Source organism: Molossus molossus, unplaced genomic scaffold, assembly GCF_014108415.1.
Source record: "Molossus molossus isolate mMolMol1 unplaced genomic scaffold, mMolMol1.p scaffold_m16_p_25, whole genome shotgun sequence".
NCBI lineage: Eukaryota > Metazoa > Chordata > Mammalia > Chiroptera > Molossidae > Molossus > Molossus molossus.
In genome coordinates this window covers 3,587,284-3,731,462 of record NW_023425361.1, presented here as the reverse complement: position 1 = coordinate 3,731,462, position 144,179 = coordinate 3,587,284, and positions in this window count along the sequence as shown.

Here is a 144,179-nt window from a genome sequence, read left to right as displayed (position 1 = left end):
GGACATTTTAATGATGTTAATTCTTCCAATCCATGAACAAGGTATGTGCTTCCACTTTTTTATATCTTCCTCTATTTCTTTTTTCAATGACCTGTAGTTTTCTGCAAATAGATCCTTTACTTCTTTGGTTAAGTTTATTCCTAGGTATCTTAATTTTTTTGATGCGATGTTAAATGGGATTTTTTTTTTTTAGTTTCTGTTTCTGAGTTCATCATTAGTGTATAAAATGTGGTCGATTTCTTGATCTTAATTTTGTATTCTACTACTTTGCCAAATTCATTTATTAAGTTTAGTACAATTTTGATGGAGACTTTGGGGTTTTCTACGTATAGTATCATGTCATCTGCGAATAATGACAGTTTCACTTCCTCCTTTCCAATTTGGATCCCTTTTATTTTTACTTTATGTCTGATTACTGTGGCTAAGACTTCCAGTACTATGTTAAATAATGGTGGCAAAAGTGGGCATCCTTGCCTTGTTTCTGTTTTTAAGAAAAATGCTTTAATTTTTGCCCATTGAGTATGATGTTGGCTTGTGGGTCTTTCATATATGGCCTTTAGTATGTCAAGATATGATCCCTCTATTCCAACATTGCTGAGCATTTTTATCAGAAATGGGTGCTCAATTTTGTTGAATTCTTCTTTAGCATCTATTGATATGATCATATGATTTTTTATCTTTCATTTTGCTTATGTTGTATATCACATTTATTAATTTGCGAATATTGTACCAGCCTTGCATCCCTGGAATGAATCCCACTTGGTCATGGTGAATAATTTTATTGATGTATTGCTGGATCCCATTTGCTAGTATTTTGTTCAGGATTTTGGCATCTATGTTCATTAGGGATATTGGTCTGTAGTTTTCTCTCTTTATAGTGTCTTTTTCTAATTTTGGGATTAGAATTATGCTGGCCTCATAAAATGAATTGGAAGTCTTTCCTCTTCTTGAACTTTTTGAAATGTTTTGAGGAGAATGGGTATTAATTCTTCTTTGAATGTTTGGTAAAGTTCCCCTGTGAAGCTGGCCCATCCTGGGCTTTTGTTTGCTCGGAAATTCTTCATTACATCTTCAATTTTTTCTGTTGTTATTTGCCTGTTCAAGTTTTCTATCTCTTCCCGGTTCACTTTTGGGAGACTATGTGTTTCTAGATATTTGTCCATTTCACCTAGATTGTCAAAATTGTGGCCGTATAACTGTTCATAATATCTGTTAACAATCCTTTTTATTTCTGTGATGTCAGTTATTATTTCTTTTTTTTTTTTTTTCATTGCTTATTTTGTGCATTTAGGTTCTCTGTCTTTGTTTCCTGGTGAGTCTAGCTAAGGGTCCATCAATCTTGTTTATATTTTTAAAGAACCAGCTACTTGTTTCATTGATCTTTGAATGGTTTTTTTTTTTGGTATCTATGTCATTTATTTCTGCTCTTATCTTTACTATTTTCTTTCTTCTAACTGCTCTGGGGTTTTCTTTTTGTTTGTTTTCTAGTTTTTTAAGTTGTCAGGTTAGATAGACTATTGGAAATTTTTCTTGCTTCTTGAGGTAGGCCTGTAGTGCTATGAACTTCCCTCTCAGAACTGCTTTCCCTGAATCTCATAGGTTTTGTGTTGTTGTGTGTTCATTTTCATTGGTTTCCAGGAAGTTTTTAATTTCTTCCTTTATCTCCATGGTAACCAATTTATTGTTCAATAACATGCTATTTATCCTCTATGTTTTCCAATGTCTTTGCATGTACTTGTTGCAATTGATTTCTAGTTGCATGCCATTGTGATCTGAGAAGATGCTTGATATGATTTCAATCTTCTTGAACGTGTAGAGACTTAGTTTGTGACCTAATATGTGGTCTATCTTTTAGAATGTCCCATGTGCAATTTAGAAGAATGTGAATTCTGCAGTATTGGGATGTAATCTCTATAGATATCAATTAAATCCATTTGACCAAGTGCTTCATTTAGAGTCTGAGTTTCCTTGTTAATTTTTTGTCTAGAAGATCTATACAGTGATGTCAACGGGGTATTGAAGTTCCCTGCTATGATTGTATTGCTGTTGATTTCTCCTTTCAAGTCCTCCAAAAGATTTTTAATATATGTTGGTGCTCCTAAATTGGGTGCATATATATTTACTAAGGTTATTTCTTCCTGTTGGATAGATGCTTTCAATATTATGTAGAGGCCTTATGTCCTTCTTTGTCTCTAGTTATGGCCTTCATTTTGAAATCTACTTTATCAGATATGAGCATTGCTACCTTAGCTTTTTAATTTTTAATTTTTATTTTTTTTACTTTTTGTTTGCTTGAAAGATTTTTTTCCATCCCTTCACTTTCAACCTATTTGAGTCTTTTGTTGTGAGGTGGGGTTTCTTGTAAACAACATATATGTGAGTCATGCATTCTTATTCAGTCAGCTACTCTGGGTCTTTTTTATCAGAGCATTCAAACCATTCACACTTAAGGTGATAAATGATATGTACTTATTTATTGCCATTTTTGTTTAGTGTGGTTCTATTTTTCTTCCTATTTCTTTTACTAATTACAGCAGTCCACTCCCTTCTGGCCTGTAGTGTTTCTGTTGAGAAGTCAGCTGATGGCCTAATGGCGTTTCCTTTGTAGGTAACCTGTTGCTTATCTCTTGCTGCCTTTCAGATTCTCTTGTTGTCTTTAATTTTGGGCATTTTAATTACTATGTGTCTTGGTGTGCGCCTGTTTGGGTTCTTCTTACTTGGGGTTCTCTGTGCTTTTAGGACTTGAATACCTTCTTCCTTCACTGAGTTAGGAAAGTTTTCTGTCACTATTTCTTCAAATATATTCTCTAACCTTTGCCCATTTTCTTCCTCTTCAAGGACTCCTATGATGTGAATGGTATTACGTTTCCAGTTGTCCCACAGTTCTCTTAAGCTGTCTTCCTGTTTTTTAATCATTTTTTCCTTTTGGTTTTCTGATTGATTGATTTTTTTTCCACCCTGTCTTCTAAGTCACTGATCCAGTCCTCAACTTCCTCTACTCTGTTCTTAATTTCTGCTATGTAAGTCTTCATTTCCACTTGGTTGGTATTCAGTGTTTCTATATCTTTTCTCATAGTGCTGATGTCCTTACTCATGCTGTTGTACTTCCTCAGGATCATGGCTCTGAACTCTACCTCTGATAATTTGCTTAGCTGCATTTCATTGACCTCATCTTCGATGGAGTTCTCTTGTTCTTTCATTTGGAATTTGTTTCTTTGTTGCACCATTTTCGCTATCTCAGTGCATTTTCTAGCCTGCCATATTTTCCCTGTGGGTGTTGGTGTTCTGCTGTTTGTGCCTCCTTCTACTGGGTCTGGATGAGCCTGGGCAGACTCATGTTAAATAACACTGTGAAGTCTTACTTTCCTGGGTAGATTTGCAAGCCTACAAATGGTTCCGTTACCCTCTAGATTTTTCCTGGTTGCTAGTAGTCTCAGTTACTCAGTGCCTTGGAATATAACCCTGGTGTTCAGTGTCCCTGGTTATATGGTCCTGTCTTGCTGCTTTTTTTCTGAGGATTTATCTTTATTTTAGTTGTAATTCCCGTTTGGTCCTGGGAGATTGTCCACATAGCTTCTATTCACTCTGCCTCTGTTTTTTACAACCTCTATGCCTATGTTGTGCACAGCTGGGTCGCACAGGGCTTCCTGGTGCCCCAGCACCCTGCAGGTCCCGTGGATAACTGGATTGATCCGTCCCTTTGGCGACCCAGCTCTATGTGTATGTTATGGGTTGCTTGGTCACACAGGCCTCTCTGGTGTTTCAGCACCCCACAGGTCCCATGGGTAACTGCATTTCACAGTCCCTACTTGATTGCCCAGGCCTCTCTGGTGCCTCTGCACCCTGCAGGTCCCAGGGCCGGGCAGCTGGATCGCACCAGTCTCTCTGGGGCTCTGGCTTCTCACTGCTCTTGTGAACTACTGGACAGCACAGGCCTCTGTGGAGCCCCAGGTCCTGCTGCTGGTGGCTGTGGAGTGCTGCAGCCATGTGGGGCTCAACTCCTGCTCAGCTTTTGTTGTAGTTTTGGGGGATGGGTCTCAGCTGCCAGTCTGTGCTTCTGTTGCCTGGAAATGGATGTCTGCTCCCCATCCTCTGTTGCTGGGGGTTGAAGCATGAGGTGGCGATTGACAACTGTATCATTGTTTCTTTAATCTGGGTTAGCATGTGTCTGCTTTGCCAATAGAGTACGGTGGAGGTGATATTAATTCACTTCAATTTTTGGGTTATAAAAGTCATTGCAACTTTTAGAACACTTGCTTTTAGATCCAAATAAGTTCAAGTTTCCTGAGATCTCCATGCCATACAGAGAGTCGATTTAAGGTGCTCTCGTTTAAGGACCCAGATGAGATACCCTTCAACAGCCAGGCATGTGAATCAAGCCACATCTTTGTCCTGAATCCAAACTACTAACCCACGGAATACATAATCATAGTTAAGTGATTGTCTTCTGTCACTAAGTACTGGGGTAAGTTGTTAGGCAACAATAACATGCAAAGATAAAGTTTGAACTTGAAAGTAAAGTCCTATAAAAGATTATATATAGTACTATACTATAACAAACTATGCTATGCTCCACACAATAAAAAATAAATAAAATGTGGCATTGGCTTTGGGACCAAAGAGAAGAAGGCAAAACCTTAAATAAACTGTGGTGAAAGCTGTACCTTGATTGATCAAGAACTTGGAAGACTGGGAAGAAAATATTATAAAATGCTGTAGAAATGGGAACATTTTCTGAACTTGCAGAACATTTAGTAAAACTATCACCTTGAGTTCTGTGGACTATGTGAAATGTACTTAATTAACTTGATGAGATAGTGATGGGTATTTCCAGATAGAATATAGAAGATGCATCTGCCTTCTTCTGCAATCATGTAAGACAAGACAGGGATAAATTAAGAATAAACTGTTCAGTTCTTAAGTATAATTTTAAGGATATGCAAAATGATCAGAGTAATTTTTCAGACAGCAATAACTTCTCAAATTAAGAAAGGTCCTCTGGGCCAAGATTATTATAGAGATGGAAATGTAAGATCCATTGTTAAGACCTTGGCTTAGAAAGATCTTAAGCAATGCCTCATGGATGATTTCAGAAAGACAAAACTTAACAGCTTACATTGAAGATTCATTTCATTAATTTTTTTCTTTTCTTTTATTTCTTCTCTTTTTTTTTTTGAGGGAGAGGGAGAGAGGGAGGAAGAAAGAAAGAGAAACATTGATGTAGGAAAGACACATCAACTGATTGTCACCCACGTGACCCAAACTGTGACCGGGGACAAACTGCAACGGAGGTATGTGCCCTTAGTGGGAACCAAACCCAGGTCTCTCTAGACTGCAGGCCAATGCTCTAACCACTGTGAAAAAAAAGCCAGGGCTAAAGATTCATTTCATTAAGAAAGAGGGTTTTGGGTGTAAGAGCATGACAATACTCACCCAAAGCTTATACTTAGCATTTATAACCACAGAAGACTAGATCAGATTTTCTTATTTATTGTAAATTTCAAGAAACAAATCATTATAAATTAATGGTTAACTGAATATGAATTAAGTGACTGTTGTCATAATTGGATCAAATAGTACAACATACTAATTTAATACACTCCAGAGCACTATGGCCAGAGGTTGAACACACTTGATATAAACCTTTTTGCCAGGAAATTACTTCTATTGAAGAAGCTGAAGTGATTAGTGCTTAGAGAAAAAGATGAACTTAGGTTCTGGGTTGGTCAGACACCACCAAAAGTAGGCTTACCAAGCTGTATGCTGAAAATGAAACAAAACAAAAAAAACCTAAGGACAATTGGAAGAATGTTACATTTTCGAATAACTTCTGATTGCACCATTTAAAAAAAAAGTTTTCTGTAGCATACAGTCTTAATCCTGTTTCTTATTGTCACTCAGAATTCTTACCTACAGTGGCTCTAGTTAACATACACAGTGGCTGGCCTGATCCACCAATGTTGGTTCCATCTACATCATAGTAACACTAACAATCTTACAAATATATGTGCTGTGTTGTAGGGCCACACACTGGGAGACTTCAGCAGGTCTCAGCTGTGAGATTGCTGGAAAATAAATGACTTTGTTTCCATAAACACAATAGTGCTTCTTATTAAATGTCAGGAAAGGTTATTACAAAGTAGAACAAAGTAACCGCAAGCTGGTAGAAGTTAATAAAGTGCAATTTAGAGAAGATGCTTAAAGATAGAAGATACATAACTTGACTTTGGTTATCCCAAAGGATAGAGCACAGAACTTTGTGGTATTTGAGCCACGTGTTTGGATCCTAGAAATATAACATTTACTATTTACTTGGGAGAGTTCCCACTGAAATAACACATTTCAAAGAGAAAATGAGGCTTTCACTTTCAAATTTGAATGTGAAATTGTAGCTTCTGTGCATTTCATTCCACAGACAGAGAATCACAGTTGGCGCTTATTGCGATTTTCCAAGGAAATCTAGTCTCTGTCCCCTGAACAAAGAAGCCTTATAGAGCTGCCAGGCAGGAAGCCTTCCTGTAAGGAGAGAGACATTTCCAGTGTGACCCAGCAGCTGCCACAGAGATCTCGCAGCAGTGACACTGATGGTGCTCCATTTCAGTTATGGTCGATGCCAGTCAGGCTGTAGATTCTATGCCATCGCTGTTACTGAAGCTAATGGTTAACTGAATGTGAATTACATTGCTGGTTTGATCATAATTGGATTGAATCACATAATATACTGATCCACTCAGGGAGATGACAACCTCCTCCTCAGAGCAACGATGCTGAAAGTGTTTTGTCTCATCGATGGTGTGTTATTCATGTTTCTGGCCATGCTTGGGAATGTTGCTTTCCCAAGAGATTTGGGACAGGCCTCACATTGCCCTGGGAAATGCAGAATGTCACCCTCGGCAGGAGACATCCAAATGCCACAGTTGTTAAATCTTTAAAATGCAGGCACTTTTCTTTCTCTCTCTTTATTTCTTTTCTTTTCTTTCTTTCTTTTCTTTTCTTTCTTTTCTTTTCTTTCTTTTCTTTCTTTTCTTTCTTTCTTTCTTTCTTTCTTTCTTTCTTTCTTTCTTTCTTTCTTTCTTTCTTTCTTTCCTTTTTAAATTGATTTTAGAGAGAAAAAAACATTGATCAGCTGTCTCCCGCATGGGCCTGACTGCAAATCGAACCTGCAACCTGAGTATATGGGGACAACAGGACAACACTGCAACCAGCTGAGCCCACTAGCCAGGGCAAAATGCAGGCACCTTCCGACTTGCATGTACATTGTTACAGTGCATAAATTTGTGAAACACACACATGTGCCCCCAAGAGTAAAAATTAAATACGGAAATAAAAATAAAGAAACACTGAAAGAGAAACAGAGAGAAAGAGAAAGAAGGGGAGAAAAAAGCCCTTGACTCATTTAGCTGTGCTTCTAATCTAGGTAAATGTATGTATTTAGAGGTAAAATTAACAAAGCACAAGCTATTTGCAACCGACTATATTATTTTGCAGCCACAGAGCTGCTCCTTCAAGGATTAGTGTTGGAGTCCTGGCCTGTTGAATCCTGTTGCTTTTATGCTGTGTCCAGTGTTCAACATTCTCCCTTCTCCTTTCTACACCTTTCATACATTCCTGGTCATACCGCCTTCTTGCAATAAACATCTTTCTGTCTATCCTCTCTTTTCCTCCCTCTCTCTGTCCCTTCCTCCCTCCCTAAGTCAAACATAAAAGAATATCACCAGATTATTCCTTTTTTTTAGTCTCTGCATTCATTTTTCCTTAAAATCTAAAAACCACCATCACCTCCAAAGTTGACTCTCAAAACTCATTTCACCATTATCTCCAACTATCTAAGGGAGTCGCGTCCTCCTCATGCATTCTCTTGTAGAAGAAGTTATAATAAGGGTCGAAGGAGAGAGAATATGAGACTTTTCATAAATTATTAGAAACAAAAGAGGGAGAATGTGCAGACTAGCACAGGTCAACCAGATACAGTGAATACTAAGGAGAAGAAAAAATATCTACTATCTACTGTCTTCTACCATTATTTGTTTTCTTATAAGAAATCCATATTTAACATCATGAAAAATAATAGATATATAACCTTTAATAAAATAGTGACCTTTTAAAAATTAATTTTAACAAATTTTCAAAATATTTATATACATATATACTTATCTCCCTCTTGGCAATTTAATGACCACTCAAGCCATGTCCAAAGCCCATATCTTGTAGGTCCATGAAGCTTTGACCACACCTCTCTAGACATGATAGATAGAAGAATTACACTGAAGTGTCGAAAGCAGTGATTTCATTGCTAAGTAAATTTTGGCTTGAATCCTAGCTGGAGCTTTAGCATGCTCACCTCCACAGTAGGACAACAGTGCCAGCTCCCCAAGTGGCAGTGCATGTGACACAAGAGGACTGTGAACCATGTCTGGCTCAGGTGAGGGCTTCTGTAAGCCCAGGTTTCTCCAAACCACCCCCTTAGCAGAGCCTATGCAACTTGAATGTTGCCCACTCTGCTGTGATTTGGTGTAGATCTTTGTGTCCTTTTGGGACTCAAGCTCTCTGCCCACTTCACGGTGCCTGGAATACAAGCCTAGTAGTGACAATAAGTAACCTTGACTGAAAGAATTGTATATGTTCATCAATGTATTAATGTGTGTGTATGTATGTTAGATATGGTACTAAACATTTTGGGTGTGTTATCTTACTTAATCTTTTCAATATCCCTCACAGGAAATGCTATTCAAGTTTCCAAATAAGGAAATTATGGGTCTGGGTGTTTACTTAGTGCTCATACCACCATTAGTTGAGGGAGTAGCCAAAATAAGAATCTTGCAAAACAGTCCCGGTATCCATGTTTTAATCAGATCACTCCATTGCCTTTTACCCAAGACAGGTATAATTCATCTTTGAGGATTGAAATTACAAAGAGGCAGAATAAACCAGAGGTCATGCATGGCCCCAGGAAACAGAAGTAATGCTACAGAAGTGTGCCTGCTAGCTGACTTTCAGAATAATTCTGATAGAATTGGCACACATAGAGTTACTTTTTGTTTCTTGCTGAACTCCAAATGCAGCTAACCCAAGATTACCTAATTGATGGTGGATGTGCAATGAGAGAGACTATGGAAGCTTGTGGCATCTCATCAACTTTCTAATTTCCTACATTAAGCATCACAAAGTGATTAGATTGAAAAAGCACTTTACCATTCAACACAGGAAAAGTTGCTTGATTTTATATCCAGAGAAATTAGCCCCTTCTAACTCTCTTTTTGTTTTTGCAAATTAGAAAGGGAGACAAACACTAAATTGATAGGTTTTGTATGAAGTCTGTGGCATACAAGAAAATAGGAACTAAGTTTAATTTTATGTAATGTGACATTTCTTGTACCAGTTTTAACAGAAACAACCATATACATTAAACTAGCACTTGTGCTGTGACAGGCTTGGGATACGCACTTATCTGCACCACCTCACTCCCTCCTCACCACTACCTACTGAGATGCCTGTGGTTATCTTTATTTTCACATGAGGAAATGGAGGCATCCATAATTAAATAAGTGCCCAAAGTCAGCTAGTGTTGAAGATGAGATCTATATCCAGACAGTCTAATCCCAGTGTCTGTGCTTTGCTAGTAACCCCTATATTCCAGCAAGAGACAAGTATGTCCAGAATTAGGTGGTGGGAGCAGAGGAGCATCATCATTCTAGGTTGGAAACTGGAGACTGATGTGGGATCAAGTGAGTGTCACTGAATGTTTTGCAGACCCTCCTTGTAGAATGGGGCCTTTGACTGATTTGGTCTCATAAAAGGAAGCCTTTCAACACATATTTATTAAATTAAATTACATTAATATAATCACCTCAGAACAATTCAGAATGGCTTAGTTGTAAGCTCATAAGGTCTGCTCAGAGTTGATGACACTGAATGATCTGTTCCAGATATCACTCCATACATAGTCAATGTTATTATTTCTCCCTAATACTCCTTTAATAATATGTCTCAGTCCATTAAGGCTGCAGTACCAGAGTATGATTGACTGTGTGGCTGACTGAACAACAGAAATGGATTTCTCACAGCTCTGGGGCTGGGAAGTCCAACATTGAAGCACTGGCAGATTTGGTGTCTGGTGAATCTTGAAACACCATCCTTGTACCCACCTCCCCATCACATCTTGTAGCACTGGTTCTTGGCTTATAAACAGACATCATTAGCTGAGTCCTTACGTGGTAGAAGGAGCCAGGGAGCTCTTTGGGGTCTTTTCCATAAGGCCACTAATCCCATTCATGAGGACTCCACCCTCATGACCTGATCAGCTCCTTAAATCCTACTTCCTGAAACCATCACATTGGGGATTAGGTTTTAATATATGAATTTTGATGGGGACACAGCCAGCAGTGTATAAAATTCTGCACAAATACTACTAATTTCTTCTTCTTTCTCTCATTCCAAGAGAAGACTCTTTCCTAATGAAATTTACAGAAAGTACTATTTGTTAAGAAAACCTGAGTTCCTGAAATCAGAAAAGTTCCCCTTACCAGCAGTGATATAGTGATTCATAATAATAAATATATATTTGGTCTTCAGTCCCTATTTCTGGCACAAAACTCCTAAAACCCTTGAAATGCCTTGTGATTAGAGTGATAAAGGTGTCTTTTGTTATGTTAGTGAGATGACTTTTAGAAATTACCTAAAGATTGGGACTGGTTGCCAGTGGAGAAGGTTGGAAATTTCAGTCCTACCCCCAAACTCTGAAGAGGACAGAGGGGCTGGATTGAGTTCAGTTACCAATGTGTGATACTTTAATCATTCATGCCTACGTAATGAAGCCTCCATAAAAACCCAAGAGGATGGGGTTTGAAGAGCTTCCGGGTGGGTGAGTGTGTGGCGGTCTGGGGAAAGTGCTGTACTTGGGGAGGGCCTGTGAGCCCTAAGTCCTTCTTCCCATGTACCTTGCCCTATGTAAATTTTCCATCTGGCTCTTCCTGACTTGAGTCCTTTTATACTAAACCAGTAATCTACTAAGTAAAAGTTTTCCTGAATTCTGTGAGCTGCTCTGGCAAATTAAGGAGGGAATGTTGGGCACCTCCAATTTATAGCTGTTTGGTCAGAAGCACAGGTGACAATGTGGATTTGTGATTGCCATCTGAAATAGTTGTGGGACAGTCTTGTAGGATGGAGCCCTTAACCTGCAGGATCTGATGGTAACTGCAAGGAGATAGAGTCAGAATTGAGTTGAATGGTAGGACACCCAGCTGTTTGGAGAATTGCTTGGTGTATGGAAAAACCCACACATTGGACTTGGCATCAGATTCTATTAGCTCTCCTCCTTCCAATCTCTGACCCATGTTTTAGGACCTGGTTCAAGATCCACCTCCTTCAGGCTTTTCTCATCACCCTTCCTCACCAACATCATGTGCTACCCAAGTACTTCATTTCACCCTCGTTGAAACACTTATTGCAGTTTTTAGTATTCTGGGTGGTTCGGTTTAGCTATACTGATGAACAACAAACTCACAAAGAACAAGAAGTATGGACAAATTAGTGCAGTAGTTTCAAAACGTTTTTTCAAACACAAACATATGCAGAATTTGTATATAGAATTCTTATAATAGATGAAACAGGAAACAGCTTTGTCCTCTCCCATTATTTCTCCAGACTCTAATGTAAGAACTGAGTAGGCAGTTAATGATCAGAAGGACTGGATTCAAACTCAGGCCTTCTGGGTGACCCCCAACGAGTCCCCACTTATCTGCCTCTGTTCCTTATATTTGCAATGGAATTGTGACATCTTCAAGGGTTGTATTAAGGCTTCAGGGAGATAAACAGCCAGAAATGTTTTCCTTTCTTCATTTAGTTCTTTACTATCCTTTCTCCAGCCTCTGTTTTGTTGTTTGTTTTTCCCTTTCTCCCATTATTCCTACCCATCCCTTTCCATAATGTCTTTCTTAATGCAATGTCTATAGTAGGCCCATAATGTATAATTTCTTCATTTATTGTTTGTTTCTTGAATAGCAAAAATCCATTTGAATAGATTATAATTACAGGTATATGCAATATGAGGTATGCTAATAAAATAATATAACAGCCACCATGTTGGTGTTGCTGGACATATATTTATAGGGATTTTTTTATGTACGGAAATAGAGTTTGCATATTCATAGAGTATGTTTTCCATTCCACAATACCACATTGGGCAATATATTACATCTTCTGGCCTGCTTGATATTCATTGCTAATAAAGTCTTATAGAAATAAAGCTATATGGTACTATAATGGCAGTTTTTTATTACAGAGATGTTTCCATTACACTATTTTATGATTTAGATGATTTATGTTAATAAGTGTAATTTCTTAATATAAACAAAACTATAGTCAAATTTCAAAATGCTTCTACCTCTGGCTGGCAAATTTACATAACTCATGGTTTTATGAAATATATTCTGTGGAGACAGAGCACTTTTTACATAACAATTACCTCTGGCTTTTCCATGGAGAATTTGATGTCATAAAACAGCTGTGCACCTGTAATTGTTTTGCCACCTGTTCTGTAGATGGGACAGTTCTGTTCTCTTCAGTGGTGATTGGATGATGTTTTGCTCACATTTCAAGGTCATACATTTTTTTACCTTCATCTTTTAATACCTTTTGAAGTGGGGGGTGGTGATTTTTAATGTTGTTGATTTTCCAATGTTTGATTAGAAATTTTCCAGAAGAAAGGAATTAAATAGCGATTTTTTCAAAACCAGCCAGATGACCAGATGAGAGGAGATACCCACCATCTGTGATGAGCTTTAATTTCTGTTTTCCAAAGGGCAGCTATTTTAATTTTATTTCAATTCATAAAAATAAAGTGATTGAGTTCAAAAGAAATAGAGGCCTTTTGTTTAGGGGGGAAAATATGAGGATGTGAAAATATTATTTGAATGATGATTGATCACTCTCTCTCTCTCAAACATGCACACATATGCACACATATAAATGAACTATGTTAAACATGAATTTTAATTGTATAATATTAAAGCACATTGACCAATCTATCTTCATTAAAGAAAATCATAAAGGTAAGAAATGTCTTTTGCCAACAACTTTGTCAAATCACTGAGGGACCTAAATGTGCCTGTCATGAGATTAATGTAGCTGACCCATGTGTCTTTACTAGCAAAACTACCTCAGGTGCCTTAAAGTAATAATAACAATTACTCACTATGATGAGACATAGTATTGGATTCTGGTGGCAATTCCAGTGGAGGGACAGTGCACAGATACTTGCAATAGTTCCTCAAACTGTCAAGATCATCAAAAACAAGGGAAGTCTAAAAAATTGTCATACCCAGAAGAGCCCTAAGAGACATAATGACTAAATGCAATTGGGATCTTGGATGAGATCCTGGAAAAGGAAAGGCACATTCAATAAAAAGTGGGGAAATCTGAATAAATTAGGACATTTAATTAATAAGAATATATAAATATTGGAATAACTCAAGTTTCACTCTATTTTTAGTTGAGAACACAGTAAAAAATATTTGCCTAGTCCTTTTGTCATCTTCAGAACTGCTAAAGAAGAAAATAATATTTAAGGTGCTAACTTCTGCAACTCTCATGCCTAACACTTTTTTGTAAAAGCTACTTCCTCAAAGATAAAACCTTTAACTTAGTTATTTCATTATGTAGAAGGAAATAACAAACAAACAAAAAGCCGTAAAATGCTATGCTTAAAACATTGACTTTGTAACAGTTGAAACAGGACCTCTTTGAAAATGCTTAAACCGGACTTCCGGTCAAGATGGCGGCGTAGGTAAACGCGGTATCGCGTCCTCCCACAACCACATCAAAGTTACAACTAAACTACAGAACAACCATCATTCAAAACTGCCTGAAATCAAGCTGAATGGAAGTCCTACAACTACGGAATTGAAAAAAACAGCTACATCCATACTGGTAGGTGGGGCGGCGGTGCGAGGGGTGGCGGCGGCCGAGGCGCGGCGCGGCAGCAAGAGACGGGCTGGTCCCACACCCGAGTGTGGCGGATAAAATTCAGGAGGCTCCCGCGGCTGGGAAGGTCCTTCCTGAGGACTGAGGGGTCCCCGTCCCACACCAGGTGCCCCGCTCAGGGTTCCAGTGCCAGGAAGATAAGTCCCCATAACTTCTGGCTGGAAAAACCAGCGGAAACTGAGGCTCAGGGAAGCTGAAGCGGCTGAAGCCCGAGGCAGCTCCCTAAATGGCCGGTGCACGGACTTATCGGACTCTCTCCCTCTAAGCTTGGAGGAAAGGCAGCTCAAGGGGCACCAGAGACATACAGGGAAGAACTGAGCTCTTTGGCACTGGAGTGAGGGCTGGAGAGGGGGCTTCCTCGGGGACAAACGTGCTGTAAGAGGCCTTTGTTCCTTTGGTGAGCCCTTCCCGGGGGCGGCAGACAGAAGCCATATCTGGGACTCCAGCAACCTGGCTCACACTGGTAGCCCCGCCCTGCTGACTCCCTGAGGCCCCGCCCTGCTGACTCCCTGAGGCCCTGCACTGCCCCACACAACTTTCAAGCCCACCCTAGCTGTTGCCACTTGCATAACCATAGGATTGGCCGGTCTTGGATCCTGCTTCAGGTTTTCCCTAAATTCTTTCAAATGAGCAACATCGGGTCTCAGCGAGCCCCATACCTCTCATTAAGTAATACACAGAAACAAACACAGAGAGGCAGCCAAAATGAGGATACAAAGAAACAGGTCCCAAATGAAAGAACAGAACAAAACCCCAAGAAAAGAACTAAGCGAAAGGGAGATAAGCAACCTAACAGATGCTGAGTTCAAAATACTGCTTATAAGGCTGCTCAATGAACTTAGTGAGAACCTTAGTGAACTTAGTGAGGGCCTCAAGAGCATAAAAAAGAACCAGTCAGAAATGAAAGAAGCACAGTAAGAAACGAAGGAGGCATTAATGGAAATAAAGAATAATTTACACAGATTCAATAGTAGAGTACATAAATCCAAGAAGCAAACCATCGATTTGGAATATAAGGAAGCAAAAAATCCCCAATCAGAACAGCAAAAAGAAAAAAGAATCCAAAGAAATGAGGATAGTGTAAGGTGCCTCTGGGACAACTTCAAGCGTGCCAACATTCGCATCTTGGGGGTGCCAGAGGGAGAAGAGAGAGAACAAGGAATTGAAAACCTGTTTGAAACAATAATGGCAGAAAACTTTCCTAACTTGGTGAAGGAAACAGACATATAAGTCCAGGAAGCACAGAGAGTCCCAAACAAGATGAACCCCAAGAGGCCCACACCAAGACACATCATCATCAAAATACAAAAGGTTCAAGACAAAGAGAGAATCTTAAAAGCAGCAAGAGAAAGGCAGCTAGTAACCTACAAAGGCTGTCAGCTGATTTCTCAAAAGAAACTTTGCAGGCCAGAAGGGAGTGGCAAGAAATATTCAGAGTTTTGAAAACCAAGAACCTGCAACCAAAATTACTCTATCCTGCAAAGCTGTCATTTAGAATCGATGGACATATAAAAACTTTCCCAGACAAGAAAAAGTTAAAGGAGTTCATCACTACCAAACCGTCATTATATGAAATGATGAAGGATCTTTTTGAAGAAAAATATAAAATGTATGAACAAACAAAATGGAAATGAATACATATCTATCAACAATGGAATCTACAAACAAAATGAACAGGAAGAACAGAAACATTTTCATAGATACAGAGAACATTTTGTTGGTTGCCAGTTGGGAAGGGGGTTGGGGGAATTGGTGAAAAAGGTGAAGGGATTAAGAAGCACAAATTCATTGCTAGACTGACAAACCTCAAAGGGAAAAGGTTTGGGGGGCTGGGAAGAAATAAACCAAAGAACTTATATGCATAACCAATGGGCACAGACAATAGTGTGGGAAAAGGTGGGAGGGGGGCGGGTGTGGGGAGGAGGGGGTCAATGGGGGAAAAATGTGGAACATCTGTAATACATTTTACATCCAACAATAAAGATTTGAAAAAAAAAAAAAAAAGAAAAAGAAAATGCTTAAACCTATATATATTTCCTTTATAGCAAATTCTCCCTTCTCCTTCTATGTTGATTATTTTTCTTGGGAATCCTTCTTCTCAGCTTTTTCTTTATTGATTCTTGTGAAATTGAGACAGGAAGGAAGTTTATTGGACAAAATAGTGTATGTGTGAATACAGTTACCATCAGGAAGAATGGAAACCCAACTCAAAGAATGGAAGAAAGGAAGGAAGTTCACCGTCTAAAGAGCCAAATATTAAAAAAAAAAAAAAAAGTCTGTAGGTTAACCTTCATCCAGCAACTCACATGATACCATCTAGATACTTTCCACCAGACTATCAGCTCTTCTGTTTTTCTGTTGGTTTCTGTTCTAAGCAAGGTCTTACTTGGTTATCTGAAATGATGGTCATCTACTACTCTAAACATATAGTGTCCTAGTTGCTATCTATCAGTATGAAAACAAAGCGTGCATTTTTTTTTTTGATGGAACTAACAAAAGCCCCAGAGAGGACTATTGTTGTATCAATCTGAATTGTTTTCCTGTTTTGGGATTAATTATAGTATAAAAGGATGGAGAAGGTGACCAGTCATCCCAGTTTTCTGTGATTGTCCCAGTTTTAGTACTGAAAGTTTGGTACCGTGGGCCTTGGCCACATGTCTACCTCAGAATGAAGAATGGATGATAGAACAGCACCACCTGAAACTTAGGAAGGAGATGTGTTCCCCTGAAATATCTCACTCCAAAAGAAAAAAGTCAATATATGTATAGTTGTTTGAATAATGCTGAGAATAGCATATCAAACATTCAGTAAATATTAATATATATACTTGTTCCCCCAAATTCATCAAATATAAAATTTAACTCTGACATACCATCAATTTGAATACATTTGAATTTCAGTGATATTAAAATGTGAATAATCTGTGCATATTACATTCAATTTGAAAAGTTAAATGTGTAATATATATACCCACTACAAAGGACTAACTTATACAGTTTTTCCTCTAGAATATGCATTTTTATTCTTAAATAATTATTTATATTTTTATGATATATTCCAGATTTAAATATATTTCCCAAAATTATGAGATGTGTATGTGAAACTGAGTAGAATCTTTTAAAAAACATAAGTGATATTATGTCCCTCAGCATTGTAAAGCCCTCTCAGTGGAACTGGATAGGCTGCTGAAGACACCTCACAGCACCTGCCTAGTTTGGCCCTGGCTCATCTGACTTCCTCTTTCCAGCACAAACATTGATTCCTTTGTTAAGGCCTTTGCACTTGTGCTTTCTCTGCCTAGGATGCTTATGGCTAGTTCCTGCTGCCTTCCAGGTGACAATCACCCTCTTAATAAGGCATTTCCTAACCACACAAACTAAGGCACTCCTGGGATCCCACCCTGTCCTGATCACCCTCATTAGACCAATGCCCCTTGAGCGTTATTCATAGTCTCCGCAACATGCATAATTATATTATTCATTTATCTCTTTGCCTATTCTCTCCCTCACTCTAGAAAATACTCTGTGAAAATAGGAGAAACATAAATGCCTAGCACATAAATTGGCTTAATTAACTCTTGTTGACTAAATGAATTAATCAAGTTTTTTTGTGTGGTTTGTTTGTTTGTTTGTTTGTTTGCTTTTATGTGTGGGATGAGCCAAGCCGGTGTGGCTCAGTAGATTGAGCATTGTCCCATGGACTGAGAGGTCCCAGTTTGATTCCCAGTCAGGGCACATGCCTGGGTGGCAGTCTCGATCTCCAATGGGGGCGTGCAGGAGGTGGCCAATCGATGTTTCTCTCTCACATCAATATTTCTCTCTCTCTCTCTCTTTCCCTTCCTCTCTCTCTAAAATCAATAAAGAAAAAAAAAATTTAAAATAAAATGTCGACTTAACAAGGTTTGTTTCTCCAAACTGCTATGTACTGTACTCGTGCCTGTTGAGTGTAAATGCAATATGTGTATTAGAAAGAATGACATTTTGTAAAAAGATTAAGAAGAATAGAGAAGATATATATTGTTTTCAACTTCCCTGTTGATTAAAAAAGACCCTAGCAGGCTTTCTAATGTTATTTATTTGGTTTGTATTGTTTTACTGTTGTATTTGGCCAGAGTATTGGAAACAAAATAGATAATAACATACATCATAAGTGCACTTGGCTGTGAGAATGTGATAAATTCAATCACATCTGGATAGTCTATCAGATTTCCAAAATTTCCTACGCAAAAATCAGGAAGCTTTCCAAATTTGTAATCATTTGGACTTTCTCTTTTGCTATAAGCGTTTGTTTACATTTACATGGAAATTTAGAATTACTCTGAAGAATTAGTTTCTATGCTGATAAGCACAAGAAAGTGAGCAAATGTAAAATTAATGGACAAACAAAATGCACACATACATGAAAGGGTAGGACTGTGACTTCAATATCTATTTAAAAGAAAGGCAGAGAGGAAAGAAGAAGGAAGGAAGGAAGGAAGGAAGGAAGGAAGGAAGGAAAAAATAATTAAAAATGGCCAGTGTGATTAAATTGATAGAAATTAGAAGGGGACGCCTCTTCCTGTCAGTATGGACAGTTCCTGATCCACTTCCAGAAAGGGATTCAGAGAGACACAGAAGCTTTATCTAAAACTGAAGTGTTCTACAATCCAAATGGTATGGGACCCCTTTAATCTTACACTGTGTTCCTCCTAAAAATCTTAGTATCCCTCTGTCTAACTCAAGAACAGTTTACCTGATAATAAAGGAAGGAAAATTGTTGTGTGTGTGTGTGTGTTTACAGTAAAGAGAACCTAAAAAGGGAGTTTCTATATTAAATTTTGAATCATTTTCATCATTGCTATCCCAGTGGAGTTGGAGATCATTATATTCTGCCCTCTTCTTAAACTTGGGTCATGTCTAGTGTGCTATTCGTTTATGCGTCTCACTCTAGCTTCAAGCTCTTGGCTCCGACAAATCAACTTTGTTTCTTATCTTACTATCCTGAATTTGGTATGTATATCAGACATCAACATGGCATATTCTTATTTTGTTCCCCAACCACAACAACCAAGGCCTTGGGTTGACTGATTGATTGATTACAATATGATCTTTATGTCTCAGGTCTTATGTTCTGTGTAAGAAAACAAGTTATTTGCCTTTTAGTTCTTTTCACACGCCTACCCCTTTCTATCCTCCCACAGAGCCATTCCATAACAAGTATAAAGTGTTTCATTATCTGTAAAAGTGGGTTAGGTGAAATCAGGCTTTACCTAGGTGCATTCCAGTCCCATGAAATATTTCATGAAAGTAAAAATGGATGAAAGAAGAAAGAGAGAAAGAAGGTAAACTTACATATCACTAAACACTACATATTGACTCAAATCTTCACTTAAATCGTGTCACTGCATAAACACCAAGAGATTCTACAGTAAGGAAATATTTAAGTTTGGTTATATATCCCTACCTTATTTGGCCACATACTGCCCTATGTTTCTTTATGGTAACATCTATTATTAAGCTCAGAAAATAACATTTGTGACAAAAACTTAGGAATGATCCTGCCAAGGTGTGTTTATGGCCCCTTCCAACCCTGACAAAATTCCACAGTTACAGAATTTCAATCATAAGTTGTTTATGATTTGACCAATGTAACTGAGTCCTTATCAATGCCATTTCAGGCAAGCCCACGCACCAATCAAGACCCTGCTACATAAAGTGTAGAGACTGTAGCAATGTGATCATTAGGGGAAATTAAATCTCCCCAGGTCACTAAAGACATCATTCCCTTAAACAAACAAAGGAACTATGTAGTTTTTATTGATATCTTGTATGTGGCATATATAGATTGTCATCAGTGACAATAATTTTTGTAATATAAACCATGTAATTTTTCATTTTACTTCATTAACTTGCCATCAAAGAGTACTAAAGTTTACAATTAATCAGTTTTGCTACCCATTCATTTTAGGGGGTTTCTATAGTAAACCATTTCATAAAACAAAACATTTATATTTTAAGGAATAAAGTCATATTTTGGCCAGCAGTACATTATCAGAAGTATAAATCCAGTGTGAAGGGAAAACTAGAAGACAATAAATAGAGTAACATGGGAACCTGCCAGTAGAAAATTTTCCATTAGGCAGACCTTATCCCCTGAACTTTAAGAGAATAGCAGGAACTGGGCAAAGGGAAAGGAGATATACACCAGCCAGAGTTAATCATTGTATTGTGCACTTAACCACTGTATTATGCAAACAGAACTGCTTATCCCTCAGACATAACGGCTAACCACAGATATCCGCTTCTGTACGTGCTTGCTTGCTGGCAGACCCTTAGCCCAATTTCTTACCAGGGGCTAAGAAAACTATATAAGCAACCCTTCCTCTGAGCTTGGGGCTGCTCGCTCCTCTGAGCAGGATGGGATAGTCGTTGGGCAGCTAATAAAGCTCTCTTTGATTTGACCACATTTAGAGTCTGAGTTCAGATTCTTGTCGCGGGCTACAACACCAGTTAAAGAGGTTGAACAAAAGCTATCAGTTATTTAACTATATAACAAAGACAATTTATAAATAAAATAAATATTTCCTCTTAACAAATATTATAAAAAATTATTCTAAAATGATGAGTTCATCACATGGTAAAACCACATAACATTTCTATCTGAAACCATGGCCTTAGACATCTACTTCAGTGATATAATTATAAAACACCTAACAGCATGTTAACACCAAAATAATTACTGTCACGTGATTGGAGCACACCAGGTATTTATATACTGACTACCAGGCCTAAAATTTACTTGATTAAATGACTACCAATATGTATTCTTTCTCCAACCAAGTAAAATGCAGTCCATTACTTAAAACATTGTGCCGTGATAGTTTCCCTGGAGTCATTTCATTGATGCCTCCTCATTCCCCCAGTGATCCATGATGCCTACTCAAGCTTCTCAAACTTACAATAATTATCAAAGGAGAATTTCAGTCTCTCAGATTCATAAGTCATTCATGTCTCTCAATTTAGGAAAGTCACATTATGTTTGAACTGAGAGATCTGACCATGCGTCACCTTTCACTTAAAAATCCTACTTTGACCCTCATCTATCTAGAATGTGCTATTAAAAAATTAGCACTTGGTAGATAAAGAAAATCTCAGATTTGTGCACAGCTGGTTTTTTTTCCTTAGAGCATTACTTCACAAAATTATCTTTCCAGGGACATATCCTCTTAGGAAAGCCTGCCTACCAGGACACCGACTGTTTTAAAAGCAATCAAATACTTTTAATTAAAAAAAATTTTCAAGCACCTTAAAATGTTTTCCCTAATGACCTCAATTCCTGGGAGGGTTTCATTTTTATCTACTGTTTCTATATTGCTTTGACATACTTAGAACAAAGTATCACAGATGTTGAAAATAATTATAATTTTTTTTTTAAAAATCTGGGCTGAGGTCTACCAGATGTCGAAATCACCCATTATGAATTATTAGCAATTTTGTAAATTATTCTAGGAACATAGATCTACCTCATGAGTTCCAACAACTAATCAAATCCCTGTTCTTTGTGCATATATGAACTTAAATATGATTGAGTTTGATTTACAAATGAATATCTCTAGTAAACCCCATATTATTTCATGAAATCTTACCAATATATACACAACAAACATTACCATATTGGGCTAATATCCAAAGTGTTTGGTTAATTGGAAATAATAAATGCCAAAGTAATTTTAACTTACAAGAGTGTAAACTTTTACAAAACTGGCATTCAGCTCTTATGATACTTCATTGGCTAATTAGTTATGTTTGAGAAATTAATGGTTTTTATGTGGGTAAAAAATGCTTCACTTTTAACTATCCAGATTTTAAAAGAGATTAAACAGACAGTTTTGCATAAAATTAAAAACTCAATTAATTTAATCAGTTATATGAATGTCAAATAATTAGCCAATGAAATTTTATATAGGCGTAAAGTTGTCCCAAAGATGCCATTTTCCAATAGGAAATAAAAAGCTGTGTGTACCATCTGGACAGGGATGGATCTTGTTTCAGTGGATGCTTCAGTGACTGCATCCACGATGCAATGCTAGTTTCAGAGAGAAGTGTTTGGGGGGAGGGATAGAGGCAGAATCTAATGTGAAGATGTACACATATCACCTCATGCTCATAGTAATAAGAGCTGAAAAATTTATTTAACACTATGATATAACATGGGTCAGCACAAGGCCAAGATAAATTAGTAGCAGCTTTCTCTTACCTCCCTGGCAAGGATTTATAGAGGAGATGGTTTGAAGAAGGGAGTGGTGAGGGAAGAGAGATGGAAAAGCAAGAAGGATGAATTAAGTCTGATAGAGAAACACATTACTATAAAAACTCCTAGGATTACAAAATGAGTTCACCAAAAATGAAATCTGTAATGCTAATAAAATAGTCTGCACTCAAGCCCTCTTCGTTCCTGTCTGGCCTCTTTCAACAGCCTCTTACCTATCCTTGGCACCTGCACTTTCTCTCTTATTGATTTCTTCTTCAAAATGTTTTAAGAGTTATCATTTGAAATGTAAATTCGACTATAGCACCCCAATTTTTCTGGTTTCCATGGCATAGAGAATAATGTCTGATCTCCTGAGTGTCTCCAGAAACTTCCAGCATTCGTCATGCCTGCAGCCTAGTCTCACTGAAGCCCTGTTCCCAAAATAACTATGAAATTCCTCTGCTTCTTACCTATTCTCTGTTTGTCTAACCACAATTCACCCTGCAAGACTTAACACAAATGTTTCTGATTTACAAAAATATTCCCAGACTCAACCAGGCAGAGATGTTACTCTTAGGTCTGTTTTTTACAATGGACTTTTAAGTTTTTTTTAAATGTACTTATTAGCTTTGCACTTAAAAATACGCCATTGAAAACCAGGTTCATATCCTCTAAAAGACATGAACCCCAAAAGACAAAAAAAATCAGAGGAAAAAAAAAACAGCAAAGATGGCATATTTGGGAAAAATTAAAATCAGATGGGATACAAGTAACTTAGAGAAGTAGAAAAAGCTGAGTCCTAATTATAGGGAAAAAGAGACAGAAGTGAGGAAGAAATTTCAACTTTGTTTGCACACCTGTCTATCTCTCTAGAAACTGAGTTATAAATCTTTACATTGCTCAGGCCTAGAACAAAGCCTGACCTAATATGTGCTTAAACAATGTTTTTTACATGAATTAATTATTTAATGATTTTCATTATGATTACAATTTACTTAATTTATAAGATCTACTAATTATTTGGTAAGCCATTTTTTAAATGTTTCATTTAATTCTTACAACAAATTTCTGAAGAAGGTATTACTTATTCTCACTTAACAGAAAGGAGAACAGTTGGTTAGAGAGATTAAATAGGTTCGACAAAGGGACCTGGCTTTAAGCAGAGGTACAATTTGAACTCACATTAGTCTGAACTTGAAGTCAGCTCTTCACCCACCTGTCCTACTGCCTTCATGTTAAACTACATTGATATGGTTCTTGTTTTTTCTAAAAAATATTTATTTTAAAAAATATGTCTGGAAAGGTAGACAAAGGATGAGTTTCAAAAATGCTTTATATGGAAACAATTCAAGTGTCAAAAGTAGGTTAAAGCCCTGGCCGGTTTGTCTCAGTGGTAAGAGCATCACCAGCGGAACAAGGAGTCCCGAGTTCAGTTCCAGCCAAGGGCAAGTACCTCAGTTGTGGTTCGACCCTGGCCGCGGTTGGGGTTGTGCAGGTGGCAACCAATCGATGTGTCTCTCTCGCTTCAATGTTTCTCTCTCTCTCTTCCTCCCTCTCTACCTTCAGCCCCATCTGAAGAATAATGTAAAACTATCTTCTGGTGAGGATTAAAAAAAAGTTGGTAAAAATGTAATGTGAGAACCAGCCTAGAGCCTACTCTAGTGGAAAGATCACTAGTCCTCTTTCCCTCTTACTGTGTGTGACAATAGAAGCAAGAATTCACGTGGTTCTTCTTTGGCAATAATATTCTGATTTTGATATTATCCAACCTGTGAGTCTTCTCAAGCTTGATTATTTAATTTTCCCACCCAATAGCCTCCCAGCAAATCAATAGCAAGAAATAGGAAATGTTTTATAGAAGTGAGAGGTGTCAATTAACAGTGAATAAAAAAAGATGCAATGAAAGACTAATAAGTAACTTTCTATTTATCTTAACATAGAATAACAATCATATTTATGCGCCAACAGTAGTTGTACCTATTTTCAAAATAACATTCCTCTAAATGAACTTTTGTATTTTATAATTAAATTCATTTAGTTGCTCTAGGTAGCAATGACTCTGAACACTTTTGAGGGAGAGCAAAAGGCTCTTTCACATGTTCAACTCTTTCTCCTTCTACCTGCAAACTGTCAAGCACACACAAGAGAAGATAAAGTGAAGGGCTAAGTTGACCAATAAAGTTACTATAAGCCACTTTTATTTTATTTTTTTGTTTATTAATTTTGGAGAGAGAGGTCAGGGGAGGGGGGAGGGAGAGGGAGAAAGAGAGGGAGGGGAAGAGGGAGAGGGAGAGAAACATCAATTTGTTGTTTTACTTATTTATTAAGTCATTAGTTGCTTCTTGTATGTGCCCTGACTGGGATCGAACCGCAATGTAGGTGTATTAGGATGATGCTCTAATCAACTGAGCTACTTGGCTTAGGCCACCAAGGTCTCTTAAGCACTAGTTGCAAATTGTTTCTAGATTTTACAAATGATGAACAATAGCCCAATGCAGTTTAAAATATCAATTTACTAAGATCTCATGACTGGTAGGTATTAGAGCTTCAAATCAAACTGAAAATTGTTGGCCTCCAAAGAAAATATTATTTTCGTTAAGTCACCATATATCTAGTAGGTGGAGATAAACAAATACTTTAGCGACAATAAAATAAGGAAAAAGACATGTCATGAAAGCTATCTAAACCTCCTTCAAACCACAGAGAATTATAACAGAATCATTGCAGAATCACCTCAACCAAAAATGTGGGTCGGACTGAGCATTGGGGTATCTAGACAATTCCCTTTGTCACAATGGATTATATCCATAAACTCTGTAGACAGATGGTAGGGCTATGTTTGACTGAGTCTGATCCGATGGATTCTGAAATGTTCGCTGAACATTTTCTCATCACAACTATCCTCACAGCTTACTACTTGAAGTTTGGTTTCTCAAGATATTGTTTCTCCTCTTATTACATATTTAATGTTTTCAATACAAATTTGAATGATTTGTTTATGTTCTTCTGCTTCAGTGACCAAATTTGATTGACTTAACAAATAAGAATTGGATCTTAAAAGTAATTTTCTATTATAAGGGGAATGAAACAGGAATACAGTTTACCTTTCTCTGAAAAGCAGAATTAGAACTGGTATAAAATGATCTGTGGTTTCATATGCTTCAAAAGAATGACAAAGAAATAAACAAAAGTGTCCATAATCTACAACTCTACATAATAGAAGAGCCATTTAAAATTAGATTTGGGGGAGGAAAGACAATATTAAAACATAGGCCCACAAGTGACATTCCATATCCACTAATATCATTATCACAGTGTGAAACCTTCTTATGTCAAAACACTAAGACTCATTTTAGAGGCTTGGACATTAAAGATATTAAATTATAATTGTTTTCTTTATAAACTTTGGTTACCAAGTGAATTTTATTTTAATTAATTAAAATACTATGAAAACCAAACACTTAAAATTTGTCTAACTCACTTCCCTAATCTCCATCATAAAAGGATTAGTATGAATAAGAATTCTAAAGTCATTTGTGAAGTCATTTATAACCTTTATGTATTCTATTCTTGTGATTAAATTACATGTCTGAGTGATTCTTAATTATATTTTACCAACTGATTTGAAAGCTTTCTATCTTAAGGTCTGTTAGTAAACAAATGAATGTGAAAAAATAGAATATGTCCAATATGATTCATATAATGTAAAAGCTTTATCATTGTCATGGGCATTCTAGTGCCAGTGGTTCCTACTAATAAAGTCAACCCTAGCAAGAGCCATCTTGGCAAACCCGGAGGCTCACAAAAGATGTATTGTAGACATCTCCTTGAAATTTATGCTCCATACAGATTATCTTCTATTAACTGGTGAGCTTGAACCTTGAAAGGAGTTTCAAGTTTCAGATAAGTAACACACATCGCTGAACATTACGTCTGCCACCTGGTAATGGATAATATAAATACAGCACATTTATTCAGCAGAGAAGGGAAACTGCTTCTATAGCCAGTTCTCAATTATTCGGGGTAATGGGGGAAAGCCTCCGAGTGATTACCCATAAATACAGATAATTGGCACAATATGTAAATTAGGTCCCATTTCACAATGTTTATGAACATTTTGGCTGAATAGTGGTAAAAGCAGAAATGAAAAATTATTAAAGCACTGTAATTATTATGAAGTATTTGAAAGATTTACTGTCCTCCCATCTCTGACTTTTCCTCCTTCATCTCCTTTTTTGCCCCTTTTTGAAGGCATATCTTTCTCAGTGCTTTGCATTCAGCTTCCTTCTCTTTTGCATATACAACTAATTTCTGGTTCATCCCACCCACTATCATGGCTACAGATAGCAAGGGAACAGATGCTTAATCCACGCCAGTCGAATGAACAAACTGTTAAAATACCTTCCTTCGCGTTGTTTCAATTTAATTAAATGCTTAATGTATAGTGGGTGAGGCTGGCAAATCTCTATGTGTATCACAGTCATCTGGGGAGTTCTATTTTAATGCAGATACTGAAGCTATTTCTTCATCTCTGAAATCAAATTCTTATGGGCCATGGGGACAGAGAAGCAGGAAATTCTCACTAGAAAGCAACAACCAATTTAGCAAAAAAAAAAAACACAGAAACACAGGTGAACCCTGAGAAAAGTTCCAGAAACAGTGCAGAATACTATGCAGACTATAGGTGGATGACACTCTGATTGTTTTAAAGAGTTGTGAGTACATTCAGACTGCGTAATGGAGCATTCTTATCAAAATGGGAGCTCTGACTTTGACAGAACCAAATCCCAGCTTCACCCCTACTCTTGACCAGCTGTAGCCAATCACATAGCCACAGTGTGGATCTTAAGATGGGTGAATGTAGGGAACCACAAGGAGTTGGCAAAGCCAGTTTAGTCATCATGAGATCTGTTGACTCCTCCTAACTGCTTGTTTGATAGCATTTTCCAAAAGGCCTTTGACATATGAAAATGGCTGACAGTTTTTCACAGAGCAGCAGTCTCATCCTCTGTTTGAATCTTTGCTCCTTCACCCAGTGATCTTTCAAAACTCTTACTTAAAATCTTTTAATAGTGCTTAGACTAACAGTCTGTGTCCTTAAAATATTTTCCATGGGCCCTCTGGAATCTGGCGGGCCTTCTTTTTCCAGCACACTTCCCTTTGTGCTCAGTTTCCCAGCAATGATGGGTTCTCTTCGAATTTCTCAACATGATCGCATGTCCAGGTTAGCCTGGTTACTTCTGCTTCCTTTGCTTCTACTGATCTTCTTTCCACCCAATTTCCCCACAGTTCTTTGAAGCCTGTCACCTCTACCAACCTGCACGTGAACGATGGCCATAGGTTAAAATTGGGTCTTTTCCTCTGCCTCTGCTGAAATAGTGGTCTCTGAAGTAGAACCAGAGTGATCTGTTTGCAAAAGCAGATCCTATCATGCAGCCTGAGCTTCAGAACCTCCAGGCATGACCCATTGCTTTCAGGATAAAACCACAAAGCTGACCTGGCCTTCAGGGACCTTAGTAGCCTGCCCTTGGCCAACCTTCTCCATGTTCTCTATGCTCATGCCTCAGCTCCTTGTCCCAGCTGCATGGGCTTTCTTTGAAGATTTGGGGCCTGCCTCACTTCCTTCTGCTGCAAGGTGTTTGCACACTCTTTTGCCTACTTGAACCACTCTTCTCCTTAACTTTAACTTTGCCTGTCATGTCCTTTTGTCCCTCAGCACACAGCTCCATCATAGTTTCTGCAATGACACTCTTTTTTCTAATCTTTTTCTAGATTAGGCTTCTCATACTGTCATTTATTGCAGCTGAAAATTAATCATTTTTTCTCATCATCAGTTTATTCCATGGCCTTGCGTAGTGTCTGTCTAGGTGCTGAATGAACATTTATGCAGAGTTACTAAGACACCTGCCTATCCCCCAGAGGCAGATGGAATGTCTCTGTTCTGTGCCTCTCAGTACTGTGTACTACTGTTTCTATTCTTGTGATCACTGGTTCATTGCCTGACTTCCTAGAATGTAAGTTTTCTGAAGGCAGAGGATCTGTCTATTATAATCGCAGTGACTTATATAATATCCAGTGTGTGAGAGACAAAAGATAAGTGAAGTAACTACATATAAAATTAGGATTTATATGAGTTTTCTCATCTAATTTTTAAAATCAATTCAGCCTTACATAGTTCATTCTTCTGTATACCTTTAATTCCAGCAGCCTAACTTGGATACGGCTTGGATGGTATTTAGAATTTTTGTTCAGTAAATTCCCATAGTGGGCTTTAGCTTTATCTGCATTAAAAAAAAAAAAAAAGTAATATCTCTTAACCACTTCTAATTGCGTCTCTCCTCACTTCTTTTTTCCTTTGCACACTATGCCACGCAATCAGGATGGCTGAGAGTCTGTACTCACCCCTGTGGCAGTGGATTCGGTGCATTCTGATGTTTAGGTTGAATATTTTACTATATAGCATCACTGACCAGGCAACTCTTAGTTATGCTTTGAGTTCTCTGTGAATTCCAGAAAATGGACGAAGGGAAATAGTCTCTATAAGGAAAAATTATATCCATGTGTTTCTACCAGCTCATCTGAGGAGATTTAATACTATTTCAGACGCACATTTTTAAGTCATGTTTCCAGCCTGTGATAAGAGGCATTTAAAAAAATCTGTGGAGTCTTTAGGGTTTTCCATGTATAATATCATGTCATCTGCAAATAATGACAGTTTTACTTTCTCCTTTCCAATTTGGATCCCTTGTATTTTTTTCTTCCTGTCTGATTGCTGTGATTAAGACTTCCAGTACGATGTTAAATAAGAGTAGTGAAACTGGGCATCCTTGTCTTGTTCTTGCTCTTAAGGTAAATGCTTTTAGTTTTAGCCCAATGAGTATGATGTTGGCTGTAGGTCTTTCACATATGGCCTTTATTATGTCGAGATATGATCCCTCCATTCCCAGATAGCTGCGCGTTTTTATCAGAAACGGGTACTGGGTTTTGTCGAATGCTCTTTCAGCATCTATTGATATGATCATGTGGTTTTTATTCTTCATTCTTTTTATGTGGTGTATCACATTTATTGATTTGCGAATATTGTACCAGCCTTGAATCCCTGGGATGAATCCCACTTGGTCATGGTGACTAATTTTTTTGATGTATTGCTGGATTTGACTTGCTAGTATTTTGTTCAGGATTTTGGCATCTATGTTCATCAGGGATATTGGCCTGTAGTTTTCTTTCTTTGTAGTGTCTTTTTCTGGTTTTGGAATTAGAATTATGCTGGCCTCATAAAACTACCCTAAGAAACGTGAAACACAAATCAGAAAGAATATATGTACCCCCATTTTTATAGCAGCACTATTTACAATAGCTAAGATCTGGAAACAGCCCAAGTGTCCATCAGTAGACAAATGGATAAAAAAGCTGTGGTACATATACACAATGGAGTACTATGCAGCTGTAAGAAAGAACGATCTCTTATCCTTTGAGACTACATGGAGGGACCTGGAAAGTATTATCCTAAGTGAAACAAGCCAAGCAGAGAAAGACAAGTATCACATGATCTCACTTATTTGTGGAATATGATAAACATAACAATCTAAAGAATTGGGTATACCCAGAGGTGTGGAAGTAGGGTACAGAGTGACAACCCTCAGAAGAGGAGGTGGTGGGGGGAAGGAAGAAATAAACCACAGAACTTACATGAATGTATGCATAATGAAAGACACGCAAAACGAAGCTGGGGATGGGGAGGAGGGTGTCAATGGGGAAAAAAAGGAGAAACATCTGTTACAAAAATAAATTAATAAAAAATTATAAGAAAAAATCTGTGGCTCTTGGGAGCTAATCTCAACTTTAAAAAAACAATCTTTTTAACATAGTTTCCAAATCTCTGATTTTTAATTAAAAAATATATATATATATATACACATACACACACACACACACACACAACACACATATATATATATATGTATATATAATGCCTCAAACTGAGTCCAATTTATTTAGTTTAATTTGGCATCTACATAAGATGCCTGACAATTATATATGTATTTTTTATGGTTCAATATTTGTTCTCAGTCTGTCATGGTAAATCTTTGTCCTTTTAAGAATTAGATTTCTCACTTTCTTTTCATGGGATTCCTGTTGGGCAAATATAATATTTTGCAATAGCAGATACACATATTGAAATTCTTTGTCATAACTCTTTCTATTAATACCACTCTCATTTCCACATTCTCCAAGCTACTTAAACAGTATCAGTTTATTAACCAAGCAATTTATCAATATTTATTCATGATGTCAATGGCAGACTCTATGTCATAAATAATTATTGAGGTAATAAATAGTTTTATTATTAAAAACTAAAGACAAGAGCAGAGTGATTACCCTGATAAAGACTGATGACAGGTCTCAGTAGCGGATGCGACACTCACAACACTGTGCAGAGTGGATCTAAGGCCTCCTGCATGGATAATGAATTGTTATTTCAGAGAATAAAATGATTGATATAATTGCTTGCTGTGGAAAAAGCATCGGGGAGAAGATTCTACTTCCTAACTTATTTAAACAGGCCATGGTGAAATTTTCTTTCCTTGTGACAAATTTAACTTTCCAGGAAAGTGACAGTTCTTTGGCAGAGTGGTGAACAGAGAAGCATCTCTTTTTAGAAGCTCCTACAAGTCAAATTCATTTGGGAAATTCTCTAGATGTTCTCCGGCCTCAGTGGTGCCCTCAGCAGGCAGCACCTGGGTCAAAGGTGGGAGGAGCATGGCAGGAGCATGGTGGGAAGTCATGACATGTGATACCATGACTAGCTCAACAAGGAGACAAATCAAGTCTGTCAGATTGCTTTGCAGAAACTGCCACTGACTCTTACACTGCCTGGTTCAGTGTACAAGCTCACTGTGTTGTTTTTCTATGGGTTTGATCTTACCTTTTATGACAAACTAACCCTGGAGACCATCCATCTTTTGACAACCTGGAAAATGACTGCATTGGAAGGAGGAAAGGGGGAGGAAGAGAGAGAGAGAGAGAGAGAGAGAGAGAGAGAGAGAGAGAGAGAGAGAGTCAGAATTGAAAATGCAAGTTCTATGCATTTGTAAGAGTTTTATTCATATCTGGTATTACCACAAATTAAAATGCAATCATGCAATAATAAATATTATAAAAATCCTCTCAAAGGGAATACCTAAGACTTAAAATATATATTTCCTTTACTTTTTTACAATCTACTTGTGCTACAAAAGGCAAGAAAAAGAATGACAAATACAGAATTTGAAATGTCTCCTAATAATAGCAGGGGTGAACTAAAGTCAGAGAATTATTCTCTTTTCCAATTTGTAGTTTAAGGGAACAATGAAAACATCAAGTATGATGTATATTCAATGACTTTTTATCAATTCTAAAGTGACTGCTTGTTGGTGAAATGCAAGTCCCCACCTTTGAGTTATGACTGTCTTAGATCTCACCATTCTTCCTGCTTGTACCTAGCAAGGTGAGCTGAAGCAACTTTTAAAATTTATTATTGTGAGCTAAGATCTGGAAACAGCACAAGTATCCATCAGTAGACAAATGAATAAAAAAGCTGTGGTACATATACATAGCGGAGTACTATGCAGCTGAAAGAAAGAAAGATCTCTTATTCTTTGAGACGACATGGAAGGACCTGAAGAGTATTATCCTAAGCAAAACAAGCCAAGCTGAGAAAGACAAATATCACATGATCTCACTTATTTGTGGAATATAATGAACATAACAGTCTGAGGAATAGGGTAGACCCAGAGATGTGGGAGTATAGACTGACAACCCTCAGAAGAGGGGGTCATGGGGGAGGAAAGAGGTAAACTACAGAACTTATATGCATGTACGCATAACTGATGAACATGGACAACAAAGCTGGGGATGGAGTGAGGGGGATGGGAAGGAGGGTATCAATGGGGGAAAAAAGGAGAAACATCTGCAATAAAAAAATAAATTAATAAAAACCTAAAAATAAAAATTATTGTGCAAGTGATTTCTTTTTCACGTTCTTTTGTTGAACATTTCTTAGCACATGTAAAAATATATTATCTCCATATTATTGGAAAAAGGTTTTTCTTTTCATTGGTAACTATTTTCTAGAATGTGGACTTGGTAAGAAAAATAACAGAACTTAACAACTCAATTACTTTATTTATTTATTTTTTATTTATTTTTATTGTTGTAAGAATTACAGATGTCCCCTTTTTTGCCCCATTGACCTCCTCCCCTGCCCCACTCCCCCCAGTGCCTTTACCTCACTGTTGTCTGTGTCCATGGGTTATGCATATATGCATATAAGTTCTTTGGTTTGTCTCTTTCTGCCTCCCTCCCCTTTTCCTTCTAAGAGTCCTCAATCTATTCCCTCCTTCCATGTCTCTAGATCTATTTTGTTCATCAGTTTATTTTGTTCAGTAGGTTCCACATATAAGTGAGATCATGTGATACCTGTCTTTAAATGTCTATTTAAAATTATGTTGAACATAGTTGCCAAAAGCTGTAGATACCTACTTCTCTTTGTTAGCGTGGTACTTTCTTGCAGATGTTCATTTTGAAGGTCTTTTTAGTCTCTTGATAATGATAAAGACATTTACATTACTTAAAAAAAAAGACTCTGTGAGAATGTGATACCTTATAATTGCCAAATCTTACATTTACCACACAAAATAGGAACTATAGGATCACAGTGGAGAGGTTTTAATTTCTTCTGTGATATGTGTTTAATTCCCTAAGATAGAATATACATAGTGTTCCAATTCTGACAGTTATCAAATTAGATTCAATTAACATGTATAGCAATCCCACAGGATGTGTTCTGTGTTTCAGGATGGAACCATGTCTTACAATATATTCTCTGTTTTCAAGAAATCTATGCATGTATGAAGACATGATAGGTAAACAGATATTATAACCAACTAGATAAGGGAATAGTTTGCAAACACCTATGCATATTCTATGCAAGAAGATGAGGGTGATGTCAGCTCAGCTAAGCTGAGCTTTTCTCTATTTAATTCAGGAGACAGCCCTGGAGACTGCTTAGGTGCCAAGTACCGCATTGGCACTGATAACACAGACATTCCTAGCCTCACACTGATTCAGGAAGCATTTGCTGACTCCCACTGAGCCAAAACCTAGGCTAGGTGTAAAGGATATCAAAATAGGTCAGAAGAAGCTTCTGCCCTCAAGGAGCTCAGAGAGGGATCAAACATGTAAAAAGAGTGCCAAGGAATGTTGAAGTTATTGTAACAGAGGTGTGAATAAGACACAAAGCTAACAAATATAAGACCTTGCTAATTATATCTGGAAAAGAAGAGGTTTCATAGAAAAGACATTATTAAGCCATCTTCAAAGATAGTAGAGTGTTCAACAGTAAATAGGAAGGGGGTATATCTAGCCTGGGTAGCTTCATTGCAAATTAATAAAAACAGAAGCTAATTTTGTTTAAGTAGAAAAGGAATTTATCATAAAGACATTACATGAAACTAAACTCAGAATTCAAAATAAACCTCGCAAATCCCAATAGCAACATTTCTAGCTCAACTAAATTAGGTTTCAGGTATTGTATGGTCCCTCTACGTACAATGAGTCATTTCAAACAGTAAAGTAAGTGTGAGTGTCAACATTGAAACTGATTAACAAACTGTGATTCAGTGAGATGGAGAGACTTTCTCAAATGTATATATTATCTTACTCAGTATGCATCTTCTTTACCATGCACTATGTGGCCGACAAAGGAAGTTGTCCTACATCTTGGCGCTCACTTCATCAAAGAAACAGACCCATGGAGTGTCACTGCAGACACCACATGGTCGGCACCATGGAGGGGAGAGCAGTGTAAGATGCAGACAGGAGGGGCTGGGGCAACCTAGAAAGGCTTTGGGACAATGCAGTCTCTTAACCACATCAGACGTTTGCTCTCTCCATTTTGCCCTTTGGAACACAATATTTGAACACTTTCTGTTTTTCTTTTTTTAAAACAATTACCTGCTAGTGCAGAAGCCAAAAATGTCTGTCACTTCTGACCCTCACTGTTGGCATCCAGAGCATAAGCATGAGACCTAAATATGACAAATTAAACACTTTGACCAGGAGTTTGACTCTGAAGAGGGTGATTGAAAGGAGCCGGCGGTTGTTTATAAGTAAATCTTGAAGTGGCGGAAATAACGTCACTGTCTAGTGGCGGCAGTAATAACATGCTGGTCCTGAAGGGGATGACATCTAGTCTCATCTTAAACTGTGATTCTGGCTGTGATGGTAACAGCCCTCTCTGGTTTCTACCTCTTTCCTAAGCCTTGCTCTAGATTGTATAATCTATCCTGTATCCACCATTAAATTTTATTTCCTCTTAAATTAATCAGAATCAACTATTTCCAATTAAAACCTTGCCTAGCAGAGTTAATTTCATAATAAAATATATCTCCTTAATTTTTCTACTCCATAGACAGTTCATTTTCCCTCTGTGGTAAAAATAGTTGCAAGAAACCTCTGTATGCAAGGAATAGACTCAATGTTTATGAGGCTGTTGACCAAGGACTGAAATCCAATATTGTTGCCTGCACTTATTCCAAGGCTATCATTGTGCATTTGTTATCTCCTGCCTTTTAAAACCATAACACCAAGTTCATCTGTAGAGTGCCATGATACAGAATATGGGCTGCATTTAAATACTGTATGATCTTCAATAACTTGTTTTTTAAAGGATTATTGGTTCATTTTTCACGGCCCTTAGAACGCTATGATCGGGACTAGAATAGAAAAAGGTAAGCGCCTACACTTTTTTCGTCTTTTCAACCAACTCAGTGAACAGTCTATCTATAAGAGGGGAAACATTAAAAACCTGGGAAATTGCCTCATTCTGGATGGATTTGTTGCTTCTACTTGTTTTTCTTTATTCTATTTTTTTAAATAAATAAATAAATTTATTTTTTTGTTATAAATATACCTCCGTTTTCCCCCTTTAACTTTCTCCTTCTCTCTCCCATCTCCCCAAACCCCCACCTTCACACTACTGTTGTCTGTGTCCATTGCTTATGCATTGATGCATATAAGTTCTTTGGTTTATCTCTTCCCACCCCCGCCCTCCCCGAGGTTTGTCAGTCTTTTCTCTATTTTCATGTTTCTGGATCTATTTTGTTCATCAGCTTATTTATGTTGTTCGCCCTAGTTGTTGGGAAGGTGGGAGTAAAGTGACTTTTCGCATGTGCTTTCCTACTTAGAGTCATGGAAATGCATGAAGCGATGTAAATTTCCAGAATCATGGCAAAAACTTCTCTTCATTTACTTTATTAAATAGAGTCCAGTTACTAAAAACATATTATGTAGAAAAAAACTGTTTTCGCTAAAATATGCTGTCATTATGCCCTTAAGAAGTTTAATTGTGTTAACCCATTCAAAATTTTTTTTTAAATTACTATTATTGTAACTGCTTCAAAAACAACAGCTACAGGCAGGTATTTTATTGTGGTTTGGGTCTATGTTTTCTGCTTATGGCCATAAAAACTTTATAGTTGGAAAAACGACTCATCTCAGTTTTCATCCTCAGTGGGCCATGGTAATGGTTCAATAAATGTATTTACTGAAGAGAGAAAAAAAGACACAATGTATATGGTCACAATAGTGAACAATTATAACAATCATGATGCCACCACACCACAGAAAACTTTATAGCTAATTAAAAAATATGATTTAGGCCTATAGTGATATGGAAAGAAATTTAAAATATATTCTTCGGTTGTTTTCTTTTTCACCAAGTTATGGCTCAGCATGCCTATTGCAATGTTATTTTTATTATAAACTATGCTAATAATATTCTGTTATATTATAATCTATGTTAATAGCAATGAATCTGAAAGGGGTGGGTCAAAGGAGCAGGAGATTGTTCATAAATAATAATTTAAGAGATAGAAGAATATTATATATCATATAAATACACATTTATAGTATATATAAATGATAATATAAATAATTATATATATTAGAGATTCCTTCATTAAAGTGGGATATGTCTTCAGCATAAACAAAGTGCAGAACTCAGTATTTATTTTCGAATTGTAGCTGAAATCCAGTGTAGCTCTACCCATGTCCCCAAACCTTTCTGTGATTTCACAAGAAGTCCTGTGTAGTTATTCTTGTCTTTGCGGAGATTGGGGGTCCATTCTTGCTCACATTTATCTCAATGCAGGCTATAGATATAAACATCTTGAATGCTAGGATATTTTCTAAGGAGTCAAATGTTCTTTCTCTCTTTCCTTCCCTCCCTTCTCCTCCTTCTTCTCCTCTTCCTCCTCCCCCTCTGCCACCTTATTCTCCTCTTCCTCCTCCTTCTCCTCCTCTTCTGCCTCCTCCTCCCCCTCCTCTTCCTCCTCCTCCTTCTTTTTTTTTTTCTTCTTCTTCTTCTTCCTCTTCTATTTTCATGTAGTGCAAGGCCACTGTTACAATTGTATAAGGTTTGAAACTTTATGTATATGTCCAGCTAGGGAGAGAAGGACCATAGACTTAAGAGAAGTTTTTTGAGTTAAAATTCATGGAAAAAAGCAGAGGAAAGTCTGGAAAGTAGCATAAACTATCCAGTAATATTTAGTGTAGAGTAGACTGACTGACTGGACCAAGTGTCCCAGTTTCTAGGACAAAGACATAACCTCTTCTGTCACCTTAGTTGCACAGGGAAAGGCAATAACCAAATATATTACTCTTGGTCAAGGAGGCATCATGTCTTTGTAGGTAACTCCTTTGCATATAAGAATTAGTACTTTTATTAGAGACTGATTCCTTAGTAACACACATGCACACAATACACACACACACACACACACACACACACACACACACCTCCAAGGGGCAAGTTGTCCTCAGAAAGAGTACTTTTCTTATCTCCTACTCATGGATTCAGAATAATATAGTCCCTTCATCTCTCATGGTTAACACCATTCTCCCCATCTTTCTTTACCAGAAACAGCTAAGTAATTTGCATTGCCCACTGTAAAATATAAAAACAGAGCCTCTTGTTTGGAAATTAAGAATTTCAAGAGTGCAACAGCAGAGGATTAAATCAAGCGTAGGTCCCTAATGAGGAAGGGCCCTTTGCCTGCACAGTCACATGCCAAGATGCCAACCCTGTTCTCCACACTCATTGTGACCATTTCAGAAGCCTGTTGGCCTTTACCTGCTATTGGACCTTGTTTGGGATTAAATTTGTCCTCCCTGATCTATGGCTTTACCTGAGAGAGGAGCAATTTGCTAAACAGTTTCCTAAAAAACAAAGAAACAAACAAAAACCTTATGCAAATTTTTCTCTCTTCTCAGATTTCAATGTGCCACACTGGTCTTTGATAAGCCAAACAAAGGTTTCCTTTATACCTTATCTCTAAGGCAATGTCTGCCTAGCATAAATATGCATAAGTAAGGAGGACCCTCTGGATATACCTCAGGGTGAATTTCCAAGTCTATCTTTTCAGAGAGGAGCTGGTGATCTCTTTTTAGTGTCTTAACTTTATCTTTTTATCTCTTGTGGGAATAAACTTAAATTAGTTTTTATCTTTGTATTTATTTATTTATTTATTCATTTATTTGCTTGAGAAATATCAGGACGGAAATTGTTTAATTACACTTAACTCTGGGTGAGGGAGATTTTGAAATTATTATTATTACTATTATTAGTTTATCTTTGTTATTTCTTAAATATCATTCTTAATTAGAAAAAATATCTAACATTATTATGTAAAAAAAGATGGATATTTTCATTCTTTCAAAAAGAAATTTTATGACTGGTGCAAAATTTCTTTGTAAGCTTGAAATATGCAAAAAATCCATTTTATGGTACTGACAGTTTTTCTCAATGTTAGGATAAAAATTATTAAGTTACAAAAACGATGACTACTGTATTTATACCTGCACAGGGATGCTAATATGCAATAGTAGCTATTAGCTCAGTGGAAATTGTTCCAGATGTCTCGACCGACCAATGGAAACTGTTATTTTGTGGTTTATCAGTGGTCTCATTTCTCTTTAGTCATTAGGACAAGATTTTATTGTTGTGGCAGAAATTTGGTCTGTGAGAAGAAACAGACTACATACACTTGGAGGATTAGAAAATGACTGACATAAGGGAATTACAAAAGCCAGGGTGGGGTCTCCGCACTGTGAGCTAAGGGGGTTGTCTGCACTTGGCTTGCCTTTTCATTGTGAAGTTGTTTATCCAAGATTATGTCTTTCCAAAACTTCTCTTCTCTAGGCTAGGCATTATTCTTGATCATAAAAGAGGTTGAACCCCTAAAATAATAATGTCAACCTAAGAAACATTCAAACCTGTGAAGAATTTTGTAAGTTTATTTGAGTCAAACTGTTGACAAATGCTGGGAAGCAAAACCTCAACTGATTGAGATAATACTCAGGAGAAAGGCAGTTTTACCCCTTAGTTTATACATTACAATAAAAAGAGAAGAGTAAGTGGGTTACATGAAGTCCATTGGTGATAGATTAGAGAAGTGGGAGAAAGTAAAGAGGAGAAATCTCTGGGACTGGATAAAAAGTAAAATGACACCCTGTCTGGTTTGGCTCAGGGGTTGGAGCATTGGCCTGCAAACCAGAGAGTCCTGGGTTTGGTGTTCCCTAGTGGCACTTAGCAAAAAAAAAAAAAAAAAGTAAAATGATAGACACATCCTTCTTTTCCATAGGTGGGGATAGGATAACTAACAGACAACAATTAACATGATAATAACAATGATGGGATTTGTGGTTTCTGCCCTGGTGCATAGGTTGTGCCCTGAGGGGTCTGAAAAAAGGAAGTTACCCCACATTCCAGGGTATGTTATCTTAGATACAAAAAGACAATAGGCTCCACTAGGGTAAAACTTCACCTTTGTCAGGGAAGATGCCAGCCTAGGACATGACTACCTGCCATAACCTGCTTTTAGTTTAAATTTCAGACCATTCTTTGTGGTTATTTTAGGTCTTTGAGTTTGCAAGGCTGTCAAGCAGGCCTCCCTGAACTTGTCAGGTTAGCATGTGACCCCTTTTGTTCCACAACAACAAATCTAGACAAAGATGATAAATGGTTACCAATATCACAAAACAGAGACAAGTATATAATATGACCCTTCTGATGGAAGTATATATCACTACTTATAATGTAGTCCTATCTATGTATCGATTGATCTACCTATCTATTAATCATCAAACCTCTGGCTCTATCAATGTATTGAACATCAACACAGAAAGAGAATTAGCAAATATTTCAAGGGTAAAGCCAAATGAGTGTGTATGGGTGCACATATGTTTGTGTGTGTATGTATTTCTCTATGTGTATCTACAAACACCTGTCTATCCATCTATCTAGTTAAAAGTAATTTAACAAGGAGGCCATTAGACTGAAGTGGTGTTAATGCCATGGCAGCCTATATGAGCAAACCAAAACTCAATTTCTGTAAATGCCTCATGGCTAAAAAATCTAAACTTAAGAATAGCCAATCAGAAACATCCAACTAGGCATTTACAAATTAGGCAATAATTAAGCTACAGCCAATCAAATATGTCCTTGCTTTGCTTCTGGTCTGCTCTACAGAGACTTTCTTTTGAACCCTGCTAGTGGAGTGCCACCAAACACTTTTCATTTGTTGTCTCCCTATTCAAATGAATGTCTTCAAATAAATGAAAAAGTCTTAATGTCGTACTTTATTTGGCTCTCTCTCTTTTTCATCATCTTTGTGATCATAAATAATGACATATTGAGCATTTCTTCTGGGCTGGCTCTGTAGAAAGTATTTTACTGACATCATCTTATTTAGCTCAATTAACAGTTACACAAGGTTGATGTTAATAGCATCTATCTGTATTCTAGATGAGATTTACACAGATAAAGTAACTTCTTCTGGTTGCATAGCTAATAAGGGATAGACCTGCCACTACCCAAGAATTTATTAATACAATAATTGACATTTCATAATTTCTTTTGAAGAAAATGTCTGAAGTAGAAAGCTCCTTCCTGTCTTTCTGCCCTGGGATTGAATATCAAGTCTCCCACTGATTTTTTGTTTGTTTGTTTTTCTACTTGACCTTGGGTAACACTATAAACTTTGTGGATACTCTATTTTATTTTTGTGGGTATAATAATGCCCACCTCATATGTTTGCCATTGCTATGTGTAGAATAAAATACAATAATACCTATATCTTATTTGCAACAGATTAAACTTCAGGAGAAAACAGGACTATCCATTTATCGTTTTCTTTTTTTACAAAAAGTTACCTGGTGTGTGTGTGTGTGTGTGTGTGTGTGTGTGTGTTGTCAAGAGTTAAGGCCTTAAGGGATCATTTTCCCTAAGTTATTTAATTTATTTTTTTATCCTTACCCAAGGACATTTTTCTATTTTTTATTCAGACAGAGCAGGAGGGAGAGAGAGAAACATTGATGTGAAAGGGACACATTGAGTGGCTGCCACCCACACGACCCAACCAGGGCCAAGGACAAAATGCAACCGAAGTACATGCCCTTAACAGGAATAAAACCTGGGTCTCTTTGGACCACAGGCCCACGCTCCAACCGCTGAGCCAAACCGGCCAGGGATCTCTAAGTTATTTTAAAGACAAGAAGTTACAACTACAATCCAGACAATGAGATAAAAATCATGTTGACAGAATTTCTGCTAACCCAGTCTTGCCCTGGTACCCCCGGGGTGAGAGAGCACTTGAGTCCAGCAATCAGTAGCCTGTTTCCACCCATCTCCGTGCACTGGAGACACTGATTGCCTAAAAGACCCCCACTTCGCCTAGACACTTTTTCCAAAAGTTATTTTCATTATATTAATTATTTATGACCAAATCAGTGTGTCATATTTAGGGATTTAAAAAAGAACCACCCCCCACCCAGTTATTTTGAAGCTTTGTTGAATTGTTAAACAATGAGCAAGAGAAATTATTGCTGTTAAAAATGGGAGGGAAAAAACAACAACAACAACCAAAAAACAATGGCACAGAATTTCAAGAAAGCAATTTCATTTGAAGCCATGAATAATGTAGTTATGGTAATATAGTCACTATTCATAATTATGAACACTTCATTCCTCCACATGCTCTCATGTCACACAGAGCAGGCTGGTGAGATCTGGTCTGCCTCTGATTGTTTATGCTGTATTTTGCATTATAAATTATATTCTACTCCATCCTGACTATTCCAACTGTATGCTGGACATTGGTGACAACAACATATCTCTTAATTTTCCTGTGCAACTCAATGTGTCTGTCAAGTTACAGCTTGGAGTTCAGTTCCAACTATGAGAGCTAGTGCACAATGGATCCTGTCATCAACCATTTTTGAGATAAAATAAGATTTTACTGTGAAATCATTCATGTTATTCATTTGCTTTCATGGGTTCTTCTGAAGCCCTGAGAGGGGCTCTACCTATTTACTGGTCACAGTGCTTGTTGAATTTTTATAACATAATAAGAAAGATCGTGTATCTTGACATCAGTCACATTTTGCTATAAATCATTCACTTAGGCCCTGGCCGGTTTGGCTCAGCAGTTAGAGCGTTGGCCTGCAGTCCTGAGAGACACGGGTTCGGTTCCCGCTAAGGGCGTGTACCTCGGTTGCAGTTTGTCCCCAGCCCTGGTGGGTTGTGCGGGTGGCAGCCACTCAGTGTGTTCCTTTCACATCGATGTTTCTCTCTCTCTCTGTTCCTCTCTCTCCCTCCCACTCTACCTGAACAAAGAATGGGAGGATGTCCTCGGGTGAGGAAAAAAAAAAAAAAAAAATCATTCACTTAGTAGATCTGCCATTGGTATAATGTTACATACTATTATTGATACTTTATATTTTTTTTTGTGAGAATTAAATGTCACAACTCTTTAATGCTCTTAACACATATCTAGCATTGTTCAAAAATAGTAATGTTTAAAATTATGATTAAAAATAATAGCAATCTCATAACAACTTTGTGGGTTTGATTGTAACATTACCTCAAATCTAAAACTCAGAAGTCTTTAATTTTTTATTGATTTTTAGAGAGAGAGGAAGAAAGAGGGAGAGAGAGGAACATCAATGTGTGATGGAAACATCGATCTGCTGCCTCCCGTATGCCCCCTACTGGGAATCAAACACAAAATTTGGGCATGTGTCCTGAACAGAAATTGAAAAGGCAATCTTTCAGTGCACAGGATGACACCCAATCAGCTGAAATACACTGGCAAGGGTGAGACTTTACTTTTAACATCTCTACAATTACTATTTGTTTTAAGGTCAATACGTGCATTTGACATCATAGTTTCCTTGTGCCCCTAAAAATTGGCTAAATTGATAGCATATTTTTTAAAATGGTATCTTCCACAAGAATGCCATTTTTACTGAGAGTAATGTATGTCTTTAAATTTGAGTAGTTAACTGATATGCATAAATTCACAGAATTAGTTGGTCATGAGATTGGACAATGGTCAGATATCTTATTCAACTAAATCAGCATGTCTGGTACTGATCCCAAGAACTTTTGTGTTTCTTGGACAAATAGAAATTTAAAAATTGAATAAGTAGAAGGGACAATGACATGGAGTTTCCCAGAAAAGAACCTTAATAAAGGAAGGGCAGGGGAGGAAGGGAGGAAGGAAAGGAGGGAGGGAGGGAGGGAGGAAGGAAGAAAAAGAAGGAGGGTGAGGGAGAGAGAAGTGGAGAAGACAACAATAAAAAGAGTATCAGACTTCCGGTCAAGATGGCGGTGTAGGTAAACGCGGTATCGCGTCCTACCAACCACATCAAAGTTACAACTAAACTACAGAACAACCATCATTCAAAACTGCCTGAAATCAAGATGAAGGGAAGTCCTACAACTATGGAATTAAAGCAGCAGCCACATCCAGACTGGTAGGAGGGACGGAGGTGCAAGGGCCGGCGGTGAGACGGGCTGGTCTCACATCCACGTGTGGCAGATAAAAAATCAGGAGGATACCTCCACTGCGAAGGCCCTCCCTGAGGACTGAGGGGTCCCTGTCCCACACCAGGTGCCCTGCTCAGGGTTCCAGTGCCAGGAAGAGAATCCCCATAACTTCTGGCTGGAAAAACCAGCTGGAACTGAGGCTCAGGGAAGCTGAAGCGGCTGGAGCCCCAGGCAGCTCCTTAAAGGGCCCGCGCATGAACTTATCAGACTCTCTTCCTCTAAGCTCGGAGGGGAGGCAGCTGGAGGGCACCAGAGACAGGGAAGCACTGAGCTGTTTGGCACTGGAGCGAGGGCTGGAGAGGGGGCTTCCTCGGGGACAAACGTGCTGTCAGAGGCCTTTGTTCCTTTGGTGAGCCCTGCCCTGGGGTGGCAGACAACCGCTATATCTGGGACTCCAGCAACCTGGCTCACACTGGTAGCCCCACCCTGGTGACTCCCTGAGGCCCTGCCCCACCCCACCCAACCTTCAGGCCCACCCAAGCTGTTGCCACTTGCTTAACCATAGGATTGGCCTGTCTTGGATCCTGCTTCAGGTTTTTCCTAAATTCTTTCAAATGAGCAGCATCTGGTCTCAGCTAGCCCCATACCTCTCATTAAGTAATACACATAAACAAACACAGGGAGGCAGCCAAAATGAGGAGACAAAGAAACAGGTCCCAAGTGAAAGAAGAGAAAAAAACCCCAAGAAAATAACTAAGCGAAATGGAGATAAGCAACCTAACAGATGCTGAGTTGAAAATACTGCTTATAAGGATGCTCAGTGAACTTAGTGAGGGCCTCAAGAGCATAAAAAAGGACCAGTCAGAAATTATGGATGCACAGTCAGAACTGAAGGAGGCATTAACTGAAATAAAGAATAATTTACACAGATTCAATAGTAGAGTATGTAAATCCAAGAAGCAAACCATCGATTTAGAATATAAGGAAGCAAAAAACGTCCAATCAGAACAGCAAAAAGAAAAAAGAATAAAAAAAAATGAGGATAATGTAAGGAGCTTCTGGGACAACTTCAAGAATGCCAACATTTGCATCTTGGCGGTGCCAGAGGGAGAAGAGAGAGAACAAGAAATCGAAAACCTATCTGAAACAATAATGGCAGAAAATTTCCTCAACTTGGTGAAGAAAACAGACATATAAGTCCAGGAAGCACAGAGAGTCCCAAACAAGATAAACCCCAAGAGGCCCACACCAAGACACATCATCATCAAAATGCAAAAGGTTCAAGACAAAGAGAGAATCTTAAAAGCAGCAAGAGAAAGGCAGCTAGTAACCTACAAGGGAGTTCCCATAAGGCTGTCAGCTGATTTCTCAAAAGAAACTTTGCAGGCCAGAAGGGAGTGGCAAGAAATATTCAGAGTGATGAAAAGCAAGAACCTACAACCAAGATTACTCTATCCTGCAAAGCTGTCATTTGGAATCGATGGCCACATAAAGACTTTCCCAGACAAGAAAGTTAAAGGAGTTCATCACCACCAAACCGTTATTATATGAAATGATGAAGGGTCTTTTTGAAGAAAAAGATAAAATATATGAACAAACAGAATGGCAATGAATACATATCTATCAACAATGGAATCTACAAACAAAATGAACAGGTAGAACAGAAACATTCTCATAGATACAGAGAACATTGTGTTGGTTGCCAGATGGGGGAGGGGAGTTGGGGGAATGGGTGAAAAAAGTGAAGGGATTAAGAAGTACAAATTCATTACTATACTGACAAACCTCAAAGGGAAATGGATGGGGGGGGGGGGGAGAAATAAACCAAAGAACTTACATGCATAAGCAATGGATACAGACAATAGTGTGGGAAAAGGCGGGAGGGGGGCGGGAGTGGGGAGTAGGGGGTCAATGGGGGAAAAATGTGGAACATCTGTAATACATTCTACATTCAAAAATAAAGATTTTTAAAAAAAGACATTATCAAATGCCACTCTTATACTCATAATAATACGAGCTAATACTAAAATTTAGAAAGAACATTACAGTTGAAAATATATACACAAGTGCATTTTACTTTCTATGAACTAAGACTGTTCTATTTTCCTCTGTTACTCTGTTATTGTCATAGTACACAGTACTCAAATACATATTAGATTTTATCGCAAGATCAGCCTAGTTACTATCTGGTCATTTCAGAGAAATAGCTGATAGGATTTAGAATTTGACTTTAAGTTATCTCATTGTATATCAAGGCTTAGACAATATTAGGCTAAAATTTCCTGTTTCCATCTTTCTTCTTTCTCCTTTTCTGTCTTTCTCATTTTCAGGTTCCCTCCCTCCTTCTGCCTTAAACAGAGTAAGTCTTTTGTCTTCAAGCATATAAACCATTAAAACAGAAGCACTGGGAATCTCTAAGGCAAAGGATGAATGACAAATTAGGGTTCTATTCAACACATGTAGAAATATTATTATATCTTATGGTTATTGATGGCCTATTGAATAAAACACACTTTGCTTGGTTTTCTAAGTGAATTAATATTTAAAGAGTTTGAGATACAATGTACTAAGTCAAGGCTAAAGAATATGTAAGCAGTGTGAACCCTGTGTGGGAAATTATATTTTTGCTAATTTTTTCCGTGGAAAAGAAGGGCTGTGAATCTTAACTTACTATATGTTTACTAGCCTTGTCACGTGGACCAACCTCTTTGAGTTTGGGTTTGTTTAAATGTAAAATGAAGGCTAAAGCTGCTTACCTCTTTGCTTTTCTGTGAGAATTAAATGATTAAAATAATTGTAAAGTGCTAATTCATAGTACTAACTAAATGTTAATTTACTAACCTCTGCTAAACAGCCTAGCTTCTGGACGTATATTTTCCTTTCTCAAGTTTCTTGCCTTCAGTCCAAAATGTAAACTTTCTTCCACTTTTTCTAAACTCACTAGCAGATTCCTTGATGCAAACCAAATTTTAGGTGAGTGGTGTAGACTTGAAGTGTTACCCAGTGGATCAAGATTACATTTCAAACACACTCATATTTATTTAATGAATCAATAATTAACAGTGCACTTTATCCTAAGTCTTGAGTTGTATTTCTCAAAAGATGGCTCTGTACTTACCCGAGGAGTATTATGTGTGAGCTTACTTTAAAAAGAACAACAGATAGCAAGGGAGCCTGCCACTATCACTTGTGTTTGGCAGAGATTCAAAGGCAATCAGAAGGAGGCGAAGTTTTATAGGCATACCTTGGAGACACTGCTGTTTCGTTGCATACCACCAGAATAAAGCAAGTATAAACATTATGGATCCAAGCCTTTTGAGAGAATGGGAGCTGTTCAAAAAACAAGCTCTTTCCACTCCTGTAGTAGAAAAACGTTCAGTATCTTCTGAGTCATCATCATCATCATCATCGAAAAAGAAAGCAAAGCTAGAACATGGAGGATTATCAGGCTCTAAACAAAATTCTGATCACAGCAATGGATCATTTAACTTGAACGTTCTATCAGGACGCTCTGGATATAAGTTTGGCATTCTTGCTAAGATTGTTAATTATATGAAGGCCTTTCATCTGACACACTCAGAAGTGGTTGAGAAAATAATAATTTAGATACACCTTTGCTAAAGTAATTTTTTTCATAAAATGCTTTTATCTTGTTACATTGCATCATTATAAATTACATAATAAAATATTTATAAAGTGAAAAAAAAAACATTTAAAATTATACCTGAGAATTAGTGAATCAAACTAAGCCCCAAGAGCAAAAATTGTTTATCCAAATTAATTTTGTAAGTTTAACTGGAGACCTACCTTAACATCTACATCAGAACATCAGTGAGCCAGATTAGCCAGGGCCAGGGTACTATTTTTTTCAATTTATTTTTTCTTTATTGATATATTAGAGACAGAGGAAGGGAGAGGGAGAGAGAGATAGAAACATCGATGAGAGAAAACATTGATTGGCTGCCTCCTGCATGCCCCCAGTTGGGGATCGGGCTCACAACCTGGGCATGTGCCCTGACTGGGAATCGAACTGGCAACCTCTTAGTGCATGGGTCGACACTCAACCATTGAGCCACACCTGCCAGGCACAGGGCACTATTTTTAATAATCCTCTGATGATTCTAAATGCTATAACAAGTTCAGAACTGATCTAATCAAACATATTAATTTATAGATGGGAAGTCCAGAAGAAGAAAACATCCTAGTTGTTGGTACAGCTTAGGTTTTGCATACCATTTTAGCAGCATTTCTATGATACAAGTCATAGCTGTGTTCTGTGTCAGACTTCTTTCATTTTGGATGGCCTGTTTACATTTCCAGGACCCTGAATGTCCTATCTTTCCATCAAACTCTGGTTCCCAGATCTATAGTATTTAAATTGCTATACAACAATAATTTTAAAGATATGCATGTTTTATCTGAAATATATTTCAAACAAAAGATCAGTGGATTGTGTGGAGATGTAATTTTGAGGAAATAAGAAAGATGAAATGAATATAAATGGTTCTTAGCAGTACGTATTGTGACAATATAATTTTTCCATGAATTGATGCTGTTAATAAAAAATGAATTACTATATAGTACTCTTATGGTTCATACAATATTAAAATTAACAGAAAAGTCCCATTGAACACATAGTTTATTATTACTTAAAATATTATGAAGTACTAAGTGGATTTAAACAAACAAAAAAAGCAAAGGAATTCATATAAAACTTTTGTAGAGATGGTTGTGGTACATTTTGTCAAGAGGCAAACACCAGCAGGGAGTAGTAATGACTGTGGATGTGCTGGAATATCTGCTCCGTGCATTAGGACAGGACCAGCACAGAGGTTTCCAGCAGAGCAGACTGGCCTAGAAGTCCAAGAGGACTTGCTTAGAGGTGGACTTTGGAGTTCAGATGGTCTTTCCTTTGTAATTCTAGGTTCCTATTCACTAACTCAGTGGCCTTTTAAAAATGTGAACACCTACAATTCTCTGTTTTTATTTTGTATTACTTCACAGTGGTGGTTCAAGGTTAAAAGAAGTATTCCATAGACAATGTTTTAGCATGATGTTTACCATTTAGTAAATGGTCACTGATGTCATTACTATGGTTATTGCTGTTAGATTGAGTTGAATTAAAAGAGAAATTATACTTTGCTGAAGAAACTTAAGCCTCAGTCCTTCTGTGGTTTCTATATACAGTTGGGAAACCCACCTGTGGTGTCTGCCATTGGGCGTCAATGTTATTAGAGATTCTCAGCTTGAAGATATGTAGATGGATGCTCATTTGATGGATACTCTCACATAGAGATGTTTGTCTGCATGTGTGTATTTTTCTATCAGAGGCCAAGCTCTACCTATTATGCTGACAGGTTCAGATTAAAATTACACATATTTTTTAGGTTCAGCCTCCAAATTAAATCACCATTTTGAGCCTTCAGTAAAACTAAATTTCCAGCACATGAAAAAGAAAACAAAAAACAAAACAAAAATCCCACAATTAGTCTACATACAGACCTTAGACTATGCACAAAAATTAACTCAAACTGGATCACAGTCCTAAATTTATAAAATATACAACTGTAAAGTTCCTAGAATATAGCATAGAAGAAAATCTGCAATCTCTTCTTTAAACATCAGAAGAGATCACATTTAGACATGCTGCAATGATGAAAGCTACAAAATGCCAAAGGTAGGCCTTTCAAGAAATAATCAGAGCCCCAAATATAGAACAGTATGCTTAGAAAAGGAATTCCCCATTTCCATGAAGAGGGCCTGGAGTTGAAATGCTTAGTTTTGGGTGATAAGAAATAAGGGCAGTTATTTCCTTTCTTCCTTTCTTTCAACCTTCTTTTCTTCTTTTATTTTTCTCTTTCTCTCTCAATTTTTTCTTTCTCTCTTCTTTTTCTTCCCTTTCTCCCATCTTCCTTTCTTTTCATTTTTATTTGTTTAAACTTCTTGATATATACGTGTGTGTGTGTGTGTGTGTGTGTATATGTATGTATATATGTATATATATATATATATATATATATATATATATTTTAATTGCCTAACATAATTTTTAAGAAATCTAAAATGCAGATGACTTTTTGAAGGCAATGATACTGAGGACAATGATCACATTATGAGCTTTTGGAACAGATGGCATCTATGTCCTTGCCAATCTTAGGATTTAAAGACCCCCCTGACTCCCAGTCCAGACTTTCTCCTCTGTATTTTACCATTCCTTTGAGTGAGTGACACAGGAAAGTTAAAATCTGTTCTTGGACATATTTGGGTCCTTCAATAAAGCAAGTTGGAGTAGAAAAAGTAAAAATAAAAAATACTGTGTAGCTATCCAAAAGGATGATGTTAGACTTTTCTAAATAGGATGGAAAAAGGCATGCTATTCAGATAGAAATGATAAAATATAACCAAAAAAGTCTTTATTTTCAAGTTTTGTGACTGGAAGTCAAGCTGTGTCTCTAAAATGAAATGGCTTCAAATGAAATGTACAACACTATTAACCTAATCTCCTAAAATAAAAACCAAGGTCCTCTGATCAAGGACATTATTCTTTTTTTCTATTTTAATCCTCACATGAGAATATATTTTTATTAATTTTAGTGAAAAAGAGGAAGGGAGAGAGAGAGAGAAACATCAAAGTGAGAGAGAAACATCTACTGGTTGCCTCTCATGTGTGCTGACAAGGGATCAAGCCCACAACGTAGGTATGTGCTCTGATCCAGAATCAAACCTACAAGCTTTGGGTGTATGGGATAATACTCCAACCAACTGAGCCACCCGACCAGGGTGACTTTGTTTTTTAATTCATATAATCACCATGGGAACAATCAGTAAGCAAAATGTAATATAGTCATCCCTCACCACTTCGCATTTTGACTTTTGCGGCTTCACTCTATCATGGTTTTTTCAAGTATAGTATATTTGAGAAAAGTGTAGTATATTTGAAAAAATGATAGAGTAAAGCCGCAAAAGACAAAGCTCAAAGTGGCGAGGGTCTACTGTATATAAATAAAGAATCCTACCTCACGGAAATTCATTTTTGGCGGTAGAGTCTGGAACTGATTAACTGCAATAAACAAGGGTCTACTGTACTATCAGGATTTTAGAACCATGATTTGAGAAGCAATAAAGTCCTGTCAATACTGTGCTGATTAGGGAAATAAGATAGAAATGTCTTCTAAGCTAACTTAAATTATGACCAATAAAACAAGATACATCTTGCATCTAGAAGTAATAAATATACTGGCTAGTGGCATTTGAGTGTCACTGGAATGGGACCTGGACTGAGGTGAGTGTGTCCTCTCACGGTCTGGAACGTTTGTTCTCTTGACTTTGTGCAGGAAAGATTTCACTACATGAGTCCAGGTGTTTTTGAGAGTATGTTTATTAAAGCTGGGGACAGTGAAACAAAGAAAGGGCTTAAGATACAAGAGGCAAGATTATAGCAACAAGAGTATGCCTAGGCAGAGCTGCCTTGGCCCTGTTGAAAGAAAATCCCAGAGGCAGAAGAAGTGAGCCAGCTGGGCTGCATGTACTCAGGAGACAGGTTACAATGGCATAGGAGGGTCTTTGGAGATAGGTTCAGGGGTTATCCCAGGACATGCTGCTGCTGCCTGCTTCTCCCCTGGCTACAAATCTCCTGGGAACCTTTAGAACTTATGAGAAAGAGAGCAAAGTTATGTGCCTGAGGAAAGAATGGAGAGAAAGGCAGGGTAGTGCTCAAGAGAGCTTGCACACTGGGTTCTTTGTCTTAAGGGTTTTCTAAGGGTGAAGATTTTAGAGGGAGGTCTCCAGAAGGATCTCAATAGACTAGTTATCAGCTTTCCAGGTGTATCCTTTGACATGCTCATGCATTAAAAGGAGTGTCTGTAGGGATCAGAGTCATTCTCTGGACAGTTTTACCTTTAAAGAATGTTACAGAAGAGGGACTAAGACTGAGGGAAGTCTCCCCATCAACCCCTACCCTGGTATGATCTGAAAGATGAGACCTTGCAATTTATTATCTGGCTGTAAATTGTTCTGCCTTTTAACTATCTGTCTCAGTTTTCCCATTCCACTTGCCAAGAAATTTTCCTATCTTCTTACTAACCTGCTTCATGAGAATATCATTTGATAACAATTTTGTTTCTTTAACAGTTGAACATAATTAATATATGCACAATTATTCAAATCTGCTTGGCCAGGGAAGATATGATTTATGATATCCTGGACAGGGTAAAATCTGGCTTTTGTGGATTATTTTACAATGTTTGAATATGGATGTAGGCCAGAGTTCATGTTAGATGACTTTACTTGGAGGTCAGATGACTGGCCTTTAATCTTGTAGCTAGAAATTCAGTCTTCTCATTGCTCCAGAGTTGACTGGATCTGGAAAGGTCATTTTACCTTAACAAATGTCACTAGGAGCTAATCTTGTTAACCTGAAAATAAAAAGCTGAAGTGAGAGGCAACAAGCCCCCCGCCCCACTTTTTTTTGAGATTAAAATAACTAATCAGGAAGCTCTGATTAAGGCAGAATTCAAGCAGAAACCCAAATAGTTTTCCAACTAGGGCATGAAGGCAAGGGATTTTTATGAGAAAGGGAAAGGAAATAATTACATGACTAGAAGGAATAATTTCTAAAGGCATATATAAGCTAAGTTCTTCTTTAGTTAGAGATAGTGGTGCTAATTTTTTTTTTAATTAATTAATTTATATGTGTGTTGTGTGTGTGTGTGTGTGTGTGTGTGTGTGTGTGTATATATATATATATTTTAATTAAAAATCAGAGATTTGGAAACTATGTTAAAAAGATTGTTTTTTTAAAGTTGAGATTAGCTCCCAAGAGCCACAGATTTTTTCTTATAATTTTTTATTAATTTATACCCCATACCCAGCTTCGTTTTGCGTGTCTTTCATTATGCATACATTCATGTAAGTTCTGTGGTTTATTTCTTCCTTCCCCCCACCACCTCCTCTTCTGAGGGTTGTCACTCTGTACCCTACTTCCACATCTCTGGGTATACCCAATTCTTTAGATTGTTATGTTTATCATATTCCACAAATAAGTGAGATCATGTGATACTTGTCTTTCTCTGCTTGGCTTGTTTCACTTAGGATAATACTTTCCAGGTCCCTCCATGTAGTCTCAAAGGATAAGAGATCGTTCTTTCTTACAGCTGCATAGTACTCCATTGTGTATATGTACCACAGCTTTTTTATCCATTTGTCTACTGATGGACACTTGGGTTGTTTCCAGATCTTAGCTATTGTAAATAGTAGTGGTGCTAATTTTGATAAATGTCTTTAATTTGTAGTCCAGTAGTCAGAATGTCTGTTTTTTTGTTAGTTTGGCAAACAGTTGTTTGAAATTCAATGTTAGTTTGGCCCAGTCTAAAGGTCATTTTTTCCCAGTTCAAACATTCCAAAGGTTTGAGGAACAAGACATGTGAGGCAGTCCTTCTAGAATGTCCATCCTAGCTCTTTTTTATAATAGCTTTTCTTATGTCAACTTTTCACAATGTACTCAAACTAGAATGCATATGTATCCATTCATTTCTTTCAGTAATTATTGAGCACCCACCCTATCCCTTATAATGAAGCATAAAACCCTCTCTTAGTATGCAGTTGTATATTCCAATCATGAAAGTCTCCCCTCAGATGAAAAATATCTGGTAAACAAAATTACCAAAGTTGCTTGGTGAACAAAAAATGTGTATGTGAAAAAGAGTTATATGATTTTAATGTTTAAAGAAAACAGGTTTTGAGGTCCTGAAGTTTTTATTTTCTTTTTAACAAGAGTTTATTGGTTTTTTTGTTTGTTTGTTTGGTACATGCCCTTAGTGGGAACCGAACCCGGGACTCTCTGGTCCGCAGGCCAGTTGCTCCAACAGCTGAGCCAAACTGGCCAGGGGTGTTTTTATTTTCTTTTTTTTTTTTTTCCTTACCCGAGGATATTTTTCCATTTTTTGTACAGATAGAATGGGAGGGAGAGAGAGGAAGGGAGAGAGAGTGAGAAACATCGACGTGAAGGGACACATCGAGTGGCTGCCACCCGCACGACCAACCAGGGCCGGGGACAAACTGCAACCGAAGTACGTGCCCTTAGCGGGAACCGAACCCGGGTCTCTCCGGACCGCAGGCCAACGCTCTAACCGCTGAGCCAAACTGGCCAGGGCATGTTTTTATTTTCTTAAGCAGACCAGTTTTACTGGGCAAACCAGCCATTCAGATTTACACTGCATTCCTTCTAGCTGCTCACTGTTCAGGGGCCACCTCCCTAAGGCAATGCCTTGTGTGTTTTTTATTGTAATCATGGTGGAAGTCAAAGAAGTGTAAATAATATCTTATATTTAACAACTAAACTATAACATCTAATAATTAGGTTGTTTTATTTTTATTTATTTTTACTGAAGTTTTCCAGATGAAAGAATAACTAAGAAATCATACTCTTGAGAAATCCATTTCTCGTCCATTCTGACAGTCTGTGAGCCTGGGCACTTGAGTGGGTTTCTACCTCAAAATGGAGAATAGAGGTATTTGTATAACAGTTTGGGCCTTTGAAATGCTTATTCCAGCTGCATTTCAGAGAAGAAGGCCCCAGCTGTAGAATGAATGCCTCAATCAAAGCTATAGCTGGGGCTCTCGGAAGAATGGAGTCTTTCTGCAAAAAGGAAGACCAGAAGGAAGGTGTTCCAAGGGATCAGCAAATGCAGTTTGCATTTTGTTAAAAGCCATGCCAAATGGCCAGGAATCTACCAAAATGCACTGAAAAGAACATGCATTACAGTACTGTTATTGTCACATGAATCGTAGATGCATCCTGTTAACACCCAAGGAAATAACACATATTTTTTTTTCTGAAAATTTGTTGCAAAACAAAGGGGAATTCTAATTTCTCATACATTTTCTTTTTAATACATATATATATATATTTTTATCTTCACTCGAGGACATTTTTCCATTTTTTATTCAGATAGAGCAGGAGGGAGAGAGGAAGAGAGAGAGAGAGAAACATCGATGTGAAAGGGACACATTGAGTGACTGCTACCCACATGAACCAACCAGGGCCGGGGACAAACTGCAGCCGAGGTACGTGCCCTTAGTGGGAACTGAACCCGGTCTCTGTGGACCGCAGGCCGACGCTCTAACCGCTGAGCCAAACCGGCCAGGACCATATTATTCTATTTATATTAAAAAGTCAGTGGGTTCAGTCATTTTGATAAATCATGGGCTCTTCAGTAGATATATTCCTATGTGGTGAATATCCATTTGTGTTTATGAGATAACAGAAGCCACATGCAACACAGGACCCAGAATGAAACTTAGCCACTCAGGAAGAAAAAACATAATTAATGGAGAAGAGATATGACAAGATATGGATTCATAAATATTCATTTTCATTAAATAAGAGAGTGATGGGGTTAGACAACATCACCTGAATACCTGAATTTAAATACCAGGTAATAAATTAAAATGAAATTTATTCCCAATTGATATGGGTACTGAGAGTAAATTCCCATTTGCCTACGCACATTTAGGCCTTAAGTTCTGAATTGCTATTCTGAGGTAAGGATCCAATTCATTTTGTCAAAGACAGAGTAACAAACACTCCAAGTTGAATGAACTAATTGTCTTTCTATTTTAATCAACAGAAAAGTGTTCTCAAACTGGAATGTGCCTAGGATTATGTGAGAATCTGGTTAAAACACTTTCTGATTCATGGGACCTGGTGTAGGACCTGAGTTACTACAGTGTTAACAAGCACCTAAAGTGAGATTGATCTACTGATCCACAACCCACACTTTGAATATCAAGAAACTGCAAGACTCTTCTCTTCTTTAAATTATACTATACAAATAAAATAGTTCAACTTTTCAGAAATGTATCTCTAAAACATGAAAAAAGAAATATAAACCCGTGAGTCTCAAACCATATACTTATTGGAAGGAAAGTTATCTTAAAGAATATAATTTAAGATATATTGACATTGAATGAAGTTAAATATAAAATTTGTTTTAAATTTTTATTTACATTTTATTTGTAATTACTAAGGATGTTTTCTCCCCCCTCCAAATATAAAAATTTGTCAATGTGTTTCTCTGTATGCAACCAATGTTCTTGAAATATCAAGTAATTATATTAGCTTCACTGGGGATTATTTTTTTATTGTTTATATAGCTGACGCTTTGTACATACTCCACCTCTCCTCCTCCTCAATGCTGCCTGAAACATACCTAAAGTTTTTAAAACTAAAATCAAGTAAACTTCTTAACATCATCTTGACTCTACTTCCCTAATTCCCTAGACCCAGCTTACTGATTCTTCTAGTTACATCGTTAACTTTAGTTAATAGTCTAGCTCCCTGAATTGTGTGTACACACTTCTTTTCAATGTCCAACAGAAACTTTCATGCTTGAAAGGTTTTCTGAAAGAAAGAGTTTGTTGAGCCTAATGCTAGCCAGAAAAGGAGGCGGGCCTGGGGCCTGGGGTAAAAGGTCAACATGCTGTTGTTCTAGAGTTGAACTCTTTTCTACATTTTGTTTTGGGGAGAAAGATGTAATTTGTTTTGAAAGAATTTACATTGGCTACAGTTTTAAGGGAAGGAGGGCAGGAAAAGATGAAGTGGGAGGGGTTCTGGGAGAGGTGCACAGTCTGAAGGAAGAAACATGTACTGCTCTTAACTGATTGCATCATGCAGCCCTGAACTGCATGAGCAGAAGTAGGCGGCATCTGGTGGTGGCTATAGAAGCTGAAAGTATATATAAATATACCATCATAAGTTTCTTATTCAATATATGAAATAGTGTAGTTTAACTCATTTTACTGTGATAACATAGAGGTGCACTTAGAGAAAGCACTAAAAACAATAAACAAAGAAAACAAATTAGGAAAAAAAAAAGAAGCATAGCTAAAAAGTCAAAATAGAAGAAAGTATGTCGAATGTTGGCAATTTCATCAAGAATAGGGACTGTCACGCATTTCCATTTCTGCTGGGAAAATTAAATGGTACTGAGACTTGGAAAGCTGTTTAGCAGTTTCTTGTGAAATTAAACCCACTGTAATATTGTGGCCTACCAACCTGATGGCCAGAATTGAATGCATTTGTCCAAGATATTTATACAGGGATGTTCATAGAAGCCTTAGCTCAAAACTAGAACAATCCTAAGTTCTCATCCATAGCTTAATGAATATTAAAAAAGAAGTTGTGATATTTTTATTTAATGGAATACTACTTGACAACCAAAATAAAGGCAATACATAAATACATCTTGAAACATCATTTTGAAAAAGAGAAGCCAGAGATAGAAGTCTCCATATGATACGATCCCTGTGTATTTTACCAAAATTAATCTTGGCTGATTTATGTCCATAAAAAGCAGAAGAGTGATTCCTTCTTAAGGGTGGTTATGTAATTTGTTTGGAAAGAATTTATATTGGCTACAGTTTTAAGGGGAGGAGGACAGGAAAAGATGAAGTGGGAGGGGTTCTAGGAGAGGTGCACAGTCTGAAGGAAGAAACATGTACTGCTCTTAACTGATTGCATCATGCAGCCCTGAACTATGGGCATAGTGGAATGAGTGTCATCCAAAAATAAACGAATATAGAGGAATTTTCTGGGATAACAGAAACATTTTATATCCTAATTTGGGGTTTGGATACTTTGGTGTATACATTTGTCAAAACTTATCTAACTGTACACTTAAGATTTATGAATTTTTCACTATTCTATATGTGTGTGTGTGTGTATATATATATATATATATATATATATATATATTTTTTTTTTTTTTTAAAGCAGTAAAAAACAAAAACCAAAAAAAAAAACCAAAACACCTTTCTCTGACCCTCATCTCAATCCACTCCCTCCTTCAAATGCAACATTTCAGCCTCTGATCTTTCAGGACTTTGATACATGCTCTTCTCTTTTTGATGGGCCTAGGGCAACTTTTCACATTGCCGACTCTTTCTCATTCTTCAACCTTGAGATTAATTTTCACCCTCTAGAGAGTTCTTTAATCGTCTGGACAAAAGTAGAATTATAGAATTCCATACAAATTCTTTAGCGAATTTATTATGCTTTGAAATCTCTCTCTCTCTCTCTCTCTCACACACACACACACAACTTGATATTTATATTTAAGTTAGTTCCACAGTGGCCATGTCTCTTTCGTTTTTTATCATAGAGCATACTCCTTGTGCACTGCCTGTCACCTCAGAAAGATTCAAATGAGTCTTAAGGGTTCAGAGAACTGAGACTCATGGACACTGACTCACTCTAAGTTATAGACATAAGAAGCATCCTCCATAAAATTTTAGATCTCTTGGTGATAAGCTTGGATGTTGACTTTATGAAATTGGAGGATGACCAACCAAGCTATGGATAAACCAGTTTTTAGCTCAAGTCTCCACACAGAAATAGTTTCCAAGAGAAATAAAATCATGTGTCCACATATAGATATGTACAGAAATGTTCACAACAACATTATTCACAACAGCCAAAATACTGGGAAAAAACAGAACATCAACAGGGAAATGAAAAAAACAAACTGTGAAATATCCATACAATGAAATGCTCCTCAATAATAAAAAAAAGTTAATAAGTTTTTAATGCAGTCAAGTACATGAATGATCTCATAAATATGTCAAGTACAAAAGAAAACATACTGCAAGTTATCATTGATATTAAACTTTAGAAAAAACTGAACTAATCTAAAGTAAAAAAAAAAAAAATCAATGGTTTCTTTGGCCAGAGATGGGTGGGATTAATAGAGAAGGGACATAAAGAAAATGTATGTAGTCATGGAAACATTTCATAGCATGGCTGTATTATGTATGCATTTGTCAAAACTTATGGAACTCTTACTGTATGTAAATTGGATGCATTGTATTATATGCAAATTGTGCCTCTAGTTGCTTTTATTTTTAATAAAAGAAGTGGACTCTATGATTTCTAGATCACTTTCAACTTCATCATTTTGGTTCAGCAATAGTGTGTGAGAAAGCACCTAAAGTGTTTAAAAATGCTGAGTACATATTAAGGACAATTATTGGAAATCATTGTGGAATTGATTCAGTAGTTTTGGAAATGAATGTATTTCTTAAAGGTAACAGAACACACTTTGCCATGTTCAAACCTTTGTATAATTTTGGATGGAATAAGAGGAAATGTATGTTTGTGTGTTAATGTGTGAGGGTTTGTGTATATTCTCAGCTGTTTGTTTTGGCAGACTCTGGGAATCTGGAGTATTGATAAGATCTACAGCATTGGTGACTCTATGAAAATATGAATAAATCAGAACCATCTTTTACAATTGCCCTTAACATTCAAATCGTTTTTCCAATTAAAGAAGAAAAGTGTTTGACAAACTGTATTTGGGGTTTCATCAAATTTGCAATGTTTGAAGAACAGATCAAGATGTTTGATGAAAATAAACAGCAGCTGGATTCGCCCTTCCCTGCCACACATGCAGAGTTTATAAGAATCGCTCATAAATCCTTACCACTCACTGACTCTGGGAACAGATGGTGCTTGGAGGCCACATCGATGGCCAAGAACTCATCACATTACTATCATGAAAACCATCTTCCACTCTTCATTTCCATGAGTGCTGCAGTTGTACTTGAATCCCAGTGAGGTGCAAACTAAAATGAAAAGACTTTTTTTAGATTAAATCTTGATGTGAATCAGAGCATCACCAAGACTTTAAGATTCCCAAATTCCCTTTTGAGACACTTGATTTTAATCTCCAGCTTTAAATTTTTAATCTGAAACTAGACATGTTGGTCCCCATCTGCCATCGACCTTCCAAACAACCATCATCAACCATGTCACAGATGCTAGAGGAAAAGTGAGAGAGGGACGATCTCTATTGAGTGCAGGATAACTTATATGCATTGTTACACCCTTTTACATAAAGATGAAAATGTTTTGGCAACCGCTGAGTATGTGCACACTTTCAGATAAGTTTCAAACTAATTTAAAACTAGTTCTGAAAATTTGCTTTGCTTTAAAAATGGCCAAGGCAATCTGGTTTAATCTGATGTAAATGGACTTTGGAATCTAACTGACCTAGGTTCAATTCACTATTCTACTTTTAACTACCTGTTTAACTACAGAAAAATTCTTTACCTTCCTAAACATCAAGTTTTTTGTTTGTTTTTTGTAGTAGAGGAAATAATGTATTTCTTAGTGTTACAAAAACTTAATGAGTAAACATGCGTGTGAATACATAAAAATGAACCTGGCACATTGGCATTTATTAATACTGCATACCCTTTTGTTTATGAACTTGTTGCTGATCAAATAACTCAAGTAGTGAGTTATGATGTTAATAGGTTGATTTTAAATCTTAGTTAAATTGACTAATTTTAGCAACTTCATAGAGGCTTACAACAGGGAAAAATAGTATGATTTGAAAAGTTCTGTGACACAATGGCCTTATGAATTAGGAAGCTACTGTTCTACTGGGAAGATGTTATCAAAATTAAACACATCTAATGATTTATATGTTCTCTATAGACTGAGAATAATACAGCTAATCCCCCTTACCATTACATTTAGGTTTATTGGGATTCAGATGTTTCTCTCTAGCTCAGCAGTCATAATATTAATTTTAAAGTTGAAAAACACAGGTTTAAAATGTACCACTAGAAGATTCATAAACTTGAATAAGTTACTTATTCCTATTAATTTTTAAAAAATCATTATTCTTATATCTACCTGCTATGGTTATTGTGAGTTTCACTACTTTACAAAGTGCCATCATCTTGCAAAGAGGTTTTTGAAAGCAGCCTTTTGAACCAGTTAACTTGAATTAAAATTTTATAATGTTTAGAACTTGGTCAAGTTAGCTTTTCAAAGCCTTCATTTCCTTCCATTTTAAAACTGGAAAGGATAATACAACATTTCCACATGTGAACTAATTACATGAGAAATTTCATTTAAAATGCTTATCGCCATACCTGGCAACCAGTAAATGCTGATTTCTCATCATGTTGTCCTTAGCTCTCTCCAAAGGACCATTCTACTCATTCTATTATGCAAACTTTGCTTAGAGGGGTTGTTAGCACATTTTCGTTTGTTTGTTTTGCCTTTTATCTGGAACCTTCACAATCCCACACTTTGTTTTTTTTTTAATCCATCCTAATTCCTCAAACTTCATCTTAAAAATGACCAGATTCCTAAGAAATATTGTCTGAAAATGTGCAGAACAATAGCAGCATTCTGTATTTCCCTGTCTCAACTCTAGTTATTTGTTTGTAACATCCGGTGGAGCAATTTTTATGCCCATTTTTGTCTCACCTCATGCTCAGTGCCTAGGATAGTGCTTGGCTCATGTAGACACTATGTACTTTTATTGTTTGGGTACATGAATAGAATGAAATAGTCCAAATCATTGTGTTATAACAATTTAGCTCTCTTAAAATTGTATTTGTCAAGTACACCTCCAGAGAATTGAAAAAAAGGAATATTCAAAAAGAAATATCTATTGATAGAACAATTAAGAATTAAAATGAAAACAATAATGACTGCAATGAGAAATACAGATATGAGACTTAAAGATTCAGTGACTCTTTCTTAGAAAAACTATCAGTTTCTCTAATATATAATTTATTTTGTGTATGGAATATACACTGTTAAACTTGAAGACATTATCATCTTTACCTCCACCAACAGGTATTAGTTTGTTGCTCCACTCACCCATCTGCCTATCTAACAAACCTTTAACTCTTAAGAATGTGCCTGGTACTGGGCAAGTGTTCGAGCTGCAGAAGAAGATGAGATGAATGATCACAGTATATCGGGATTCCCCAGACTCTTCCACTGAAATACTCAGAGTGGTTCAGGCGAATGAAGAGAAAGCTCATCTTAAAACTATGATAATTTGATTTCATTTTCTTTGTTGAAATATCAATGTGTGTTTTAGTATAAAATATGTTTTCAGTGAACTTATTATCAACGAAGGTTTTTTTCAGACACTGAAATACTTGTTTACTATTTGTTCATGTCCTCTGAGCAGACAGGACAACCATGGCCACATATTGAGAAGAGAGGTTCTTATTGCCCCTCATCTGTCATGCCTTTGGGTCACCGCTTTGTGCATTTCTATATACAACTGTTTCCTTCAATAGATCTTGAATTTAATTTGGTTTAGTTTGCCAAGGAATGATTGTGCCATGCTTATGAGCCAGGGGCTATTCTTTGGGAAATACTAAAACAAAGAGTACACGGTTCCTTGCCCTGAAGGAATTTACTTCCTGATGCTGGAGATAAATACAGACACAAATACAGAAATTATCAGACAGTCTGTGCTTTCCCATACATACATCAAATATGTCAAACAAGAGAAGAATAACACGTGTTTTTATTTAGTTCTTATGAGTTGTAAGCTAACACAAATATTTAAAGAATATAAGAAAAGGTTGTAACAGATATACAAATTAACAAAGCAAAACTATTTGTATATGAATAAGTGAAGTTCAAAAATGCCTTTCCAAATTATATTTTCACTGTTTCCTGTATTTTTTTGTCTTAACTATGCCCCCCTTTACAACTTCCTAACTTGAGAAATTAGATGTGAAGGATCCTTTGTTTCTATCTGGTTTTCAAATGTGGGTGCCTCTGAAAATATAGATTGTAGGGAAATGGTGTTAAGTTTATTTCTACATAATAAAACATCAACGATCAAAATTCAGATATTACAGAATGATTTCTTGGAGTCAGAAGCTGACTCTTGCTAACTGAAATGATGATTTTGTACTGCATTAAAAAACATAGTATATAGAAACATAGTATACTATTCCTCTTTGCAAGGCATGCTTCCTGTGATAATCAAGCAGGAATTGCTGTGCAACACGTCTCTCCATCTTCAGTGGTACACACCACTAAGAATTATTTCTCATGTATCTTTGAAATAGTTGAGGGGTTGCTGACATTTGCTCGTCTGCACAGCTGTTGAGCTGCATGTGCATCTGTGGGCTGGCTAGTTGCTATGCTTCGCATCTGCCTCATTTTCTCTCCCAGGTCAGCAGGTCAGGCTTGGTATGACCTTCTTACAGTGGTGACAGTGTCCTAAGATCAAGAGCAAAACCCCAAGTGGAAGCCTTTGCAAGCCTCTGCTCACGTCGCATCTATTAACATTTCATTGGCCTATGCATGTCACTTGGCCAACCCCAGAGCCAGACGGGGCTGCAAAATGATATACCAAAGTGACAGCATATATGAAGTGGTAAAGAATTGGAACATTTTTACCATCTTTCACACTTTTTTCATGGTAAACTCACTGACAGAGGGTCTCGGGTGGTCACAATCTTGAAATAACAATACAGTATAACTTATAATATATAAAATAAAATTTTAAAATTAAGACTAAAATATAGGGTGTCCAAAAAAATGTACACACTTTGAATAATTATAAATTCCAATGGGTTAAATCTGAAAAGAAACATCAATTGAGCTAGTAGTTTTAAAGTGTATCTACATTTATTCCTTTTTGGGGGAAACCCTGTAGAATGATACAGTATTTTAGATCTACGTAGGTCTCATGTTATTAACATATCTGTCTTCTCATTTGGTAGGATACCCATCAAGGTGTGCATTACCCAGCATTATAGAATGACGGGTAGTCCCAAACCAGAAGTGTCTCCAGATTCATTCTTTCTTTTATTCAGCTACAATTACCTACTTTTGGTTTATCTCCAGTGTTAATATTTTCTAATTTCACTTTCATAAAAAAGAAAAAACATGTAAAACAAAAAATTATAACTTTTCCTATGTGACTAACAGTTCAGTGCCTTAGTAAAGAATTAAAAATTCAAACACACATTCCAAAGAAAAATTTCAAATCTATTATATATTGATATATCTGCCTAAGTGCTTCTAATATTTACAGTGATATTGAACTTGATTCCATCCCTTCACTAACTGGCTTATTCCCAGCTACCCCTTAACCCATTTCTCCCATATAAGGATTTACTGTTTCTCATGATTGCTCCAGACACTTAGCTAAGGTGCTGGTGAATAAAGAGCGAGTAAAAAGGACACAGTCCCTGCCCTTTGGAGTTTATATTCTAATGGGTAGGAAAGGAAATAACAGTATAAATAATTGTAAGTTGCTATGCAGGAAAAAACAAAAACAAAAACAAGAGCGTGGATGGAGAAAGAATAGGGAGAACTACTTTGAAGGGGGGCACTTTGAAGATGATAATGAATCTGAGTAATCAAGGGAAAGGTCATGAATGTAGAGTGGAACAGAAGGAACATTCTGAGCAAAGGACACATCAGGGACAAAGATGCTCCATAAGGAAGGATGTGATCTGTTTGAGTGTCTGGAAGGCAACAAACATGGCTGGATTTAATGAGTGAGTAGGTTTAGAATACCAAGTGTGTAAGTGCTACAAGATGGCTTTTGAGAGAGATGTAGAGACCTATGCAAGACATATTCACTTTTTCCCCGTAATTCCAAGGGCTTCTGAATATTTTTTTTTCTGTCTAGGAAGCCAAGCTTCTCAGAAATGAATCTACCTGTCTTCCTTGCAATCATTACTCAAGTTTACTACTTTTTTCTTCCTCCCAAAAGTAGGTTCTTAGCTTTGCCTCTTCATATCAGTTGTCTGTTCTTGCATAACAAATTATCCTAAAGCTTGGTAACTAATGTTTTCTTGTTTTCTGCAGTTCAGTAATTCTAGTGAGGCCTAGCTTGGCCCACTGCTCTAGGTTGCAGTCAGAGTGTTGGCTGAGGCTGCAGTCATGTCAAGGTTGGATGGGGAAAAGATCTTCCTGCATGATCATTCTCATGAAGGTTGGAAGGATTCAGTTCTTCAGGAGCTGTTAAACTGAAGGATTTGATTCTTTGCAGGCTATATGTTGAATGTTGCCCACAGTTCTTTGTTAGACAGGCCCCTCCACAGGACAGATCACACACGGCAGCTTGCCCTCACAGCAAGTGAGGGAAGAGAGCCAGCAAGACATGGTGTGTGCACAAAGATGGAGGAAAACATTTGTATAATCTAATTTTGGAAGTGACGTCTTATCACTTTTACCGTATTCTATTTATTAAAAGCAGATTTCTAGATTTTTCTGATGTGCAAAGGGAGGGGATGATATAATAACGTAAATACCAGGAGGTAGAATAATTGGGCATCATTTTAGAAGCTGTCTACCACAACACATTTCTCAAATACCTCCAATATTAGACATCTGTCACAGTTTCTTTTCAAATAACTTAAAGGCTAGAAGGACTTTGAAATTACAGAAACGGTTAAGAATGACATGAACCAGTATTTTATTTGTGTTGAGAACATATGTGGACACTCTAAACGGTTAGTGGGGGTTGGGGGAAGGCCAATGGAAAAAAGCTTTGTTGTCTCTATCTAGATGTCAAGAGATTTATATTATATAAATAATGCGCCAATGCACATGACATGGCATTTTTTTCCCTAGAGTTGTATATGTCCTAGAAGCATGTATTGACAGAACCAAACAAGAAGCAATGGATAATTTAGTAGAATGCTCACACTCTACTGATGAGAAAAAACACATGGATATCCTCAGAAAGGAATCAAATTTCTCGTAGTTCAAAAATGTAAAAGTCGAGGCTGAATCAATACTACAACCTAGGTCTCTTTAAGGTCCAGTGTATTTGTCTTTCTACCATATTACAACATGTCATTGTGCTTTCAAAGCCAAGAAGGGCACTGAAATACAATAGGATTCATTTTTATGGGTGCAGGTGAAGAGAAAGGACAGGCAAATGTGTAACTTAAAATTCTATGAATAAACAGACCATTTCATTTGCTAATGCCATTCTGATATTCTTGATAGAAATTATTTTGAGTCAGAATACATTCACATTATTTATTCTAAGAAATGCATTAATGTAAAATGAACATTTGTGGACCCCTAAACTGGAATAATGAACTAATTCGGTCTATGCATAAGGAAAGTATGGCACAAATTCTCAAGGTTACTCTCAGACTTTAATATTTTATCGCTTACACCAGAAGATTTATACACGAAGGACTACTGATAAACATGTAGCCCAATTCATATGTACTCACAGACACAACTGTATGCACATATGTTCATGCAGTTTCAGGGTAACTAAAATCATCACTATTTTAAATGCATAACAGAGATGTCATGCCAAAATGGCAATTTAATCCCTTGAAAGTGATACTTGACATTTATTACTCAAATTGTTAAACTGGTGTTTCTGTGGGATAAGAACACGAGAAGCAAAATGGTGTGAAGTGCGCTGAGGAAAGGGTGCAGAGGTCCATGTGTGTTTGCCCATCCGCTCCAGTCATCTCTCTGAAGAAACTTAACATGGCTTTTGGTGAATGATGGTCATATTAAACTTTAACGCAGGTACAGATCTCCTTATCATCACTGAACAAGGGATTTGGAGTGACAATTCAATATATACATTATATTTTATTTATGATTCACAAATGGCTTTGAAATTTTGACTTTACCCGTTCTACCAGTTCCTGTCAGTTTCCATTACTGCTGATGTCTAAAGGACAGACTGAGTGCTTCAGTAAAAAATAACATTTGGCTACAACTAGCTTTGATGATGCCACCAGCTTATCAGACAAATATGTACCTTTTACTTAAAAAGGTCAAATCAAAACACCGTATGTCTTGCTGTTGGATTGTAATGATGTCTTTATTTTAAAGCCTTTAATAAGCTCTTAATCCATACATAACTTTTACTTTTTAATTTTTTTTTCTTCTTATTTTCAAACCTTTAAAATGTGGACAACATCCAATACTGGTGAAATTGCATAAATAGTACACTGAGTTTCAGGAAGACGGGGCAGCAGTTTAACATGATGAGGGTCCTGGCAGGAAAAAGAAGGCACACTCAAGAGAAATGATCCAGAGAGTGTAATGAAAGGAGAACATGAAAAAGCATAGATAAAGTTAATGTGAACCAGCCAGATGGTGAAACCCATGTGGCAACAGGAGGTGTCTCTTAGTACATCTAGGTCTAAATGAGCAAGGGGAGGGATTGTGTGACTGACTGAATTGTGTTCTTTCAGACACATAAGTTAAAGACCTAACCTCCAGCACCTCAGAATGGTACCTAATAACAGGGTCTTTGCAGATATGATTAATTAAGATGTAGCCATCCCAATGTGATGGAGGGCCTTATAAAAAAATGACCACATGAAGACAGACATGATGAGAGAGACACACAGGGGGAACACCATGGAATGCTGAAGACAGAGATTGGAGTGATGCATCTATAAGTCAAGAATAACATGAGAGGCCTGGGGTTACCAGAAGTTAGAAGAGGCAGGAAAGGATTCTTTCCTTCAGGTTTCAGGAGTAGTGTGGCTCTGCTGATATCTTGATTTCTGACATCTGTCCTCCAGAGCAATTTCCAAGCAATACATTTCTGTTATAAGCAGTCCAAATTATTCTTTTGTTAAGACAGTCCTAGGAAGCTAATGCAGGTTGATTACTGGGACTCAGTTGCAGTGTGTCTTTGTGTGTGTGTGTGTGTGGGGGGGCTTCTAACAGCAGCAATGATGTCTGATAACAGAATACATGTCCCAGTGGGACATAAACAGGGGTGATAAATAATCTAACCTACCTCTTTATCACTTTCTCATCTCCTGTCAATGCCTCCTATTGGCTGACTTTAATAGGAAGTCGGGCCAAATAAAGGTGGAGAAGGACGGAAAATGGTCTGGAGAAAGGGAATGAACAGTAGATGGCTCCTAAATGAAGCAATGTCATCAATGACACCAAAAATAAACAAACAAAACTCTTGAATATTTTAGCATTTTAAAAATATATACATTGCTTTCTTTAAACAATGTGTATCAAGATAACAATGTAGGTACTGAAATGCAGGGATAAACAAGATGATCAAGGCTCTTGTCATTGTGACAGAGTGTCGTGAGAGATGGCCATTAGACCAATAATTATGCCAATAATTAATTAAATTATTATCAGTGCCCTCAAATAGTTCAGAGAATCCTGAATATAGGTGAATAGGTCTTTAGAGTTAAAAGTCTGTAACACTGTCTACAGCAGGTTTCTTCAACATGACTTTATTTGACAAATAAACAATAAAAGATTGACCAAGGACAAAAACTTTAAGTCAGAAGAGCATAGAATTGAAGTCAGATAGCCATGAATTTGATTCCAGTTTTCACCATTCACTTGTTTTGTGAATTTTCCCAACAATTTAACCTAATTTATTCTCCTTCTGAAGTGGGAAAAATTCTTATGCCAGAACTTGATTGAAAGTATATGAGATAATAAATGTTAAAAGTTCAGCCCAATTGTTGTTCTATAGTAAATATTTACTAAATGGCAGAAAAGAAGTAATATTTCAGTGTATTTTTTCAGAAAAGCTGGTTGTATTACAGTATAGAGTCCATGACTGTGGCCTAGAACTACAGGAAACACCCAGAGCAAGGAAGAAATGAAATGTGAAAAATAAAGTAAGAGAAAAGATATATCTTTCAGAGGTGAAAGATCATGAGAAATGCAATCAAGAAATCATTATCGTTTTTCTGATTTATTGAGTGTAGAACAGAAAAGGGATTTGGAGTGAAGAACTTAATTTTAAATCTGCATTTACAACCTCAACCTAAGTGAACTTGGTCTATCTTGAACCTCTCTGAGCCTCATTGTCCAGTGTAGGGTGATTATCCTGAGGGACAGTAACGCCTGTACATTATTTGATAGCTGGCGAACCAATACAACACTGTGTTACATAGTAAGAGTGACTCATGTTACTGTCAGACAGAGAGGCAGTTTTCTCACATATAAACAAGGACATTAATCTCAGACAATAGAAATTGAATGAAGCCTGTTGGCCAGGGACTGTCCCATCAGGCGTTTGTAGCTCAGCCTAGGAGTTTTTGTTCTCTTTTTCTTCCTCACAACCAAGAATCTTTTGCCGATTCAGTACAGTGACTCCATCTATCATCAGTTCAGATTTTCTTTTGCCCCAACTTTGCCCCACATGTATTGGGGCACATTAAGCTTGGTCTCACTAGTCTCCTTTCTTGCTGGTCCCAAAGATAAACTTTGTTATTTACTGCTATTTACCCCTTACTTTATTATATTATGAAAAATGAGAACGACAAAACATCCAAACTCTATTGGTACTAAGTCCATTCTCAGAATATTCTATTGCAATACTGTTCTCTGCTTTTAATTTTGAAGGTGGTTCATACCCACCCCTCCCCCATCAGTTTACCCTTACCCAAATTAAAACATGTGGATTCTGTCTTCATGTGTGTCCCTTCTGCCCAGACCAAGGAGAAGATGCAGATAGTTCAGATCACAGAGAACAACATATGTACCTTGGAGGCCCACAGGATTTTCTTAGACTTCTATGAGCAGAGGGATTATTTGGGGCATGTCATGAAAGAGGGAGCCCCTAGATTTTTGAAGTAGTAAGGAAAAGAAAAATATCCTTGGTGATTTTATTGGTAAAGTTTTTTTTTTTGTTTATTTTTTGTTTTTTTGCTTTGCAATTTGGATCTGGGGCAAGTCAACCTGTATTTTTTTTTTTTTTAATTGGGATATAATTGACATAGAACATTATATTAGTTTCAGATGTACAACATAATGATTCAATATTTGCATAGAAAGTACTTTTTAAAATTGATTTAAGAAATTAAAAAATGAGCAGACTCTATTATATCCTCCAGTAATGGCAGTAACACACACACACCCCCTGCTGAGAGACGAGAGCAGAGCCAGGGAAATTGAAGCTCAGCAAGACCCAGATGCCCCAGGAAGAAAGTACACACGTCGAACTGGAGACATTTATTATTTTTTTAACCAGGTTTGACTAATGGCATTCACTAATCCTGTGGAGAAAACTGCAAATTTGTTTTAGAACCACATTTGGTAATATTTTGGTAGCTTGCAATGCATTGTAAGGCTGAGGTGTGGGACATCACAGATTTTTTACATGTGAATGAAGTCAGTTTCAACTTTTCTTTTATTTGTTCATAAATCTGGCCCACATTTACCACGCCTATCTCTGTTGCCTCAAAACTGTTGATTTCAAGGTTCTTGTTACTGGGTAACTTTTAGCAGCTCCTTTAAAAACATTAATTTTTAAAGGTCTATTTTGTATGCCCCTGTGATAAAAGCGTAGAGTAGATACTCAGCTAATGTTAGCTGACTCTGGATCTGACAAAGAAATATACAAGAAGCTGCATGGAAAATAAAAAAAAAATATGCCCGGCCAATGTGGCTCAATGGATTGAGCATCATCCCATGCACTAAGAGGTCCTGATTCCATTCCCAATCAGGGCACATGCCAGGATTGTGGGCTTGGTCCCCAGTAGGGGAGGTGCAGTAGGCAGCTGATCGATGTTTCTCTCTCACATTAATGTTTCTATCTCTCTCTCTAAAAAAAATCATAAAACATATTTATTTTATTTTATTTTTTATCCTCATCTGAGGACATTTTTGAATTTATCTGTAGATAGAACAGGAGGGAGAGAGGGAAGAAGAGAGAGAGAGAAACATCAATGTGAGAGAGACACATCGAGTGGTTGCCACCCACACAATCCCAAACGGGCCAGGGGGCAAACTTCAACCGAGGTATGTATCCCTAGCAGGAACAAACCTGGGACTCTCTGGTGGGTGGGCCAATGCTCTAACTGCTGAGCCAAACTGACCAGGGCAATAAAAACATATTTAAAAAGAAGAAAATAAAAATATGGTCCGTACTTTCACTGATAGCTGTTATCCTTTCCATCTGGATTGTAAGGATTAATGAAAGGCCCCGTAGTGGATAATATATAATAAAATAAAGCCAACAGTCAGGAAAAAGTTCACAACAAGAATGTGACATAATAGAAATAAAGTTAATTACATAACTACAAGGAAGGCTGTAAATGTGCCAATTTGAGCAGGCACTAGTGTAAGTAATATACAGCTTCTACAAGCTAATGCAAATGAAACAAAACTGATATTCCTATAATCCACATATATTATAAAAATAATCAGATTTTATTATTAACCCTAAGAACTACTATATATTTATTTGGAATTTTAGTGCACTGTTTATAATAAAATATCATATTTTTATAAATTTTATGAAGCATTCCATCTTGTTAATATCACATTTCTTTCACATAATTTGAAATAGTTACTAAATATATCTAAACTATATTTATATGAATAAATTCATCAGCTTTGGGGGGCTGAATGCTTGGCTACATGTTCTATCACTTTTGAAATGTTAACTTTCTTATTTAATTTGTTAATTTTTGGAAAACTATCTTAGGACATGAAAAGTGTTATTTTAATGACTGTACTCTATCCATTTCATTTACTTGCAAAGCATTCCACATAGTCATTTCTTTTTCCTTTGGCCACAAATTCCACTTGAAGGCAGCTTGTGTCTTGCCCTCATCTGGATTCCTTCAGAAATCTCCTGACTTCATTTTCTGTGTCAGGAACTAACAACCCAAATCCAAGCTTCGTATGGTCAGCAAATTAGTCTTTGACTATATTACCCTGTTTTTAAACACCACAAAGCACATCTCACTACCTGGAGGCAGCATCTAATCCTGTTAGAATGAAGTGGAGAATATAATGTGGAGAATATACTAATCTCTGTTGCCATTAAATTCTTATAGTGACCTTAAAAAGCCTCTGTTAAGGTCAAACACCATGGCAAGACTGTTGATTATTGTGATAAAACCCTGGCCCTGTCGCTTTGTTGCTCCTCAGACTTGCCCAATACCCTGAATTTATGCACAAAACATAGAGAACCATTCTTGTGTTTCTTGTTGTGAAGATTAAGGGAGACAAACATGGTGAGAGTCCAATAAATATTAGTTTCTATTATTATTTAACCATGTCTATCTCAGGCTTCTATTTATGGTGTACTATGTAGTTAATATCTTCTCATATTTCTTCCTGCCATATTCGTGCACACTATTTTTAACTCAGACCTGAATCTTCCTACTCAAGGAAGAATATCTCAAGATTAGCACTCTGAATTCATTCTTTAATTTTTTCCTATAATTTTGTTCATGTGGTTGATTCCCAAATATGCTTGTGCAGCAGCAGCTTCTAAGGAGCAACTGAATTTTTAAAATATGTTTTTATTGAATTTTTAGAGAGAGAGGGAGAGAGAGATAGAAACATTAATGAGAGAGAAACATTGATCAATTGCCTCCTGCATGCCCCCCACTATGGATCGAGCCTAAAACCCGGGCATGTGCCCTGACCAGAAATTGAACCAGGACCTCTCAGTCCATGGGACAATGCTCAGTCCACTGAGCCACACCAGCTGGGCTGAAATTTTTTTTTTTTTAACAAAGTTTTGTTGCTTCACATTTGTAAAGAGGTATTACTGGGGATTTGAAAAGTATATGTAAATCCCTGGCCAGTTTGGCTCAGCAGTTAGAGCATTGGCCTGCAGACCGGAGAGTCCTGGGTTTGGTTCCCGCTAAGGGCATGTACCTCGGTTGCAGTGTTCCCTGACCCTGGTTTGGGTCATGTGGGTGGCAGCCACTCAATGTGTCTCTCTCATGTTGATGTTTCTCTCTTTTCACCCCTCTCTCCCTCCTGCTCTATCTGAAGATAAATGCAAGAATGTCCTTGGGTGAGGACAAAAAAAAAAAAAAAAAAGAGCACACACATAGGTTGCAGTTCCTCTCCAGCCCCAGTTGGGGTGGTGCAGGAGGCAACCAGTCCATATGTCCCTCTCATGTCGATGTTTCTCTCTTTCCCTCCCACTCTATCTAATGATAAATGGAAAAATATCCTCAGGTGAGAATTAGGAAAAAAAGTATATGTAAAAACAATATATATGATATTTGGTAAAATTAACTAGCTGTTCTGAGTTTCAGTTTCCTTCTCTGTGAGAAAGGAATCAGACCGTGCTCTGCTCTGCTCAAGGATGAAAGGAGAGAGTGTCCTCTGCAGGGGAGGTCTCTGCACTCAGTTTACAGTAACTGTTTAGTAAACAGCCGGTTCTCTGTGTTTGCCTCTGTTCATAGCACAGCTACCACTTACAACAAAAAGTGAAGTCTTTCTTGATTCTCAGCTACCTGTTGTGTGGTAAATAGGCCTTAAACAAAACACCACGACATGTAACCACCACTGCTGACCTAGCTGCCTGTTGATGTCCAAGTTGTAGCTGACACGTCTTCCTCGTTTTCTGTTAGAGCATCTCAGTCAACATGGTCACATTAGAAAGGGAAGGATTGAAACTCTCCTCTCAGGAACCTGGGTCATGTGCTCTCCGTCTACATTTCCAAGCTGTTAGGGCTCAGCCTTTAATGGTGGAGTAAACCATATGGGATCTGCTATTACATGATGTCTGATGCCATGAAAGGCGATGTTGGGAAAGGAAGAAAGTTTAAACCTAGGAAGTGGTTCCTGGATGCACCTCAAGACATAGGGAATTGTCATCGGATGACAGTTTTGTAGAGTGGGACTTGGTATAATGGGCCTACATTCATCATATTAATATTAGCTTACAGAAGAATGATCTAAAAGATATTCAGGGATGCCATCAAAATTAATAAAGTTTAACCTACTATTTCTGAAGTAGTTATTTTATAGAAAAAAGTAATTCATTGTACATTTTAACAAGTTGATATATGTGCATAGCCTATTTCACCTTGTGAAAACCCTCAGAACAAAAAGTTCTGCACTTTATAGGAATGAACATCCCTATAAAAATTTAACTCCTCAAGTTTTAAGAATTAACTGCTGCAAGATGTCAGTAATGGGAGCTGGGAAATGGTAGAGTAGAGGAGATACATGAGAACTCTCACACTATCCATTGAATTTTCCTGTAAACTCCTCTAAATCTTAAATATTATTATTTAAAATGAAATAGAAGTTACATTAGTTAGCATTACATTGCTGAGCAGCAGTGAGTCAAAGGTAGTAGAGAGTAGCACTGGAAATCTTCCACATAGGAAGAACTAGGCTGCAATAAAGAAGAATCAATCTCCCTGGCCAGTTTGGCTCAGCGGTTAGAGCGTCGGCCTGCGGTCCGGAGAGACCCGGGTTCGGTTCCCGCTAAGGGCACGTACTTCGGTTGCAGTTTGTCCCCGGCCCTGGTTGGTCGTGTGGGTGGCAGCCACTCGATGTGTCCCTTCACATCTATGTTTCTCTCTCTCTCTCCCTTCCTCTCTCTCCCTCCCACTCTATCTGTACAAAAAAATGGAAAAATATCCTCGGGTGCGGATAAAAAAAAAGAAGAATCGATCTTATCTAAGGGAGGAGACTGAGAGCTGGATTTTGAAGTGAAAATATTGAATACTTGTAAGTGACTCTGTTACTTTGCTAATTTGTAACAAAAGATAACACAAATGAAGGAGGCCTCTTTGTTTCAGATATTAAATACAATTAATTAACTTTTTTGACTAGCTCATGAACAATTACCTACATAATTGATTTGAGAACTTGGAGAAAAAGTAGCATATTTTCTGGTTGTAAAATTGAGAGGATAAAAAAACTTGGATGCTAGTCAGCAAGTTTAAGGTCTAGCACCATGTTCATCTGTGAGGCCTCTTAATTAAGTTCAAGTTTGGGATTATAAAATAAAAGGTGTATATAGAATGTATGTATTTCAAATGTTTCACCACCAGAAGATCTTTTTATAAACCCATGTTTTATTTCTGTCTAGCAAATCGATGTCTATTTTTCTCCATTCTTATTTTTCAAAAGCATGTACATATATCATTCAGAACATTCAATTACTGTAAGATAGATAACCAGAGTTTCCATATTGAATTGATATAATTTCTTCCCTCAAATTTGAAAGATGCTGTTTTAATTAACCTGTGTAACTACATTGAGATTCTCCTCCAGGCTTTTAAAAATACTGACAATTTGTCCTGAGAATTGCATTTATTCTATTGGATTTTTATGAAGATTAATGAGCAGTTGCTGACTTTGTGAACAGTTTAACACAGTCATCACTGAAGCCAATAAGAATTTTAAATGTTGACAATTTTGTCATCATCGTCATCACCATCACCAGAGTCATCGTATTCTCCCCATCATCATTTATTATTTCCCTCTCTTTCTGTTTTATGCACTTAGACATAGAACACGTTTCACAGGACTACACATACTGCTTTCTTTTTCCACTTAGTCAGTATTTGCTTCTTTAAGACTAAGCTAAGAGTCTCTGCCTCACCTAAACACGTCCAGAGCACTCCAAGTCATTCTTCATCCTATCTTTCAGTGGATCAGTTCAAGAATATGTGTGAGTGCTACCAAACAGGTGTGTGCTAGGTCCAGAGACAGCCAGGACAGCAACATGATTGTGCATATGCTTCATGATTTCCTGCTGACATATCAAGCACTTGGTTACTGGTTCTGTCCCCAGATGATCTGTTCTTGCACCTGGAATTGGAACACTGCTTTTTGTCTCTGTGTCTTCCTTTTACTTGTATTTACCATGAACACTCTATGTCCCTACCTTACCTATCTGTTCCAGAAAGTAATATCCTGGGTGTCATCCTCTGCTGGATGACTGTCCTCAACTCCTCACCAAAAAGGTTCCTGCCTTTTGTTCTCATTTCCTCTGTTTTGGTTGTTGAACATACAACCTGGAGACTGCTTGAGATTAGCAGGCACTTTGCATCCAACTTTTTATTGTGATATGCAGCTTTGTTTCCAGCCTTCCCTTGTTCAATTTCCTCCTCTGTTTTTCCCTCCTGGCTTTTTAAAGTGCAAGTCCCTGGGGTTGTATCTCTTGTCTGAAGCTGTCATCTTGTCCAAAGATAACACTGTATTTACCATCACACACAAAAAAAGAGAAAATAACAATAGAACGGGAGAATGTTTGACCTGTTACAGATGGTGTCTTTTTATTATAAAACAATAAACTGTTTAACTGATATATTTTTGCCAGAAATTGTACATTTTTCACCCATATTTCCACATCTCTGGTTTCAGTTCATTTTGCTGAGGTTTAAAAAAAAAAAAAAAACGTTTTATTCAACACAAAGAGATGAACTCTGGTTTAAATGGAAGTTTCATAGTGACCTTCCCAAAAGTATGTATAGTTTAATGTATATTTTTTAAGATAAATTGTTTAAAAAACACAGGTTGCAAATATGGATCAGTTTACTTTTGAACTGTTCTATCAAAGCTTTAATATGTTCAACAAAAAAGCATATTTTATGAACTGTGACATTATATAGAAACTAATTGTAATTGTAGACTCTCAGAGGGTAAAAGTCTAAATGAATACCTGTTTATAGAAAGTAAAATTAAATTCCCCAAATTATATTTATTTATTTTTCTTTAAATTGGAAGCAGAGGTGTGCTAGATATATTTAGAAGTATTTTAGTTGCAAACAAAGTGCAAAATACTTTTTTAATGTAGTCATTGATATCTGGGGGCTTCTTTTGTTCTATTTCACATTTCAAAAACTTCTGAATACATAACAAGCCACGTTGCCAAGACAGGTATAGAGATAGAGCTATAATCTATATTACACATTAGAACAATTTTCCACCTTTTTCATCTCATGGCATATATAAACTAATTATTAAATTTATGCAGCAAAACAAAAAATATAATTTTTGCTAATCTGACAAAAGATATAAGAATAATTTTACAGTTGTCATCTTTTTACATTTGACAATCTAAGGGAAAAGAAGTTGATGGCCCTCACTAAATAGTCATATATTGCATGTTTCAAAAATATTTGCCCCGCTGGTGTGGCTCAGTGGTTGAGCATCGACCCATGCACCAAAAAGTCGCCAGTTGATTCCTGTTCATGGCACATGCCCAGGTTGTGGGCCAAATCCCCAGTGGGGGGCATGCAGGAGGCAGCCAATTGATGTTCTCTCTCATTGTTTCTCTCTCTTCTTCTCTAAAAATCAATAAAGACAAAAAAAATGTTGATAATAATAAAAATAAAAATACTTGCAACACACCACAGCATCTCGGTTGAAGATCACTGTGTTAGGATAATAATGTGTTACCAACAGGGCAGATTATAAAGAAAGAAAACATGCAAATAGGGTATTGTCTTATCTTTCATGAACCAGAGAAATACTTAGAAAGGAATACTTTTATTTGTCTCTGAAACTGCTCATATCTTTGCATTAAACCTCAATTCTAATCAAGGCCAGTAGTGGTTTTACTAAACAATAGTTATGCTTAAGTAACATTGTAACAATCCAGTGCTATATTTAATTAGAATACTTACTATTTAGGATTTAGGAGAACAAAACCAGGACACTTTTGAGAGTAAAAGTTTTAGTATTAATTAGAATTGAGTTTTGCAGGGACAAAGGCAAAACCCTGAAATGTTACAGGCAAGGATGAATGGTCATATAGGCACTGTGATAGCTAACAGAAATAAAAGATGTCTCCCATGTTAGTAATAAATTAGCATTACCAGTAATGATAAAGCATTATGTAGATGATGCTTCTTTAGTCAGCATAATTTCAGTTATTTGTTCCAATACCTAACATTAGAGAAAAACACTTGGATAATATTATTATTGGTAAAAGATCTGATCTAACAAAAATATGTGCAAAAAAAAAAAAAAAAATGACCCTGAATATGAATGATGAGTTGTTTGTATATGTGTGTCCCATGACACCAGAGTTGGGGAAGAATGTAGGAACATTATTTCCCTTACCCAATTTCAATAGTAAAGTAAGAAATAGAGAAGCTCATAGCCATTTTTCACTTAAATCATATGCCAGTATAATTTGCCCAGGATAAAAGGTAATCACTTAAGCTAGATTTAAGAAACTTTAAGTGGAAATTAGCTAAGAGTAATAGGTAAGCCAAATTTCTATTATAATTTCATTGCTGATATTTGGAATTTAATATGGTAGAAAATTCTCAAAGGTATCAAAGAGCCCACATTTTCAGAGAGAAATCCATTTTTTACTTCTTTCTGCATTCAATGAAAGCTATGGCCTGGTACTTTCTTTAGATCATAATTTAGATGTCAATCTTTACTACTCTAAAATAGTGGCCCTGTAGTTCTACCTCTATTTAAGACCAGCTTTCAAATATAATAAAGAATAGCTATGAAATCAGAAACTTCTTAGTAATTCTACTGGCTCATGACAGGACCACTTGAAAAGTCACTTAATGTAGGAAAGAAAGAAAACATGCAAGGCTCAGAAGGCAATGCCAAAAGGAAGTCGAAAGTGTTGGAAATATTGTTTCATATCACTTCATCCTTAACCCTTTGTGACATTTCAATGAAAGTTTATCTGAAGCTCCAAATTGTATTACCTGGTATGTTACAACTAACTTACAGAATATTTCTCATAAGCGAGTGACTTTCCATTGAATTGTGATCATGACCTTGAACAGAGATGTGCCCACAAGACTGTGGTTAAGTAGATGTAATATGACTCTTTCCATTTTGAATCTTGAACATTGGGAATGATCTAGTATCACCTCTTCATTTTAATCATAAAAAGTGGTGATATGGTACGTCTTAAATTAAACCAGTACAATGTCTGACACTGTGCTGTTATTTTCAGAAGGTGATCACATTGAAAGTGGGGAAAAGATAGAGACCGTGAGACAGGGCAAGTGGACATTAATCCAATCCCTGCAGTTAGGGGCAGTCTAAATAGAAATGAATCAACGTCCAGCACCCTTTTCCTTCACAATTAAATAACGTAACATGGTTAAATAAGGAAAGTCAGTTAATGTGATTAAACAAAGAATGTGCATATCTTATGATATATTTTATAAGAAATGCATACTAATGATTTGGCTCCATTTAAGGGTGACTTTTGTTCTACATAGTTCTTAATTTATTCTTAGCATTAAAATAGCATTCTTTGTTATTTCTCGTGGAAAATAAATCTAAAACTTATATCAGGATTCCATGTTTTCTTATATTTTACAAGAGCAGAATAAATAATATAAATTTTGAATTAAAAAAAAAAAACTTTATGTAAGTCTCAGTTACTACTTGACTAGGTTGGTGGGTTAATCACTAATTTTCATTAATCTTGAGAGCAGGGATTGTATCTTAATGACTGTTAGTGTTCCAAATTCCTAATCCTGTACTTGACACATAAAAGGCTCTAAACAGATAAAAATGAATGAATGACTGTGTCTCATGCAGGAAGAGAAAGGTGGATTAAATCATAGCAATTGCTAATTGCCTTTGACTAAGACAAAGTGACATATGATATCAAATGATGACAGAGTCTTGAGAAACATGTTTGCTTTGCAGTCCTCTCTCCAAAGAGAAACAAGAAGAGCATCTTGGGTGAGGATAATAGCATGACAAAGGCAGAGGGCTAGTGTAAGTACTGTGGATTGAGGAAGCACCAGATAGCATAGTTCCCCTTACTCTTTACATGAATAAGCATGGTATATTCTGGAGCCCTGGGGCACCTGCAATTCTTGTGAGTGGAGATTGTAGAGAATCCTTATATGCTTAGATCATGATTTGTGGGTGTTGAGGACTCCACTGTGGCATCAAGAAACATGCAAATTTCAAGATCTTCATCATGGAACTGATAATCCTTCAGTTGACACATGTCTGAGTTTAAGCATGTATCCTCTCTAGGAGTGCCAAGGACAGCCTAGTGTGTTAAAAAGCCAAAGAACACATATGCGTAATCCACAAATACAGACAACAGTGGGGTGATAGCCAGAGGAAGGAGGGTGGGGGATGGGTGGAGGTGGGCAAAGGGAGGGAAAACAGGGACATCTATAATTGTGTCAACAACAAAAATAAAGTTATAAAAATTAAAAAGGCATTAGATTAAGAGTGAGGACGTTTGCTTTCTTGATATGCATCTGCTTTTACCCAGCTCTGTGTTTTCCTTGCTTGAAGAATGGAAGGTGGCAGGCGCCACAACCCCATTTTGATACATCACAGTTGCTCTAGGAGTCCTGCGGTCTCAAGGAGGGATGTGAAGCCCATGAGGTGGATGTGTTTGTCTTTTTTCCACTGTCATTAAACTGTAGACTGAAACATCTGGCAGGTGGAAGTGTGGCAAACTGGTTAATAGCATTGATTTTGGAATAAAAAGAATCTGAGTTGTACTCTTAGTGGCTGTAGAATCTTCTGTCAGCTAAAGATAGGAAAATCTGCCACTCGAGGCTGTCCACGTATTAAATGGGTCTGGAACATGGGGAGGTCACAACAACAACACTTAACTTCTTTTTCTCTCTCTTGAGATGACCACTCTGCTCTCGTCCTGTGTCTCCCTAATCATCTCCTGGCTGTTTCTACAATGGAGGAATACCTCATTTTAAGTGTTCAACATGTATGAGATATATTGTAAAGCACATAGTGTGGGGACAGAGGGTTCTTTTCTTGCTGAAAGTAGTTATACTAGGAACTCAGAAGATGGGACTGATTGCTTAGAATGCACATTTCGGGATTCCCTCATATGCTTTTGTTTTTAAGGAAATTGTTAGAGGGCAGACTGGGCAGAGAAAAATGACTTTCTGTTGATGCTGGAAATAAAAACACAGAAACTGAAGCTCAGACAAAAACTCTCCAGATTATAATCATCCCTTTCTGTGTTGATACTAATAGAGAAGTATGGATCCACCTCTACGGTCTGTTTCTCCCACCTCAATCAAAGTGGTTTTGATGACCTCCCTGCTTAATCAACTCCAAACAATTTCCCACTACACATTAAAATAAAAATCAAATTCCTCCCATAACTGAAAAGGCTTTGCCTAATATGCCTCTGGCTTCGTCTCAGTCCCATCTCCACCACTGTCCACTGTCTCCTTCACTCTAGCCTTACTGGTCTCTGAAACTCTTCCTCTAATATGCTAAACCAGATCTTATCTCAGCAAGCAGTGTGTCTCCAGCCAGGGGGATCTCTCTCACTTCTACTTGATCTCTCTCACATCACTCAGGTTCCGTTCACATGTCATTCTGCTTAGATGTCTTCCTTGGCTGTCTTCTCTACAGCACACTCAAGTCCCAGACATTTTTTTATACTCAGAAACCATTGTTTTTCGCTCACAGTGCTGTCAGTTTTCTGGAGATGATTTGGACAGTTGATTCATTGGTTTTTTGACTCTTCTCTCTGTCTTTCCTGGCAGATGGCAAGCTCTCTGAAGACAGCCACCTTACCTATTGGTTCACTGTTATAGTGGAGGTATCTAGAAAATGCTTGGCCCACAGTATGTATTTAATTAATATTTGCTGGATAAATATATGGATAGATGAATGTTCATTTTAGCATTACCCTGTCATCTCAGCAGTGAGGAACTCATCCCTTTTTAACCTAATCGTAGGCTTACATAGGCACATCTGAAGAACAGAGAATAAACTATCTCTGAACTTAAAAGTGGTTCTCTTCACGTGGCTAAAAAATAGCATGATTTGTGGAGCTTTAGAAACACAGATGCCAACACTCCATTCACCAATTAAACCAGACTCTCTGTGGGTAGAACTGGAGCCAAGACAAAAATAAACAAAATAAGTAAACACAATAAACTTCTGTGGGTAACTATGGTGTTGCAACTAGGCTTGATAACTCCTAGCCGACCTCACTCCTTCCAAAGAGAGCTGCAGAGTTCTCTGCTGCTAAGAGTCCATGAAATGCTATTTGGACATAAAGTCTGTAATTTGTATTACATGAGAATTCACAAAGAATGACAGGCTGGGAAAGACATTCTTCTTAACCAAAACAAGAGATATAAAGAGCCTGGAATGAATTGCCCACTTCAGATATCCTGCCCTTGATATTTGTGGGGCCATTTATTCAACCTCTGGTCGTTTGCAGCCTGTTGCTGTCCTGTGGATTGCTGGGGAGCCCTTTCCTGAGCACTGGGCAATAGCTGGAGCTCTCCGGATGACAGTGGCTTTGTGGTCTCCCATGTTTCAGACAGACATGAACACAACCACGATTTAAATGGGAGTTGTGACATTGTTGAAAGAGCCTAGATGTCTGAAGCAGCTATGGCAGAGACTAATGAAAGAATAAAGTGCAATGGAATTTAAGAAACCACTTTATGCCGAGATTGCAAGATATGCTTTTGTTATCTCAGCATCAGGCTCTCCCTCAAAGTTCCCAAGCATGCGGATCCTGTTCTACATGACTGTATACATATTTCTTTCTATTGACTTTTGAAGACAGAATCAATTACATTTACATATCATCAGTCCAGATGCAATGGGCCAATGTAATTACCTCTTGGAATCTGAATTTTGCTGATAAGAATTCTGAAGTGCCGATTTATCGATGTAACAATTTCAAACCATTTCCTCAGGAACATACTTTCATTATTAATTATTAGCAAAGTTTCCTTCCTAAGAGCTCCTCAAAGAGGTTGGAAAAGAAAAATTAAAAACTTTATGAAGAGGCATCATGACCAACCAATGGACATAGACAACAATGCTGAGGGAGGGGGCGGGCGGTGGGACGGGATTGGGAGGAGGGTATCTAGGAGGAAAAAAGGAGAAATATATGTAACAAAAGTAAATTAATAAAAATTGCAAAGAAAATAAAAAGAGGCATCATGACCAAAGAATATTTTTTATATCTGTTATGAAAAAGAAAAGTGCTCATTTAATTTTAAATATGAGAAAAAAATAGAAAGCCAATAACTACAAACAGATATTACTTGGCTTATGACCTTATCTCCTCTGTGATATAAGCCTGTTTAGAGTCTGGCTTGCTCCGAGCCCCTGACTCTTCCCCAGTGGTTCTTCAACCATGCTACTTACAATTAGATAGATATGATTAATTTGTCTCTGTCTTGCTCTGAAAAGACACATTGCATAGGGAATTTGATCTGATCCCACAGGGAGTTCTCCTTATGGTCCAGGCACACTGAGTTGGAATCTGAGCAAAGGCTCATGTGATTATATATGTCATTGTTAATTGAGCACTAATGTCAGCATTCATTAGGAACAAAGGAAAATGTGGCATTGTAGCCAGGGCTTAATTTTCTCATTAACTGTATCACATCAAATGGTACCTAAGATACCAGATTCACAGTGTAACTTCATAGAAAGGAGCATATTGTATTTTCATGTGCTTTTGTTCTTTCAAAGGGCTGGAGGAAAAAAATAAATAAAAAAAGTTAGAACTTCATCTGGTATTACATAGCCATTTGAATATATTAGTTTAGGACCATGACTTTTGCAGGAAAACACCTGCAATAAACACAATCCAAATCCTAGTTGGTTATTTTTATCTTTACCTTGCACTGGTGTTCATGGACTGGGGCTCTTGACATTTGAGACTTTCATGCATATGAGCCTCCCTCACCCTCAATGTACCCCCTAAAGCTTCTGTGACAGATTCTCAATCTCTCTCTTCCAGTTGTAGCTATCCCTGCCACTTACACTCATTCTTAATACCAGTGGCAGAGATGAGCACAAGCAGCTTTGAAGCACTCTCTCCCAAGCCTGTGATTTGCAGATTTAAAGGCAGTGGTCTGCTGACAGCAATGAGCAGAGCACCCTCCTGAGTACAGAGATGTGTCCGGCTGTCAGGGCCAATCCAGCTCCCCTGGAACAACTCAGTGCAGGGTCCTGAAACTTTGGTGAAATGCTTTCATGTTGAATAAAAATAAACACAAGCCCTGGCCATTTTGGCTCAGAGGTTAGAGCGTTGGCCCTCAAACCAAAGAGTCAGGGGTACGATTCCAGTCAAAGGCAGTTCTGGCCCTGGTGGGGGTCATTCTGGAGGTAACCAGTCTATGTGTCTCTCTCACATCAATGTTTCTCTCTCTCTCTCTCTCTCTCTCTCCCTCTCTCTCTCTCTCCCCTTCCCACTTGGTCTGAAAATAAAAAGTGGAAAAGTATCCTCAGGGAAGAATTAAAAATAAATAAATAAATAAATAAATAAATAAACAAACAAACAAATAAATAAACAAACAAATAAATAAATAAAACAAATATCACATCCAATTCTGCACTCAGCTGGGAGTCACAGCAATGAAATGAATAGGTTCAGGGATGCAGGGTGTGAGGGGGCAAAGTGGGACTTAAATATCCATTGCTGTGGAAGGGAAAAGATATTAAGAAAGATTTTGTGTGTGAAGGGACATAAAACTAGATGGCTTTGAAGATTGTTTTTGAATTCCTAAGTACTGATAATGGGGGGGAGGGGGTGACAGCTTTTTTGTAACTCAGCTTACATACACCTGGTGCCTTAGTGTAGACCCTGGTGGTCTACATGAAGCAAACCCTGATAAACATTCAACCAAGCAGTGGCTTCCCTTGACTTTTGCCCTGATACCAATGAGCCAGTCTGAAATGAGATTGGGTTGGTTTTACAAAGCTTCTGAGAAAAAGAAGAAAAAAAAAAGAATTAGGCTAGATGTATCCTTTCAGTTTCCATCGCTGTTCACAAGAAATGAGGACCCGTTATACACGTTAGAACACTCCGTTGTTCTTAGGAGCATCCTGCTCCTTTCACAGCTAGCCTTTTTGTGAGATTGTTTATGTCCAGGGTCCTCTGCTGCCCAATGAAGTAATTTTAATCTGTATTTTGCAAGGACAGAACTTTAAGTAATTTATCCCCCAAATTATATATCTTATATGTATCTGTTGTACCTTCTTTAAATTCTGAACCCCACCAAAAGCACTTTAAGAGTACAGACACAAAGAGGACATCACAAAATATTATGCTGAAGAAAGTAATAGAAATATTTACAAAGTTTTGTTGAAACAGAAAAAGGAGGAACCAGGTGGAAACCTGAGTAAGCTCTTCAGAGGAGGTGGCATTTGAAATAGCCCTTGAATTGTGAGCAAGTTTTTCCAGAAGAGAAGAAAAGGGAGGGAATTCCAATGGGAGGAATAGCATATGCAAAACCAAAGAGGTATGTGTTAGCACATTTTGCTGGGGACCACCTGAGTCATTCTGGAAGGAGAGCAGAGTGTGCCTCGGGGAGGTATGGCAGGAGGTAAAACTAAAAACACATCTTGGAATTAGGTTTTGAAAAGCCTTAAATGCCAGGCTGAGAGGTCTTTACTTCTTTCTGTAGGCAGTGGACAACCATCCAAGGGTTGTCAAATCATGAGTCTGCCATGATTAGATTGATATGGAAAGATCAATTTGGCACTTTGTGGAGGAAAGGCCAGAATAGAAGGAAGAGAATAATGATCATGTTCCCATCTGGAGAGCAAAGTGCCATATTTATTGGGTATAATACTGACTTATCTCATTGAGTCATATTTTGTAGCTCTTCAACACTCCTTATATTTGTTTTAATGTGAGTACTGCTTTGAAAAATGAAAGGCTCTTAGCTAGCTTGTTATGTGTTTTAACAAAATAAACCTAATTTATAAGAACAAACAATCTTTAAAAGTGTAAGCACTTTGATGAGCCTGATGGATCAATTCATAGGCAATGTACAAGAAAAAAGAAAACATAGAGGAGTTTTACAAGCATGCTCCTCCACACTTGAAGGATTGATCTGCGTGGGAGCCCTAATGCAGTTTGGTGGCAAGGCAAAGTTATCTATACACTATTATGGATCAAGTCCTCTCCTAAGTTATTGGCCAAAGGTGGGCAAGAGTATCAAGAACAGTCTTCACATTTATGAATTAGAGGACCTATTATAAATCAAACAAGCTTGGCTCCAAAATAGAAGGCAACTTTAATAAATCCATATACTCTGAGGAGTTATAGCATATTTGGACCAGCAAGAAGAATTATGTGTGTGACCACCTCTCAAAGCTGACTGTCTGAATCCACTGTCTCCTGGCTCTTTAGGCTTTGTTAACTTAGTGTCTTCTCTCTTCTGTTTGTCCACGGCGGTAGAATATTTGCTTTGCTCAACTGAAGTGTCAAGCAAGGGCTTAACACTTGCTCTCACTACAATCATCCAATGGCATATTGGAAACTTTCTTATGTCACATTCCATATATGGTCTGAATACCCCACTCCCTCAGTGTTGACCCCTTTGGCTATCTACTCCATAGGTTCTATCCTTTTTAAACTCTTGGCAACTATGGTTTGGACTTCCTAGGTGGCCTCACATCATTCTCACCCTTTTCTAATGGCTTTTCCTTGCCATAAAAACAAAAAGTGATGACTTCAAAATGCCAATCTGTTTAAAATAATTGAACATCTTCTCATAATACATACAATAAAGAAAAAACTCCTTACTTTGAGCTTCCTTATCCTGCATGTATATCTCTCTGGTCTCCCTTTATTTCTTCTTCTCTATGATCCAATTACAGGGAGTCTCTCTCTCTTTTTTTACCATGCTAACTTCTGTCACAGGGCCTTTGCACATCCCATTTTCTGTCTTAAATATTCTTTGCTTATTTGCATAGACAAATCTTATCCATCCATCCTTTAGATATCTGGATAAATTATTTTTCACTAAAAACTCTTTATCTTACATAAACTCAAAATCTTCCTTTGTAGATTGTCCAGACCATATATGCCTCTTCTTAGATGCAATAAATTGTAACTTCTTGAAGTTTTGTTATTTGGGACATATCTGGTTTTCCCACTAGACCATATGTTTCACAAAGGCAGGGAGGAGGGTTATGGGTACGTTTCTGCTTACATGATTTTTCCCCATTTACCTACTAAGGGCTAGCAGAGCATCTGGCTTAAGTTAGACACTTATTAAATTATCTTTGACATTTTAAATAAATAAATAAATGAGCACTAGGCTCCTGGTATGATAGCCTTAATTGTATTTTTGCTTTACAACTTAACAATTGGTTGACTTTAAGTGATTTTTCTCTGGTTTTTACTACCTTTTGGTGTAAAATGGAAATGTAATACCATCATTTCATGTAAAAAGACTGCCAGAGAATCAGAGTGATAAACCAAGGGTGAGGTGAAAAGCCAATAACCTTGCACCGGCCACACAGTCGTTACTCAGGACCACAGCTCCGGCTCCTCAGAAGCAGAGGATGGGATGCAGCTTGGGGTGCAAGATGCTTCTTAGGGATCCTGTTCAATGTGAAAGAAAAGGTGAAGAAAATAGGTGGGGCAGAAGAAGGTAAACTGCAGTGCAAACCCAGCAAAACTTCAGCCAGTACAGCGCCGTTCTGTAACACACTTAATTATTTGATCTCTATAGCCAGCCTCACTCCATTGCTTGGACACAGGCAGTCAGGCAAGGAGCGAGTTCAGTGAAATTTCTCCATGCGGCTGTGGCTGACCTGATGAAGCTGACCACACTGGATAGCCAGTCCTACCTTGGAGGATGGTCTGTCTGGCATATAGGCACACCTCCACCCCCACTCAATGCTTTTCTTTATAGGGACAAACTGTCCATCTGTCACTCCTTCATAAAATGCCCAGATGTGCTCCCATCGCCCCGGTGTTGTAAGAGTTCAGAACAAGCAGTCAAGGGAAGTGGTATTCAACCTTCCCTGACCAGGGACACAGCACGCAGGAGACACTGAAGGAAATGATGGGTGCTGGGAAGTGGGAATTGGAGAGAAAAGTGCCAATTCGCCTGAGGTAGGAGGATTGCACAGCCTACTGTGAAGTGAAGGAGTCTGTTTTTGAGGAGACTGGGGAGTAAACTCAACTTTACTACTAGAAGTAATTATTTACATTTACCAAGTACTTGTTTAAAAGGAAGGAAGGGAAAAAAACAAACAAAAAAAAAAAACAGAGCCCATGCCGATTTACATTCATTTCACTATAAGATTATTTATGTAATAAGGATAAAACTAGTTAGAAAATTCATGGGCTTCTAGCTGATAAACAAATATAAAACCACAAATTTATAATTAATACAGAAAACTACATATTAAAAATTTACATTGAAGGGAATCAAAACTGTGATTATTTTTCTCTGTTCGAATTATTACACAACCATGGCTCCAATAGCACAGTGTGATACGATTTGGCCTTCACTTGGCATGTATATAGCACTCATGCAGTAGAATTGCCAAAGTTCTTTATTACTATCCAACAAAACTGTACTATGTACTGATAATTTTATAAGCAAGAATACAAATGAGTCCAAAAATATTAAGAAAATATATATTTTCAATTGCTTGCCCTTTACTAATTTTAGAGAGAAAGGAAGGCAGAGGGGGAGAGAGAGAGAGAGAGAGAGAGAAACATCGATGAGAGAGAACATTGATTGGCCTCCTCTGCATGCCCCACCCTGGGGATTTGGCCCACAACCTGGGCACGTGCCCTGACTGGGAATTGAACAAGTGATCTCTTGGTGCAGGGGTTAATGCTCAACCACTGAGACATACTGGCTGGGTAAGAAAATATTTTTATAAATGAATCATCCAGATTCATACTATATAGCTGTTAATGTTTTCTAAGTTATTTTTTTTTTTAAATAAAAACAATTTTAGATGACTTGGGGGAGACTACTTTGTTTAGGTTTTGTGGGATGTATGGCTGGTGGTTTCCAACATCCATTCTCGCCTTCATCTTTAGGTACAGAATCATGCTTTTTAACTGAACACAATGCTTTCCACATAATAGGGCATATTTCCCAGTATTTTCTGAAGCTAGATGAGGCCATGTGCCAACAAGAGAGATTACCACTGAGAGTTTTATGATGTACAGCTATCAAGGATATTTTAAAAATCATTTGCCCTTTTTTTCTACTGAGCCACCTGGAATAAGGATCTGATGGCCAGAGAGCTAGGAGCCTCCTTGAATTGTGAGGGCAAGAGGCTGGCAGTTGGGTTGTTAGAGTAAAAGTCTGAGACTCTCATGAATTCTTGTGACCATGGAGCTCCCACACAAGTTCTGGTTTTCATTTATATAAGAAAAATTTTATTTTTCAAGTTTCTGTAAGATTAATTGTCCTAATACAAAATTATGATATAGACTTGTTTAATTTTCATCACATTATCCATAAAATTTGTCAAAATGTATATTTTATTCATTTATTCACATAGAGTACAGACAAGACCCTGTGTTACAGAATCAGATTTCAAAGCCAGGCTTGGCCACCTATCAACCGCCTAACTTTGAGGAAGCTGCTTAATTTCTCTTAGCATTAGAGTCCTGAGCTGTTTAATAGAGATGAAAATATCATAGTGGTGTTCTGAGTATTAAATACAATAAGGCAGATAAAATGGTTATCAAACCCTCCAGCATAAATAATGACTTGGAATTGATGGTGATATTCACGACAATGGTGACGATCTCTGTGTAAACGGGCTGTTACCTCTCATCGCACCTACGTCCAACCCAAAGGTGGACAGAATGTGTAAGAAACAAAGATGACAGTCTTTCTGAAGGTTTCTAAAAACTTGCCTGAAAAGCTCTGCACTTAGCTTAAGAATAAGCAGTTTGAGGCTTTATTTGAATTTTAATACAAAACTATAGTTTTTCCAATTGTACGAGAGAGGATGCAAGTTCCTCTGTCGGACTATGATTTTTTGCATGCAGTCCCTGCCCAAGAGCATGTGTGTTATGAAGCCATCCAATACATATGTTGCCGATGGCCTGGCACGTCCTTAACAAGCACATAAGCCCCTCTCACTGCACCTTGAGGAATTTAGCATATGGCTGTCAACATTTCAGGATTGTCCAGAGTGCAGTTCAACATGAATCTCTGGTAAATTGCCCCCGATTAAACATTACCTGGCATAATATTGCATCTAATAGAATTAGGATGTTATTATATTTTATGGATTTGTGTCTTTCCCTGATCACTATATGACAATCCCCCTGCCCCCAGTAACCTGTCTGTTGTGCCTGCTAACAAAGCAGGTTTTGGAAGACAAACAGACTTCATTAGGTTTCCAATATATACGTATCTGGAAAAGAAACTACATCAAAGAAATCTATTGAATTTCATAAGCCAATCAGAGAAAGACAAATTTGAGATGATCTTACTTATTTATGAAATATACTGAGCAAAATAGCTGATGAACAAAATAGATCCATAGACATGAAAGTAGGGAACAGATTGTCCAACCTCAGAGGGAAGGGGGGCAGGAAGAGAATAACCAAAAAACTTATATGCATATCATATCCAATGGACACAGACAACAGTGCAGTGAAAGGGGGTATTAATGGAGGAAAAAGAAGGGATGTCTGTTAAAAAAAATTAGTTAATAAAAAGAAACAAGTTAATTAAAAATCGATTGAATTTCAGCATTTTGCAGGTCTGTAGCAAAAAAATATTACAGCATAAACTCACTCAAAGTATTTAGAACTTAACATGCAGAGAGGACATGACTCATTATTACCTGAAAATATGCATATGACAAATTATTCATTTCTAGAGTTATACAAATTTTAAATTGGAGGTCAAGAGAGCTAGTCATTTTTACATGTTAATGTACCAGATACAGTGCTAAGTGATTTACAAATAAAATACTTCCCTTTTACTACTTAAAATAATTGTGAGAGAGGCATTATTTTGTCAGCTTTGTAAGAAAATTTTCATAAAGTTTATTGCTAGTAATTGACCACACTCAGAACCAGGAAATAATTCAGGCAGAATTCAATGATGTGTTTATTTGGATATATGATTTTATTTCATGGATAGCATGCTATATGTAATAACTGAGAGATAACAAAACAGATGAAACTGAGATGTCATATTTAGTATATTCTACTGCAGAATTGTTGTTAGAGTAACAGGGAAGTGGACAGGTCAAAGGTCCAGCCATGTTGTGCTTAATGGTTTATTATGCATCTCTTGAGTCATTTTCACAGGTGATTCCCAAAATAATCCTCCAGGGCTGTTCTCAGCATCCTCAGTTTATAAATGAAGAGACTTAAATGACATCCCAGGGGCACTCAGCACATCGTCAGCAATCTTTCAACCTTCAAAAATTTACAGAATTGTGCTCCCTTAGCACATACACTAAATGCAGAAATTTAGCGTGGCCCCTGCACAAAGCTGGCACCCAAACTCGTGAAGCTTGCCCTAATTTTCAGACTCACAGACACAGAGAGAACTGGTGGTGGCCAGAGGAGAAGTAAGGTGGGCCACTGGGTGAAAGAGGTGAAGAGACTAAGAACCACACATTGGCAGTTATAAAATAGTCATGGAAATTGAGGAAAGCACAGGAAATGTAGTCAATAATATTGTGATAACTATATATGGTGCCAGTTGGGGTACTAGACATAACGAGGGGAACACTGTAAAGTATCTGATTATATTTAACCATTAAGCTCTACATCCAAAATCAATACAAAATAAAATTGAAAAATAAAAACTTACAGGCCAATTTCCCATGTAGGAAATTGATCTTATCAAATATTGACAGACAGTCCTTGGCTGTCTCTCTGTCCTCACTGTGACAAGCATGTGCTTCAGGTCCCACAAAGATGAAGCTGATATACCCAAACTAGAACTTGAAGACTGACCCAGCCAAACTCAGTCTAAATGAGCAAACTCTCAGCTAAACTGATGTCCCCCAACTAGAGTCTAAAAGGAAAGTTCAACGTAAACAAGGATTGTATGTATTTTCATTGAACTATAATTGTCATGCAACATTATATCAGTTCTGGTGTATAGCACAGTGATTCAGTATTTGGACACAGTGAAAAATTATCACCAGGATAAGTTTAATTGCTATCCATTACTGTACATTGTTAGAAAATATATTTTTTTCTTGTGATAAGAACTTTTAATGTCTACTTTCTTAGCAACTTTCACATTTACAATGTGGTGTTATTAACTATAGTCACCATGCTGTGAATTACATCCCCATAACTTATATTCTTTCACAGCTGGAAGTTTGTCTATATTTAAGACACTATAACGAGTATGTTTATAGGTGTGTGTGTGTGTGTGTGTGTGTGTGTGTGTGTGTTTAGTTTTCTGGCACTGGGCTAGAATTTCCTACATTCAAAGGAATGTTACTGCTTTGTGGAGAAAAGACACAGAATCTAAAATATCTCTTTCAAGAAGAAATGCCTTTCTGGAAATAGACGGGTTTAGTCTTATGAGAAGAAACTGCATCCTAAAAACCAAGACATTGAGTTGTCAAAAGGAGCCTTGAGAAATCTCTCATTGTTCCATTTACTAAGAAGGCCAAAGTCTACACAGTTAAGGCCTCCACCATCAACTCATTTAAAATAATGTAATCTGTTTTTCTTATGAAACATATTTAATCTTATGGTAAGCCAAATAAATACAAAGTTGTTTTGTTGTTATATTTCCTCATTACATGTCCCTCTTCCATTCCTGTGTTTTTAAAGTACATGTTTATACTTACACCCAAAATAATCAATAATAAAAAAGTAAGCCTTATCCTCTGTAATAGCAAAAAAGAGTTAATGAAACACAGTATCCTGCAAGCTTTGGTTGTTGTTAAAAGACTTCAAGAAAATGGTATTTAAAATTTTTCCTTTCCTTATAAGAAGAGTTTAAATAATTTAGCCTCTTTTTATGCACTGAGTGCCTTTTGTGGTTTGCTCATTTTCTGTGTGTTTCTGCTGACAAAGGTGTAAAGACTGATAGGTGTTCTTTGCCCCTTCATTTTGTGTTTTGTGTGTAAAGCTCATCCTCAACAGTAATTCATGTCTTGGATTTTACTGCTTAAGGAATCAATTGATGTGGTACTTGGGGACAAGAAGATCTGGCCTATGTGCATGCTTGGATCAGAGGAATTGAGCCTTCACTCATTGAACACCCCCAGCACAGAGAATAAGACCCCCTCTAAATTTCTTTTGATGGGCCAATGGATTGATTGACTGGTGTTTATATTTTTTGGGCTACTCTTTCTCAAACATCACTTAAGTGTCACTGAGGTTCTGATTTCTCTAAGTTGATTTTGTAACCTGCCACTTTACTGAATTTATTGATGAATTCCAACAGTATTTTGGTTGACCTTTTTGGATTTTCTATATAAAAAAATACATCATTGGCAAATAGCAACAATGTTGCTTCCTTCTTCCAAATTTAGATGCCTTTATTTCTTTGTCTTAATGGCTCTAAGACTTCTAGTACTATATTGAATGGAAGTGGTTAGAATGGGCAATTGTGTTTTGTTCTTGATCACAGAGGAAACCCTTTCAATTTTTCTACATTCAGGATAATGTTAGTTGTGGGGTTGTCCTATATGGCTTTATTATGTTGAGGTATGTTCTTTCTATACCCATTTATTAGGAGTTTTTATCCTGAAAGGATGTTGTATCGTGTTAAATGTTTTTCTGTGTCTACTGAGATGATCATGTACTTTTTTATCTTTTATGTATTGATGTAATAAGTTACAATTATTGATTTCTGTAATGTTGAATCATTCTTGCATCCCAAGGATAAATCCCACTTGGTCAGGGTTTATAATCCCTTTAATAGATTCTTGAATTTGATTTGTTAATACTTTGTTGAGAATTTTTGCATCTATATTCAATAGGAATATGGTAAAGTAGATTTCAAGAAATAGCTAATATATTTAAAATGAATATTCAGTGATGTGTAAAGTCTACATTTCTGTGTGCATGTTCTTGAGCTGCTTAAGACAGAGTCTAATGATGTTTAATAACATATGTATCTGTCAACCAAAGTGAGCAGATGTTAATATTTTCCATCATTTGCTTTAATAAGTCTTCTAAAATCTCACTGTGTTCCTTCCTCAGAAAAAGGTAAAACTCTGAGGAAACATTCAGCACTTAATATTATGGCCTAAGTTATACCATCAAAAGTAGATTATTTTAAAAAATGGTCATTATTGACATTATTACAGATGTCCCCCACCTACCCAGACCCTCTCCTTCCCTCTCTCACTATACACACACACACACACACACACACACACAACTAGACTACTTAAATAATTCTATTCTGACTAGCAGTTGCTACATGTACACACCCTGATTCATCTAAACACCAGAGACTGAAACCCAGAGGAACCATAAAGATAAAGGGATTAATGATGGCCCTGACCTCTGCAACAGCTCCTCATGCCCCCTCTCTGTATCAGTTCCCCATCAACAGCACCAAGGCCTCACCAAGAGGACGTCTTTATAAGCAGACTGCAAGCATGTCTGAGACTGCTGATTTGGGAAACTATGCCCCCGCAGCCTGCCAGTGAATAAAGCACTCCTCTCCTTTACAACTCAACTGTGTGTCTCTGTTTCCTATATATCCAGAATATGCAAAATATTCTCATTTCAACATGTAATCTATTTAAAATTTTTAAACCACTGTTCTTTTTTTATTAGTATATTTTTAATTTTTTTATTGCAAATGATGTGTTTTCTTGAATGGAGGACAACAGGAAAGTTATTAAATATAGGATGTAAGAATATGCCTATTACTTATATGTTTGGCAGTTCCACAATGTTTAGAGAACAAGGCTGTTATAGTGTTAATAGCTGTTGTTATTTCTAGTTGTAGTTTATTTCCTTGAAAGGCTATTGTTGACTTTGTCAGCATTCATAAGAGTTATGACTCATGCAAACTTCATCATGTCAGAAAGACATAAATAATTATTAGGAACCTCTGGGAAAGCACAATTTCTCTTCTTTTACAGAAATCTACATTTCTATAAGTGAAATAGCTTTATCAACTTCATAAACCTTGTTTTATTACACTGTGATTATTTTAACCTTAAAGTTTCCCTTAAAAGAACAGAAAAATGTAATCAAAAGAAGATTGGCCAAGGGCCTGATTTTTCAAAAATGAAGGTTTTTCTTGGAAAGTTTTTTTTCTTTAGAAACTAGGGTAACATATTTTGGAGACTAATCCAATTTATTTCAAGACTAATATTCTAGCCCTGGCTGATGTGGCCCAGTTGGTTGGAACATCATCCTGTATACCAAAAGGTGGTAGCTTTGATTCCTAGTCAGGGCACATGCCCAGGTTGCAGGTTTGATCCCCAGTTAGGGTGTATACAGGAGGCAACTGACTAATATTTCTCTCTCACATGGATGTTATCTCTCTCTCTCTCTAAAGAATCAATTAAAAAAAAAAAAAAAGAACAATATTCTATTTTGAAACCAGTGTTTAAGATGCCTGTATTTTCAGTCCACAAATATAGCCACCTACATATTCATGACAAACCACCTAATACATCTCCTCCTTCCTCCTAGGTTCTTGAAGTCCTCACACTTCACCTCAGTTTATGTAGTCAATAGCACACGCTCTGAGGCTGATCACAGACTTAGTTTTCCCCAGATTATATCAACATTCAGTATCTTTCTTCCCAAATTACTTCCCCTCCTAAGCTTATCACAATACTTTTTCCTCCCATGTATTTCTGGCTTTTTATTGATCTTGGTTTGGTTTGGTATTTTTATACCTGATCTTCTGCCCATGGTTTATTTGTCCTTTTCTTGTAGTTTGTTTGTAGAACATCTCCCTGGTCCCTCCTGCACACCTGGCGTTCCATATCATCTCCATGGATGGCCTTGTTACCAGACAGGTTCTGTACCTTGGGCTGGCCCTGCCCAGCTTGGTCCAGGATCTCCAGTTTCTTGACTTGTGCAGGAAAGAATTTAAGATCAAGTTGAACTAAGAGCAAAAGCATGTTTTATTTAGGTAGAGAGAAAGAAAGAGGCTAGGATGTGGGTTCCTGGAGACAGGGTCAAGGGTCGGCTGCCCAGCCCACTAACCAGGGCACTGCTGTGAAAGAAGCCAAAGTGGACATCTGAATGGACACAAGTGAACTTGCTAGTGAGTTGCACATGTGGTCAGTCAGATTTGGGGATTTCATGTGCTTCCAAGGGTATGGGTTGTTTCTGAATTTTGTGGTGTCACATTCTGACTCCACTTCCTGATTGGGAATGTATGGGCCTTGTTCTAATATAATCTGTTCCCAGAAGTATCATGGCATCCATCCTCCTGAGCCCCCTTCTTCTTGGGGTGTCAGTTTTCATTACAATGATGTACAATGAGCTTTGGGGTTGGTATCTGGTTTTAGCCAGTCCTTGTTGTTGCTGACTTCTGTGACCTCTGCAGGTATTTCCTGCCATACGCTGTTTTTCCTTTGATCATGTGTGGAGGCGGGGGCTCTGGAGAGAGGACCCAGTGGCCTCTAAGCCTGTGAAGTCCACTCCTGCTTCATTTTACTTGTCAGGAGTTTTCCCTAGCTTCTTTCTATACTGCTTCAGCATTGCCACTCAGTTTGCTCTAGTTCCAAATGTGGCTTCTGGATAGTATTTGTTGACAAGAGAAAATAAAAGGCTTATTCATTAATCAAACATGTATTAAGCACATGCTTCTTGTCAAGCACCCACACTTTTACAGCAACAGGTTTCCTATTTGTCTTTCATTGCAAACATCCTCCTCAGCTCCCCAACCTCATGTTATCAAGCTTATATAAACTCAAACTTCTTAAAACCATGCCTTTTTATTTATGTATTTTAGCCAATGATACACAAAATGTGTCAGTATGAATGAATGTACCTAGAGGCATTCGTGTATTTGCTATTACTCTAAAATTGACGCTAAAACTTAGTAGTGTCTTGTTTATAATCTCACCTGATTTTGACACAAGGCTCATTATATGTTCAATACAGATATAGATGTCTAAATTATAAGGCCTTATGAAAAATCAATTTACACAAATTGACTGTACATAGTAGAAAACCATCTTTTTCACCACATGAATTATTCTATAATACATATGCATGTACAAAGACATCTAAAAGTTTTTTGGTTTTTTTTTTCAAACCCACTTTTCAAGGAGCTCAACTGTTACACTCTGAGACAGCTAGACTCCTGATTTCTTGGGTCTACAAAGGTATTATGTTTGTAACCATTAATATGCAGACAGGAGATGATGAAATGAAGGCATGATAAAATGTGACACCCCATAATAAATGAGAATGAAAAAATGAATTTGTAACCATAAATCATGTATTAAAATTTATGTCACAGGCTTACATTGATGAAGACAATGTAGAAATAGGAAAATATGAGATAGACCTACTTAAAAAAATATAATAAAAGGCATTTAAATTTTATGATTTCTTTTCAACTCCTTATCTTAGGTAGAAAATTTGACTTCTTGGCCCTGAAGGTACAATGCTTGAACTTTGTGGTTTTAGAATAAGATATTGGACAGTTACCAGTTTCATTATAATGCACATTTTTAACTTTAGCATTTTATTTTTATTTTTTATTTTTTCAAATCTTTACTGTTGGATGTAAAATGTATTACAGATGTTCCACTTTTTTCCCCATTGACCACCTCCTCCCCACTCCCACCCCCCTCCCACCTTTTCCCACACTATTGTCTGTGTCCATTGGTTATACATATAACTTCTTTGGTTTATTTCTTCCCACCCACCCAACCCCTTTCCCTTTGAAGTTTGTCAGTCTAGCAATGAATTTGTGCTTCTTAATCCCTTCACCTTTTTCACCCATTCCCCCAACCCCCCTCCCATCTGGCAACCAACAAAATGTTCTCTGTATCTATGAGAATGTTTCTGTTCTTCCTGTTCATTTTGTTTGTAGATTCCATTGTTGATAGATATGTATTCATTGCCATTTTGTTTGTTCATACATTTTATCTTTTTCTTCAAAAATACCCTTCATCATTTCATATAATAATGGTTTGGTAGTGATGAACTCCTTTAACTTTTTCTTGTCTGGGAAAGTTTTTATATGTCCATCGATTCTAAATGACAGCTTTGCAGGATAGAGTAATTTTGGTTGTAGGTTCTTGGTTTTCATCACTCTGAATATTTCTTGCCACTCCCTTCTGGCCTGCAAAGTTTCTTTTGAGAAATCAGCTGACAGCCTAATGGGAACTCCCTTGTAGGTAACTAGCTGCCTTTCTCTTGCTGCTTTTAATATTCTCTCTTTGTCTTGAACCTTTTGCATTTTGATGATGATGTGTCTTGGTGTGTGCCTCTTGGGGTTCATCTTGTTTGGGACTCTCTGTGCTTCCTGGACTTGTATGTCTGTTTCCTTCACCAAGTTAGGAAAGTTTTCTGCCATTATTCTTTCAAACAGGTTTTCAATTCCTTGTTCTCTCTTCTCCCTCTGGCACCCCCAAGATGCGAATGTTGGCACGCTTGAAGTTGTCCCAGAGTCACCTTACACTATCCTCATTTCTTTGGATTCTTTTTTTCTTTTTGCTGTTCTGATTGGGGATTTTTTGCTTCCTTATATTCCAAATCGATGGTTTGCTTCTTGGATTTATGTACTCTACTATTGAATCTGTGTAAATTATTCTTTATTTCCATTAATGCCTCCTTCGTTTCTTACTGTGCTTCTTTCATTTCTGACTGGTTCTTTTTTATGCTCTTGAGGCCCTCACTAAGTTCACTGAGGTTCTCACTAAGTTCATTGAGCATCCTTATAAGCAGTATTTTGAACTCAGCATCTGTTAGGTTGCTTATCTCCATTTTGCTTAGTTCTTTTCTTGGGGTTTTGTTCTCTTTTTTCATTTGGGACCTGTTTCTTTGTCTCCTCATTTTGGCTGCCTCTATGTGTTTGTTTCTGTGTATTACTTAACAAGTGGTATGGGGCTAGCTAAGACCAGATGCTGCTTGTTTGAAAGAATTTAGGAAAAACCTGAAGCAGGATCCAAGACAGGCCAATCCTATAGCTAAGCAAGTGACAACAGCTTGGGTGGGCCAGAAAGTTGGTTGGGGCGGGGCCTCAGGGAGTCACCAGGGCGGGGTTATCAGTGTGAGCCAGGTTGCTGGAGTCCCAGTTATGGTAGCTGTCTGCCACCCCATGGAAGGGCTCACCAAAGGAACAAAGGCCTCTGACAGCACGTTTGTCCTGGAGAAAGCCCCCTCTCCAGCCCTCGCTCCAGTGCCAAACAGCTCAGTTCTTCCCTGGATGTCTCTGGCGCCCCTCGAGCTGCCTCCCCTCCAAGCTTAGAGGGAGAGAGTCTGGTAAGTCCCTGCGTGGGCCCTTTAAGGAGCTGCCTGGGGCTCCAGCTGCTTCAGCTTCCCTGAGCCTCAGTTCCCGCTTGTTTTTCCAGCCAGAAGTTATGGGGACTTCTCTTCCTGGCACTGGAACCCTGAACGGGGCACCTGGTGTGGGACGGGGACTCCTCAGTCCTCAGGAAGGACCTTCCCAGCTGCAGGAGCCTCCTGATTTTTATCCGCCACACGTGGGTGTGGGATCAGCCCATCGCGCAGCCCCTGGCGCAGCCCCTCGCGCCTCCGCCCCTCCTACCAGTCTGGATGTAGCTGCTGATATAATTTCATAGTTGTAGGACTTCCATTCAGCTTGATTTCATGCAGTTTTGAATGATGGTTGTTCTGTGGTTTAGTTGTAACTTTGATGTGGTTGTGGGAGGATGCGATACCGCGTTTACCTACGCCACCATCTTGACCGGAAGTCTAACTTTAGCATTTTAAATGTTAGTGTTCTTATGCATCCAAGACAATGAGCTACTACCATCTTTTTGAAAAAAAAAGAAAAGTTTAAAGACACAACATTATTGAAATTTAATCCTGCCACTTACTGTACCTAAAAAGAATCTCACTATACTATTGTATGCTATATGCTCTGTTTTGTAAAGGTTTACAGTGATTATAAAATTTTTAATTACAAAACATTAAGAGCAGACCTCACAAATTAAATGATATAAAATCCTAATTAGAAAAATTAAATGCAAAACTTAAATTTCCAGGAATGCAAATTATAGCTAGAAACCCCATTTAGAAAGCTACAATATCCTCAAAGTCATTATAAAATAATAGGAGTTAAATTTCAATAAACTAGCCATAATTTGAATTTCAGATAAATGTTGTTCCTTCAAATGAACCCAATTTGGATGGGTTTAAAAATCATTCTAGTGCTTTGGAAAAAATTCTGGAAGTCAGTTAGATATGCAATACCTGGGTTGTGTTAATAAATTTTGGGGGAAAAAATGATTGTTTTGGGAAGGTAGAGAAATTACTCTTATCATCTATTAATACCTGGCCAAATCTTTATTTTCTTTCTACATTTCCAGCATGTAAGGCTGTCTTCTGCAATGAAGTACAAAGAATGGTTTTTCTGAAGCCATGTTCATTATCTACTATTCTAAGTTGAGTTGTGTCCCCTAAGGTATGTAGGAGTTCTAACACCTAGTCCTTCTGAATGTAACCTAGTTTGAAAATAAGCTATTTAAAGAAGTAAACAAGTTAAAATGAAGTCATTAGGATAGGCTCTGATCCAATATGAGTAGTGTTCCTATTAAGGAGAAATTTGGACACAGAGACAGACACCCATAGAAGAAACTGATGTGAAGAGACACAGAGAGACTATAGCCAGCCATATTCAAGCCAGGAGAGGCCTAGAACAGAATCTCCCTTTCACGCCTCAGAGAGGCCCAATCCTGCTGACACATTGATTTAGTATCTCCAGCCTCCAGAGTGGTGAGACATGAATTTCTGTTGTTCAGGCCGCTCAGTCTGTGGTGCTTTCTTATAGCAGCTGCAGCAAACTCATACACCTGCTCTGTTGTAATGATAAACTTCTCTTTCTGTATTTTGCTGAAACAGTCCCAAACTTAAATAACACCTCTCTGTTTAGTTGAGGTCCCTCTGTATTATGAAAACTTCCTCTAAGGATCCCGAATTTACCCAATAGGTCTAATATCACTCTACTAAGAAAAGAGTAGATATGCTCAATAAATATCTGTTAAACCCAGATGTCAACCAAGTACCATGTCTTTTGAAAGTCAAATGAATGAAACAGTTAAACTCTAATCTGCTCTTACTAACTCTCCAGAAATTTAGGGATTAAGGAACAGAGGGGTGGAGTCAACTGTTCCTTTCCCTTCATTTCTGAGCTCCTGCTTCAGATAATTTGATATTTCTCTTGTTCTCTCCGTATTTGGCCACTGCCAACAACATAGTCCCTTTGCCTAGAATTTTCCCCGTAATATCACTAGATAAGGCAACCCGAGAGTTCAAGGCAAAAGAGAATTTTGTTTATAATAGTAACCATAGATTAAAGACCTTCCAAGTGACTATCAGGCATCCCAACCTTCTGTGGGCTTTTGTTAATGTTGGCAAAGGGGATTTAAAATTTTTTCCCCTTTCATTTGGTTCATAGGTTTTAGGATCAAGCATTTCATTTGGACCCTAATTTCTTTATGAGTCCAAGGCTTCTCTTTATTTCTCCCCATTGTCCTTTTAACTATGAACTAAACTGTGCTCCTACCCCCAAAATTTATTTGTTACAACCCTAACCTCCAAAGTGATGGTATTTGAAGATGGAGCTTTGGAGAGGTACTTAGTTTTAGATGAAGACATCAGGTAGGGCTCTCCTGGTGAGATTTGTGTTCTTAAGGAAGACCAGAGAGTTTGCTCTCTCCTCTCTCCCACACATCTAGGAAAAGCCAAGTGAAGGCACAGTGAGATGGCAGTTATCTACAAGCCAGGAACCCATCGATAATATCGACCCCATCGATAATATCGACCCCATCATCTTGGATTTTCAGCCTCCAAAAATGAAATGCTTGATGTTTAAGCTCCTCAGACTGTAGTATTTTGTTATGAAAACCAGAACTGACCGAAATACCTCTCTTCTGGGTTTATTTGCAATTTAAGAGACTTAGCTCTTTACCCGTCATCTACCTGTCTGTAAAAATCTAGAGGGTCAGTAAGGAGCTATAGTAACAGTGGTGTCAATTTTTGGCCATGTCTCTAAACCACTCAGGAAAACAAACAAAAAACTGACATGCAGAAAAACAAAAAACAAATGACAGACCTTCTAAATTCCTATGTTTACCTCTTATTTTCTTCAGGGAAGGTAACTTGGGAGCAACATTACATGTTAGAGATTTTTTGAAAAATATAAATTATGCTATTCTGCTTAGAAGAGTGAGTGGAGTTCATTTGGATTGTAAATAAGAACTCTTGATATGTTTACTTAACAAATACACAATGCGGGAGGAAAAAATGGCGGCATCTTGAACGGAAGCTACACAGACCGTCTCCCAGAACCAAACTGGAACTGCAACTATAACACAGACAAATCGACGGGATAAAGCAACAGAAAAGCAGCTTGGAGGACCATATAACGAGGGACACTGACTCCATCCCGGTAGGCTTGCGAAGGCACGAGACGGGGGCTGGGAGCCCACGGTCGGCAGCTCGGCAGTGGCCTTAGCTGGGAGCAGCGCCCTCGGGTTACACTCCCAGGCGGCTCCACAGCGCAGCCAGGACAGAGGCTAAAACAACCACAGCCACTCACCTTGGGCTCCCGCAGAGGGAGGGCAGACTGGACTGGAACTGAGTCCAGGCACTCGGTATTTGGAGGACGCTCAGAGCTTTGGCTGAGTGCAGCCAAACAGGACGGTGGGCATATTGCTCCTTCCCAGGGCTCGGAGAGAGGCAGCAGCCCCTCCCTCAGAGATCCAACCCCACCCTGTGGACCATTGAAGTGCTAATTGAGGCTCACTAACTACCAGCATCTGCCCCACCCTCGGAAAAGCCCCTTGTGCTAAGCACCTGAGGGAGCTTTTCAATCAACTGACAACCCAAAACTCATCAAGTAACCTAGACTGCTAGCCTCCAGGCAAAAAGCTAGAGGATAACAGTACCTTTTCTGGGCTGGCAACTTTAACCAGGAAAGCAAGACTTGACAGTGGTGTTCAACGTGGGTCCTCACTCGCTCATCTAAACACAGGAGAGGGAGCCACAAACAGCAGAACACCAACACCCACAGGAAAAACTTGACAGGCTCCAAAGCACACAGTGATAGCCAAAATGGTGATACACAGAAACAGAAGCCAAATGAAACAGCAAGAGACCTCCACCGAAGATGAGATCAATGTGGAGCAATTAGGCATGTTAACAGAGCTAGAATTCAGAGCCATGATCTTGAGGAAGCTGAACAACATGAGTAAGGACATAGAGACACTGAAAATAAGCCAATTGGAAATTAAAAACCAACAAGAAGAGATAAAAAGTGACATATCTGAAATGAAAAACACATTGGAAGGTTTAAAACCCAGAGTAGAGGAAGCTGAGGAACGGATCAGTGAATTAGAAGACAGGGTAGAAAAAATCAACCAATCAGAAAAACAAAAGGAAAAAACTATTAAAAAACAGGAAGACAGCTTAAGAGAACTGTGGGACAACTGGAAATGTAATAATATTCACATCATAGGAGTCCCTGAAGAAGAAGAAAATGAGCAAGGGATAGAGAATACATTCAAAAAAATAGTGAGAGAAATCTTCCCTAATTTGGTGAAGGAAGAAGGCATTCAAGTTCAAGAAGCACAGAGAGTCCCAAGTAAGAAGAACCCAAACAGGCCCACACCAAGACACATAGTAATTAAAATGCCACAAATTAAAGACAAAGAGAATCCTAAAAGCAGCAAGAGATAAGCAACGGGTTACCTAAAAAGGGAACCCCATAAGGCTCTCAGCTGACTTCTCACAAGAAACACTACAGGCCAGAAGAGAATGGCATGAAGTAATCAAAGTCATGAAAAACAAGAATCTGAATCCAAGACTACTCTACCTAGCAAGGCTATCATTCAAAATAGAAGATCAAATAAAGAGCTTCCCAGACAAAAAAAGGCTAAGGGAATACATTAGCACCAAACCAGCACTGCAAGAAATGTTAAAAGGACTGCTGTAATTAGTAGTAGAAATGGGAGGAAAAATAGAACCACACTAAACAAAAATGGCAATAAATAAGTACATATCAATAATCACCTTAAACGTAAATGGATTGAATGCTCCCATAAAAAGACACAGAGTAGCTGATTGGATAAGAAAGCATGACTCATCTATATGTTGTTTACAAGAGACCCACCTCTCAACAAAAGACTCACATAGGTTGAAAGTGAAGGGATGGAAAAAATTTTTCCAAGCAAATGGAAAGCAAAAAAAAAAAAGCTGGGGTAGCAATTCTCATATCTGATAAAATAGATTTCAAAATGAAGACCATAACTAGAGACAAAGACGGCCACTACATAATATTGAAAGGATCTATCCAACAGGAAGATATAACCTTGATAAATATATATGCACCCAATATAGGAGCACCAAAATATATTAAAAATCTTCTGGAGGACTTCCAAGGAGAAATCCATAGCAATACAATCATAGCAGGGGACTTCAACACCCCGTCGACAGCACTGGATAGGTCCTCTAGGCAAAAAATTAGCAAGGAAACAGAGACTCTAAATGAAGCACTAGACCAAATGGATTTAATAGATATCTACAGAGAATTACACCCCAAAACTACAGAATACACATTCTTCTCAAGTGCACATGGGACATTCTCAAAGATAGACCACATGATAGGACACAAACTAAATCTCTACAAGTTCAAGAAGATTGAAATCATATCAAGCATCTTCTCAGATCACAATGGCATGAAACTAGAAATCAATTGCACCAAGAACATACAAAGACATTTCAACACATGGATGCTAAATAGCATGTTATTGAACAATGAATGGGTCACCGAGGAGATCAAGGAAGAAATTAAAAACTTCCTGGAAACCAATGAAAATGAACACACAACAACACAAAATCTATGGGATGCAGCGAAAGTAGTTCTGAGACGGAAGTTCATAGCACTACAGGCCTACCTCAAAAAACAAGAAAAATTTCTAATTGACTGTCTAACCTCACAACTTAAAGAATTAGAAAGCAAACAAAACTAAAATTCCAGAGCAAGTAGAAGGAAGGAAATAGTAAAGATCAGAGCAGAAATAAATGACATAGAGACCAAAAAAACAATTCAAAGGATCAATGAAACAAAGAGCTGGTTTGTCGAAAAGATAAACAAGATTGATGGACCCTTAGCTAGACTCACCAAGAAACAAAGAGAGAGAACCCAAATACACAAAATCAGAAATGAAAGAGGAGAAGTAACAACCAACACCACGGAAATACAAAACATCATTAACAACTACTATGAACAACTATATGGCAACAAATTCGACAATCTAGGCGAAATGGACAAATTTCTAGAAACACACAGTCTCCCAAAACTATTCCCGGAAGAGATAGAAAACTTGAACAGACCAATAACAACTAAGGAAATTGAAGATGTAATCAAGACTCTCCCAGCAAACAAAAGCTCAGGCCCAGATGGCTTCACGGGGGAGTTTTACCAAACATTCAAAAAAGAACTAACACCCATTCTCCTCAAACTATTTCAAAAAATTAAAGAAGAAGGAAGACTTCCAAACACGTTCTATGAGGCCAGCATACTTCTAATTCCAAAACCAGAAAAAGACACTACGAAGAAAGAAAACTACAGGCCAATATCCCTGATGATATAAACGCCAAAATCCTGAACAAAATATTAGCATATCGGATCCAGAAATACATCAAAAAAATTATTCACCATGACCAAGTGGGATTCATTCCAGGAATGCAAGGCTGGTACAGTATTCACAAATCAATAAATGTGATACACCACATAAACAAAATGAAGAATAAAAACCACATGATCATATCAATAGATGCTGAAAAAGCATTTGACAAAATCCAGCATCCATTTTTGATAAAAACGCTCAGCAATGTAGGAATAGAGGGATCATATCTTGACATAATAAAGGCCATATATGAAAGACCTACAGCCAACATCATACTCAATGGACAGAAACTAAAAACATTTCCATTAAGAACAGGAACAAGACAGGGATGTCCACTTTCGCCACTCTTATTTAACATTGTACTGGAAGTCTTAGCCACAGCAATCAGACATGAAGAAAAAATAAAAGGGATCCAAATTGGAAAGGAGGAAGTGAAACTGTCATTATTTGCAGATGACATGATATTATACATAGAAAACCCTAAAGACTGCATCAAAAATCTACTAGACTTAATAAATGAATTTGGCAAGTAGCAGGGTACAAAATTAACGTCAAGAAATCGATGGCATTCTTGTACACCAATGATGAACTCACAGAAAGAGAAACTGAAAAAACAATCCCATTTACCATCGCGCCAAAAAAATTACGATACCTAGGAATAAACTTAACCAAAGAAGTAAAGGACCTATTTGCAGAAAACTACAGGTCATTTAAAAAAGAAATAGAGGAAGATATAAAAAAGTGGAACCACATACCCTGTTCATGGATTGGAAGACTTAACATCATTAAAATGTCCATACTACCCAAAGCAATCTATAGATTCAATGCAATCCTCATCAAAATACCAACTACATATTTCATAGAACTAGAACAAATACTTCAAAAGTTCATATGGAACCAAAAAGACCTCGAAATGCCACAGCAATCTTGAAAAAAAAAGAATAAAGTAGGTGGGATCACAATACCAGATATCAGATTATACTACAAAGCGACTGTAACCAAAACAGCCTGCTACTGGCACAAGAACAGGCATATAGACCAGTGGAACAGAACTGAAAACCCAGAAATGGACCCAAGGCAATACGCTCAATAAATATTTGACAAAGGTGGCAAGAGCATACAGTGGAGTAAAGACAGCCTCTTTAATAAATGGTGTTGGGAAAATTGGACAGGTACATGCAAAAAAATGAAACTAGACCATCAACTTACACCATACACAAAAATAAACTCAAATGGATAAAAGACTTAAATGTGACCCGTGAATCCATAAAAATTCTAGAAGGAAATGTACGCAACAAAATTTCAGACATCTTACAGGGCAGAATTCTCACTGATACATCACCTAAGGCAACAGAAATAAAGGAGAAAATGAACTCATGGGACTACATTTAACTAAAAAGCTTCTGCACAGCAAAAGAAACAATCATCAAAATGGAAAGGCAACCCACTGTATGGGAGAACATCGTTGCCAATGACGTATCAGATAAGGGGTTAATTTCCAATATATATAGAGTGCTCCTACAACTCAACAAAAGGAAGACAAAGAACCCAATTAAAAAATGGGCAGAGGAGCTGAATAGACACCTCTCCTAACAGGACATACAAATGGCCAAAAGACATATGAAGAAATGCTCCACATCACTAATCATCAGAGATATGCAAATTAAAACGACAATGAGGTATCACCTCACACCTGTCAGAATGGCCGCCATCAACAAATCATCAAACAACAAGTGTTGGCGAGGGTGTGGAGAAAAGGGGACTCTAATACACTGCTGGTGGGAATGCAGACTGGTGCAGCCGCTATGGAAAACAATATGATGCTACCTCAAAAAATTAAAAATTGAACTTCCATTTGACCCAGTGATCCCACTGCTGGGAATATACCCTAAGAAGCCTGAAACACCAATCAGGAAGAATACATGTACCCCCATGTTCATAGCAGCATTATTTACAATAGCTAAGATCTGGAAACATCCCAAGTGTCCACCAGTAGACGAATGGATACAAAAGCTGTGGTACATATACACAATGGAGTACTATGCAGCGGTAAGAAAGAAAGATCCCTTATCCTTTGAGATGACGTGGAGGGACCTGGAAAGTATTATCCTAAGTGAAAGAAGCCAAACAGAGAAAGACAAATACCACATGATCTCACTTATATACGGAATATAATGAACATAACAGTCTGAGGAATACAGTAGACCCAGAAACATGGAAGTAGGGAACAGACTGACATCCCTTAGAAGAGAGGGTGGGGGGGTGGGAATTGGGAAGGGATAAACCACAGAACTTATATGCATGTATGCATGACCAATGGACATGGACAACTAAACCGGAGACGGGGCGGAGGTAGGGTGGGGTGGGGGGTGCCAATGGGGTAAAAAGGTAAAATATCTGTAACAAAAAAATAAATAAAAAATTCATAAAAAAAAAAAAATACACAATGCATGACCTGAATAAATGAATTAGCAAATCAATAACCACAATGATGAAAGAATGTAGGTAACTGAATCAGAGAGACCTGAATTCTGATTTCCAACATGGTATTTATCCTCTTCATGACCTTTGGAGTAAGTTTCCTCAACCATTTTTTGTTTTTGTTTTTTTGCGGTTTTTTTGTTTTGTTTTGTAAAATTAAGCTAAAAATGTTTCACTCAAGGTGTTTCTGAAAATTAAATAAGATCGCACACCTAACATTATTGTTTGGTTTGTTCAGATGCTCAAAAACAAACAGAAAATTATTCTTAGTTTCTCATGACAGTCTAATCCTTACCAGCCTTACATTTACTGTTAGTGCTAATGATTTAAAGTAGCACACATGCACGCACACACAAAAGTATGTGTTTGTATGTGTATATATACATATGTGTGTGTCTGTCACTTTTATTTTTATTTTATTTTTTTGTTAATCCTTACCTGAGCATATTTTTCCACTGATTTTTAGATAAAGTGGAAGGGAGGGAGGGAGAAAGAGAGAGAGAGAACATTGACTGGTCGACGTGAGAGAGACACATTGATGGGTCAATCCCAACCTGCACAATCCCAACCAGGGCCAGGGATGACCCACAACCGAGGTATGTACCCTTAGCGGGAACTGAACCCCAGTCTCTCTGGTCCACAGGTCAACACTCTAACCACGGAGCCAAACCAGCCAGGGCTGACTTGTTATTTTTATGTGAGATAAAATTTTATCAATTTAGAGGAGTTAAAGAAAATCTTAAAAATAATTTAGAACCATGGGACATGCGCCAGAATTGTGTGGTGTGGGTGATGACCATGCATGAAGAGGTTTGCGAAAGTAAAATACAAACAAAAAGAAACAGGAAGAAGGTGTCCTTGCCTACTGTGTTTGTATCTATACTTTCAAAAACACGATGTTAAAGGTGATACTAGTTTATTTCAGCTGCTCTGGAAGCTAGTTGACAGTAAGTGGTCCCCCGAGGCAAGTCTCCCAGCAGCATTTTTCACTACAATATTCGTTCAAAACTAAGGACTGATTTGTAAGCTCTGTCCCTTCAGAAAAAAACATAATATTGATGCCATGTAGCTAACGCACAACGAAAATCAAACAAAAAACACCAAAAAACGAAAAGAAAACCTCAAACCAGCAATGATGAACATTTTCCCTTTGAGTGAAAGGTTCATTCTGTAGCAGGGAAGTAATCCCTAGTGCAATCTAGCTGAAATATAATAGGAAAAAAGGAAGAGTAGGTTTTCAAAGAAAGAACTCTGGATTCCTAGTGAGCATTTATTACTATTTCTTCAGCATTTTGGGTTCTCTTGAGTTTAATCAAAGAACTTCATGAAGCCCCTGTGCCAAGTCTCCAGTTAGACAGTGGAGGCGCTGTGTCCAACAGTTTTCTGGGCACCTGCGATACAGCATACTCCTCAGGCCCCTGCTGTTATTATTATCCTGGGTTGTAGGAAAGAAACCAGGTGTCAGATCATTTTGATTATGTTCAGGGTAAAACCTCTCTGAAGCAGCAGAACTTAGTCCAGAAGCCCGTGAATGTATTGCAAAGACAGAGGGTAGCATCTGTGGTTTATTTTATGGATGCAGGAGCCAAACAAGAAAGCACAGAAAATGTCTTCCCTGGGGGTCACTTAAAGAACAGTATGTAAGGTGCCCATATGAGAGGCAGTGCTGTGGAATGGTCATGAGTGAGACTGCTTGCATAGGAAGCTCAGCTCATCCATGCACCATTCTTCAAATTTGAGAACATTCAATCTGCCTGGATTTCTATTTTATTGCATTTAAAATTAGAATTGTGAGATTATAATGCATGCATTTTAAATATGTGATGAAGATGAGCAAAGTTATTAGGTGTTTTGGAGAGAGCCTAGCTATTACAAGTTTTCTACAACCTACAGCTGTTAGTAATCTTGTTATTTGAATTTTTTCTGTCACAACTATCTCATGGTTTATCAGAGGATCAGACACCAATCCTAAATTAGGCAGTTCCTATTAAGATTGTGTTGTCCTCTGAAATAGAACTTGACAAAATCTAGGTTAGTAAACTCAGCAGCAGATTTTCCTTCTTGTAGCCAGAGCTTTGATACATCCCCTGTACATTCTGCCTCCCTGTCTCTGCCCTGTGGAGCCCACTGCAATGAAGTCTTTCTTGATGCACCTGAAAGAGGAGCCAAGTGGCCTCTCTTACTCCAAACTCACAGTGAAATGGAAAATAGGTGATATGAAGAGGGGAATCTTAAGACAGCAGGTGCTACATTTCTAGAGCAAGCAGTAAAATGCATACTTGCAGATTAGCGATTGGATCTATTCTTTGTGGTGTTTGATTATCAGGACCAGAGACTGTAGTGATAGTGACTATTTGTATCAGGTATATCGATGCATTCTACTTGCCTACTGCAGTGTAGGTGCTTGTGATGACCAAATAAAGACACATCTGATTTCTCTTTATAAGAATGCATTTCTCAAATCTCCTTGCATAGCTGTATAGTCTCAGTCTGGCCCATAAATTAAATGAAGCTCTTTGTCAAGCCTCAGCAAAGCTGCCTACCTCCTCACAGAGGCCAGTGGCTTGCAGGTCTCAGTCTCATGCTTCTCTACCTGCAGCTCTCTGAGTCACTCAGAAGGCCCCGTATAAATAATTGTGTGTATGTTCTACCTAGCATTTGCCATTTTTTTACTTTCTAGTATTTCTTATATTCTTTTTCTATTCATTCTACATATACTTAAAGGAATTGACTGATCAATTGCATAACTTGGAAATAAAATTGATAATAATAACCAGGAGTAAAGCTATATGATTCACTTAGGAGCATTTGTAAAGTAATAGTAAATTATTTTTAAAGTGTGAAACAAAAGAAATTTTTTTTCTGATTAAAAAACAAGTCTACTAGTGGACAATTTTTGCTGGTAAATGGTTAAAGATAGCCGTTAAGTGATTTATTGATGTATGGGTTTAATGATGGTAGTTCTAATTATCTTGGTCTTCCCTTATGTTTCTATTTCACAGTCACAAAATAACTGTTGTAGTTGGTGTTCAAACTAAAAACACTGAGGAGACATTGTAGGGAAAGAAGATGGTTTCCCAAAGACTCCAGCTGACTTCTGCTTACATCTCTTTGGCCAAGACTGTCTCCTGTGGCCTTGCTCTCACCCACAGGGAAAGCTGGAAGAGTTAACATCTCTGCTAGAGCTGGGTGTATCATTATTTTAAAACCAAATAGGTTTTTGTTTTCAAAAAAGAAGATAATAATGTAATAATTGTGCTGACTAGGCAACTGACAATGACTATTCTATTATGATGTCAGAATTTTGTGTAAGAAGAATTCAGATTTGGCAGATGTTTACTATAACAAGTGGTCAGATTTGCAGTAATAACTGAAAACAGGTTAGAATTTCAGGGAATGTATTCCTTTGTGATATCTGAATCATTCAGTGAAAACTTTATTAAAAAATTAGACTTGATGGCCCGGGTGGTGTTGCTCAGTGGTTTAACGTTGACCCATGCATCAAGAGGTTGCCAGTTTGATTCCTGGTCAGGGCATATGTCCAGGTTGTGGACCAAATCCCCTGTGAGAGGTATGCAGCAGGAGGCCAGTTGATTTTCTCTCTCATCAATGTTTCTATCTCTCTCTCCCTCTTCTTTTCCCTCTCTTTAAAAATCAATAAAGAAAAATAAATTAGACTTAACGAATCTACACAGGTGCTAAAATTGTATATAAAATGCAGGTGTGACACACACACACACACACGCATCTCAAGTGCCAATGCTCATTAATTGGTAGAAGTTGCCTGGCTAGATGTATTCCTACCTGTTCTGAGGATAGAAAGAAGGGATTAGTATAGGAACTTGAGTGATTGTAACTCTTAAATGCTTCTGCTCAAAATCCCACCTTCAAATTTGGAAGGATGTCAACCACATGTTTCTGTCTTTGTTCAGCTGATCTTGCATCTCCAAACCCCTTGTTTTTACTGTATCTGTTCGCTAAGGTTGTCACTAGGTCTGCCAAGATTGTCACAATTAGTGCTTCCTTCAAGAAAGAGACACTGTAAACATAGTTACAGGGCCCTCATCTTTTATGTTGCTTTGATTTTCTTCAACTTCCGGAAATTATCATTTGCTTTTACAGAAAACAAATGGGATTTTTTTAAAAAGAAAAAGCATGTAATATTTAAATGCAAGATCACAATTTGTAAGAATGCATATCAAACTGGTCTTAAAAATAAACCATCACAGTGACAGAAATCTTGATATGACACACCTTTCAGGAGCCTGCAGTCAGGTCTTGTGGAAATAAACACAACTCCCGCCACCACTGCACACAAAGATGTCCAGGTTGTATAAACAAAGGTTTAGAGCCCTGGCCGGTTTGGCTCAGCGGTTAGAGCGTCGGCCTGCGGTCCTGAGAGACCCGGGTTGGGTTCCCGCTAAGGGCGCATACTTCGGTTGCAGTTTGTCCCCGGCCCTGGTCGGTTGTGTGGGTGGCAACCACTTGATGTGTTCCTTTCACATCAATGTTTCTCTCTCTCTCTCTCTATTCCTCTCTCTCCCTCTCACTCTATCTGAACAAAAAATGAAAAAATGTCCTCGGGTGAGGATAAAAAAACACACACAAAAAACAAAGGTTTAGAAAACACACTGGAAGAACACACCCGTGTGTGTGTGTGTGTGTGTGCGCGTGTGTGCATGCTTTCCTTAGCAACATACATCATAGTTTTCCTTCATCTTACTCAGCTCAAAGAAATTGAAAATTAAAGTTTATCAAGCATCCAAGAGGTCTTAGTCCATTCAAGCTTCTCTAACAGAGTACCACAGCCAGGGTGCTTACAAAGAAAAGATATTTAATGTGTGTAGTTCTGGAGGCTGAAAATCTTACAATCAAGGTGCCAGAAGATTTGGTGTCTGGTGAGGGCCTACTTCTTGATTCACAGATGGCTGTCCTCTCTCTGTGCCCTAAGGTGGCAGAAAGGGTCTCTGTTATATGGGTACTAATTTCATGCATGAGGTATCCATCCTTATGACCTAATGACAGCCTAAGCCACACCCCCTTCTGATACCATCACACTAGGGTTCAGGTTATAACATATGAATTTTGGAGGAATACAAACATTTGGTCCATGGCACAAGGTATATCAGGCTCTGCGGCACACACTTTATAACGCCTCACAGGTATATCCTCAGGCAGGGATTTCAATCCAGAGCATTTTGAATCCAAAGTATGTTCTCTTTCTATTGGGCTTGAGATTTCAGAACTACATTATGCATGGCACACACACACACACAAATTTAACTATTATCCAGGATTTTCCTATGAAATTCTAAACTCCTTGATGACAGAGAACAACTCAGTACCTGATTTCATGTCTCAAAATGCCTAACAACATGTTCAATAAATGAACAGTGTCAACAAATAATTCAATTCTAATTTGTTCTAATGTGTAATATAAAAGATCCACACTCTCTGTGGTTACATAAGTATGTTCAATTTTGTAAAAATTCATGGATGTATACTTATGGGTTTTGTATATACATTATGTTTATTAAACATCAATACATATTGTTAAAGGTATTCACTTTTTTTTTTTTTATCTTCACCCAAGGATACTTTTCCTTTTTTTTTTTTTGTACAGATAGAGTGGGAAGGAGAGAGAGGAAGGGAGAGAGAGTGAGAAACATCGACGTGAAGGGACACATCGAGTGGCTGCCACCCGCACGACCAACCAGGGCCGGGGACAAACTGCAACCGAAGTACGTGCCCTTAGCGGGAACCGAACCCGGGTCTCTCTGGACCGCAGGCTGACGCTCTAACCGCTGAGCCAAACTGGCCAGGGCAAAGGTATTCACTTTTTAAAGGCATTTACATATTACCAACAAGAATGTCACACAGGCCTTGGCCAGGTAGCTCGGTTGATTAGAGCATCATCCCGATGCACTAAGATTGCGAGTTGGATCTCTGGTCAGGACACACACAAGAATAAAGCAATGCATGCATGAATAAGTGGACCAATAAATCTCTAAATCTCTCTTTCTTTCCCTCCCCTCTCTAAAGTCAATAAATAAAAAAAAATATTAAAAAAGAATAGATTCCAAAATGGCAGCAGATTGAATGGAAGCTACACAGACCGTCTCCCAGGACCAAACTGCAATTACAACTAATCGATGGAAAAAAGCAACAGAAAAGCAGCTTGCAAGGATCATATAACCAGGGACGATGACTCAATCCCGATAGGATTGCAGAGGCACAAGAGAAGGGCTAGGAGCCCACAGAGAGCAGCGGCCTAAGTTGTGAGCAGCACCCTCAGGTTAAACTCCAAAGCAGTTCCACAGCATAGAGCCGGGACAGACGCTAAAATAGCCACAGCCACTCACCATAGGCTCCAGCAGAAGGAGGGTGGACTGGACTGGAACTGTGTGGGGACACTCAGAATTTGGACAGGGTCTCAGTGCTTTAACTGAGTTTAAGCCACGTAAGACAGTGGCCATCTTACTCATACCTAGGACTCTGGGGTGAGGCAGCGGTTCCTCCCTGAGATTAAACCTCACTCAGGTGGGCCATTAAAATGCAAATTGAGGTTCACAACTAACCAGCATCTGCCCCACCCTCAGGAAATCCCCTTACACTGAACACCTGAGGGAGTTTTTTATTCAACTGAGGACCCAAGGCTCTGATAGCCCCCAGGCAAAAGGCTAGAGGATAATGCTACCATTCCTGGGCTAGCAACTCTAACCAGAAAAGTAAGACTTGACAGTGGTGTTTAAATTGGATCCTCCCTAACTCATCCAAACCCAAGAGAGGGAGCCACAACCAGCAGAAAACCAACACCCACAAGGAAATTTGGCAGGCTCCAAATCCCACTGTGATAGCCAAAATGGTGAAACACAGAAACAAATGCCAAATGAAAGAACAAGAGACCTCTACCAAAGATGAGATAAATGTGGAGCAATTAAGCAAGTTAACAGAGCTAGAATTCAGAGCCATGATCTTGAGGAAGCTCAACAGCATGAGTAAGAATATATTGATTTTCAATCATTTGAAAATTAAAAACAATCAAGAAAAAATCAAGAATGACATATCAGAAATAAAGAACACATTGGAAGGTCTAAACAGCAGAGTAGAGGAAGCTGAGGACCGGATCAGTGAAATAGAAAACAGGGTAGAAAAAAATTAACCAATCAGAAAACCAGAAGAAAAAAAATGATTAAAAGACAGGAAGACAGCTTAAGAGAACTGTGAGACAACTGGAAACGTAATATTCACACCATAGGAGTCCCTGAAGAAGAAAATGAGCAAGGGTTAGAGAATATATTTGAAAAAATAGTGACAGAAAACTTCCCTAATTTGGTGAAGAAAGAAGGCATTCAAATTCAAGAGGCACAGAGAGCCCCAGGTAAGAAGAAACCAAACAGGCCCACACCAAGACACATAGTAATTAAACTGCCAAAAATTAAAGACAAAGAGAGAATCCTAAAAGCAGAAAGAGATAAGCAACACGTTATCTACAAAGGAAACCCCATAAGGCTCTCAGCTGACTTCTCAACAGAAACAATACAGGCCAGAAGGGAATGGCATGAAGTAATCAAGGTCATAAAAAATAAGGATCTGAATCCAAGTCTACACTACCCAGCAAGGCTATCATTCAAAATAGAAGGTCAAATAAAAAGCTTCCCAGACAAAAAAGGCTAAGGGAATACATTAGCATCAAACCAGCACTGCAAGAAATATTAAAAGGACTGCTGCAATTAGTAAAAGAAATAGGAAGAAAAATATAACCAAATTAAACAAAAATGGCAATAAATAAGTTCATATCAATAACCTTAAATGATCTAATAAAAAGACACAGAGTAGCTGATTGGATAAGAAAGCATGACTCATCTATATGTTGTTTACAAGAGACTCACCCCACAACAAAAGACTCACATTGGTTGAAAGTGAAGAGATGGGAAAAATATCTTCCAAGCAAATGGAAAGGAAAAAAAAAAGCTGGGGTAGTAATACTCATATCTGATAAAGAAAATTCAAAATGAAGGCCATAACTAAAAACAAAGAAGGCTGCTACATAATATTGAAAGGATCTATCCAACAGAAAGATATAACCTTGATAAACATATATGCACCCAATATAGGAGCACCAAAATATATTAAAAAACTTCTGGAGGATTTCAAAGGAAAAATCGATAGCAATACAATCATAGCAGGGGACTTCAGCACACTGCTGACACAACTGGATAGATCCTCTAGACAAAAAATTAGCAAGGAAGCAGAAACTCTAAATGAAGCACTAGACCAAATAGATTTAATAGATATCTACAGAAAATTACACCCCGAAACTACAGAATTCACATTCGTCTCAAGTGCACACAGGACATTCTCAAAAGATAAATCACATAGTAGGGCACAAACTAAATCTCTATAACTTCAAGAAAATTGAAATCATATCAAGCATCTTCTCAGATCACAATGGCATGAAACTAGAAACCCATTCCAACAAGAACATGCAAAGACATTTGAACCCATGGAGGCTAAAAGTATGTTATTAAACAACAAATGGGTTACCGAGGAGATCAAGGAAGAAATTAAAAACTTCCTGGAAACCAATGAAAATGAACATACAACAACACAAAATCTATGGGATGCAACGAAAGCAGTTCTGAGAGGGAAGTTCATAGCACTACATGCCTACCTCAAGAAACAAGAAAAATTTCTAACAGACTGTCTAACCTCACAACTTAAAGAATTAGAAAGCAAACAAAACGAAAATTCCAGAGCAAGTAGAAGGAAGGAAATAGTAAAGATCAGAGCAGAAATAAATGACATAGAGACCAAAAAAATAAAAAAGGTAAAGAATCAATGAAACAAAGAGCTGGTTTTTCAAAAAGATGAACAAGATTGATGGACCCTTAGCTAGACTCACCAGAATACAAAGAGAGAGAACCTAAATACACAAAATCAGAAAGGAAAGAGGAAAAGTAACAACTGACACCATAGAAATAAAAAAAGATCGATAACAACTACGAAGAACAATTATTTGGTAAAAAATGTGAAAATCTAAGCAAAATGGACAAATTTCTAGAAACACAAGTCTCCAAAAACTGGACCGGGAAGAGATAGAAAACTTGAACAGACCAATAACAACTAAGGAAATTGAAGATGTAATCAAGACTCCCCCAGGAAACAAAAACCCAGGCCCACATGGCTTCACGGGGGAGTTTTACCGAACATTAACAAAAGAACTACCACCCATTCTCCTCAAACTATTTAAACAAATTCAAGAGGAAGGAAGACTTCCAAATTGTTTTAAAAGGCCAGCATAATTCTAATTCCAAAACCAGAAAAAACAAACAAACAAAAAAAAACACTACAAAGAAAGAAAATTACAAACCAATAACGCTGAAAAATAAAGAAACCAAAATCCTGAACAAAATACTAGCAAATCGGATTCAGCAATACATCAAAAAAATCATTCACCATGACCAAGTGGGATTCATCCCAGGATGCAAGGCTGGTACAATATTCGCAAATCGATAAATGTGATACACCACAGCAACAAAATGAAGAATAAAAAGCACATGATCATATCAATAGATGCTGAAAAAGCATTCAACAAAATCCAGCATCTATTTCTGATAAAAACACTCAGCAATGTGGGAATACAGGGATCATATCTTGACATAATAAAGGCCATATATGAAAGACCTTCAGCAAACATCATACTCGATGGGCAGAAACTAAAAGCATTTCCCTTAAGAACAGGAACAAGATAGGGATGCCGACTTTCGCCACTCTTATTTAACATAGTGCTGGAAGTCTTAGCCACAGCAATCAGACAGGAAGAAAAAACTAAAAGGCATCCAAATTGAAAAGGAGGAAGTAAAACTGTCATTATTTGCAGATGACATAATATTATACATAGACAACCCTAAAAACTCCATCAAAAATCTACTAGACTTAATAAATGAATTTGCAAAGTAGCAGGATACAAAATTAACGTTAAGAAATTGATGGCATTCTTATACACCAATGATAAACTCAGAAAGATCACCTAAAAAAAAAAAAAAATGACATTTACCATCGCGTCAAAACAACAAGGAAAAGATACCTAGGAATAAACTTAACCAGGAAATAAAAGACCCATTTGCAGAAAACTACAGGTCATTGAAAAAAGAAATAAAGGAAGACATAAAAAGGTGGAAGCACATACCTTGTTCATGGATTGGAAGAATTAACATCATTAAAATTTCTATATTACCCAAAGCAATCTATAGATTCAATGCAATCCCCATCAAATTATCAATGACATATTTCACAGAACTAGAACAAATACTTCAAAAGTTCATATGGAACGAAAACAGACCCCAGATAGCCACAGCAATCTTGAAAAAGAAGGATAGTAGGTGGGATCACAATACCAGATATCAGATTATACTACAAAGCGACTGTAACCAAAACAACCTGGTACTGGCACAAGAACAGGCATATAGACCAGTGGAACAGAACTGAAAACCCAGAAATGGACCCAAGACATTATGCTCAATTAATATTTGACAAAGGAGGCAAGGGCATACAGTGGAGTAGAGACAGACTCTTTAATAAATGGTGTTTCGAAAATTGGACAGCTACATGCAAAAAAAAATGAAACTAGATCATCAACTTACACCATACACAAAAATAAACTGAAAATAGAAAAAAGACTTAAAGGTGACCCCTGAATATATAAAAATTTTAGAATAAAATGTAGGCAACAAAATTTCAGATATCATATGCCGCAGAATTTTCACTGATACATCACCTAAGGCAACAGAAACAAAGGAATAAATAAACACATAAGACTACATCAAACTAAGAAGCTTCTGCACAGCAAAAGAAACAACCATCAAAATGGAAAGACAACTCACTGTATGGGAGAACATCATCGCCAATAATACATTAGATAAGGGGTTAATTTCCAAAATATTTAGAGTACTCATACAACTCAACAAAGGAAGATAAAGAACCCAATTAAAAAATGGGCAGAGGAGCTGAATAGACACCTTTCCAAACAGGACATACAAATGGCCAAGAGACATGAAAAAATGCTCAACATTACTAATAATCAGAGAGATGCAAATTATAGCTACAATGAGGTATCACCTCACACCTGTCAGAATGGCCGCCATCAACAAATCATCAAACAACAAGTGTTGGCGAGAGTGTGGAGAGAAGAGGACTCTAGTATACTACTGGTGGGAATGCAGACTGGTGCAGCCACTATGGAAAACGATATGGTGTTACCTCAAAAAATTAAAATTGAACTGCCATTTGATTCAGTGATCCCACTTCTAGGAATATAACCTAAGAAGCCTAAAATACCAATCAGTACCCCCATGTTCATAGCAGCACTATTTACAATAGCTGAGATCTGGAAACAGCCCAAGTGTCCATCAGTAGACAAATGAATGAAAAAGCTGTGGTACTTATACACAATGGAGTACTATGCAGCTGTAAGAAAGAAACATCTGTTATCTTTTGAGTTGACATGGAGGGACCTGGAAAGTATTACCTCAATGAAACAAGCCAAGCAGAAAAAGACAAATACTACATGATCTCACTTATGTGGAATATAATGAACATAACAGTCTGAGGAATATCATAGACCCAGAAACATGTTCTGATAAACCTCAGAACAGGGGTGGTGGGGTGAGGGAAGAAATAAACCACAGAACTTATATGCATGTATACATCACCAATGGACATGGACAACAAAGCCAGAGACAGGGTGGGGTGATGGGAAGGAGAGTGTCAATGGGGTAAAAAAAGAGTAACATCTGTAACAAAAATAAAATTAAAAATAATAATAAAAAAAGAATATAACACACCACACAAAACACCAATTTCAGGTTAAGAAACAAACTTCATATCTGCAATGACATGTAGAGAAAAGGACATTGTGGAGTTCTTAAAATAACAGAATATAAAGCATAACCAAATCTGTAGTTAGGGAAAATTTATATTCTATACAAAATGTTGAAGTTGTTTTTGTCATACATATCTATGAATATCTTTTAAAAGCCTGATATAAATGTGTCAGTTTATTTATTTGGAATTTATATGCTTCATACTGCCTTGGAGAACTTAAGACAGTTTATGATGTTACCATGTACCTCCGAGAAGCCTAACTATACTTAGCTTTCAAAGTAAATGGACAGATTTCAATTTCTTGACTAGTCTCCACAGTAAAATATATTAATACAAATCCAAGACACACAGCCTCCAGACTAAAACAAATACTTTACAAAAATAGTAATCGCTACCATTACATCTTTTAAAAATCTCATTTCTTCTATTTATTTCACTTCTCTTTGTCTTTCTCTTTAATTATTTTCTTCGTTTTCTGACCATTGGTCTAAAACCACAAAATTAGCTCAATGGCTCACAGAATCAAGGGTGGGCAAATGATTCTGATCACAGGGCCAAACAGTGAGTCTTAGACTTTGAGAGTCGTATGAATCGTCGACTCTGCTGCAACTATCGACTCTGCCATTGTAGCAAAGTAGTCACAAGTAATATGTGAACAATTGGGCATGTTTGTGTTCCAATAAAACTTTACTTACAAAAGTGATAGTTGATCAGATCTCACCGACAAGCAGTACTTTTCCCATAGTGACCAAGGGATCGTCAAGCTCAGTTTGAAAAATATTGCTCAAAAAGTAGCTATTCTCAAACATTTGGCCTTAGAACCTCTTTATAGTCTTGAAATATTGAAGAAAACTGATTTTTCTGTGGTTTCTATTTATCAGCATTTATCATACTAGAAATTAAAACTGAGAAATTTAAAAATGTGTATTAATTTATTTAAAAATAATGCATTTCATGTTAATGGAAACGATAAATATTTCTGAAAAAAAATATTTCACCAAACACAAGTTAATTACCAATAAGAGTAGCATGCTTGCCCTGGCCTGTTTGGCTCAGCGGTTAGAGCACAGGCCGGCGGTTCAGAGAGACCCGGGTTCGGTTCCCACTAAGGGCACGTAACTCGGTTGCAGTTTGTCCCTGGCCCTGGTTGGGTCATGCGGGTGGCAGCCACTCCATGTGTACCTTTCACGTCGATGTTTCTCTTGTTTCTCTCTCTCCTTCCCACTCTATCTGAACAAAAAGTGGAAAAATGTCCTCGGGTGAGGATAAAAAAAAAAAAGTAGCATGCTTTTACATTTAGCAAATCTCTTTAATATCTGGATTAAAAAAATAGAGCCAAATTTTTGTTCCTATTTTTGCATTCAATCTCGCAAAGCACAGCACATTATTTTGGTTAAATTATATGAGGAGAATGCAGTCTTGCACTCATATGTTCTGAAAAAGGGAGGAGTATTTTAGTAGTCTTAGCAGATAATTATAGATATTCTTTTGTGATACTACACCAAAATGTAGTAAGTGGTAGTTTCTTAAGTGTTAGTTATAAGTTTGAAAAACACATTAATGAATGTTTGTTAGCATCATCACTGACCTCTCTAAATATTAGGAGGCAGTGAGCTTCATGGCAGTACATACCAATTTCTAAAGTATAATGTTTGCTCAAGACTTGAATTTTTTATTTTTTGATGACATATACTGTCATTTTGCTTGAAGTGACAAGATTGCTTAATTCATTTTTGAGGAAAGATCTGCTAAATACCGCAGTCTGAATAGCCATCATTTATTTACGGACAGTAAAAAAATTAACCTTGCCCTCAAAGAAGTCTGAAATATTTTCTCAGGTTCTTGGAAATAATTACCAAACCTATATGAGTGTCTTTGTTTACTTTGAGGCCTTGGATCATGCCAGATAGTAACATGTGATTTTGGTCAAGGCTTTGTGCCATACCAACACTGTGATTTAGGAGGCTTTGGGTCATGATATATCAGTTCGACCTTTAGAAGGCTGGAGATTGAGGTTATCTATGTGGGCGGAAAATAGGTTTGTGTGATCAAGCCCCAGTAAAGACTGGACCTTAAGGCTAGAGTGTCCCTGGTTGGAAGTATTCCATGCATATTGCCACACGGCTCTATGAGGAGAAGACATTGGAAGATCCGTGTATGGAATTTTCCTGAACTTGCTATATGTTCCTTTTCTTATGGCTGATTTCTATCTGAATCCTTTAGTGCTAATGAACTATAACCATAAGTATAACAGCTTCTAATGAGTTCTTTGAGCTTTTTCAGCAAATTATTGAACCTAAGAATGGGTTTGGGCACCTCCGAACTTGAAATCTGTCTCTAGCTGGGTGGTCATATAGCTGAATGGCAATGAAGAATACACTGGCCACTAGTATAGCTGAGTATTGCTGCCTTCACTTGTGCCAGGATCCCAGTGGTGTTATCCACTATTGCTTTTGTCCTAGTGTCAATGCAGTAAAAGGAGAGAATAATATTTTAATTGTATTAGAAATATAATTATAATCTCACAGACCACCTAAAGTGATATGAGAACTCCCAAGGATCTGTGTACCTTACTTTGAAAACAATTTCTATAAAAATAATGCAATGGATAACATATTATACATATATCTCAATAATTTTCTAATTTATAGCCTGAATTTCACTTAAGTTATAAGAGGGAAGCTAAATTGTAAGCTTAATTGGAAACCTTTCCATTAAGTTCATGTTTCTGAACTTCTTCACTGTTGGTCTGGGTTTTGCATTATCTTTCATTTTAATGTCTTTTATTTCCTGGAATTGTCTCACCTGCCTCCAGACTTGGCACTTCTGCCTTCAGTGTTGTTCTCTTCCCACACCACTGTGAGTTCATTCATCTGTCCATGCTCTCAAATTAACTCACACTCATTCATCCTCTAACACACTCCCTGTGCCCATATTCCTCTCCTTCTTCACGTCTCCTCTTCATGTTTTAAGTTACGTCTTCAAATACCTCCCTCTCAAGAAGACCTTCTTGTGATTATCTGGTTTCCTTTTTATTTTATTTATTGCTGCATTTTCCATTACTACTTAGAATAAATCCTAGTAGGTAGGGAGTGTAAAATGCAACAAGCTAAAAAACAATGAATGATTGAATATAAAGAATCTGATACATTCAATTGTCAGCTATCATTTTGCTGCTTGATGAAGTGTTCCAAGATCCAGCATAACACTCTCTGATTGAAGTTGTATGTCTTTAAGTATTTATGCATGGATAGATTGGATGGATGGACAGACAAACAGATAATTGATATATTCATATATCCACAGACTAGCACAAAGTGAGTGTTCATTACAAACTTGTTAAATGTGTGCATAAAGAAATTGTAGCCACATTATAAAGGATATTCAGCTTTATGATTCAACAGAGTCATCAAGCATGCTTTTAGAACATTCTCAGGTGCTTCTTGATCTTTTGCCTTATATAATAACATTATTCTAGTGCACTTTCCCCTTTAAAATAATTAAGCAATTTACATTCTGCCATTTTTGTGTGGACTACAGACTTCCTTAACCTCAAGAATTAAGTCCTAGTTAGTTATCAAAGTTCTTGCCTTCAATCTCTCTTAATTGGGTGTGAGAGGAGAGGTATGGGGAAGTGTGGACTATTGAAGTTGAAGGAACAAATGAATAAAGCGGTCAAACATCAGACATCATTAAATTTGTGAAATCAAAAGACAAAATCAACAAAGAGAACCACTGTGTAGAATATAAAGGTGGAGATACCTTTGTAGATTGTCCAACCCAAGTTCTTAATTTTACAGAACCACTTTTAGAGAACCAATTTTTTGATGCTTAGTTGGGGCTAGTGTTTAGTATCAATGGTCTGTGCTGCATTAATTATACTAATGGCATCCCACATTAATTTTATACATTTCTCAGCTGCTTTGGGAGGGAGCTGCAATAGAGCAAGTAAAGACAATTGCTATTCATCCCCTTCTCCTAAGCTGACTGTCACTGAGAGATCCATTTCTGCACCTGGTTGCCATGGGCCCTCCATTTTGCAGGCGAGGAAGAAGCCAGAGAATCAGATTTGGATAAGACACGGGACACACTGTAATTAATACTTGATGTCTGGATTCCTCTGACAGTCCCCAATTGCTCTTGGGGATCTCTTGTCATGGAAATACAATAAAAATCCATTACAAAGTAGCAAGAGACAGGGAGTGGTAAGAGGAACTTCCAAGCATCTTGGATAAAGCTAGACAAGCTTTACTCCACTTTCTATTTCCAGATAAGCAACCTTAAGCCCACATTATGCAGCCAACCTAGCACCGAGAAGAGTGCTTTTGTCATATCCCCCAAGACTTCATTATCTCTCAGTGTGTGATCAGAGACTTTGGACTTTCTTCTGCTGAAGAGAGTTTAAGTTCTTTCATACATTGTAAATCTCTAAATGCTTCTGTTAGCCAGAAATAGCAGAGCCCTACATTTTGGGTAAGAATATTTTAAGTTTAAGTAATATTTTTAATTTTTATATTAATTTGAAAGTTAAAAAAATAAATTTAATATTTTTAATCATAATCTGCAACCTCCTGCTTTAAACAATCTTATCCTGATTATATCTGCAATGGACAAATAATAGAAATAAAGAAAATAGGCTGGCCTGTTTTTAAAATTTTCTTTTTCTTTCTCACACTGTTCCTTCTCTTGTTCTCTCTCCCTCTCGCCACCCCCTCAGTTCAGTTTTATATCTTCATTTCTTATTGGTGTTATCAAATTGTGACACTCTTCACCCTCAGTATACTTTCTCAGTAGCACCAGGATATCCTGACTTTCACCTCTTTGAAAACATAAGACAAAGTTCACCTCCTGCCTCTTAACTGCACCATAAACTCCAGAGGAATCTCAAAGTTCTTTTGTCTCCTCTAAAAAAAAATGAGTCAATGACCCTCAGGTTTAAGAAAACCAGTGCTAGAAGTAAATGCTCCAGTTCAACATAGAAATGCTCCCTCTTTCTTTAGTTAGTTCTCTCCTTGTAAAATTGTCTATCATGATGTGAATTCTCCTTGGGTGGTAAGCACTTTTTCTATGAGTTGTGAGAATTGGGGATTTTCAGAATAAGTATCTAGAAATAACTTACTAAGACTAATGTGTATAAAGACAACTATTATATTTATTTTATTTTTGTGACTATTGCATAGTCCAGCACAGTTATCAGATATGGGAAATCACAGTAAATCAAATGATTTTGCTAATACTTAACAGTATTTTATTTTTTCTTTGTTGCAGATGTCTGTGACTTATTCTTGTAAATGTGCTATTACAATATAGAACTCATAAAGAACTTGAGTAGGGTTAGTATTCCAGTCAAACATATTTATAATTTCTTTTTTTTTATTTCTTTTTTTATTGATTAATTTTTGTTACAGATGTTTCTCCTTTTTCCTTCACTGATTCCCCCCTCCTCCTCCCTCCCTGCCCCTTCCCCAGATTGTTGTCCATGTCCACTGCTCATGCATATATGCGTATAAGTTCTGTGGTTCATCCCTCCCCCACCTCCCCACTCCTTAGGGGATTGTCAGTCTGTAGCCCTCTTCCACGTCTCTGGGACTACCACATTCCTCAAACTGTTATGTTCATTATATTCCACAAAATAAGTGAGATCATATGAAACTTGGCTTTCTCTGTTTGGCTTGTTTCACTTAGGATGATACTTTCAAGGTCCCTCCATGTAGTCTCAAAGGATTAGAGATCTTTCCTTCTTACAACTGCGTAGTACTCCATTGTGTATATGTACCACAGCTTTTGTATCCATTCGTCTACTGATGGACACTTGGGCTGTTTCCAGATCTTAGCAATTGAAAATAGTGCTGCTACAAACATGGGGGTACATATATTCTTTATGATTGGTGTTTTATGCTTCTTAGGGTATATTCCTAGAAGTGGGATCACTGGGTCAAATGGAAGTTCAATTTTTAGTTTTTTGAGGTGACACCATATTATTTTCCATAGTGGCTGCACCAGTCTGCATTCCCACCAGCAGTGCACTAGAGTCCCCTTTTCTCCACACCCTCGCCAACACTTGTTGTTTGATGATTTGTTGATGGCGGCCATTCTGACAGGTGTGAGGTGATACCTCATTGTTGTTTTGATTTGCATCTCTCTGATGACTAGTGATGATGAGTATTTCTTCATATGTTTCTTAGCCATTTGTATGTGCTGTTTGGACAGGTGTCTATTTAGTTCCTCTGCCCATTTTTTAATTGGATTCTTTGTCTTCCTTTTGTGGAGTTGTATGATTACTCTATATGTATTGGAAATTAACCCCTTATCTGATATATCATTGTCAATTATGCTCTCCCACACAGTGGGTAGCCTTTCCGTTTTGATGATTGTATCTTTCGCTGTGCAGAAGCTTTTGAGTTTGATGTAGTCCCATGTGTTCATTTTCTCCTTTGTTTCTGTTGCCTTAGGTGATGTGTCAGTAAAAATTCTGCTGCGTATGATGTCTGAAATTTTGTTGCCCAGAGTCTCTTCTAGGATTTTTATGGATTCATGAGTTACATTTAAGTCTTTTATCCATTTTGAGTTTATTCTTGTGTAGGGTGTAAGTTGATGGTCTAATTTCATTTTTCTGCAATTAGCTTTCCAATTTTCCCAGAACCATTTATTAAAGAGGCTGTCCTTACTCCACTGTATGCTCTTGCCACCTTTGTCAAATATTAATTGAGCATATTGCCTTGGGTCCATTTCTGGGTTCTCTGTTCTGTTCCACTGGTCTATTTGCCTGTTCTTGTGCCAGTACCAGGCTGTTTTCATTAGAGTGGCTTTGTAGTATAACCTGAAATCTGGTATTGTGATCCCTCCAACTTTGTTCTTCCTTTTCAAGATTGCTGTGGTTATTTGAGGCCTTTTTTGGTTCCATATGAACTTTTGAAGTACTTGTTCTAATTCTGTGAAGTATGCCGTTGGTATTTTGATGGGGATTGCATTGAATCTATGGATTGCTTTGGGTAATATGGACATTTTAATGATGTTAATTCTTCCAATCCATGAACAGGGTATGTGCTTCCACTTTTTTATATCTTGCTGTATTTCTTTTTTCAATGACCTGTAGTTTTCTGCAAATAGGTCCTTTATTTCTTTGGTTAAGTTTATTCCTAGGTATCTTAACTTTTTTGCCGCAGTGGTAAATGGGATTGTTTGCTTAGATTCTCTTTCTGTGAGTTCATCATTGGTGTATAAGAATGCCATCGATTTCTTGTCGTTAATTTTGTATCCTGCTAGTTTGCCAAATTCATTTATTAAGTCTAGTAAACTTTTGGTGGAGTCTTTGGGGTTTTCTATGTACAGTATCGTGTCATCTGCAAATAATGACAATTTCACTTCCTCCTTTCCAATTTGGATCCCTTTTATTTTTTCCCCTGTCTGATTTCTGTGGCTAAGACTTTTAGTACTATGTTAAATAGGAGTGGTGAAAGTGGGCATCCTTGCCTTGTTCCTGTTCTTAAGGGAAATGCTTTTAGTTTTTGCCCAATGAGTATGATGTTGGCTGTAGGTCTTTCATATATGGCCTTTATTATGTCTAGATATGATCCCTCTATTCCCACACTGCTGAGCGTTTTTATGAGAAATGGATGCTGGATTTTTTCGAAGGCTTTTTCAGCATCTATTGATATTATCATGTGGTTTTTATTCTTCATTTTATTTATGTGGTGTATCACATTTATGTATTTGCGAATATTGTACCAGCCTTGCATCCCTGGGTTGAATCCCACTTGGTCATGGTGGATAATTTTTTCGGTGTATTGCTGGATTCGATTTGCTAGTATTTTGTTCAGGATTTTGGCATCTATGTGCATCAGGGATATTGGCCTGTAGTTTTCTTTCTTTGTTGTGTCTTTTTCTGGTGTTGGAATTAGAATTATGCAAGCTTCAAAAAACGAGTTTGGAAGTCTTCCTTCTTGAATTTTTTGAAATAGTTGAGGAGAATGGGTATTAGTTCTTCTTTGACTGTTCGGTAAAACTCCCCCCTTGAAGCCATCCAGGCCTGGGCTTTTGTTTGCTGGGAGAGTCTTGATTACATCTTCAATTTCTTCTGTTGTTATTGGTCTGTTCAAGTTTTCTATCTCTTCCTGATCCAGTTTTGGGAGACTATGTGTTTCTAGAAATTTGTCCATTTCGCTTAGATTTCGAATTTGTTGCCGTATAATTGTTCATAGTAGTTGTTAACGATCTTTTGTATTTCTGTGGTGGCAGTTGTTATCTCTCCTCTTTCATTTCTGATTTTATGTATTTGGGTTCTCTCTCTTTGTTTCTTGGTGAGTCTAGCTAAGGGACCATCAATCTTATTTATCTTTTCGAAAAACCAGCTCTTTGTTTTATTGATCCTCTGAATTGTTTTTTTGGTCTCAATGTCATTTATTTCTGCTCTGATCCTTACTATTTCCTTCCTTCTACTTGCTCTGGGGTTTTCTTTTTGTTTGCTCTCTAGTTCTTTAAGTAGTGAGGTTAGATAGTCTATTAGAGATTTTTCTTCTTTTTTGAGGTAGGCCTGTAGTGCTATGAACTTCCCTCTCAGAACTGCTTTCACTGCATCCCATAGATTTTGTGTTGTTGTGTCTTCATTTTCATTGATTTCCAGGAAGTTTTTGATTTCTTCCTTGATCTCCTTGGTGACCCATTCATTGTTTAATAACCTGCTATTTAGCTTCCATGTGTTCAAATGTCTTTGTATGTTCTTCTTACAGTTGATTTCTAGTTTCATGCCATTGTGGTCTGAGAAGATGCTTGATATAATTTCAATCTTCTTGAACTTGTAGAGACTTAGTTTGTGCCCTAACACGTGGTCTATCTTTGAGAATGTTTCATGTGCACTTGAGAAGAATGTGAATTCTGTAGTTTTGGGGTGTAGGTCTCTGTAGATATCAATTAAATCCATTTGGTCTAGTGCTTCATTTGGAGTCTCAGTTTCTTTGCTAATTTTTTTTCTAGAGGATCTATCCAGTGATGTGAGCGGGGTGTTGAAGTCCCGTGCTATGATTGTATTGCTATCGATTTCTCCTTTGAAGTCCTCTAATAGTTTTTTAATATATTTTGGTGCTCCTATATTGGGTGCATATATGTTTATCAAGGTTATTTCTTCCTGTTGGATAGATCCTTTCAATATTATGTAGTGGCCTTCTTTGTCTCTAGTTATGGCCTTCATTCTGAAGTCTATTTTATCAGATATAAGTATTGCTACCCCAGCTTTTTTTTTCTTTTTTGTTTGCTTGAAAGATTTTTTTCCATGCCTTCACTTTCAATCTATGTGAGTCTTTTGTTGTGAGGTGGGTCTCATGTAAACAACATATAGATGAGTCATGCTTTGTTATCCAATCAGCTACTCTGTGTCTTTTTATGGGAGCATTCAGTCCATTTACGTTTAAGGTGATTATTGATATGTACTTATTTATTGCCATTTTTGTTTAGTGTGGTTTTATTTTCCTTCCCATTTCTACTGCTAATTACAGCAGTCCTTTTAACATTTCTTGCAGTGCTGGTTTGGTGCTAATGTATTCCCTTAGCCTTTTTTTTTGTCTGGGAAGCTCTTTATTTGACCTTTTTTTTTTGAATGATAGCCTTGCTGGGTAGAGTAGTCTTGGATTCAGATCCTTGTTTTTCATGACCTTGATTACTTCATGCCATTCCCTTCTAGCCTGTAGTGTTTCTTGTGAAAGGTCAGCTGAGAGACTTATGGGGTTTCCTTTGTAGTAACCTGTTGCTTATCTCTTGCTGCTTTTAGGATTCTCTCTTTGTCTTTAATTTTTGGCAGTTTGATTACTATGTGTTTTGGTGTGGGCCTGTTTGGGTTATTTTTACTTGGGGCTCTCTGTGCTTCTTGAACTTGAATGCCTTCTTCCTTCACCAAATTAGGGAAGTTTTCTGTCACTATTTCTTTGAATGTATTCTCTATCCCTTGCTCATTTTCTTCTTCTTCAGGGACTCCTATGATGCGAATATTATTCCGTTTCCAGTTGTCCCACAGTTCTCTTAAGCTTTCTTCCTGTTTTTTAATCGTTTTTTTTCTTTTTGTTTTCTGATTGGTTGATTTCTTCTAGCCTGTCTTCTAATTCCCTGATCCAGTCCTCAGCTTCCCCTACTCTGCTTTTTAGATCTTCCAATGTGTTTTTCATTTCTGATATGTCATTCTTCATTTCTTCCTGTTGGTTTTTCATTTCAAACTGGTTTATTTTCAACATTTCTATGTCTTTACTCATGTTGCTCATGTCCTTACACATGCTGTTGAGCTTCCACAACATCATGGCTCTAAATTCTAGTTCTGTTAACTTGCTTAACTGCACCTCATTTATTTCATCTTCTGTAGAAGTCTCTTGTTCTTTCATTTTGTTTTTGTTTCTGTTTCTCACCATTTTGGCTATCACAGTGGGCTTTGGAGTCTGCCAAGTTTTCCCAGTGGGTGTTGGTGTTCTGCTGTTTGTGGGTCCCTCTCCTGGGTTTGGATGCGCCAGGGAGGACCCACTTTAAACACCACCGTCAAGTCTTAGCTTTTCTGGTTAGTGTTGCACACCCAGGGAATGGTAGTTATCCTCTACCTTTTTTTTTGCCTGGAGGCTATTAGTAGAGGTCACCTGCAGACCCTTGGTTTCTGAGTTGCCTGAAAAACTCTCTCAGGTGCTCAGTGTATGAGGATTTCCTGAGAGTGAGGCAGGTATTCCTTGTTAATGGGCCTCAATTAGCATTTCAATGGACACCAGGTGGGGTTGAATCTCTGAGGGAGGGGCCGCCGCCTCTCCTCAGGGCCCTGAGAAGAAGTAAAATGACCACAGTCCTGAGTGGCTGCACTCAGTAAAAGCTCTTAGCACCCTCCAAATCCCAAGTGTCCCCACACAGTTCCAGTGTAGTCTGCCTTCCCTCTGCCGGAGCCCAAGGTGAGTGGCTGCTGCGAATTTAGCCTCTGTCTGGACTCTGCGTCCTGGAGCCGCCTGGGACTTTTAACCTGAGGGCGCTGCTTCCAGCCAAGGGGGCTGAGGCTGTGGCACTAGCTGAGGGGATTGCACTCAGCAGAAGCTTCAGGACTGAGCCGTGGTAGCAGGACACTGCAAAGGTGGCAGTAGCGTCCAGCACATTCCCCTGGTCCCCACGAGTCTGTGCGGCTGAAGCTGAGAGCTTAGCAGGCTACCGAGTTCCAAGGGCCCATGCAGGGTGGCAAGGGTGGTGGTAGCAGTAACTTCCCGCCGAGTCCCCTGGTCCCTGCCCAGGCCGCTGTGGACTGTGGGCTCCCGGCCCCCTCTCGCGTCCTCGCAAGCCTACCAGGATTGAGTGGGTGTTTCTGGTTAAGTGGTCCTCCAAGATGTCTTTCGGCTGCCCTTTCCTGACGATTTGCCTTTATTTTCATTGTAAATCCAGTTTGGTCTTGGGAGATGGTCTGTGTCACTCCATTCACTTCGCCGCCATTTTCTCTTCCTCTTATAATTTCTTACTACATATATTCTCAAGTTTCTTTTATAGGAACGTTCCAGTCTGACAAGCCCATATGTGTTTTGCCAGTGTGGTGTTGTCCATGGTGTTGACGCTGAGATTTTACATGCCCCAAGATTGAAGAGAAGAGGGTAGTAGGTGTGTGTGTGTGTGAATATGTGTAACACACACACACACACACAAGTCCAATGTATCAGAAGGAGAGCTTAGCTCAGGGACAAAGAGGGGTAAAGAATATTGGCAGAAAGATATTCTAAACACTGTGCTGAAAGGTAGGCTGATATCTTCCTCCTAATTCACCTACATGATATGCAGAGAAGCAAGAGAGAGTGAGGCGTAAAAATCAAACCAGGACAATGGTTCAAAACTAAACCTGTGACCAGCACCAGAGGGCTATTGTTCTTCTGTTTTTATAGATGACCTGAATAGAGGTCAAGTATTACGGAGGACAAAGGAAAGCCACCCAACCTGCTTGGACAAATATATTTGTGAAGGGGTGTTGGTCAAAAATGGTCCAAAAAATTTTAGAAGGATCTCTGTTTTTTAAGCATGTGTAGTGATCAAACTGAAAAGAATAAAACTATATGGCTTTGCCATCTTTTCTTTTACTAAGTGGATTCAGCTTCCCCCTCGCCCCCCAATACTGAGCAGCAATTTCATGTGAGCTCCAACTGGCTGAAGATCATTTCCTTTACTCTTGGCCCATGGATGGTCTGTGTCACTGAACAGTTTCTAAACTAGTCACCTCTAAATGCTGCTCCACTTTGGTGGGATCTAATTCTCGTCAGTTCTGTTAAGGTATTTTGGGGCCTCTCCAGATCTGCCTGCCAGTCTGAGCTCTGTGTATCATGGCTTTGGATTGCTGGAAAACAATAGCTCCTTCAGCAGACAAACAATTATAAAATATACTGAAGTGGATCTTTGGGGGTGGAGAAATTTTCATAACCATTGAAGTGGTCAGAGAGGGAACAATAAACAGAGCTGTTCAGGCAGAATATGTGCTGTACTGGATGAACGATTCCCTGTTCTCTCACTGTGCCTGCCCCATTAGCTGTGGCCATGAAAGGATTAGGGAGCCCTCAGGAGCTTTTATGTTTTGCATTTATTGCAACTTGTCTTTATGAATCATACTTTGTTTGTTAAAAATGAAAAAATAATACACCCTAAATGTAAACAAGGTTTACTTACAGTGATTGATTCTTGGTGGTAGTATAAGTATTTTTATATTTATGTATTAAATGCTTTGCAAAATTTATAAAATGAAAATACATTACTCTAATGATCAAGAGTAAATGAATAAATATGCATAAGACAAGAACTCATAAAAAGAACCTTGATGGGTGTTTGACCACATTTTTCACTACCACCTCATCTCCTGCTCCCAAAACCAATACACCTACTGAGAATGCTGGTGTGCTGGGCTGACTTTCAGTCATTAACAGAGGCAGTATCCCAAATTCTTGTAGGGGTTTTAAGTCTTATTGTGTCAATGTGCATGTCTATTAGATGAATGCCTCTTTTAGTTTTTATTTTTGAGAGTGGTGACTCACTTCCCCAGTATTATTTGAAAGAATAGTGTGTGGAGGCCAAGGGTGCAGTATGATCAGCCAGCCATTGGCTGCCAAGGGCCCTCACAAAGACTGTGCACTGTTCACTGTACACTATGTTGAACTTTCTTTTGTGGACTTGTCACTCCACTTTACTTATCAATCCTGTGATTTTTAGGAAGCTTCTTAATATCCTTCTACCTCAAATTTAACACTTAAAGTGGGAAAAAGCTTTGTGGCACATAGAGCAAAGAATGAGTCAGTATCATAAGTCATACATACATTGGTTATATATAATGGTTTAATACAATATTTCTAGATAATGGTTTTAAAAGACATAATGCTCAGTACCAAAAAAAAAAAAAAGGTACAAACCTATTGTAAATAAGCAAGTTATAGAAAGAAAAAGCAAAGGTCAATAAAATAAAAGAGTCTTAATGTCCCCATTTCATAGATTTGCACAGCAGTGAGTCCCTTTGTTGTGCACATATTTTGGGTAGATAACAAATTTGTTGTAACAATTAAATGATTCATTTGTATGATAGGCCTAGAATAATACCTAACATAGGAGAGTGGTTTGATAAATGATTTATGCCTTTCAGAACCTTTTGGGAAGAGGAAATATGTGGTGCAACTAGTATTTTGGGGCCCAGTGATTAGGGTCTGACTCCTGAGAAGAAGAGACTAGATTCTCAGGAGGAGGGAAAGGACTATATACCATCCTGGTTTTCAGGACAAGACCCCGGGAGGCTACTGATTCTCAGAAACCTAGGCAGAAGTCCAGTTTACACAATGACTTATCAAAGTATAAGTTTGTCTTCTAGTACGACAATGGTACTCATCTTTTCTTCTACCACATCCTTATTCTTCTTTACCTTTCCCTCCTCCTCCATCTCTCTCTATTACCAATATGTTCTCATTAAAATCACCTTTAATTTAGTCCTTCTCCTTGACTTGCACTGCATTAGGCACCCTGTCTATCTATCTATCATCTATCTATCTATCATCTATCTCTAATCTATCTATCTATCTATCTATCTATCTATCTATCTATCTATCTATCATCTATCATTTTTATCTATCTATCCATCCATCTATCATCTATCTACCTAATAGCTAGTATTCAGAACAGTCTTGCAAAAAATATAATATCATCCTCATTTTTGATAGATAATAAGACAACATTCCAGAGTGGTTAATCAGGCTGCTTGAAGTCACACAGCATAAAGCATGGCAAAGCCATGGTTAAAGACTTAAAACTTTTTCTGTTATCAAAGTACATTACTTTAGGTTGGAAAGAAAAAAAATGTGGCTCATACCAGGGACCCTATCTTTCTATAATATAGCAGTGGAACTCATCTCAGAATTGACCAATAGATGAGGATGGATGTCAGCAGGCTCATTTCAGGAATGGGATATCCTGGGAACAGTCCCGGGGGCAGGGTTCAGAGTGATGTGGCCTCTTCCGGCAAGTGGAGCTCTCAGCCCTCCACCAGCTGCAGACCCTCAACTTTTGGAGGAAGGGAGTTTTTTTTTTTTTTAAAGGTTCTCCTACAGGGACTTCCTAAATCTTTGTCTTCTTCCCTGGGCATATATAAACTGATTTTTCAAACCTGTAAGCGTGCTGAGTAAATACTGCCACAGTAGCAAGCTCAAAGCAAAGAAAAGGGGAAAATGTCAATCCCTTACATATGAAAAATAAATTTTTAAAAATCTTTTAAGACGTTCTAAAATGTTGCCATATTAGCAGCTTTCAAAAACTGTGGAGTAATGTTAACCTACGCATACAGAACTTAAAGCATATTTCCTGCGGCAACTTCCTGCTGTTCATGGCAGGAGGAAAGGGGAGAAAGCATCTCACAAGTTTGCAGTAGGAATTATTTTTAACTTTAAAAAGTATGTTATTGATAAAATTTTAAGTTTTCCTTCATTTTTATGCATGTCCCCCACATACCCTCTGCTCGAGCCACAGACTATTCTTACCATTCCTCAGACACTCCAGACTCTTTCAGATTCTGTGATTTTGCTCATGTTTTTTCTAACAGAGATACCCTTACAATGAGTTCTGCCAACTTCACATTTAAAAGGCAGATGGAATGTCACTTCTTCTGTCAGGTCTTCCCAAACTCCCCAACGGCTTCATAGCATCGGACATCCTCACTGCACTTTGTTTCCGCCTCTGCTCAGCATGTGTCTTTCCATCTTTACACCAGATATATTCCAATAAATTACACTCACTGATGTGAATTTCCTGAGCCAAAGGATTGTATCTCCAATGTTAGCTGTCTTCTGGAGTTTACAATGAGTGTGAACTCAATATATGTATATACAACACACACACACACACACACACACACACACACAGATACCAAAGAATGAATTTTAACTCTTCTCCTGGACCCTCCTTGCTTTCTATTCAGAAAACAACAACATTTTATTAGGATTTTATTGTGCAGTAAGCAACTCTAAAGATAGTAACTCCAAAGTAAAAAAAGAAAAAGAAAATGAAACTGATTCCTGTATGTTTGCCATCTCAGAAAAAGTAGATTATTACCATCCATGAAGTATGATCATGCCACCCTGAAACAATACTTTATTTTCATTACTCATAGCTGTGAGTTCTTATTTATTTTTATCCTCACCCGAGGACATTTTTTGCATTTATCTTCAGATAGAGATGGAAGGATAGAGGGAGAAAGAGAGAGAGTGAAACATCGATGTGAGAAAGACACATCGGCTAGTTGCCACCCACATGACCCAACTGGGACCAGGGACAAACTGCAACTGAGATAAGTGCCTTTAGTGGAAACTGAACCCAGGCCTCTCTGATTCATCGACTGACTCTCTAACCTCTGAGCCAAACCGGCCAGGGCATAGCTATGAGTTCTAATCCTACCTTGGGTCTTGCAAGTTCTAATTGCCTGCTTGGTTTACCTCACAATTCCCAGTAAGACATCTAATATCTTCATCTCTAAGTTGGGAATGACTAACTTATATCAAGGAGGTGTAGTGAGGACTAATGGATGTTAGATACATTAAAGAAGCTGAGTACATGGTAGCCAATCATTTTGCCAGCATAGTCAGTCTTTGGTTTATCAGTAAATACTAGAACTGGACATCTGTGGATGACTTCACTGATCGGCATAGCTGCAGAGGAGCTGTATTTTGTACTGTCAATAAACTGGCACAGTGATGTAGTGTGAGAACCCCTGGACTAGGAGTCATAGGCAGTTGACTCATCTGATGTGTGGCTATAATTGGCAACAGGTTTTACATGCAGATTCTGGTCCAGCCTTTTCAGAAATTCTATTTGTGATCTTGGGAAAATGATCTCTTTATAATGATGAGTCCAGTCCTGGTCAGTGTGGCTTAGTTGGTTGAGTATTGCCTTGTACACCAAAAGGTTTCTGGTTCAATTCCTGGTCAGGGCACATGCCCAGGTTGTGGGTTCAGACCCCCATAGGGGGTGTATGGGAGGCAATTGATGAATGTTTCTCTCTCATATTGATGTTTCTCTCTCTTCCTTCCTCTCTCTTTAAAATCAATAAAAGCATATTTGGAAAAAAACAAAAAAAAATTATATAATGATGAGTTCATTTCTCCACTTGCTAAATGCAAATTGCAATTTATAACTCTCAGCAATTTTGTGGTGATGAAATAATATTATAACAGTGCTATTTACTGAATATATGTTGAATGTCAGGCACTAGTTAAGCACTGTCCATGAATCATCTCATTTAATATTACAAAAATCTATGAAGCAGATGCTACTGTCTATTTCTTAATGATAATATTAAGGTTTAGTAGGAGGTGAGTAACATGTCTAATAAACACAGCAAATCTCCCTGGATTCAAAGCTCACACTTGCAGCTGTTAAGATGTATTGTTTTCCTTTAAATTTAGTGCATTTAAAAAAACATCAGGTTGCCCTGGTTAGTTTGGCTGAGCGTTAGAGTGTCGGCCTGAGGACCAGAGAGTTCCTGGTTCTGTTCCCGCTCAGGGCACGTGCCCCCATTGCAGTTTGTCCCTGGCCCCATTTGGGATCGTGTGAGTGGCAGCCAGTTAATGTGTCTCTCTCACATCAATGTTTCTCTCTATATATTTCTTCTTCTCTTCCTCCCACTCTATCTGAAGATAAATGCAAAAATGTCCTCAGGTGGGGATAAATAAATAAATAAATAAATAAAAACATTAGGTCTGAGATTACTAAGGGCAAGATGTGGAGGTGAATAAGAACAATGAATTCTTTCTTTTTACCACAGTTGCATCCTAGTAGGAAAGAAACCAACAAACAATATAGTATCAGTTAGTGGTGATAAATGTGAAAAAAATATAGACTGGTATTTTAGAATGATATCTAGCTATCTTGATATCTATCTAGATAGAATGTTATCAGGCTATCTAGACATGATAGCCTGATAAGACAGGAGCAGAGAAGGTATTTCTGAGTTGATAACATTTACATGAGACCTAAACAATGAACAGTCTGGGAATGGTCAAGTAACTCAATAACATCTGGGTATAGGTCAACAAGTGTGTGCTGGGTGTTAGCAGTATCAGTCAATGACTCAGTCTGTCAGTCTGCCAATCAGCTAGCCTACCACTAGACTCAGCCCTTCCAATAAATGGTTGTTAAGACCTTAGCCGTGATTCTCAACCTTCCTTGTATAGATCTTTTAAAACCATTGTTGTTCTTAGGGTTTCTGATTAAATTGGTCAGGGTGGGACCCATATATCTTAAGGTTTAACAGCTCTGTAGGCAGTTCTAATAATCGGCCCTGGGTAAGATTCATTACAAAAGCCTCACTTTCACATTGAAAAAAGAAGAGAAAAACTTGAGTAAATGCCAGTAGAATGCACCCTTGTGAACCAAAGTGTGGTCCTCGAACCCGCAGCACCAGCATTATTTAGGACAGGTTTAGAGTCGAGGGTCCCACCAGCTCCTAGTGAATTGGAATCTGGATTTTGATATTATCCCCAGTAATTTCTAAGCACGTGGAAGTTTCAGAGTGCTGGGCTACATTCTGTCATGAATTAGAGTTGCCAGGTAACTGATGAGAGGGCAAAGTCATAAACAATAATCTTTGAACTGAGAACAAGCATGGAGCTACTCCTTATCATCAATAGGGAATTCACATTTGAGTTAGAATAATTTCCATGACTTGCTCTGAGAATCAGATAAGCCCCTCTTGGGTTTCAAAATTTGTTCTTAAGTGTCTCTAAGAGAAACTTAGTATAGATTTTATTTTCGTGCTTCAAGATACTTTTTCGAACTTTAACCGAAACTTTCCCAACTTAAAGAATAAATTACAAATAAGGTCATAAATCTAATTAAAATCTAATATTCAGCAAAGCTGCCTGGTGTGTATACTATGGAAAATTGGATTTTACTGTAACTGGAGCCCGATGTATAATATTGCAAGTTAATTACAGAGGTTAGTTTTTCAACATGTAATGATAGCTTACACAGGCTCAGTCTCTGTGCTACCATCAGAATTTAAGTGCTCTTAAGAGACCAAATTTAATAACCATTCATCTATTCAGGTTCACAAGACTAAACATTTCCTGGGTAAATAGTAATTCACCTCTTTCTGGTATAGATAAAATTAGCAGATTAATAAAGTCTTCATACACATGTACACACACCAAAGAAACAGTCCTTCTTACAATATATGCTAAATTTGTCAGTTTTTAAAGCTTAGCCATTGACTTAAAGGGTTGGAAAATCGCTGTTATTTGGTTACTCAGTGGGCCCTTCAGGGTGTCTGTGCACCTCTGACTTACAAATGGTTACTCATTCAATATTATTTGAGTTGATGATATGATCATAATAATTTCATTGTTTATGTATAGTGCAATCAAAATTCAAAGAGCCAGGAACTAAGCATTAACTGACTATATTTCTTTTGTCTTTTTCTGAAGGGAACTGAATAGTGCTTTTCTCTTATAAAACAGCACTTGTAATACCATGAGTATACAGAGAAACACACACACACACACACACACACACACACACACACACACACATATACATACTCACCTGTATCCTTTTCTCTGTAGAAAAGGAACACCAACATGATAGACTGCTGTATCTGTTATTGTTTTCTTAGCTAAATAAGTTTTTGGCTTCTGTTAAATCAATATACTAAAGGATAATTTAATGAAAAGAAGACATAAATTATGTTTTCTTGTTTCTCTGAAATAAATTAATTCTTAGGGTGCTTTATCTTGTTTAGAAGTTGTCTTAACCCAGGAGATATCACAGAATAATCTTTAATGTAGAAAAATAAACTCAGCAGAGTGCAGATATATATTTAAATAGCATTGATAAATCAAATTTAAACATCAATACTTGTTAGCATTCTTTTAAATGTGCTCTGCTTCCAGCTAATGAAAACCAAGGAGAGATTCAGAATGGCCATGTTATTGATTACCAAGACTTAATTCTCCTCTTGAGATTGCACTGTGGTCAAAACTTTCACATTTATCTTTTCCAACTAAAGAAAGTAATAATTATTAATTAATGATATCAATTCTATTGAAATGCAATTACTGCAGCCTCACTGAGAGGAGGAAAAAGAAACCAATCTCAGGTTTTGCAAAGTTCAAGCAGCATCTTGATTCCACACAATAGTTTGTATTCATGCCAAAAATGGACTTTGAGCTATCGGAATGGTGCACCTGGCTTTCCTAGTTCATCTCACTAGCTTTGCCTGCCAGTGGTAGAAATATTAATGGATTCTTTCTGAAGTTGTGATGACAGATTAGGCAGATGCTGGTTTATATGATAAATAAAAGAGGCTAATTTAGGCACTTTGTGCAAAAAAGAGCTGTGTGTATGTGTAAGAAGGCAGCCAGGCTGCTCACAAGGGTACATGCAGCACTGAGTCTGTATTGGAATCCCGGCTCTCCCCACTCTGGCTGTCCACTCTGACGTCCCTTCCATGGGAAATGTGCAGCCCTGCAGTGTTTCCACATTGTTCATACGTGCATTCTAAACGGACATGATGAAAAGTCAGAACTATTATTTTCAAATCCAAAATTTCATCTGCTGAGCTCTTCAGGTACAATCAAAGTTCCTTCAGTTATTCTCAATCTACAGACATCCAGGCTTATTTAACCTCAAATCCAATTTTTAAGCATCCTCTAAAGTCGATATAAATATGTTAATTTAGTTTTATCATCATAACAACATAAGTGCTTATAAATATCTGCAGGATCCACGTGTAAGCATACATATTTTAACATTATCAAAAGCCTTATGAAATTGTCAAGTACTTAGAATTGATTAGTTTCCAAAGAACTGTGAATTATGCACAGAAATGTAATACTGACAACCTATTAGAATCCAACATTCTCCAAACTGTATTTATTATGTTATTAGTAGTATTTTATGTATTGAATGTGAGACTAATAATTCTACTAAAATAACACCATGTATTATTACAATAGTGCAGAATGCAACTGTTATGTTTGATAGCATTTTTCTGAGTATCACAAATTCTGGATATCTATATTTAAATAATTTAGATTTTGGGATGCATGCATCATTCCAAGTTTATCTTTTCACAACTTTCCTCATTAAAATTATCAGTGCATTTAAAATTGAAAAGATATGTTAAAAATCATCCCAGAGCAACTCTTTTGCTTTTAAGCAAACCTAATAAAAATTGAACAAAGAAAGCCCAGTTTGTGTTTTCCACTTACATTTTAAAGCATCGAGACTTTCACAATATGTGTTTACCCTTTAAAGCATTATACCATCTCAATTAGTAGACATGCTTATGAAAATGTCAATTTAAAGGAACATTCTTACAATGTACAGTCTTGTAAATCCCAAGATGCTGACATGATATGACAGCTGCAGACAGAGAAACTGATGAAAATGCAGTAATTCTGAATTTTAATATAATATAAACCATGTCAGCAACATTTTTGAGGAGCAGCTGCCAAGATTTCAATCCAACTGAATGGATAATGTTATTTTTACATTCTGTTCTATTCTGGCAAATCAAATCCCCTCCCCTTTCCCTTATGATAAGCTTCAATTTATCAACAACAAAACTTCTGATGGAATATCATGTAATGAATCATCACTGTTTAAGATGAGACACTAATTATAGTGACAAAGATATAGAGACCACAGCATTACCAAAGGAGAGAAACTGCAACAAAATATTATTTGTTATTTGAAATTTGATACATTCTGTAGCACTGATAAATAACAACAACAACAACAAAAAATATGTTGTGTTCAAATTCAAATTGCAACACAGGGCATCTTGCTTACTATCTCAATTTTTTGTAAAACCTGAGTGAAAAATAAATTTGACAGAATATTTTGTGTTGAGTCAGATTTCTCTAGCATTAAGCCAGTCTCCTGGGAATGTCTAAAAATGCAAGCTAAATGGACTGTGGCATCACAGATCTGGCCAAAATGATTTGCCACAGCTATCAGAATATCAGGACGGGCTACGGCTTAGGGACTTTGAGAGCTGACCTGGCCTTCAGCCTTCAGCCTTCAGCCTTCAGCCTTCAGCACCACTGTGCGCCACCCACAAGCAGAGCTGACAAGCCCTGCTGCAGTGATTATTTGTAATGACTTCCCTCATCCTGATGGTCCACCCCGCCCTCCACAGTGCTGACACAGTAATTGTCGCAAAACAGGCAGGTGAAACGCATGTGTTTAAAGCTATTCAGTAACCTTCATAGACTTTGAGGAAAAAGTATGAAATCCCTAAATTCATAATCTGGCCTCTGCTGACCTTTCATCTCATTTCTTTTGCAATCCTCTGGATTACCCACAAGTTATACTCTTACCATAAGGCACACTTTTCGATTTCTAAAATTCACTTCTTTCCTTCTATCCTTGCACAAATCTCTCTGTAAAAACCCTTTCTGAATTTAAAGTTTTTAAAATTTTATGTTTTCCTGATGCCTCAACATTCCCATACACAGGCTGTGAGAACATTGTTTTGGATCAAGTTGTGGCCTATTTCAATAAAAGCTGCAATTTAATCTAAGAATGCCTTTGTGCTTTTTAAAAAGTTATCTTATTGTTGAAAGTACTACAGATGTCCTTCCTTTTTTTCCCCATTGACACCCACTACCCACCCCCAGCCTTCTGTTGTCTGGGTACATTGGTTGTTCATGTATGAATATCAGTTCTTTAGTTTATCCCTCCCCCACCCCACTCCCCTTTGCTCTAAGGTTTGTTAGTCTGTTCCCTACTTCCAGGTCTCTGTATTTATTTTGTTTGTTAGTTTAATTTGTTCATTATATTCTACAAATAAGTGAGATCATGTGGTATTTTCTTTCTCTAATTGGCTTATTTCGCTTAGCATAATACTCTTCAGGTCCCTCCATGCAGTCTCAAAAGATTAGAGATCTTTCTTACAGCTGCATAGTATTCTACTGTGTATATGTACCACAGCTTTTTTATCCACTCATCTGCTGATGAACAGTTGAGCTGTAATATATATATATATATATATATATATATATATATATATATATACATACATATATATATACACATACATATATATGTATATTTCAAGAGTTTGCTTAGTTGGAAATTGGCATGACTTAATAAAAAGAAGCATAATTCATATATAGTGGGTATACCAACCCCCACACACTCAAACACATGAACAGAAGCACAAAACCTATGCATTCCTGTGATACCTACTATATGAGTTATGTGATCTGAGAGAAATTATTTTGCTTTTTGGACTTTAATTTTTTTTATCTGTAAAGTAGTGGTCAATCTAATGATAATGTGTTTATGTTTTAACTTTATCATGAGACTAGAATTATGAATTCAATATCAGCACAAGCCTTCTAATTACCAATCTGAAACACTTTCAATTTTTTCCTATTTAATTTATGATCATTGGCAAAGGGTAAATATCACTTCTCTTTTTACTTTGCTGTGGTAGAATCTGATTTAAGAACACATGAGCTATTCTCTCCGTCCTGAGGAAGGGCATGTTGGAGCAGAATGGCACTCTGTTCAATTTAAGGATGTTAAAAAGAGCAGCGTGTGGGGTCTGGAAGTGGGCAGTTTCAAGCATGCATGAAATTGTGTATCGCAACAGCTTTCATCCTGGCTCTTTGCCCTTCAGAAAGCTAGCTTTGTAATTTAAGATGACTTAGAATAACAGATTGGGTGTTTTGGAGGACATTCATCGTACCTTTTGCATGAAGCAAGAAGGCCAATCACAGTGAGCCTCCTAGTGATGTTCCAACCACTCTAAGGAGACCCTGCCATCTCTCTGTGTCTCCACATAGAGCTTAAGGAATGAGTCATTCCAACTTGCTCTTTAAAATGCAGTAAGAGCTTCTGCTGATGGACAGTTTTTCTGTGGAGCCCATAGTGTCTGATTTTGCTCTGATACTCAGGCACACATCCATCACTTAACAATGAACAATATCCACAGGGCCACCTGAGTCCCCTTCAACCCTGAGGTTACCCCTGTGTCTATTCCAAGTCCAAATTCAGCCTTTTCAGTTAGTGAACTCGATATGTTCAGTGTTTGAATTGCGATATGTTTACTCAACAGAATGAAGGGGTAGCTCCCTTGTACCTCCCTCTCTTTGCAGAATTGGAAAGCTATGGTCATTTCTCTGGTTTAGTTTAATCTGATCTGATCAAACCCTGATTTCTTATAATCAGCTAGTCTGGTATCAGCTGCAAATGACTGAGGGAATAACACTCATTACCCACAAAAAAAAGAAAATGTAAAAATAATTTCATCACAATATTATATTTTGATATATGGTTTATATCATTAATGCTATAAAACACATGGGTGTGATATTGATATGAGCTGACAATTTCATGATTCAAATGACAAGTTAAAGCATGCGGGGCTTGCGTAGCTAAAGATGCTCTAATTTGGGCCCTCCATGCCTCTTTGTCCCAGTTCCTTCCTTGCATTTTGTGCTGCCCTCACAGTGAACATTTAGAGTTCCCTGAAATGGCCATATTTTTAATGCCATGAAGACGTATACACGTTCCTCTTGCCTAGAATACACAATCATCCATTCAACACACTCCTATACAAATTCCAAAACCCATTTCAATGTTTCTTTCATTGATGTAGAGGTCTGCCTCCCACTGAACTTGAGAATGAGAATCACACTTTATTTTTTTGTGATTCTTCTGCCCTTCATAATTGCTTGGGAGAAAATATGCATATAATGCTAATTTTTATATGTATGAGATGGGGGAATGAATGACACTGATTGAAGGGAAGAAGGAAAAGACACTCATGGTCAGGCATAGGAGATGGGGGAATGGCATAGAGACAGACTGATTTCTTGTACAAAGTGTGTGGGGACATGCTTGAAAGAATTTGTGTGCAGGATTGAAATGCGGTGGATGGTACGTGTGTATAGGTCTAGGGTGCAATGAAGTTACATTCAGGATCAATGTACTAGGTTCTAGGACAGTCAAAGAAGATTCTTGAGAAGATAAAATAAATAATAAGCACTATATTTGGATAATTCATTTTTCTGCTTGAATAAAGCCTTTACCCCTATAAAGAAAACCAGACTTGTTTAATAACATCTGAAATTACACGTTAAGAAAATGGTAGGTTTGATGTCACATGACACGCACCTTGGTCTGGTTGCATGTAGATGGTGACTCCTGCTTTGAAGGAGTCATTTCTAAAATGCTAACCTTGAGACCTGGTTGAGTGAATGTCATTTGCAGGGCATAGGGGTTACACTCTGAAACTCTGTCTCATTATGGAAAATAACAGAGTGAGGGGAAAAGCACAGAAATGTCCAACTACTGAAAGTCAAAGTTCATCAGCAAAATGCCTCTGTGTGTGTCACTACACATTTGCATTTTATATATCATTTTATTTTCCACTCTGCTTTAATAATCATTTTAGCTATTTACCTTTACACATGCAAAATTCACAATTTGCATCTGCAAATATCTACTCCTGGATATACCTGCCCACCTGCAGCATAATTAACTAACTGAAATTCTTTGACATTCTAAGATGTAAACAGTTTCCCTAGTCTTGATGTTAAAGAGTCTGCAAATATTACCAAGTTGATGCTTGATTCATTCTCTCTCTCTCTCTCTCTCTCTCTCTCTCTCTCTCTCCCTTTCTCTCTCTGTCTAAGATACACCATTACCTCTGACACTTGGATATTTAAGAGCAAATGTTCTTATTGTAGTTGCAAATCTAAAAAATGTTTGCAAGTGCAATGGTTGTTCTTATAGGGAGCCCAGATATTTCCCTCATCACTGAAGCACTCATTCCACCAGCTGGCTGACGGCTTGTAGGGAAGTCCCCTCTGATGAGTGCTCCCAGCTTACTCACCCAAGTTAATGATAGCTTCCCAAAGTCATGACTTTTTCCAGGGTCATTCTGCATCCAATGATTGGTAAATGCAGTGGATAAAGGCTTTGGTTCCTTGTCTTAGTCAGTTTGAGCTGCTATAACAAAATGTCATAAGGACATTTCTTTCTGAAAGCTGGGAAGTCCAAGATCAAGATAGATTCATCATCTGGTGAGGACGTGTTTCCTGGCTCACAGACACCCATTTCCTCACTGTGTCCTCATATGACAGAGAGAGAGCTGGAGAGTTCTCTGGAGTTTCTTTTACAAGGACATTAATCCATCCATGAAGGCTCTGCCATTGCCAAATATCATCACATCT